Source organism: Triturus cristatus, chromosome 3_2 (genome assembly GCF_964204655.1).
Source record: "Triturus cristatus chromosome 3_2, aTriCri1.1, whole genome shotgun sequence".
Classification (NCBI taxonomy): domain Eukaryota; kingdom Metazoa; phylum Chordata; class Amphibia; order Caudata; family Salamandridae; genus Triturus; species Triturus cristatus.
Genome location: NC_140584.1, coordinates 507,830,080 through 507,974,258, shown reverse-complemented (window position 1 = coordinate 507,974,258; position 144,179 = coordinate 507,830,080).

The window sequence follows — 144,179 nt, the reverse complement described above, 5'->3', positions numbered from 1 at the left end:
AAGCCAGAAGGTTGATAAAGCAATAGTAAAAGTGTAGTTATGACATCAAAAAAGAGATTTCATATGATAATGAAGTAGGTAGCTGCTTATTCAGCATAACCACAGAACTTCATAGCAGACTTTGAGATAACAATGCTGAGTACCTCACAGATTTCTTTATTTATTGATATACCTTTACAAATGAAGGGTCTCATTTATAAGTGACGCATTGCTGCGTGAAAGCAGTGATGCGTCACTTCTCAGTGCGCCCTCCTTGCGACATGATGGATGCGTCATATTTACTGTATGACGCATCATGTCGCAAGGAGTTACAGATATGTCAGTATTTCTGAAGTATTCGTAGATTTCGCTGCGTCACTTCTACAAGGCTTACTGATGTGGGAACGCCCACCCGGCATACATTATACCTGACGCAGGTATAACGTAGCGCAGGGGTTTGCAAAGTGACGCATCTGCTTAGATGCGTCACTTTGTAAATAAGGTGCAACAGGAGGCATGTTTTACTCTGCCGATGCGTCACAAAAAGTGATGCAACAGAAGTGCAAAACTGTCACAAGGCCTCATAAATAAGGCCCATTATACCCGACTCGGGTAGAATGTAGCGCAGGGGTTTGCAAAGTGACGCATCTGCTTAGATGCGTCACTTTGTAAATAGGGCGCAACAGGAGGCATGTTTTATGCCGCCGATGCGTCACAAAAAGTGACGCAACGGAAGCGCAAAACTGTCGCAAGGCCTCATAAATAAGGCCCGAAATCTACTTAGGAAATACAAGTTGTGATTTGTCAGACTGAACACGAGAAGGCAAGGAATAAACTTCCTTGCTGTCTCATTGTGTCCAGTCCGACAAATCACAATAAAGGCGCATTGGCTGCCAGCTCAAGTATATTGAACTATACAGCTTATTTTTGCAGACTTGATATTACTTCTAGTCTTTATTTGGGCCTATTGCAGACACCTGTGTCTGCACTTAAGCAAGAAACAAGTTGGAGTTTTGAAAGTCTGCCAATTAGCCCTGCCAAAGGAGCACAAAGGCTAGAGACATGCAGCTCCTTTCGATTACAGGCACGTGACAATACCGAGTCAGCAATTAAATTACATTGCAACTTCAAACTCCCACAAACATACTGGCACTTTACAGAAAGACGGGACCTGGAGATGGCAGCCGCCATGCATGTTGCGTTCCATGTCATCAAGCAGCCTCTGTGTTGACATTAAACGGGACGTGCCTCAGTAATGAGCATTGAAATCGCCCTTTGCTCGTCACATTTATTTCACGGATGGTGGGAAACCATAGCGAAGAAGAGATTTCAAAGGCACACAGACTTTTCTTAATGCCAGGTTTCCCTCAACAGTTGCATGCGTAGTGTCTAGAACTTCAAATACGCGTTTAAAATATGGGGTCATAAAAAGGTAGAACAGGCAAACAGTCAGACAAAGCGGTGCATCGGTTTTGAAACGTGAAGCTGATCTAGTTTACTTTAACAGCATTTACTAAGTCACTTATAGATTATGCGTTAATAAGTTTAAAAACGGGTACAGGTGAGCGTTAACAATAAATTAATTATATCATACCAGGACTGGTACTGTTAAAGTATGCAAATACGGGAAGGTTCCAGGGGCACGACACAACTAGAGAGGTGCTGTTCTGAAAAGCAATAAAGGCAACTCATGAAGGTATGGGCAAAAGTAATTTAAACCTAAAGAAATTTAAAGCAAAAAGGATCTTTCATAACCTCTCAGAGGCGCAACTAGAGCCAAATTTCGGGGGGGGCTGAGCAAAAATTTCGGGGGGGGGGCTGAACTTTAAGCAATAGGCAGAGTGGAGCTGCAGGGGCTCTTAGAAGGGGTGAAACAACAGCAAGACCTCATTAACATGAAAATGGTCTTTTAAAGACCTGTGAAGTGCTCGGGTGCGGCTGCTTTTTTGCCCGGGAAGGTGTCTCATCCCGGGCTGCCACACACGACGGGGGGGGGGGGGGGGAGGGGGGCTGAAGCCCTTTGAGTCCAATGGGTGTTGCGCGCCTGACAGAAGTGCACCTGCAACGTACAGCTCCTTCTAAGCTGCAGCTGCCGTGGATGTCCCTGCTCTGGCTACTCTGTTCCTGCCGTGGCAGAGTTCAGACACTTTTCTGCCAGCTGACAGAGCATTGAGAAAGAACCCAGAGTAGTAAAAAATCCTCAGCTAATGGCATTCGAAAGTGGCCAAGGTCCAGAGAGACCCGAGGGGGAGGAGATCCGTCTGTGAATTACTATTCTAGAGGTGCTGTAGTGTGCCTATGCGCCTTATCATGTGGGGCATAACCGCCCTGCCCCCTGCTGTGTTCAGACATGTTGGTTTCCTCCTTGTTATGTGCATTGTGAGAATAACATGATGCCCTCGATCCTCGGGGTCCGTATGAATTACCTACCTACCCAATATCTGTCTCTGTACATAGTACTTATTTTACAACGAGGGAAAAACTCCTTGACTTGTCCCGAGTGAAAACATTCACTGGCTGGCCCATTTTAATCGCTCCACTAATCACAAGCACGGAAGGTGTACTTGCTTCCCGTGTTAATTATTCCGAACGGGGTTATTTGAAAAGGGAAACAGGGAAACAGAATAGGCCGGGGTGTCAGAGTTAAAACGGCCCGACTCTGTCAAAACACAGAAAACGATGTAAAAGTCGGCTTACAGGGAGATTAATTCAATGGCTGCATAACCTCGACATCCGTGGAGACTGGCGCCAACAATGCGTAAAGCGGAAGTAAACGTGCTGCATGAAGCGTAACCTACGTGATGGCCATAAACAACAGATATTACGGGCAGATATCTATCAGGTCAAAAAATGCTCCAAAGTGCGAACAGACTCGGACCCGTCTGTCTAATTAATGGTAATTCCGGGACAGCTGAACGAAGCCGGGACAGCAAATAAAATAAACTCTAGCGACTAAATCGAAATAATAAAATAGCAAAGAACCACTACCGCCAGCCGCTACCGCCCCTGAAATAGTGCCGCCTGGGGCGGGCCGCCCCCACCGCCCCCCCCTAGCTACGCCACTGACAACATACCCATTGTCTGATGATGTTGCTGTTGTTGTGAAGGGGTATGTGAGATTTGTGACAGCAGCCAGTTGGAGACTCAGTGGTGGCTGGCAATGTTTCTGGGACAGGTCATGTAGGAACATCTACAGGATGTGTATGATGACACTTGTTGCCCATTGTGATGTGTGCATGTTGGATTATCTTGATGGTAGGTGTTGTGTGATGTCTATAATGCCACACCCAATTTTCCTAGGTGCCTTCAACTTCTCCTTGCCTACATACTGTCCATACTCCTGGTACATTTTGATTATGTTGAAGACTGTACATCCTGGAATAAAGACGGAGCAGACACAACAACATGTGTGTAAGGATGTTTTATTTACAATGTTGACATATGAGGGGGGTGAACATTTATATTGAGGTGATTAGTGGAGCAGTGAGTTGACAGTAATGTTAAATGAGACAATCGAGTAGTCACCACATTGTAATGGTGACCCAGTCCAGCAGACAGAGGCCATTCACAAGGCAGTGTGGGGAAGGACAGTCCAAAAACTCAATGCAGTGGTGAAGAGGGTTGCCATCATGGCTGGCGCTGTGACTGGCATTTGGCAGGTGCTTTGCTTCCAGATACTCCCAGGGTTTTCTTAGGATGGCCCCTTCGTCGCTTGGCAGGGGGTGCCCCTGCTGCAGGGCCAGTGGGGTCTGAGGACTCACCCCTCTCTGTGGGCACAGGGGAGGATGCTGAACTGTCATCCTGCGGCTCACCAGAGGGAGGTGGAAGTGTTGGTTGTGGCGCAGGCCTGTCCCTCAGTACCACCACTTGCTGGCCCAAGAGGTCCACAATTCATCCCATGCGGGTGTCGATGGTCGTCATCAACAGGATGAGCTCACGGAATAGTTTGTCCAACCGGCCCATTCGTCCCTGGGCCCATTCATATTCTCCAAGGACTCTGGTGATGTGGTCCAGGGATTGGGTCCCAGCCTCTTGTAGTCTGTGGGTGACCCTGCCCCTCCTACCTTCCCTGCTGCCACGGACCTGTTGCCTCACCACTGTACGCACCCGCATCCTCTCCCTGCCCTCCTCAGTCAGTGTGGTGGGGTGGTCATCCTCTGGGACAGGGGGAGTGTTGTAGGCAGCACTTGTGATGGTGATGATGGTGGTGGTGGTGGTGATGGTGGAGGGCGCACAGGCAGTGACAGCAGGGGTCTGCAGAGACGTTTGTATTGCAGCAGATGTGGTGTGGGGATGATGGGGTCCTGGGACCTGTTGCGCCCTGGCACACCAGATAGGCCGGCTTCGAGCTCATCGTCCAGAGAATCCCAGGAGTCCACATCCGAGAGTCCATGTACCGGGTGGGGGGAGACTGGCTCTGTAGGCTACTGGTGTTGTCCTCTGCAGTCAGTTCTTGGTCACCTGTGGGTCAGATGGGAAATGGTCATTGTAGTGCACCCCGCAAGCTTTGTGTTAGCTGTGTGTCATTCACTGTTTGTACACTACACAGTGGACTGATCTTCACAATGTTTTCTATGTGCACTACTGTGCCTCCTGACATGATGCTGTGGTACATGCATTACTTGTCCATGGAGTGAGGTGTCAATACATACCATGCGCCACGTGCATAATTTGTGATTACAGGGACCTGTTGACATCTAGGGACTAGCACATATTATTTCATTGAGGACTATTCGTTGATTTGTCTGACCTGGCAGACATCACATCTGGCCATGGACTGGCCATTGTCATCTCCTGCATACCTTTGTCGAGTCATGTGCATATCTTGATTTGTACCACCAAACATGCTTTCTTATTTTTCGAATGGTCCTTGTTGCTCTGGCCCCATGGCACTGCACATGTCAATAGGTGCTGTGCATGATTGTGCACAGACTTTTTTCTACATGTGCATTGGTGTGTCACACTTTGGTTGCTGTGACAGTTTCCTTTGCTTACCTGTGTGCACACTGTGCGAGGCAATAGGGTCGGTGTGCATATTTGTGCAATGAGAGGGCTGGTGTTGTCATATGGCACCATTTATTTTGTGATGATTGGGTGGGTGCACGTACTGGCTACGTTCCTGTTATGTGCTCACATTTGGCTTTGTTATGTGACACATCTGTGTGTGCATGGTGGAGGCTTACATCCTGCTCAGTGGTATCACAAGACAGAATAATATGTCTACCTACCACATGCATCTGGGTGGCATGGAGAGCTCCATATTGCTGTACTGGGGGACAAGGGTGCATGGTGGGAGTAGTGGTACAGGCCTCCCAACCACAAACACCCTCCCAGGGAAGATGGCTACCTACCTGTCTACCTGTAAGTTTTTTTTAGGTGTACTGCAATGGCTGGCAACTGCTTCTGGGTGGGGGAGTGCTCTATCCTGCTCAGGTGTGGGACAGGGTGCATGGTGGGAGTAGTGGTACAGGCCTCCCACCTACAAACACCCTCCCAGGGAAGATGGCAACCTACCTGTAAGTTTGTTAGGTGTACTGCAATGGCTTCCAACTGCTTCTGGGTGGGGGAGTGCTCCATCCTGCTGAGGTGTGCAACAGGGGGTATGGTGGGAGTAGTGGTACAGGGCTCCAACCCACAAACACCCTCCCAGGGAAGATGGCTACCTACCTGTAAGTTTGATGTGGGTTATGTAATGGGTGACACATGCTTCTGAGTGGGGCGGAGGGCTCCATCTTGCTGATGCAGTGTGACAAGGGGGCCTGGTGGGAGTTGTAGTGCTGTCCGCCTGTACACATGCCCCCATGGTGATGTTGCTAGCTACGTTTGGGGTGTATGGAAGTGAGTGGATGTTGGATCTGTGAGACATGTTTTTGTGAGTGTGTGGTGCAGATGAATGGAATTTGTTCTAGGTGGTGTAGGTTTGTAGTTGTGCAAGACAGTACATAGCAGTGTGGTGGTAGTCATTTGCTTGTACTTACCAGCTTCCAGTCCCCCGGGTACTCCTGTGAGACTCTCCGGATGCAGTATGACAAGCACCTTCTCCTTCCATGGTGTGTATGGTTTTGGTGGAATGGGAGGGCCACCGCCAGTCCTCTGAGCCAGCTCACGGTTCTTACTCCTCCTCTATTTGACAACCCTCTTCAAGTCATGCCACCGCTGCATGATTTCCTTTTTTGATCAGGGGGTGGTCCCTACCGGCTTGACCTTCTGAAGCATCCTGAATAATAAACCAAGCACTCAGGAATGCTAATTTTAAGAAGTTTATTCCAAGAGAGATGATCCCATCCATCAGCAAACAGACAGTCCATTAACTGAACTCAATCAGAACCTTTTCATGCACAGCAATCCATGACATCAGTAAGATTCTATTTTAACATAGTATGAGGACTTACAAATATAAACATAACAATACCAATATAAGAGGAATACCACACATCTCCCTTCCTTCAAAGGGAAATTAATTATAAACACATGAAATAAAAATGATAACTTAAACAAAATCTGAAAGATAACTAGGTCTCTTTGTTAACCTGGGTCAAGAATGCATGTGATAGTAAGGTTATTCTAAGAATGGAAGAGGAAAAGACTAAACAAAGGAAAGCATATTTTGATGCTAAGAAAGTTGTAAAGAAAACTGAAGTGAAAGTAGGTGACTGGGTCATGATTAAGTATATCACTGCAGAGATGCCAAAACATTAGTAACATGCAAATATTCTTAAGTGGGCGTGTCACTGAGACACGCTTAAAATGCAGGGATAAGTGTGCGTGTCACTGCTAATATCCAAATATCAATGCCCAAATACCCTCAAGAAGAAGTGCTGACAGGGTTTCAGATTCAGCTTGAGTGTGCGCGTCACTGACGAGCTTTCAAGTTCACACAATCATTAAATTATCCATACGCAAACACATTGGAGTGAGAGCAATGGTGACGTGCCTCCGTATTTACATTACGGTGAGCGCGTCACTTGCGAGCTTTCGTGTTTACGTAAAGAACTTGTTGAATGCTGATTGTTGCTAGGCAACTGGACAAGATGGCCACCACACACGCATGAATCTGCGTGATGACGAGAGGCGCTGGGAATGAACGAAGATGTCAGATGGAGAAGAGCGCTGATTGCGATCAGATATTCCAGAATGATGAGAAGACTCCAACTCCAGGTAAGACAATGCCACACTTCAGCTCTTCAGAATCGTAGTGCTTACTTTTGAAACTTAGGACGCACAATGCCTCGAGCAATCAACGATGCTCTGTTTACTCTTGAAACTTACATCGCACAATGCCTCGAGTAACCAACGACATTGTGTACATCTCTTGAAAAGCAACAACCAAATGCTCCGTGACTCAAACGGACTTTGATACTTATAAACGTTCAAGAAATCAGTAATCTTCCGTAAAATTTCATGAAACGATCCAGTCACAATAATGTAATTTCGCTCTGTCTTTTACTCAACGCAATCTTCTTGGTTAAGCAAAAACGTCTTTCCGTTTTACCAAACACCCATGAACAGCAGACAAAAAGGTTCCCACAGTGCAGTTGAAGCGCTCCTATGCTCAGAAATTCTCAAGCTTCACTTTTCATCAAAATGGCTTGCCACATATTACGCTCCAAAGCTCTGTCCTTTGTAAAGGAAGTCTTTATACTTTAGGAGATATAGACTTATATTTTAATCTTTGTCTTCATTATAAACATAAGATTTCTCAACAGTCACCGCTTACCAAACAAGTGAGATGAAATCATCCAGGACTAAAATCAAGTAATGAAATGTAGAAAGTATGAATCTGACCAAGTCCTTATGTTGAGATCTTCTCTTGTCAGTTATCCTGCCGACTATGCCAGTGAAGCATCCTGAATAATAAATCTAGCACTCAGGAATGCTAATTTTAAGAAGTTTATTCCAAGAGAGATGATCTCATCCATCAGCAAACAGACAGTGCAGTAACTGAACTCAATCAGAACCTTTTCATGCACAGCACTCCATGACATCGGTAAGATTCTATTTTAACATAGTATGAGGACTTACAAATATAAACATAACAATAACAATATAAGAGGAATACCACACCTTCTCAACTATTCTTGCCCGCATTTGTGTTCTTGTGGCTAATGGTGTCTGTTGGACCAGGCTACCAAACAGTTGGGGTTCCACTCTGACTATTTCATCTACCATGACTGTCAACTCACTCTCTGTGAATTTGGGCATTTTATGTGTTGCCATGGTGTGTGGTGTGTAAAGTGGTTGTGGGTGCAGGAGTGTGAGTGGTGGGTGTGGATGTGATGTGTATGGTGTGTGATGCGCAAGGGGTTAGTAGTGCAGGTGTAAAAGTGGTGGTGGTGCTGTGTGTGGTGTGGCTAGTCACGTTGTGTTATTTGCCTCTCCTTTAAGCTGGGGTGTATGTCCCTTCACTCCTGGAGTATTGCAAAGGATTGTGGTCAGGGAAGGGGCTGGTTTTATACTCAGCTATGTGGGTGTGTCCAGGTGGGGTATTGCTGTCTGGTGTGTTGTGTGTGTTGTCCTGGGAATTGTATTTTTCTTTTTGCCATGTGGTTGTGTCATTGGGGTGTGTTTTGTGTTTTTGGGGGGCATGGCTAGTTTGCTGTGTGCACTTTTTGGCCTTATTTTTGTTTTTTTAATTTGTCCGCCATATTTTTCACGGATTGTTCGCAGCGGTGGCTATGCTGCAGGTCTTCTCCCGGCTCTCCCATTCATCCCCGTTTGCAACCGCGGCGGTCGGAAACAGCTGAACGTACCGCGGGACCATCGGGAATCTCCTAATTTCCTGTGCGGTGTCTCTGCTATACTTGCGGTGGGTTGGTGTTTTTCCACCGTGAATCCGACCGCCGTGGACGGATTTTGTCCATCTCCGCCCGCTATGGGCGGTTTTTCTTGGCCCGTTCCGCCGCGGTTGGTGATTTTTGGAGGTTGATCCTAATTTCACTGCCCGTTTTCCACGGTTCTGGCGGGCGGTTGTTTTCCGCTTCCATGGCGGTCGGAGTGGTTTTCTGATCGCAATCCTAATAGACCCCCTAGTTTTTGGTACATTTTGGCAAAGGAGTTTCTGCTATTGGCTACCAGTTTGCTGCCACTGGAGGAGGCATTCTAAGGGCTATATTTGTGTCAGTATTAATAGTTGGGTTTTGCTTACTCATCTTATTTGCTTTTTACAAAGGTAATAGATCTTATTTTATTAAGAGAAAAAGCACGTGTTAGAAATGGGATTTCTGGTCGGCTATGGCTTGCGCCGAAGCCAGGCAGAAACCACCTCTCCAGTCAGGGGAAGGGAATTACACCCTGAAGATAACCCCTGCTTACCTCCTTGGTAGCTTGGCACAAGCAGTCAGGCTTATCCCAGAGGCAATGTGTAAAGCGCAACACACTCGCACAGCAGCGACACACTAGGCACACCACAAGAGAAACTCCACACAAGGGTACATCACAAATAGCGTTTGTATTATTATAAACACATTAGAAAATAATCACGCACATACACTGTGCCCACTGGCACTAGGTAGTACTTTACAGGGGATTATATACATGACAGGGCCAATCGGACCACTGTCAGAACCAGTAAAAAGCATAAGTAGTACATATGAAACAACCAGCAACTACTGGTAAAATACTGTACTCAGCATTATCACATCAGGCATAAACACATCATGCATTACATTAGGCATAAACACATTATGCATCACCTGAGGCATACGTACCTTAGGCATCACATTAGCTTCCCAGTGCTCCCTAGGAACACTGTCCAGGTGCATACATCTAATTAGCCCCTTCTGGGCGTAAATATCCCTGTTTGCGGGCACAACATGCCACCATGTCCCCAAGAGCCCACTGGCCCTCACGAGGCCTCCCTGGATGCCGATGCAGCCCATCTACTGTGCACGTTGGGAAAGGGGCAGGGTGCAACTCACCCCAGTCTCCTAACAAAAAGAGTGCACCCACTTTGCAACTGCCTGCGCTCTAGCGGTGCAGCTGTGAAAAGCAGCACAGGCACCCACAGTGCCTTGAGAGCCCACTTCAACGGGGCTCTTCCGGTGCCACTCACGGCACTAACAATGCTCAAATCTCAGCCCCACTCACCGGGGCTGTCCTGGGCAGGATTCAGGCACCAACAGTGTGCCTCGGCAGGCGCCCGCTCACGGGGCCTCTTCTGACCTCGCTCGGTCTCCTCGTTGTGACCAGTGATCTGCAGAGACCCGCCTCTACCTCTACCAGGCAGGGGGAGGCAGGGAAGTGCAGAAAGGGAGCCCACGAGGCTCTGTCTCTCTTGCCGGTCACCCACAGACCCAGCAACACACAGAGCTCTCTCCGGCCACGGGAGCCCCGCCCACAAGCAGGCACAACTCTGCCTGACTTCCTCGTCGAGCTGCCTCTCAGTCAGCCGGCCCTCAACCAGGCAAAGTCTTCTGCGGCGTTCGGTCCCTGGCGAGCGGCCATGCTGTGCGCCTTCTCCACGGTCAAAGACTCCCAGGCATGTGACACCTCTCCTCTTGCGGTCGGGGTACCGCCCACAACCAGGCAATCTCTGCCTGACTTCCAGCTCGTGGCGAGAGCATCTCCCTCGAGGGCCTCTCCTCACGCCGGTTTTGCTTACGAGCGACCGCGCTGGCCTCACAAAGCCACCTTGGATCAGAAAACACCACACCCCTGAGGACCAGGGGCTTCCAGCCACCAAGTGAATTGGGAGTCTCACTCTTTGGACTCCAGCAAAGAGGTGTAGCGCTCACGGGGCGCTAAGTCCAGAGCCCCATAGGCAAAGCTGGGCAGAGGCAGGCCAGCTCACAGGGCCCTCCAGCAGAGGGGCAGTCCCTCGTGGCTGTTCCTCCTAGGGTGTACATATGTGGTGGTGAGATGCACACCTTTGTACTCTTATTTTATCAATCTTTTTTAACTCTGGTTATCTGCTTCAGACCTATTATGGCGTGCAATGCGAGATACGCGCTCCGTCCAATTGTGCTTGCAAGTTAGAAACAAATATACGGGGACCCAGTTAGATCCCTTTACACGCAGCACAGCCTTGCCCGTCGCTCCAATGAATCCAATAAATCAAGTTTGTCAATATATTTTCTTCAATTTATGTACTCTTTAATACTGTTCCTTTTCTTCTTTTTCCATTTTTTATCGATTTATTTTATCCATGCCCAGATTTGCTCCAAAAATAATTACAAACAGGAGGGGTTTCCACATGTCACGGCTTTATTTGCCAATGCACCCAATGCATTTCGGGAAAAAGGATTTCCCTTCGTCAGGGGTATCTATAACAAACCCTTAATCACAACACCATTAGTTTTTGAAAAATATGCCACTTTTCATCTATGCACAAACACAATACCTCTCATCATACTTCTCAATGACCTAATGAACTGTATTTATCTATCAATAGCGCTACATGCACATAAAAACTCGACTTAACTTGCATCATGGTTCACATATTAATAACAAACTGAAGCCTCGATTCGATTTCAACGGCTCTTTGAGAGAAAGATACAGCATGTCTCTTCACATTCTTAAATTCCTACCATTGTCCCCATTAACCCCATGTCAGTCCTAAAGCTTTAGTAACACAAGCTGATTGCGAGCGCGCTTACCGTGACAAGCATAACTTTAAAAACATCAGTCAGAGACCCGAGTTTACTTCATTTCTGAATTTCTTAATTGTTATGGTGAGTGCCTCTGCACGTCTTCATTCACTGTGGCTTTTTAAACAACTGCAATCTTCCGCCACCGTGTGTAGCTCCTACCCATGCCTTCAGGTTTGCTATCACTTAACTGACAGTTTAAACATCCGAATTTAGCGCTCTCCCTTCAATCAGAGATCAATTATAGAACTGCAATTCCCAGAATGCTGTATCCATGTTCTAACACGAGAACATTGTACTTTTACTCTCCCCACTTCGATACTATATAATTTACAATAATAATTGTTTAAAACATGTGAACTCACCCAAACGCTCCTTATCAGGGCAACCGGAATACAATCAAATAATGTGTTATATATCATTTCTCACGCTAAATCCAAACATCCTTCCTCCATCCTCCCTCCCTATGTAAAAACACAAAAAGTTTCTTGCATCTTGATGTTATTCCCATGTTTCTTGTCGCATCTGTCTGGAAACCAACCCTCCTGTATAGATGGAAAGTCTTGCTATGGTTGTTTTAACCATTTTCTGCTTTTACTGTTCATCAATATCTTCAACCGTGGGTGCAATCTCACCGTTTTGGACGGAAACATTCATACAATGTACATATGTGGTGGTGAGATGCACACCTTTGTACTCTTATTTTATCAATCTTTTTTAACTCTGTTTATCTGCTTCAGACCTATTATGGCGTGCAATGCGAGATACGCGCTCTGTCCAATTTGTTCCTCCTAGGGCCCAGCAGGCACAAGCAAGCACCCAAAACAGCACACTTTCAGGGGGTCACAGCCCAACATTTATACCAGGTTGGTCTTTGTTCTGCCCTGGCACAGGGCTTAGGGATTCAGTCCCAACTGGATCTGGGGGGTTTGGGAGCATGTTCTTTAAACTGCTCCCACCCTCCTTTGTCAGGTTGAGCTCTGTCCTCAGACACACCACAGGGGGGCAGAGCCAGCATTGAACCATTCGCGGTCAGGGGCTACTCCTCCCACTACTCTAAATGTAGATCCGCCTATCCAGCCAAGTGCTGACTCACCCTGTCCCTCTGGAGCCACACACCTCACCAGCCCCTGTCACTCCGGAGCCAGACATGCAATAAATATCAGGCAAGCAGACACATAGCACACAGAAATGCCAACTTCTAAAAGTGGCATTTCTAAAATAGTGTTCATAAATCCGCGCACACTATTACGCAGCATTTATTATCACTATTACAAACATACCCAACTTGACCACGCTGCTCCTCTCATGACAGGAATTACCACTGAAACACTTAGCTGGGAATACCCAATGCATTCCTATGAGAAGGCAGCCTCACAGCAGTGAGAAACCAAAAGGGCTGTTTGTCACTACCAGGACATGTCAACCTTTTTCCTACAATGCACCCTGCCCGTAGGGCTACCTAAGGCCTACCTTAGGGGTGACTGACATGCAGTAAAAGGGGGGGTCACAGACGTCGCAACCACTTTGCGTGCCACTCACAGGCCCTGCTATGGCAGAGGCGTGGGACAGGTTTGAAAGGCTACTTTGGTGGGTGGTGCAAGCAGCGCTGCAAGCCCACCAGCTGCATTTAATTTACTGGCACCTGGTGTATGAGATACCACTTTACTGGGGACTGATAGTTAATGTCCATACGCCAAACAGGTGTAGACCAATCTTACCATATTTACCACAGAGAGCACACACACTTTACACTGGACAGCAGTGCTAAAGTATCCGGAGTCTTAAAACCACCAACACCAGGTCAGAAAAAAGACTAGGAGGAAGGCAAAAAGTTCAGGGGTGACCCTGCAAAAAGGGCCAAGTCCAACAGCAGGGAAAGAAACTAACCTTGAAAAGAAAGAGGTCTAGCTCAACTGTGGATGAGAGTGACCTTTAAGGATTCATTTGCAAAAGAAAATGTGATGGTTAGATAACAATCAGAGGGGGGATTGGGGAAGCACTTAAAATTCATGAGAAATAATGTTAATTAATGTGCAAACTAATGAGACTTAAAATGCAAAATGTCATGCAAAATTGCACTAGGCAATTATACTTAAACGTGCTGGGCCATATTAAAGTTATATGAGTTAAGAAATTGTAGATTCGGCATTTATTATTGATCTTGACTTTTTTCACTGATTGTTTTCCAATGAATAGTTGCTGTGTGAAATGTTTTTGTTTATACAGATGTTTCAACTTCCATAAGGACCATTGTTATCAACTGAATTAACTTGTTATTTAGAAGGTTAGGAACAAAGTTTCACACGTGGGAATGTAAACTTGAATGGGGGAATGATTCTTGGGGAAACTTAGAAATGATAAAACTTAGTTGCAGTCTTTGAAATTGCTGTCTGAAGAATATTGTGTTTCTATGAGAAGACTGGGAGTGAGCCCGTTCCCCATGAGAGCAGCAGAAGCTGACTGGTCAACAGAAGAAAGAAGAAGCAAAATGATTTGAAACTATGTTTTGTATGTTTTTAATAATATGTGTTCCTAGAGTAGGGCTCCAGCATAAGCATGCATATGAACACCCTTCTGCATGAGACATCTCCATTTTGACTTGTTGGACTTGTTATAGCACACAACTAACTCCCAGAAGAGCAGCTCAGTGCTGGGCACAGCAGGTTGGCAAGAAGGATCACCAGAGAATTAGGGAGAAGCATTGAAAAGGCATGATTTTAATAGCTTTTTGGACTTAGCATGATCCTCACATAACCGAATGGACACGGGAGTTCATTCCAGAAAAGTGGTGCCAGCTAAGAAAAGGATCTACCGCCGAATCTGACCGTGCGAATGTGAGGAATTTTTAGAAAATTATTATTAGGTGATCTTAGGCCCTAAGATGATTGATAGAGGGAAAGCTTGGAATGCAGAGAAGTGGGTAAGGTTTTGATTAGGGCTTTCTGTGTGAAGCAACATATCTTAAAGAATATCAACTTTTTTATGGGCAGCCAATGCAGGTCCCTTAGAATAGGGGCCATGGAAGTACTGCGAGGCAAGTTGCAGATTAACCGGGAGACAGTATTCTGCACCACTTGGAGTTTTGATACTAAGGTATCATTGGCTGCTCCAAGAAGTGCAATACCATAGTCCAGGTGACTGGTGAAAAGAGCTTGGACTAACGACTTTCTATTCCTAAGGGGGAGCCATAAGAAAATCTTCCTTAAAAGCTGCACAGTGACATAACAGGTGCCACAGGTACAATCCACCTGGCCTTTCATCTATAAAGACTGATCGATTTTGACACCGAGATTTTTTATTACCTGCTTTGGGGCCAAGCTCAGAAGGCCACCAGTCAGCTGACCAGATTTCCAAGGTTTTGCCAAAAAGTAGAATCTCCATTTTTATTCTGCAACTTGCCTCGCAGTACTTCTATGGCCCCTATTCTAGAGTACCCGCATGGCTGACCGGAGGTGATTATATATTAATGTGAATAGTGGTGTTATATTTTGGATATAACTTAAGTTTTCTGAATTTAGGAATTTCCCTTTTGGGTAAACATTGTTCATCTAATCTATTGCTGCCTGTTTTAACACCGCAAGCACTCCTGCCTCATGTGTTACCGAAACGACTGGATGATGCTCACTCGGAAATGACGGGGCATATAGCGGAGCTTTATTAGCTCATGCACCTAGTACCTGCCATGTAGAGTTTGTGCAGTGTAAAGTGTTAATATCAGTGCATGGTATGCCTGCGTGCTTGTGTGTAGAATATATCGGTGCGGAGTGGAATACGCATCCCCCTCCTCTACCGCTAAATAAGGCACATACATGTGGAGGGATACCAGTAATGCACAAATTGTACCTGGGCGCAGAGATAGTATAAATACATATCTGGTGCACCAAAGCTAGTCATGACATCCCAGCGTCTATGAGGTTGTTTACTGCCCATGCCAACTTGATAAGGTGTGTGCGTATTGTACAGAAGAGGGTCTTTGATAGTGCTGTAGGTATATTGTTAAATAGGAAGAGAAAACACAGCAATATTATCATATTCATGTTGCCTGTCCTGTCAGCCATGGAAAGTGGCGTCCTGATCCACCTCAACACCAGGGGTGGGCAGAGTTTGTGGAGTTCCGCTACATGGAACTCTGCAAAGTGGTTAAAAAACTATGCGGAGTTTTGCAAGCAGGCAGAGTTGCTCGGCACTCCCGTTCGCATTATGTTTTTCATCAAACGTCACACAACATGCATTCATTGGAAATTGCACGAGAACGGCACCACTTGGTTCGCATGGGCTCGGCCATCTTGGTTTTTGCTCTGTTTATGGTGCTGGGTCTATTTTTCAATCTCCTCCTAATCTTCTTAACCCTAGTCTTCTAAAACCTATTTACCCCCAATTATATCCTACCCTGTGTCTTTGTGTTTTTGTATTTTACTTTTATTTCAATTTTTTGTGATTTTTGCTTGACTTTTTGTACTTTATTTTTCGCTTTTTTTCTTCTTTCCTTCTTTTACATTCTTCTACTTACTTCTCTTCCTCAGCCCCCACCCAGCACCAGGGCAGAGAAGGGGAGAGGCAGCGGCTGCACCCTCCGGGAGTAGAAGTAACACTGGGAGAGGGTGCGCCAGGCGGTTCGCTGCTCTTCGGGCATCAAGCACACCCAACAGCAGCTGATGCACCGGTGGATGGACATCTTGGACCGGGACCAGGACCCACTTGACCTTCTGGGGGTGGAGGTTGCGGGCCTGGGTGAGTAATAATTATTTATTTCTTGTATTCTATCTATGCTAATATTTTTTTCCCAATTAGCAAGCATGCTGCTCACAGTCAGGTAAGTTAAATTTATGTTGCAAATATTATATGATCAGATAATCTTAAAGAAGGCAGGTGCTTGGCGGCGCTACCTAATCCTACTCGCGTTGTTTTCGCTCGCTTGGACTGTTTATTTAAGTCATGCAGAGACTCCTCGGTCCTGTCACTGAGATAGTTGTATATTAGACAGGGAGCTAGCGCGTTCTTCTTTCACTTTTCTGTGGTTTATTTTTTGTAGCTGGTACAGTCCCCACTCCCAACCCCAAGTAATTTCCCAGTGATGTCAAGTAAGTATTAGAATTAGAAACTGGTGTGCATGCATCAACGTGCATGCAATAAAAAACAATGTACACTGAGGTGACCTGTCAAAGGTTGAGACTGAGATTCCGAATGAGATGAGAAGCAAAGATCAATCATTGCAATTTATTAGTACTTCCAATGTAGTTTAGGAAATTTGGAATATGATAGGTTTCCGAAATTATGAAAGAGGTGCACAATTGTATTAGGGGAGGAGATCTGATCTATAAATGTTAAATCAAATGTTACTGCGTTTGACTCTCCCAGTCCAAACGTTTTGGGGATAATAACTGTACCACTAATCTTTTATATTGTCATTTTGTTTCTTTCTTACATCAGCGTCTAGGGGCAGGAGGGATACAGCGGTGAGGACCACCACCATGGTGCAGATGGGTGAGAGGGATGGAGGTGCCTCCATAAACACAGATGGCTCTGCTGGGCCCAATAATTCCACCTGTTAATATTATTTATTTCCCTATCTTTTCTTGATCCTTCTTTTTACGCTCCACATTTAGAATATTTTTTTGTCCTTTTTACTGTGCCTGTCTTCTATCTTTTTCCAATTCCACTTTGCTATGTTTCCTAAATCCCTCTTATCTCTACATTATCCTATTTATTACTTACTTTACTTTCTCTATATTTCAAGTTTCTGTACTTAACTTGACTTCAAAAATATCTGTACTAGTCTGTAGCTTTTTTCTTCTCCTTTGTCAATAAGATTTTCCTTTCCCCTTATAGAATGGTGGTATTTTAAGTCAGGTACTGTACTTTGAGAATTGCATGCATTTAAGGTACTCTACGCATATTTGTTGAGAAGGCTTTCTTTAACTTGCTCATGTTCAAACTGTACTGTAAAATGAGAGATTTGCCATGGTCATGGTGGACCCCCCCAGGTTGTGCATGTTTGGTAATGGTATACCAGCAGGTAACCACAGTGCAGCATGGCTGGAACTTGGAAGTATGATGAGGAGGATGGCCCCATTGCATTTGCCAACTAAGACCATATGTCCTTCATTGACCAATTATTGAACAACTTCATTGCGCTTCAATAACTCAGATTCATAATAGCTCTGCCCCTCCATAATTGCAAAAAGTTTTTGTTTGGCTTGACTACCTGGCTTTTCAATGATTACCAACTAATAAAATGCCCAAAGTGAATAAACCCTAACCAAAACTGTAGTGATGTTTTGTTTTGTGGTTATATTTTGCTTTAAAGAAACAGGGGAGACGTATCTGGCATCTCAAATTATATATGTGTAGTGTTTTTTCTAGCCACACAGACCACAAGTGCCAGGGACAGTGGCGCCAGCTGTGGGGACGCGGCTGCAGCGGTCAGTGGGAGAGTGAACCAGCGGCAGCAGGGGCGGGAACTGGTAAATCACATTGCTTACTCATTGACAAATAATAATACACTCTCTGCAAGGGCTTTGACTGACTCGTGAACAACACCTCGCTTTAGCAGATGCAGTGGGAGTTGAGTAGGTATTATATCCTTTTCTATCTGCAACAAAGGTTCATAAATGCGGGGTTGATGGGAAAGGCAAACCAGGATGGAAGGCAAAAGTATGGGCGACATGACATACGTAATATCGGAGAGAAAGGATACATGTGTGAAAGGAATGATGCTATATTGGTGATGATGATTTGAATCAATCTGAATGGCTGGGTTAACGATGGTTGAAACTAAGGAATGCTTGGGTGGGTTAAGGCAAGCAAAGGCAAAGCAGGATGGGTGAATGGAATGGGTGAAAGCAAGGATGCATGACTGGGTTAATGGATGTTGGTGAAAGGTTTGTTCGAAGCTATGTTTGGATGGATATATTGATTGGAAAAAGATGACTATTTTTCTATGGCGAAAGAGTGGATGAGAGAATGTAAAGCTTAAATGGTGCATATCAAAGCCAAGGGTGAAGATTAAGATAAATAGAAGAACAAAGCAATGGTGAATGTAATTTGATTAACTTCTGTGGATAGGATAGTCTGTGACGAACTATATCCCAGTCCTTCATCCTTTCACTGACTGAGCTGCAGAACACCACTTTTCCCACTGTCTACTTCCTCAAAAGGATGTTGGTTATAGCTGAGGGAGTGAAAAGTTAAACTGGCCTGAGGAGATAATAAAATTAACATGCACATAGCAACACAAGGATTCTTGGCTGGCAATCCCTATGGACAGGTTGTTTGACCAGCTACTAAGACAAAATCTAAATGGCTTGACCCAAGATGCAACAGGATTTCCAAACCTTGCAGAGAGCAAGACAAAGGTCCAATCACTTTGGACAGTTTGCATTGAACTGATCTCATATGAAAAATATGCACATGGAAAAGATCAGACCAGAGATGTTAAAATAAAATTCAAGTTGTCTAATCAGATCAGAGTAATTTTTGTAACTAACTAGATCATTCATTGGTGAATGGGCCTAATTCTTGAAGCCCCACACCATCTAAGCACTTTACACGAAAATCCTTCAAAGAAAAAAATATCGCATTTTTATCAAACTGGTGTGTTGGTTTGTTTATTCTGCCTTAATTCATTACAAACAGTTAGAGCTTTTGACATTTGCCTTTAGTTTTATGAGAGTGGGTAATGGTGGCTGTTACTTTAATCACAACAAATCTAATGGCCCTTGGGGACCATTAATAAACTGCTACTGTGCCACCCACTACATAATTTTAAGTTAACTTTAGTTTTTGGCACAGAGTTACAGAGCATTGTTTAAAATGTGCCTTTTTTGTTTCGAGCTACTCCTGGTCAACATCGTCCATCTTGCCGGGATGTAGCAGATTGGCTGTGGCAGTAGAAGCTGGAGGTGATATGGGCCAAGTGCCAGCGGCTGGTGGCCCAGGATCAGAAGGAGGAGGAGGAGGAGGAGGCAGTGGCCAGGCCCCAGCAACTCCAGCTTCTCAATTCCAACAAAAACATCGGCACCACCGTCTGTAGGCAGCTGCCTGCCATCCAACCACCCACACTGCTGCCCCCCATGCAGTCTCAGACTGCACCCTATTGTGCTGGGTCCTGGCAAAACTGGTGCGCATGGAGGTCCGGCAGAGAAGAATGGACCGGCACCTAAAGGAGATCCTGCTTCGTGTTTAGTTCCCTTTGCCCCTTTTTACATTTTTATTTTGGTGGGTGGGACTTATTTGTTGTTTTGGATGGGGATGCAGGATCTTGATCAGGGTTTCTGGGCATTCTTTTTCATGGACAATGGTTAGGGATTGGGATATTTGATTTGTTTGGGGAGAGGGGTGGGCCAGTTGTTGTTGGGGGTGGGTGGAAGGGGTGTGATTTTTGTTTGTCTAGAAAAATAAATATTTAAATTTCTTTATTTATGCCACTAATGTCTAATCAAGGTTTTTGGGGGTGCTTTACTTGAAATCTTGCTTTTAGAGCAACATATTTTTTAAATATTCTGATACTGTGTAACAACAATTAGTTATTTGCTATGCCTATGTGGTAATTTTGGCCTACTACTCTCCTAATCTCTGCAGTCTGCAACTATATTGACCACTAAAGGGAGTTGCAGGTCTGCCAATGCGTTTCCTACAACAACTTAGTAAAACAACAAACTACAGTTCTCATGCAGAGTAGAAGAAGAAACAAGGGCTGATGGATTTCCCAAGGTGTCGTGGTGGTAGTAGTAGCAGGCTAGCGCACTAATAACAGTGCAATAATCAGACGTCAGGTTTCACTCCCAACTAGGGGAAATCCAACTGTAGGACTTCAATCAGAAGGATTATTCATCGCAGGCAACTATTTGGAAATTTTAAAAAACTGAGTTAGTGTGTTATGTATTATTAGCTTTACAAACATTTGAGACCGGACTAGCACACAACAAAGAATTCCTGATGCAGAATAATAACTACATTAGTCAGAGCAATGGTTGGTGAGCTAGTATTTTGAGGAAAGAAAACTGACTCTAGTTTGAATTGTGATTCATTAGGAGGAAGACTTAAAGTCTGGAGGACATGGTTATTTTTGGTAAAGCATTTAACACACCACACAATGCGTGAATGATGATTCTGATGAATAATGTTCTACTATTAGTAAAATATTAACCACTTTTATGCTTGGGTAAGTAACAGGGGCCAGTGTGGACTATTGTTTCAGTAATAGGAGTAAAACTGAAGACCTGCCCTGAGTTGGTGTCGCTTTAACCACATACGTCCCACCAAGTGTGTGATCCATTGAAGGTGTAAATCAAGCCACACCTCAATAAATCACACAGCCTGGGGGAAGAGGGTAAGGGCTTTTGATGAATGGAAGGGTCGGGGGAATTGGGGAAAGGTTTGACAAAGACAATAACTACACAAGGACAACATTAATCTGGGTAATGAGCAGCCAACCCTCATAGATATGTTTTGGGAGGAAAAGGAAACAAAGGAATGAGTACAGGAAACCTAAATGCAAACCAAACCAAATTGTCTGTCTGCCCTCCGAGAGACCCAAGTTACAAAACATTATACATCTAAATGTCCTGTGTTACCTAGCTTTGAAAGTTAGCAAATGTATTACAAATGATGTAGGAGTCAAGTGAACAACACACACATTTCTAATGATTATTACAAGAAAAAATGATACTGCATTGCCAAATTGGTAGTTGCATCTGCATTCCTCTTGGACTGTCATTCAATCTTGGGTGCCTGGCACGGATGCGGTCCGGTAAGGTAAGGGTGAGTGTTATGTTTCTTTTCCAGTTTGACACAGGGTAAGAGGGTCTGCGCATTGAAAAGCAAAAATGATATTGTAGAATCAAGGAAACAGAAAGAAGTTAAACTTTATAAGGAGGAGTGCACCAAGAAGACTCGGAGGCAGTGAAGGAGGAGAGAAGAATAGTCCTTTTTGCACTCATTCATTTTATGACTGCTGTGTGAACAATTAGGTGAGGGTAATTTTACAACAATCAAAAATCACACAAAATTGGCCATATATAACTATCGGTACGGGGTTGATCAAACTCACAATTGTCATGATCATCAATTCATCATCATAAATCATAACAATAATATGTAGCCTAATAGCACATGCATAATGTGATGATCATTCATGACTAAATGTCTGCCTCCAATTACCTGCAACAGCAGGCCCCCCATCCAATTACACTTAGCTTTAAATTTGAGCCAGACATCACTGAGCACACACACCCAGCAACATTGCATTTCAGAAATCAAGTAAAATCAACGCAACCCTGTCAGCACTAGCCACCACTCCACAGAGGTGGGTAGGCCACTTTAAGGTCATCACAAAATCGGTTGGTTTCAGTGGAGTTGAAAACTTTCTTCTTCTAGTGGCAGTTCTCGGAATAGTCACCCTCACACCCTGGGTCCTACCATCATCCCTGATCCCCCTGACTCTGAGTAAGGTGTCCAATCTGTATCGACTGTGTCCCAACTCAAATGCAATTGATCGACCTGTAGTACATGTTGTTGATGCACAACAAAAGAAAAATGTAGTTATTTTTTGTGTAGACTTTTTTTTGTGTTTGTATTATCTATTCTAAAGGGACGGGTCGGGTCTGACTCTTTGAGGAGTATAAACTAAAGCAGAAAACAAAGCAGTGTGGAGTGGACCCGGTGTCGGCAAACAAATCTCATTAACTCCCAAAGGGGAAGGAAAAAATCACCTTCAGGGAAATAATGATCAGTCGTTGGCAGGCCACCAACATTGTAAATATTCACAAACACAATTAAGGGTAATAGTTATAGCTAAACAAACACCCAGTGTCACTGCCTGCCACCACATGAATCATCTCAACACACTCACAAACAATCACTCAGCGTGCAATACATGCCATTTATTTACCTGTTCTGCTAATTCAGACGTGGTCACCGTGGTACATTGCCGATCCATTGTTCAAGAAACAGCCATTGGCTGGCCAGTCTAAAGAAAATAATGTGGGGGAGTCCAGCTCGGGGAATAATCAACTAGAAAAGGATAGATAGTCACAGCCCTGCTCAGCCTTTCACCCCCTTCACCAACAAAACGTTCTGTTTTTTTGCTGCTAAGGTGCCCCTCCCACTGGATCATGTGGTGCTTTCTCAAATGGGTTGTTTGGCCCCCAGTACCATAGTTTGTAGCAACCTTACCCTGACTAACACTTGCCCCACAAAAGAGCATATGGCAAAGTTCACCTCCTTCTGGCTAACCATGAAGAAGTCCCAAACTGTGGAGGTCAACTTTTTGACGCTGGTGCCACTTCCAATGTCAGATGAACTGGTAGTAGATGGGCGTTTTGACATTTGACACTCTGCAGTACCTACTTCTACTGAGGTGGGTGTGGATGTAGGTCACTGCCAGGACTTTGCAAATATGGTAGCTGGTGGTGGTGGTATCTGTGGTGCCACATCCCTCCCAGCAACGTCAGCCTCCATTGGGTTTGGATCAACATCCATGATGACTGGCTCATCATCATCCTTCTCCTCTACATCTGTCTCCATAACTCTAAGGCTGTCTGGAACCTTCCTTTTCCATAGCCTCGTCTCGTGGCATGTTTCACTTTCAGACTGAGGCAGGATCCAAGTGGTGTCTAGATCAAAAGAAGGGGGGTCTTGGAGAAGAAGATGATCCACTAACCCTCCTTTTTCTAGCTGGAGATCTGGAAGACAATAGATCTTCTGAAAGAGTGGCTTCCTTTACTTCCTCAGCATGAAGCTCAATATCCTGAACTTCTCCTACTTCAGAAATAATTACTATTGGTAGTTGTGGCTGTTGCTGTTGTTGTCCACTTCTCTGAGTTTCCTGCGACATTTGGGTACTACTTTGCAATAGAGATGTCAATTTCAACATCACTGCTTGTCAGTGTTGCAGTGATTAGATTGGCTGCCTTTGTGATAGACATGGGATTTTCCTTCAAAAAAGGTCTGGGTCTACAGACCAGTGGTGGTAATTAGGCCTGGGCTAAAATTTCGTTCCGGTCGCGGAAATTGCGATAATTTGACATTTTCGCGTTCCGCGGAAAGCACGAAAATGTCAAAATTTCTGCATTCCAAAGCTTAGCGATAATTTGTTTCATGCTCGCGCTGTAAAATAATACATTCTCGCGTGCGCGCGATCGCCTTAACTGAATCCCCGCGTTCGCTGACAAGTTTTCCCGATCCGGTCGCGTTCTCCATGAGATGTTGGATTGTTGGTAGCCTTTTGCGCTGTCTCGTGACAGTTCGCGCCCGCAGTGATGTCATTTGTCGCGCGATCACGTCTTTCTTCTCGCGATCATGCACCGTGAGACAACTGAAAACAAGATGGCCGTGCCCGCGAGCAACCACATGGGTAAGTTGGTGAGCCGCGACCATGCAGAAAATACCGCGAACGGGCGGGAAAAAAACTTCTGCATCTCCGCGATATTTCCGCGTGTTTGCGGAGATTTTTAACATTTTTGCGATAATTTGCGAAAGTGGATTTCGCAAATTCCGCCCACCCCTAATGGTAATAAGCTCCTTCTTCTCACTGGTCACTTTCTTGCTAGTACCCTTCTTTGGGGCCATCATGAAGTTGTCAGCAGTGACTCTTAGCTTCACACAAGTTGAAGAGATGTCTGTGTGATATACAGGTCACGTGCAACGTTGTGCACAGGCCCGCTGTCTGGCAGTATCGTGGGTGATGTATGTTGTCTCTTGTACACCTAAAAGAAAAGAGCAAACACAAGGAGATGATGGCCGGAGCGCTGAAGCTTGTCAGACACTCTCCCCCAGTCACAGATCTAGGTTGAATCCATCATCGTTCTTTAGCTCACTTTGCCACCACAGTTCAGACCCAGTTATATGCAAATCCGTCTTGACCCTGTTCCTTATGGGAGCAGTCCAGCCCGTCTTATCTGGACTTGAAACAAGCAAACTTTTCTGGGTTAACACCTCTCATCAGCCAGACTAGCTAGAATCCAGTGACAAAAGTGAGCAAGGGACCCACATCTGGACATACCCTTCCAACTTATTATTTTTTTTTTTAATCTGTTTTTATTAAACTTTTGCAGTTTGTCAAGCATGCATAGACTGTACATTTGTTTGAATTATTGCGTTACATAATTGCTACTTACAATTATATTAACATAACACATACTTTACATTGGTTCATCCACAGTTTTCCATTAAATTTGCAGTCTTAGTTTGCATCTCACAATGCTATCTACAATTGGCCAAACTGTGTCATAGATTATCAGTTAACGCAACCGTACTGTAGTTATTGAGGCTTATGTTATGTGTCTCTGCTTTGATTGCATATAGTTCAGTACATCTTTGAACTGTGGAGGCTGGTGATCTTGAAACAGGGACAAATTAACTCCTAATAGGGAACAACTCTGAACCGTGGAACTGGCTCTGGGGCACCCCGTTCGTAACTTTCTTGGAGTTGATGCAGCTGACTTGTGCTTTGGTAATGGTTGTTGGTCTGGCTTGGAGCATGCGTGTGAGTGTTTTTTTGTTCTCTAACTTCCTAGCGTTTCATTCCCTGTGCCACCCATCTTTTTTGTAGTGTATGTGTTTCATACCCTGCCAACTTATGGCTAACAAAGCAAACACAAGGAGATGATGGACGGAGTGCTGAAACTTTTTAGACACTCACCCCCAGTCACAGATCTGGGTTGAATCCATCATCGTTCTTTAGCTCACTTTGCCCTCTTAGTTCAGACCCAGCTATATGTAAATCAGTCTTGACCCTGTTCCTTGTGGGAACAGTCCAGCCCGAACTGCCAAGCCATGTCTTCCCTGGACCAGAAACAAGCATCCTGGGATCGGTTTCGGGGTAACACCCCTCATCAGCCAGGCTAGCTTGAATCCAGTGGCAAAATGAGCAAGAGACCCATTTCTGGGCATACCCTACCAACTTATGGTGAACAAAGCAAACACAAGGAGATGATGGACAGAGCACTGAAAAACAGTTGTTTTTCTTGCTCCCATAGCTAGCACTGGGCCTACTAGCTAGAAGGCCCATTCCATGTGCACACTAGGCCACATAGTGTATTAAAAGAATACAGCACATTTATTAAAAAACATGGAGAAAATGTACTAAACTGTACAACATTTATCCTTTATAAAAGAAGAAAATAAATCACATGCAAAAAACCCAACAACAAGCAAGAAGTAATGGCCACAAACACAGAACACATACAGGCCTATGGCTAAAGTACACTGACTGCCTATGCAAAATGGCCACTAGCCACATGGTCAGAAAAACAACCAGCAAGAAGGCATGGCCACAACAAAGAAGGCATGCAGCCCAATGCCAAAAGCACACTGGCTGGCTATACAAAATGGCCGCCAGCCACATGGTCACAAGCAACAACAAGCAAGAGGCCTGGAAAACAAAGAACACATGCAGGCCTTTGGTAAAAGCACACTGTCTGCCAACACAAAATGGCCACACACCACATGGTTAAACAGCAAGCAAGGAGACATGACTATAACAAAAACACATGGAGGCCTATAGCAAAAGCAGCACATTGGCTGCCTACACAAAATTACTGCTAGCCAAATGGTCACAACAAGCAGGAGACCTGGAAAATAAAGAACACATGTAGTCCTATGGACACTGACTATACAAAATGGCCCCTGGCCACATGGGAAACAAAACCAAATGGTGGCCTATGGCAAATACACATACACACCGGCCAGACAAAGGAGGCATTGGTAACACAGGTAACACAGCATTAATTCAGCAATGCCAAAAACGAAAATCAACAGGGCTAAAAATGTTCACAACCACAAATATCCTTCAAAGGCATTACCCCACCTAAACACTGTTTGCAGGAAGAAATAAAATGTGATGTAATACCAAAAAAACATTTTGTATTTTAATCCAAAGCCATCCATGGTCAAACAGATCGGATCCAGTGTATGCGGTTGAGCGGCGGTGTATGGATGATCATACCTTACACACGATCCTATACTCAGCGCCACTGCGGCGTTCCCTGCTGTCTGCCACAGAGCTTGTTTTTCAGATTTGGAGGAAGGAGTTACGGAGGATGGGCTGGTGGAACAGGCTGACTCAAGAGACCCTCTATGGCACAATGGACGCTAGCCACAGCTGGCGGCTCTGCCCGGCTTCTGTGACTGGGATGCGATCCGGATTTCTTCCTTGGGGGACGTTATGCGGGGACCCGTGTTGAAATCATTTCAAGACATGCAAAAAGATTTTCAAATGCCAAGTAGTCAATTCTTTAAATATTTGCAATTCCGGCATGCCATCTCTCCTAGCTTGGAGGGACTGGCGGTATTGGCTGAGTTCAGTCCGGTGGAAGCAAAAGTGTTCATGGGGGATCTGCAAGACCACAAGATCTCAAAAATGTACCAGTCCCTGGTCACGCATAGCTCCCCGTCCCTGCAGCTTCTCTGGGAGGCTTGGGAGGGAGATGTGGGCCCGATGGAGGAGGAAGATTGGACGTAGGCCCTGGCCTCCCCGCGCGGGGCGGCCATCGCAATGAGCCTTCGGCTCATCCAGTTTAAATACCTCCATAGGGTTTATTATACCAGGGTCAGGCTGTGGAAATGATGAATACATATACATAATATATTGATGGAACTGATGATTCAATGAACTTTTATGAATAAACTTTCCAACATCAGAAGGAATTTGGAGATTAATGGCCCGTGGATTGAATTATTCGGAATATATTTGAATAATTGATTCATGAAAATGATATATGACATATACGCTCCTTTTACTGTATTTATCTTTAATGTAGTGTGGTCTTATAGCGGTGGACCACTAAGAGTTGAGCATAGGGATTAGTTTGACAGGGTCAGAAATATTGAACTGGTGCACACAGAGCTTCAAAACCTTTACCACTGTGGGTAAATGATTAACTATATATTTTCAGTAGTAGCATCCATGTGGCGAATAAATGTATACTGGAACTCATAAGAGCTATTTGGCACAATGATAAATAGTATCCAGTGGCTAGACATTTTCATGACACACATTAACAAAATAGTGACCTGTTACAATTTTTTTTTATACCTGACAGTTCAAGTTTCAAGTTTTTATTCTAGTGTTTAGTCTTTTTAAAACCATTACACTAAAAAACATTCATAAAACCTTTTGAGCACTTATTTTACAAAATTTTTAGAAATAAGTATAAATATAAGAGAAAATTCATAATATCATCTCATTAAATATGTAATATACCTCACATATCTCTCATGCGACAGAACATTGGCAAGAGATGTTTCTTTACAGTCAGAATAAGATATAAAATGACTCCTGTTTTCTTTCAAAATTTGTGTATTAGATGGGATTAATTTTTCCCGTCAAGATCATTTGTGTTTGTATTGGGATTTGTAAAGCGCAGGAATCAACCCCGAAGGGGTATCTCCGCGCTGAGAAGCAGGTAAGTCAGGTAAACATGGGCAGACAGGTTTTTTTTTTTTTTTAAAAAAACCTTTATTACAATTTCGAAAAGATACAAGTATGGGCCTACAACCAACAGGCCGGCCGCTAAACGCAGTGTAAACATAGGCATGAGTTAACATGCACATCAATGAAGCAGCAAAAGAGTTACTTAAGTGCTAATCATCGCAGTCAGCCACAGCCGCAGTCCCTAAACAAACAGGGAAGGTTTCATATTTTTGAAAAACAGAAAACATCAAACTCACAAGGCAGAGGAGGTTAATGGCAGAAACATGTGCTCCTCGTATCGAGGGAGTAAACCAACCCGGGTAGACAGAGGGGGGGAGGGGGGCAAGGCAGAAGCGACAAAGTCGCATGTCGCAGGAGCATACAGGAATGCAGGGGCTAGGGAGACAGAGCGGCGTCCATCTCACGCGTCTGGGGCGGGGCGCAAATACCTCCACGATAGGAGTTCCAGGGACCCCACACCTTAATCCACTTCCCAGGCTTGCCTCTCGCCACATACACCATTTTCTCTCTAAACATACACCAGTCCATGTGTTCCTTCCACGCTGAGACCGACGGTGGCCTCTGGGAGCCCCACAGTTGTGCAATGTCACGCTTCGCTACCATATAGCCCAGAGTCACCCACTGCGTCTGCATCACATTGTAATCGGTCGGCTCCCAGACATTCAGCAAACATCTCCGTGCCTCCGGCAACAAGGCAACATGCGTGACTTCTTCTAACACCGCATGCACTCTACACCAAAACCGAGTCACCTCCGGACACTCCCACAGGATATGGAGGAAAGTCCCCAGTAGTCCACAGCCTCGCTTACACAGACCATCCACCGAATACCCCATACGCATCAAACCAGGCCCCGTGACGTACACTCTATGAAGTATCTTAAGCTGGACGAAACGCAAGCGGGCCGGGATAGCCACCTCTTTCGGGGAGGGCACCGCTGACACCCAATCCTCGTCGTCAAGTTCCAAACCGTCGGCAATCCATGTCTCCCGTAATGAGGTCAGCAAACCCATTCGATCATTGATAAGCTTCTTATAAATCAGCGAAATGGTGCTATCCGGCACATAGCCATCCAATACTCTTCCAACGGGGAATGCTCCGGAATAGCCGCCACGTCTGAAAAAACGGAACACAAGGCATGATGAACTTGAACATACCGATAGTATTCCCTATCATTCAACTGGTATTCCGTTTTCAGCATGTCGAACGTCTTAAATTTCCCTTTCGTCCAGAGATCCCCTACCGTGCTGATACCAATCGTATCCCACTTCTCGAAGCTTTTCGTAGTATACAGACAACCCAAACGCTGGGAGGCGTACAATGGCGTAGCCCGAGTCAAGCGATCCCTCCACCCCATCGCCGCATTTGCTGCATGCCACACCTGCACCGCGACCCGCGTCGGGCCCGTCAACCGCGCATCAAGGGACCCCGAGTATAGTGCTCGATTATAGTCTCCGCCTGGCAGTAGCAATTTGTCCATCTCAAAAGCCGGGTTCAAAGCAGGGCCATACATCCCGTGATTGACGGCAGCCAACTGGGAGGCCCAGTAATATCGCTTAATGTCAGGGAGGGCGACCCCCCCGTCATACCACGGTAGGGTCAGTTTAGCAAGAGCAATCCGCGGCCGCCCATCCCAAAACAATCGACGCTGGAGACACTCCACCTCCCGAAAATAACGGGCCGGCACTACGTCCATAGTATTCTGCAGGGCGTACAAAAAGCCTGGGAGCGACATCATTTTGAACAATGCTGCCCGGCCGAGCGGCGAGAGCGGCAGCCGCCGCCAACCCGCCACATCCGCCCTTAGGCGCTGAAGGGGGGGGGAGAAGATTCCGTTCATACCGGGCCACCGGATCCAGGGTTATAAAGATACCCAAATACGTGAACCCCGACTCCGCAATCTGGATAGGGCACCCCCGCGGAAGGGGGGGGCCTCCCCGGAGAGAACATATACACAAGACTTAGCCCAGTTAATTACCAATCCGGAGTTGCGACCAAAGGAGCTCAACACATCCACCAATACAATGAGCGATTTACGCGGAGATGCAAGATACAAGAGGATATCGTCCGCATATAGGGAAACACGATCCTCGTATTCCGGCGTCCATCTAAGGCCACGTATCGAGGGGTGCCACCGCAACCATTCTGCAAGGGGCTCCAAGCAAAGCGCAAAGAGAAGAGGCGACAGTGGACATCCCTGTCGGGTGCCCCTACCCAAAACAAAGGGAGCCGACACCCGTCCGTTGACCACTACCTGTGCCAGTGGGTTGTCATAAAGCAATTTCACCCAACCGATAAACCCCGGGCCAAACCCAAACTTCGCCAACGCCGCCCAGATGTATGGCCATTCCAAGGTGTCGAACGCCATGGTAGCGTCCAAGGACGCCAAGATGGCCGGCTCACGAATGAACGGGGCGCGAGCAAGGACGCCATGCAGTCGCCGCAGGTTCAAAGCGGTATTGCGATGGGGTATAAAACCGGATTGATCCTGATGAATCAGGTCGCCCACAACCCGGATCAGACGATTGGCCAGTACCTTGGCGAGGATTTTGGGCTCCGCGTTTAACAAAGAGATAGGCCTGTAAGAAGTACACCGATCCCGCGGCTTCCCTTCCTTATGGATAACAACAATAGTAGCAAGACGTTGGTCAGAAGGGAGGGAGCCCGCCGCCTGAGCCTCAAGGAACATGTCCCGGAGATGCGGGGCAATCGCATCTGGGCGCAGCTTATACAATTCGATGGGAAGTCCATTAGGACCCATGGCCTTACCCGAGGCAATGGAGCGAATGGCCAAAGCAATCTCATCTGGCGATAGGGCCGCATCCATCAATACTTTATCCTCATCAGATAGGGAAGGCAGAGTAATATCTCGAAGCAGCAGTCGAGAGTCTTCCTCCGATCGCTCTGAGACCGGAGAGTAGACCCCGTGAAAATACTCCGCAAAGCAATCAACAATGTCACCGGGGTCCGTCACTCGCACACCATCCACCCTCTCAATCTCCTGCACCACTCGACTCGCTCTCTCCTTCTTATCCAACCAGGCAATCAACTTCCCTGCCTTATCACCCATATCGTACAATCGCCCCTGTTGCTCCCTGCCCATACTCCTAGCAGATTCAGTAACCAGGGCCTTATAGTCGGCCTGCTTAAGCTCCAGCACATGCAATCTGTCATCCGTAACACCTTGCTCCAAATCACTCTCCAACTCGGTGATCTCATTTTCTAGCCGAACAACCTCCTGCGCCTCGCATTTTTTGGTGTGGGAAATGAGAGATAGGGCCTGGCCCCGGAGCACCGTCTTAAAGGCCTCCCAAAGGGAGACGGCGGAAGACACCGACCCCACGTTATCATTAAAATAGTGTTCCAAAGACTTAACCAGGTCTGCACGGATCGTGGGGTTTCGTAGGTACCAGGGGTTGATCGGCGCCACCCTCCCCTCCGCCCCCAAGGCGATATCTAGGTGTAGCAAAAGAGGGGAGTGATCAGATATACTGCGTGCCAAGTGTCGCACTTCCCCGATCATCCCAGCTTGGGCCGCAGGCACTAGCATATAGTCAAGCCTCGAAAGACTACCGTGGGCCCCAGAGTGGAAGGTATATTGCGCCTGTCCAGGGTGTTTCAACCGCCAGCAGTCTATCAGTCCCAGGGTATCCAGAAAGCCCCCCAGCCAGTTCTGGGCCCGAGGGAGGTCCCTAGGGGGGTGTCGATCTTCAACTCCGGAAACCACTGCGTTAAAATCCCCCCCCAAGACCAAAACCCCCCCCCCGGAAGCCCAAGTAGCAGGCGCCCCAAATCAGCAAAGGTGGCCGTCTGCAGGCCCGGCGGCACGTAGACCGCGACCAGCGAAATCAATCTACCCTCCCACCTCCCCACCAGCGCAGTGTAGCACCCTCTGTCGTCGTGGAGCACTTCATCCACCACCAGCGGGAGAGAGGTCCTGACTAAGATGCCCACTCCCCTCGAGCCAGAGGTGAAACCAGAATGGGCCAGGAGGCGATATCCTCGTCTGTTCATGGCATGAAAAGAGTTCCCTATGAGGTACGTTTCCTGCAAGAACACAATGTCAGGCGAAATACGTTTCAAGAACTGCAGGACTACCCCCCGCTTTATCCTGTCCCCCAGCCCATTCACATTCCAGGAAAGAAGTCTCAGTCCCCTACCCCCATCCCTCCCAGCACAAAATATCCCCCTCCCGGGGAGCACAATCATAATAGCACAGCCAAAAATATTACCCCACCTTGTGAAACAAACAAACAATCCCCAACCCCCCCCATCATCCCCAACAAAACTCCCCCCTCCCTGCACCCCTGCGTGAGCCCGAACAGCCCCCCCCAACATGCAGTGTGCCTGTCGCCCCAATATGAAGAAAGGACAAGAAAAAACCCCAGAAGGAGGAAAGGGCCCCAGCAAGCCCCCCGCAACCTCCAAATACCACGGGGCAAATCGTTACAAACTGGAGTCCAGTGCAGCCACAGGTGCCAAACGTTACCAATACAGTCCATCACCAGGATCACAGTTCCATTGCTACTCCGTCAAACCCTCTCCGCTCTCCGCATCCGACCCTCCCGATCCCGACTCTTGGGCAGGGCATCCAGCCACTCTCCCACCGCCTCCGGCCGGTCGAAGAAGTGGGAGCGACCATCCAACTCGACCCGCAGCCTAGCCGGGAACAGCATCGCATACTTGAACTCCATGTCTCTCAAGCGCCGTTTGATGGCCGAGAATCCCATCCGTTGCTTTTGAACCGCTTGTGTAAAGTCTGGGTAAAAGCTAACATTAGAGTTCTCAAATCGTATTGGCCCAGCCACCCTCGACGCCTGCAGGATAGCGTCTCTATCCCGAAAATTAAAAAGTCGGGCAATGATAGGCCGCGGGGGAGGCACCCACCTTGGGCGCACCCCCCGGGATCCTGTGGGCCCGTTCCACAGCGAAGAACTTGCTCAGCCCTTTGGGTGCTAGATGAGTCACCACTAGATCCTCCACAAAAAGATCCACAGCAGACTCCTCCGACCGTTCGGGCACGCCGATAATGCGGACGTTGTTCCGTCTGGCCCTGCCTTCGGAGTCCTCAAGGCGACGCTCGGTCAGGTCACTGGCGAGCTGCAACCTCCGCACCATCGTCTGCAAGGCGGCCACATCTACCGTTAGGCTCGACGCTGCTTGGGTCAATTAGTCGACCCGGTCATTGGTTTTCGACAGGTCCGCTCTGACCAAGGTGACATCAATCAGCACCGAGTCCAATTTGTTAGCCAGAGTATCCAATTGCTGGTTCACAGTCACCTTCATCTCCTCAATGGCCCCCATGACATCCAACAGGGTCAATTCGGATGATGCGCCCGAGGCCTCCTTGGGCGGCTCAGGCGATTTACGCGATCCACTAGGGGATCCCTTTGGCTGTGCATAGCGGTCCATATTGTTGGCCTGGGAATAAGCTCCCCTCCGGGTAGATTTGGGTTTCAGTTTGTCGCCGTCCACTCTCGTCGTCATCGTCAGCGATCAGCAAGGTCAGCACCCTCCAGCACCCGGAGGAAGGCCAGGAGATCCGGGCCGCCAACTGAAAGAGGCCTGTTTACAGTTCAAGACTAGGCCTTGCACTCCGTACTCCGCGCAGCTCTCCCAATGTCCCACGCATCAGTCTCGGTAGCTCAACTCGAAACCGAAAGTGAAAGCACGGGGTCCGGGGCAGGCCCAGCCTGGCATGCCGCTGTTGTTCAATTCGCAGCCGGGCACCTCACCAACCCGAGTTCGGCACCAAGGCCGGAGAAGGCCGCAAGCTTCAGATCGCCAAAAAACACGTTCCCGGAGTCCAATTTCGATTTGGAAAACGAGTGGCACCTTAGCGCAAGATCATAAACAAAAGCCCATCGAAAAAATCAGGATTATGACAGGATAGACGTGGGAGGTTGCGGAGGCCCCCGGGAGCCACAAGCCTACGCGGCCATCTTGGTTGCGCGCTAGGATCCTCCCCCGGGCAGACAGGTTTAAGCTCTAAACAATACTGTTTTCAGGAGTTTCCTGAAACAAAGTAAGTTGGAGCATTTGCGTAGTTCCTCGGGCAGGGTATTCCACATTTTAGAGGCTAGATGGACAACGGTTTTGCCTCCGGTTCTAAACTTCTTAAATCGGGGAACCACCAGCAACCCTTTACCTTCCGATCTAAGTTGACAATTCGGACAGTAGATTTTAAATTTATCTGACATGTAGTTGAGGCTTGCACCATATAAAGCTTTATGGGTGAGGCAACAAAGCTTAAAATTAATTCTCTTGTGGATGGGGAGCTAGTGAGATGTTGAAGCAATGGACCAGAAGAGGTGCTAGGTGTTTTTTTAGGGCCAGGCGAGGCAGCCCATTTTGTACAATCTGCAATCTGGTTAGTAGGGACTCATTTGCAGATGCCAGCAGTGCATTACAATAATCTAAGCGGCCAATGATCAAAGCCTGAATCAGGGTTCTTCATACAGAGAGAGGCAGCCATCGAAAAACTCAAAAGGCTTAGTGTATGGTAACAAGTCCCTGCTGTAGTCATCACTTGGTCCTTCATGGATAACAACACATCCAAGCATACTCCCAGGTTATTTGCCACCAATGTAGGAGTAGGAGCAGAACCCAAGGTTGCAGGCCACCACCCAGGGGACCAGAAATTCTGGGATTACCCAAACAACAACATTTCTGTATTGGATGCATTTAGTTGCAGAGAGTGGTTTGTCATCCACTCTGCAATAGCTGACATCCACTTAGTAAAACGCTGATCAACCAACTCAGAGTCCTTATCAAAAGACAGGAGCAATTGAGTATCATCAGCGTAAGAAAAAGGAGTGAAACCGTACTCCTTAATGACCTTGGCAAGTGGGGCCACATTGTTTGTGAGTAACTTCAGCATTGTCCTTGAATCCACAATTTCTTCTTAATAGGGTGCCACCATTTTCTCTTAGGGATTCTCTGGCCCCTCTAAAACCCAATTTCAATTCCTTCTTACTATAACATAAAACTTTCATATTCTGATCAAACTCCTTTACGGAGATTGTTGACATACGCCAGCCATGGAATTTTGTTTGCTGTTATCAAGACAATCAGCGATAATATCCTGAGTAAATATTGTTCCAATTTTACTCCAGATCCCCTGCCAGTCAATGAGTGGGGTGACACTTATATAGTTCTCAACATAAAGAACAGCTAACTCATTAGGTGCTATGCAAGAAGGGGTTGAATTTGGATATGCTAATAATCTCCTTAGGAAGATGTTCTCTTGGATCTGAAGTGAGACACAATTAGTCATTCCTCATAATGCAGCGCCATAGCTAATTAAGCACTTACTCTTATAAAGGTCAGGATCTCTCTGATTGGCTTGTTCACTATCTTAGCAGAGAATCTAAAAGTGGCCTTTATTGACAGTAAAACGTATAGTCTACATATTTCTATTTGCGGTCCACAATGACCTTTGGATGTAAAATGTATGCGCAAGTACTTAAAAGTGTGGATTTCAGTTACTGGTTCCTCCTTGAAATGGTGTGTTCTTGTTTTTGATTTCCCTTTCCCACATTAATGTTTTTTAACGATTTAACTTTAGGTCTTTTCCTTCCATGTACGGAGAAAAATGTTCAATTAGGCATTGGAGGCCATTTACGGTTCTGCACAGCCGGACCGCATCATCTGCTCACAATAATATAGTGGTTAAGGATTTGCCAACTTTAGGGGCATCTACATTCAAGTTTTGCAATGATTCTTCTACCCCGTTAACATAGAGGGAAAACAGCAGCGGGGCAAGGAAGCAGCCTAGTGTAATCACACGTCTGATGCTAAACCGTGGCGTACACTCGCCTCTTATCTCATAACGTACCCTGGCAGATAGATGTTTGTATATTTGTAATAAGTAAATAATGATCTCTCTAGGGGAGCCCATCTTTTCTAGTGTCTGCCTTAATTTTGCATGATTAACTAGGTCAAATGCACTTGTTAAATCGAAGAAACATAATGGAAGTGGTCACTCTTAGAGAGAGTGTATATACTAACAATGAGATGAAGGTTTATACACTGCTCTATAGCTGCTGGCTCTCTTCTAAACCCATATTGGGATTCTGTAAGCACCAAATTTATTGTTCACCAAATTTTCTAGACTTTCCAATGGGACTCTGCCCATCAGTTTGGAGGTTGAATCAAGAAGGGATATAGGGTTATAGCATCTTGCTTCCTCCCTGCCCCCTTTCTTGAAGATTGGAACATAACACTTTCTGTCCAGTCTGTGGGCAAGAATCCACCTGCTGATGCATTACACACTCTTAACAAGATTGGTGGCCAAAAGTGGATATCCGTTTTAAAAGTATCTTCCAATTCGCGCATTTCTCTAGTGCAACCGTTATCTCATCCAGGGTAAAGGGTATTGAATTTGGACAGCCTAGTGTTACACGTTTTTTATCGTGATCTAATAGACTATCATTTTTGGGGTTGAATATCTCACCAAAAAAACTCAACCAATCTGAGGGTTGTATTAACTCATCTTTGGGTTCACAAGAGCAAAGGAAGGAAAAACTGTGCAGAAATGGACCATCTCCAGATTAATTTTACTCTGTATTAAGATCTGCTATGCACTGGCCAAAACGCAACAGCTTGACGGCTTGCAGGCTCATTCAACCAGAGCCAAAGTTACCACCACTGAGTAAGCTCATAAAATCCCCCTCCTGGATATCTGTCACGATGAGAGGTGGACTTCTCTGCACATGTTTACCAAGCACTACTTCCTGGACAGTTAGGGTCGTCATGACAGCATTTTGTTTGTTCAGTCCTCCAGGACTTCTTGGTCTAAATTTGTTTGAAAATCTACTTCTGGAGAAGTATTACTTAGGTATCTATTCTGAGGAAAGGAATCCACAGCCAGAAGTCTCTATAAGATGAATGTGTTATTTACCTTCAGTAATGCCTGATCTGAGTCTCTATCTAGCCGCAGATTCATTACTAACCCCTATCCTCTCCCCTTCTGCGAACTGATTTTTCCAATGAGTATGGCCCCTGTAGGTCCTTAGTGACTGCACACTGGTCCATGAGCATTCTCTTGTGGCTCCGTGCTTCTGGCAAGATGATTTCACGAAAATAAATTTATGTCAGTGTCCTGGGGTGGCACTTGTATAGGTATTGGCCATGTCATGTCTGGCACGGACGATGCCAATGCAGAGCTGATCGATCTCACTTACCGGTGGGCAAAGGTACTGCTTGAAAATTTACATATCTAGTCTGACACTTGGTGGTACATTCTGAGGTAAGATAATCTGCAGCTTGATGGATATGACGTTACTGAAGGTAAGTAACTTGTTCATCAGGTGTATGTCAGTCTGAACAGGTTTGGAAGGGAGGACACAATCACTTTACCCCTAGTTAGCATTGGTAAAGGTCACAGAATGGTATGGCTAACAAATAAGAGTTTAGCAATAGAAGACAAAACTCTGTGTACATACCAAAAAATTATTGTCATTTCCAACAGTGACCATGAGCTAACAGAGTCAAAAGTAACCCTGAAGTATGAAAATTGATGCACTTTTTCTAATATGTTGCCTTTAATATTAAAGGTTTTTGCCCTTAAGGCCTTTGGTCCACAAGTCATGACTTGAGTTTTTGAGGAATTAGTCTCAAGGTTGAGGTCAGCTATAAATTTGATAATAGCGTAATTCACTTGTTTAAAGCCATTGGGGGTACAGGATATAAGACAAGCATTGTCAGTGTAGAGCAGTGTTGGGATTGGCTTGGAATTATTATGGGCGTTTCCTGTCCGTGCTTAATTAAACTAGAAATTAGATTATTATTGCAAAAAATGAACAAAACTGGGTCATGGACACAGCCCTGATGTATGCCTCATTTTAAGTTAAAGAAATTCATACATTCACCATTGTACCATATCTAACCCTGGCTAACAGGTTGAAATGCAATACAGATAAATAGTTAACAAGTGCGGTATCAGGACCTATCTGTTTTGGATGCCACCATAACTTGAACCTATTTAATCATTCAAATGCTAAACTGAGGTCTATAAATGCTAAACGTAATGGGCTCCCATTAGCTTGGGTATATTTACTGATGATTAAGTGAAGATTAAGACATTGTTCCATGGTACCAGAACTATCTTTGAAACAATAATGGACTGCAGACAGAATAGCATTATCTTTATCACCGTCTAGAATTCTGTTCAGCAGAATTTTGCCAACCACCTGTACTATAGAGTTGGCTTAAAACATTGGTCAACAGCAATGAGCATCTAATTGAATACCTTTTTCAAAACCGGGGGCGAAATAGAGGTGAACCAGGAACAAGGGAACTCTATTTTATAAATCGTATTTAGGGCATTAGTAAGCAATGAGGCCCAGAGATTACTATCAGATTTACAGAGATCCATGTGTTTTGGGACTACATAATTAACATTTCCAGCATAATCACAAGTACTGAAGCATGGCTAACCATTTATATCCAAAGGCCTCTATGATAGTGTTTGGCAGAATAAAAAATTAAACGGGGTACATATAAACATTTGGATATACCACATTATTTATGGCAAATTAAAGATGATAAAGATTAATATTAGCCTTTACTTCAATATGGAACAAATCCAATTTATCATCTATTAATGCAGCTGGAAATTATTTTGAAGAAAAACAATAAAACTGTTTTAAAATACATGTCCATATAATAATACAGAACTTTATCACTGTGGGTGTAGCTAACCAACAATTATGCCACTGTGTATTTCATATGCCATGCTCTGCAAATGATACAAAAGTGGATGTATTAAGAACATACTGTGGATTGTCATGCAGAGTTAATTATTAATTGTCTAACATTACAATATTTAATCATAGTTTAAAATATAAAGACAACCACAGATGACACAATATTAGAAAAATGGTTGTGTGAGTTTAAAGATGTGAATTGAACTATATAATTAAATCTTTGATTTTCAAGGAGATTTCATTACAGAATGATACAGAATAATAATGATATATGCATGAAATGTGAAGCTGGAATCGTTTAAACTTAAAAATAAGTGTGCAAAATGGAATATCTTCTCAGTCACACTAGGGTGTAAGTGAGGTCTCAGAAGCCATTTGCCGTCAAATGAGTAGTTGGTGACATGTTGACCAGTTCCCCACAGTCAATGCAAGACTTTCAGCAATGGGGAGCATGGTGAAGTGTCTACTAAAAGCCACCATTGTGTTTCCCTACTCAGAGCTAGAGCACCCTTCAGTAACCATGTGGAAACGGAATTCAGTTTAGTCCCCTCCAACTTGGGAAGGACATCAACTGCAGGGTCTCTGGTGCATGAGGCAAAATGTCACCTTGGATGTTATCTGGAAAATGTGCCCTTCTTTGTAAAGAATGTGTTTACTAACTCCACTGGATTCTGCAGGGAAAGTGTTTCACAGTGCCCTACTCTAGTTTAAAGGGACCAAGCACAATAAAACAGATGATTGCAGGGCCGGCTTTAGAGTTGGTGGCGCCTGGTGGAACAATCTTCTTTGGTGTCCCCCCAGTGAACTCCTTCTCCACTAACTCTCTCACTACCACATTCCAACAGTACCCCTCATTTTGCCATAGCCCCTCTGTCACATGCATTTCATTTGTTTTATAGAAATACTCATTTCAGCGTAGGGTGTCAGAGAACTTTACACCACACACACATCTTACAGAGACAATGAATCATACGTGTCTATAGGAAATGTTACATGACAAAATGAGGATTAAAAGTTGTAGGAATCACGTGTCATACATACTAATAGGCAATATATGTTAAAAGTGTTTGGTCTGGAGAAGCACAAACTCTGGATTTAAAACATACCACAGTGTTTGGATTGGCTTAACTAATAAGAATATTTTTCTACCCAAACAAAGCAAGTTTAACAACCTTAGGATAATAAAAGACGGGGATTTTAACTCTGAACTTCAAGTAACAAAAGTAATCCACTGAGCTATCCACATTAAATACAGTTCTGTGAACTGCATGGTACAGTTCTTTGCAGCAGGCATATTAACCCTCTGTGCTACTGTATGGTGAATCATAACTGCCACTAGACAAAACTCCCATCTCTCTGCAGCAGGTGCTTTGAAACCATAAGTAAATTCTAAATACAGTGCCCCACACCAAGTCCAGCACCAGGTGTGGCTGCACTGGTAGAACCGCCCTAACGCTGGCCTTGGCTGACTGAAAGATTCGATAAATTGGGGTCAAACGGGTAGCTTTGCAAATTAGTTAATCCACTTGTTTTACAGTCAACAATCGTTTCATGACAATGATCATTATTGGTTTGCTGTCTGGTGCTATTTTCAGTTGCAAATACTAACACGCTATTGTGAATGCGAAATAATTGTCAATTGTTATGATCAGTTTGGTGATCAATATAATTCAATAGGGTTTATAGCTAGAATTCCAGAATAAAGACTTTAGGAGCACATTAAAGTGTATGCTCGTTGATAACTGCAATGGTATTTTCAAGGTATTATGTTTTTATTTTGTTTGCACTGGGATCAAGGGCCATCAGAGCTAAGGGGCTTAGGGGCACAGTGTTGACGGTCTTCTGACCGCCCTATTAGGAATGCTATGAAAAGTGTGGCAGTGAGGAAACAGGGCCCCTTGGTGCCTCACCCCATGTGGATGCACACAGGGGGGCACAACAGAATAAGGCCCTAAGTGTGGACCGTGTCTGGATGTTTTCCCACTGCAATCTTCCCTGAGTTTTCTTGGAGTTTTGTTGAGGAATGTTCGTGCTCATCAAAGGAAATGTGGGAGATGTGTCCCTGTCAATGCTCTCCTGCCTCGCAATGTGCTCTATGCAAAACTATATGCATGTCCAGCTTTAATATTTTCATGGATACCCTGCCTTTCCAATGGTGCTTGGCAACTTGTACCATGTTTTTGATTCAGGGGCCACAGGGTTTAGGATTTCTGGAGGCCTCTGTAGTGAGCAAGTGGGGGCTTAAAGGGAGTATGCAGTGGTGAAATCAGGTGCTCTATCATGGTTGGGGCCCTTCCAGGTTAGGAACAGATTAGAACAAGCATTGGCACATCCAATAGGTCTCAACTTTGGGATCTTTTAAGTGTTAAGTCATGCAGCACATGCATACACAGGAAGAAGGACACTGAAAAAAACATGTAAATAGGCTAAAAAAGAAAAGAAAATACTTAGGGCCATATTATCAAGAATGATGATAACATTAGCACCGCTTTAGCGGCACAAAACTGCCGCTAAAGCGGCGATATGGCTCCTTATCGCTGCTTTAGCTGCAGTTTTCTGCCGCTAAAGCGGCGATAATGTTATCGCCATTTTTGATAATATGGCCCTTAGACATCTCTACTCACAAAGACAAACAGACCTGCAGCCATGAACACTAACTTACCCCCTAATATATAGGGTCTTTGCGCTTGTAGCTCACGCATGCTCAAAACTAACACCCAGCACTTCTTGTGTGCTCCAGAGACCTCAATTATAGCAGTGAGTCACACAGTTCTGGAGACTACAAACATGCTCCCGCTTCACCATAACCAGAGGGCTGGCGATTGTCCGTAAAGTAGCTTCGGACAGCAAAAACACATGTGCAGACGAATCTGAAGTACCTGCAGCAATGTGATGCTGAAGAGACAGCAGCCTGTCCTGCGGTGCAGCCCAAGAGCAAGCCATTGGCTGAGCCAAGCTGAGGGCTGTCCCGTGGGTGACTAGTGATAAAGGGTCACCTTAGAAGCCACAATCCCCAGCACTTTAACGAGTGGAGTCAGAGAGCTGGGGGCAGGCTAACCCATCCACATGAGGACTTGGGCTATCGCTGAAAGCAGATTTGAGTCCGGGTGAGGCTGTAGACGATGACAACCGGACTCTTTGACCCCCCCTCCCACGCTGCCTAGGCTCGACCTAAAAACAGATGCATCTTTCACCTGTCTCTGAGCATTGGAGGGTCTCTCTCAAGTAAAGCAAAATATATCATGAAAGTCAAAAAAGCCCAGGGTGAGTGTACAAAGGCAGTCCAGGTCTATACCATGCATGTTTCCCAGTGAAAATTAAACAAAACGTCCACAGCAAAAGTATGGATTAAAAAAGCAATTAAAAATGAGTTCCTATTATTAATGATAATTCTGTGCTTCCAAAATATACTTTGTTTGGCTTTTCTCTCTCTGGAGTGTCCAAAGCAAGCATATCTAAACAAGAATATAAGAGGCCCTTGTAACAAATCCCAACAAAGGATCGGACACCACCCCGTGAGCTCCATCTTGAGTATGATGCTGCTTTCGAGACTTTTTTGCCACATTGCCCCCACCCTCCGAAATTAGCACAATCACTTCTCTTCCCAAAAGAATACAACATTTTCACCACAGTGTCTTGGGGACTTATGAGAACTCTAGTTATCATAAAGGTATGGAACCGAGTGTTGCTTCTGTACCAGTAAGGCGCCTCAGTGGTTAAATCTCTTTCTGGAGAGATCTGGGATCAAACTAGAAGACGCAATTCCCATGCCAGTGATTCTGCGCATAAATCCGATAAACCCACAACTGAACTGGGAAACAGCAAAAACTTGGAAAGCAGATGTACTTTTAGGTAAAAGACATTGAGCATGCAGAGGTTTTAGTTGTAATAACAACTGGAGACGGTTAATAGGAAGAACAAAGTACCTGTCATCTGAAATCCATCATATGCGTTCACCATAACACAGATGTAAAACAGTTTTCTCTCTTTTGAAAACAACGTTGTCTGACAGTCACAACTGACCACTCTCTTGTCTGTCTTCTATCGCCCGGGCCATAGAAAAAAGAGACTACAAAAAAGAATCCAAAACTTATCAGAGTCTCTTCACCTTCCATGTCACATGACCAGGCCCGGTCTCAGCCTTGGTACATTCATTGTATCTATTTTCGGGCAAGTTCGCCACCATTCGGCAACAAAAGAATAGCGGATCTTTATGCAAAACGTTTACATTTTAACCTTTAAGAAAACTCTGATTTACCAAAAGTTCTATCTTTATGTCTGCATTATAGGAATACAAATACTCCATTCACCCACCTATCTTCCTGTCGTTTTTCATGTCGTCCAGAAGCACCGTGAAAAATGAAACAGTTTTTGTTAGTTTCTAACATAATACAGTGAGGGCACGTTTGTTTAATTATGGCAAGGCTCTCTGCTTTGCAGCTCCCCCACATATATGAAGATTTGATGTGCTGAGGTGGGGAGATTAGCAGAGAGTGCACCAGCGAGCATACCCGGGCCCCCACCACTAGCACGGTGATACCTGAGTGGCATGTGGGGGTAGTCACAGGGGGTGTTTTCCTGACAACCAAGCTCTGACTAGGCTCCACAAGAGTAGTCAGGCGATCTGCGTGTGAGGAGGAGGGAGTGGAACCCGCCGGCTTCACTTTGATGTGCTGTCTCTGACTTCCGCCCTTAATTGGCCCGTATATGACGTGTAAAGACGTTGTATGGGGATGCGTTCTGGTCAGGATAGGACAGGTCAGGCAAAATATAGTGCGAACTCACGCAGCCAATCCCAGCAGAAAACAAGCATTTAAAAATGCAATAGGACTCGTATTTGCGGGAGCCCTATTGCATTGTAAAAAAAAATGCTGACGTTCAAGAAGGCATGAACGGGAGTGGTTGGGTGTGGTGGTGAGCAGAGAACCTACGGACTGTGGGAGGGAATGGGGGAAGCAGGGGTACAAAAGACTTTTAAAAGTAAAGGGGCCGATAGCCATGGAAGGAGAAAAATGACAACATTACCGTCAGGAGGCGGGATTAGGTTGCAGAAAACCAATCATATTGCAGCATTTAGGAATTCAGCGAATCAAGAAGATAGGCGGAAAGTGGGCAGAGCTTCCCCTGCTATACTGTATACAGCATCTCTCGAGGAGAGCCGAGACCTAAAAATGGAAGAACTGCCATATGTAAATATTGAGTACAGACTACACCATGTTTTTTAAGAAGGGGATAAAGATCACTTATTAGAGGAATTTAGTAGACAGAGTAGTGTATAAAATAATAAAGATAGAAGAATAATGCTGTGGAAATTGCTACTCTGCAGAAAAAATTAGATCAACAAATGTTTGTAAAAACGTGTTAATTTAGTACAAATAGCGGTTAATCCCTCTGTTGACTGACCTTGTTAACGATATACAAGATTAGCAAAACGAATATAAAGCAATGTGTGTAAAGGAAGAAAGGACGTCCTCTGCTTGGCTGACTTTAATATTTATCATGCACATCAGGCACGCAATGCCCATTGGGCTGAAAGGGCTTCAGCCCCCCTCCCCCGTCATGTGGATCAGCCCCGGCGCCCCCCCCCCCGTCGTGTGGATCAGCCCGGGCTGATACAGCTTCTTGGGCACACACACTCAGCCGCACCTGAGTACTTCACAGGTCTTTAAAAGACAATTTACTCGCTAACAAGGCTTTATTGTTTTTTCACCTCTTTTTAGAGCCCCTGCATCTCCACTATGACTATCATTGGAAGAAATGTTTAGTAGCCCACCCCCTCCCCCCGAAATGTGGCTCTAGTTGCGCCTCTGGTGCACACCAATTAGTATATGGAAACTTCTTTCAAAATGTTGCTTTTTTCAAGTTTATAATCGATCCTTTGTTTTTGTCCTGTTACCCTAACTTTGTTTTTAAAAGAAATATCGTAGCCCTTTCCCTTTAAGTAGGTATTATACCTGTCTCAAAGCTGGCACTTTATTTGCGCTGGGAAGGTGTGTGTCTGTCTGCACCAAATAAAAGACAAGACAATAAATCCGTCAACTCGCCTGGTTGGAGTTAGATAACAGAAAGCAATATTGTGGAGCATAAATATTTGCCTCCTTTGGTTTGGAACAGATTTAAAAAATCTGGACTGGAAGGTGGTAATTCGACCATCAAGAAACTGCAGACCATAGTTTAGAAATTTATGTATTGTGGTAAATATTTCGTTACCGGTACTATTTTTTATGCGGTAAAGTCTTAGTGAGAATAACTCAGTAAAAATAAGAGGCAGAATCCGTGGTATTAGAGGTTTTAAAAGGCTTTATTCCTATACAAAGGAATACAATTCGAATTGTGGGCCTTCTATTCCATCACCACGAAAGTTCAGGAAGGAAGGGGCATACATTATTGATAGATAAGTAGTTTTATAGAAAATACATTACAGTGAAACAGATGCAAGAGGCGTGACAGCTGATAATTCAGATAAACTGTACATACGTAACTAATAGAGGCGTAAACATGGGTGTAACTAAAATACGTCATTAAACATGATGTCACAAGTGGGTGGATCCATAAAAGAATCCTGCAATGTCAGCAGAAATATTTGGCAGAGATGCGCGCGCAGCCGCATGACGTGTGATTGACGTGCAACTAGATGGTGAAGGGGACTTGACATTTAGCTCTACATGTGGAGACAGAAGTCTGGGGTTATGTCAACCTAATCCCAAATCATATCTAATATCCTATGTTTAAAGAACTGTGTTATCCAAAAGGAAAGGTCTCTAGGATAGAATCTATTCTATACTGACTGTTAGTACGTGTACAAGCGTCTAAGTGTCTACACTAGATGCGAGGGGGTAGGAATATTCCATGGTAACGGGGCTATGAATTACTTGCATGAGGACAGCGAGGCCTGGCCCTTTGCACGGTAGCTGGAGGAATGTTTACCTAAACTACTAGACAGGAATGCATCGGATGAGGAGGGAGGAGATAATCTTGAAGGTGAAATACAGTTTTTGGCAGGCGATAGGCTGGATCAGGCACCGTTAGCCGCGCAGGGGGTAGGACAAAGTTCATGGACACAGATGCAGGCTCAGACTGGAGCTTTCAGAGGCAGAAGGCAGGAAAAGGCTTGATGACAGAATTCGGGCCTACTCGCCTGAATCTGTAAAATGTGGAAAGTGAACCATATAAAGTCGGTGGCCTTTCATACTTAGGAATGGAATAGCTGACCCATTCATGGCGGGTCTGAAAGAGGACATGTTGACGGTGGACGCACATATATTTGCGTCTTCAAAATTGAAGCAGGAGGGAACATACATGTACTTATAGCATGTACATGGAGCCGTTGGGGTCTACGATAGGGGACATAACTGATCACAAAATTCATATTTCCTCATTCCCTCCTTGTCCCCTACGGACCCTCAGGAGATATCGATCTTCATCAATCCATCGATCTGTTCATATAGCATCATTTGTTCTTCTTTCTTCTTCCGGGATCTTGAACGAAAACTTGGATGTGGGATACACGATGTGGCACACAGACCACAAATCGCTGGCCCACATTGTAGACATAAGCAGCAACTGAATAGTATGAGAAAGCCAATACCTAGGAAGGATAGGATTCTCCATCCCCAGGCTGACAACACGCCCCAGAACCAACCGGACCAAGTCCAGGTGCCTGGACTCTGGTGTATCTGGCTTACAATCTTATGAAGGCGAGTTATGGCTTTATATACTGACGGCGAATTTTCTGGTATGAAAATGCAGCAACTTGATCCGATGACCCTACAAGCTCCGCCCCTATCGGCCAGGATGACGTCAAGGACAAGACGATTTTGAAGCACAACAATCCGCATAGCAGACTGCTCTTCTGTTAAATTGCCTAAGGCGGAAATAGTTTCGTTCACTACTGCTTCAAGGGTTCTGGTTAATCTACGTATCAGCTTACTATTAGTGACTGTACCTATATAGGGAAAGAATCCTTTATTGAAATCTGTGTATTTTTCCCATGCTGTTTCAGTGTAATCGACAATTGGGAGATCTCTCTGTTGTCTATTGTGTACTAAATGGGTATTTTTATGATAATCAGGAGGAGCTAGGAAAACAGGTGGCAGAAGGAATGCTATGTAACAAGTACCATCCCAATCTAGAGGTAGACATATATATGCGGTCTGGCCACATATGAAGTAGGAATGATGGGAAGCTCTAAATGTAGACTTGCCTTGATCACTGAATTTTATTACAGTGGTGCATTTACTATGGCCCATGTGTATGGAACCATTCTTTCTTATACATAATTCCCCTTTTACTGGGAATACTGACATGGCGGGCAAGATTGGTGTAGCTTCAGATTCAACGTTCAGGATCATGAGGTTAAGTGTAAAATTACCTAATCCATATACTTCATTTTCTAGATCAGTTCCTGTTCTTTTGGGAAGTCCCTCCTTGTTAGGGTAGCAGGCTTTAAGCAAAACTAGGTTCAGGTTTCCCCATACCCAGTTGTCTTGATAAACTGCGGAATTTGAATCTACGGAATTAATCAAACTAAACCATGCTCCACAGGAGCCATTGTGTGTGAACGGATATGGAAAGAGGGGCAAAACTCCCTTATAGTTCTGATAGGGAGGGAGTCGGCCACATATCCAACAATTCGTGGCATTGCTGGTTTGATGGGAATGATGTAACATACTAATGAATGTGTTGTTGCGCAGCGCAAATCTATAGGACAACTCATGCGGAGGTAATTCGCTAAAAGAATGTTCTGCAGTTATATTGTAAGCATGTTTAAGAATAGGGTAATGCATATGCAATAGTATGCTAAAAATAATGATCAGAAGACTTAGAAAAAACAAAATTAATAATGTTACTGTACAGTGACTACGAAGTGATTTACAATACGCATGCTTTTTGAGCTGCATCTGATGATTTCTTTCTCTATTCCGGTCTAGAGGATACATGTCAGAGACAAATTCAACCGATTCACCTTGGAGAGGACTTAAACAATCAAATTGTCTGACTTACTAGACCTCAATTTTAGTTTATATAGTTCGGGTTTTGTTAATTCAGCCAAGGGGAGCTTTGAGTCTGTCTGTGGGGGAATACAGGGTTGAGTATTCACACTGGAAGGTAGTCCATAAAATTTCTTGATATGACTCGAGTGCAACCACCCTTTCCGTCCTTCGATCTTCACGGCTGTCCTTGTAGTCAGTAGAACTAACTTAGGCGACTTCCACCTAGGATCCAGTTGGGTCTTCCGGTCGAAATTCCTGACCAAAACCAGGTCACCAGGAACCACGTCATGGGGCTTCACCTCAGTATTATCGGGAAAAGCTGCGGTTACCTGTGAACGACAAGATTGTAGTGCAGACATCAAGGAAGCCAGGTAATCTGTCAGCATATTACAGTCAACATCAGTGATTTTGCGCGGTATAGGCGTCCCCCACATATTTGGTGGTCTACCGAAGATCACCTCGTACGGGGATAGCCCAGTTCGAGAATGTGCTACCATTCTCATGTAAAAGAGCGCAACTGGTAAGGCTACTATCCAGTCGACACCTTTTTCCCTACATATTTTGGACAATCTAATTTTCAGAGTTTGATTATGACGTTCCACGAGACCTGCTGCCTCAGGATGTCGGACACAGTGGAATTTCCATTGGTAGCCTAGCAAAAGGGAAACGTGTTTCATTAGTTCGGATGAGAACGGCTGGCCGTTATCTGAGTAGACAACACGTGGTAAACCGTACCGTGGGAAGAATTCTCGAACTAACTGTTTGGCAGTAGTCGGAGCAGTGTAATCTGAAACCGGGTATGCTTCTGTCCAACGGGAAAGAGCACAGACAACTACGAGAACATATTTGAATCCTCGACATCGTTCCATCTGGATATAATCCATCTGGAGGACTTCAAAAGCATGATCGGGAGTTTGAAATCCACCCTGTTCTACGGGGATGCTTTTACCTGGATTAAACTGACAACATATCATACAGGTACGAACTTTTTGTTTAGCTGCTACTCGCAAGTGCTTGTTGAACCAAATGTGTTGAATGCTGTCTAGCATAGCTTTTTCTCCTAGGTGCGCTGGACTATGTATTGTGTTAATGATGACTTGAACCATAGAGTCGGGAAGAAACCATATAGATTTTTCCTTCGTCATCCATCCCTGATCTGTTTGGATCCCTCCTAATTCAGTCCATTTCTTTATTTCTTCTGGTGTAGCATGTGTCTGTATGTCAATTACATCAAGGGCGGGATCCTTAACTGTCATGCAATGCGTTGGCGTCGGAACTATTGTCTTTGTCATGTCAGTTGTGTGAGTCTGATTCTGAGCAGTCTGTTTAGCTGTTCTGTCAGCTAGGTCATTACCCTGAGAAATGATATCGGTAACTTTTGTATGGGCTTTGCATTTCATAATCGATATTGCAGTGGGTAGATGAATCGCGTCTAATAGGGCTTGAATGAGGGGTCCGTGTTGGATGTGGGCACCGTGAGAAGTTAAATAACCTCTCTCTCGCCACAGTACGCCGAAGTCATGGACGACTCCGAATGCATAACGTGAATCTGTGTATATATTGACTTTCTTATTTGTGGCTTGAATACAGGCTTGTGTCAGAGCGATGAGCTCTGCTGCTTGAGCTGACAAAGTGTTAATACGATTTGTTTCAATGACTTCAGTGTCTGTTGTGACTGCGTAAGCGGCCACTAACTCTCCTGTACTTGTTCTCATACATGACCCATCTACATACAATGTCAAGTCTGGATCTGACAAAGGAATATCTGTCAAGTCTTGTCTGGGTTTCGTCGTGATAGTAATGACTTCGACACAATCATGTGCCAATGGATCTGTTCCGCCCACTGGTAACAGTGTGGCAGGATTTAACGTATTGCAACGTCTGATTTCTATGTGTGGCTGAAACAATGTCAGTTCGTAACCGGTGAGTCTCGCTATAGTCAAGTGTTGTGTCTGTGTGCGGTTCAAAAGAACCTCTACTGCGTGTGGTACTTGTACTGTCAGTTGGTGTCCTAACACTATGGCATCGCTTTGTCTGATTGCTAAAGCTGTTGCTGCCACCGATTTCAGGCACGCAGGAAGAGCCTGAGCTACTGGATCTAATGTACTAGAGAAATAAGCACATGGTTTGTGTGATCCTGCTTGTTCCTGAGTGAGTACTGACAAGGCAGTACCTTCGCGTTCTGTAACAAAGAGTGTAAACTGTTTACTGTAACATGGTGTTGCTAAAACAGGTGCTTGGCATAAAGCTTTCTTTAAACTTTCAAAGGCGTGTGTATGTTCTTGAGTCCAAGGGAGGACAGTCAATGTGGCTGCCTCCTGTGTTGTCAACTGGATGAGTGGTTTTGCTAGAAATGCATATTGAGGGATCCACTGCCTACAGTATGAAGTGAGGCCTATAAAAGCCCGCACCTCCTTTTGTGTCTTGGGTGGTGGCATGTTAGCGATTAACTGGATGCGGTCGGGTGTAAGCTGTCTTCCCTCCTTGGACAGCGAGTGCCCAAGGTAAACAACTCGCTGGACACAGAATTGCAGCTTAGAAGGGGACACCTTGTGCCCCTTGTCGGCCAGAAATTTCAGAACCGTCAGTGACGCTGTTTCACATTCAGGTTCGCTTCGAGCGGTGATCAGCAGATCATCGACATATTGAAGCAAGGCAGTGTTAACTGGCATGTGGATACTGTCAAGTTCTCGTTTCAGTGCTTGGCTATAGATGCTGGGGCTTTCTGTAAATCCTTGAGGTGCGCGTGTGAATTTAAAACTTCGTCCATTTAAACTGAATCCGAACAAGTATTGACTTTCCGGATCTATTGGGACGCTAAAAAAAGCATTCTTGAGATCAATTACAGTGAAGAACGTTGCTTCTGAGTCAATAGCTGTTAGTAATGAAGAGATATCTGGGACCACAGGGTATTGTGGTACAATACATTTATTTAATTCGCGCAGATCAATAACTAATCGATATACTGGTGGTGCTTTTGGATCCGTTCTTTTAAGAATCGGAATTATCGGGGAATTACATACATTGGAGTCGGTTTCGACAACCACTCCTTGTGCAATGAGCTCGTCAATGATTTGCAGCAAAGCCATAACAGCATCGGGTGGTAACTTGTATTGTCGTATTCGTGGTAGTATTACTCCTGTTTTTAGTGTGACACGATATGGTGTAATATTCATGCAACCAACATCAGTGGGGCCTTGTGCCCATAAATGTGTAGGTAACTTCTGCAGTCGGTGATCCATGTCTCTGGACACGTAGTGACCTTTAAAATCACGTAGAAATAGTCGTACTCCTTCCGGAGAACAACATATTATAGCTCCTAGAGCTTTCAATGTTTTTATGCCTAACAAGTTTTCTGGACATGATTTAGTAAGCAATAAATCGGTAGTACATGTCAATGGACCGACCGTAAGTGGAAGAGGTTGTGTTACATCATTAATTATAGGTTTTCCTGAGAATCCAAGGGAAATATTCTGTGAGCCTGAGAGGGGTGCCCCTGGAACTTCACTGCGTCTTATAGTTGTTCTGCTTGCCCCTGTATCAAGTAAAAACTTTCTGTCTTCCCCTAATAGTTCACTATGTACATAAGGTCCCTCTTGGTCTACAGGAACCTCAATAAGGGGTAAGCCAACTTCCCTCTCTAGGCTATCTCATGAGTATCGCTGATAATCGGGATAATCTGCTTGTGCATACTGATACATCTGTTGTGTTGTTGCTTGTGTTGCAGCAATAGGCTGCGCTTGTGGTGGTGCTACAATCTGTTGTGGAGCTGCCTGTTGCGGAGTTAGTTGTGGCGGAGCTAATCTAGGTTGTGCATGCTGAGGGATTTGTTGTTGATTCTGATCCTGTCTAGGTGGACGTGGTCTCTCCTGGGTTCTACCTGTAGCAATATTATGTTTCAGGACTGGACAATCGTGTATATAATGACCTGGTTGTTTACAATAGTTGCATGTCCCTTTCGTAGGACCTGCGGAATCACCCTTATGATGACCATCGACTGGAACTGACTGCGCAACAAGCATTTTCATTTTTGTATCTTTCATACGTCTTTGTTCGTGTTCTTGTTCTTCTCTAATTCTATTGTGATGATATTGTAACATCTGTAACATCTGTGATGGGGTATTACCTTGCCAGGTACTTTCGAATTTCAATACTCTATTCTTGACTTGTAGCAGAGAATTTTCAACTAATTTTGTCACGAACAGATGTGGATATGACTCACTACTGGCTTTTATACCACTATTTATACCAAAACATTTTTCAAATCGGGAATAGAAATCACTAGTGTCTTCATCTGGTTTTTGTTTACAGGCTGATATTGCACCCCAGTCTTCCTTTTTCGTAGTTAATAAACGTGGCAGTACCTGTACTAGTAGCCCTGCTAGTGCTGTAGTCTTTTCCCCAAGCCCTGATCCTGCAGCTCGGGCCTTCTCTTCGTTTTCTAATGCTGTCCAATCTATCTTTTGGTCTCCCACCTCCCATTCCTTTTCTTTGAGTTTCTCATAAACACCGGCGGGTAATAGGACTTTTAATATTTTCATAATGTCGGGGTAGGTATACTCTCCCATGAGTAACATGTCCTTTATCTCACGGTGGAAACCTGCTGGGTCCTTGTCATGGCTGGGTACTACTTTCTTCATTTCTAATAATTCTAATTTAGTTATAGGCGTGTACACAAACACACGTGTAAAATTATCACCGGCACCTCTGATTGGGTGTACTTCGCGTAACGGGTTCTGTCTATCTATGTGGTACATTTTTCTTCCCATGATGGGAACTGGAACGTGTTCTGGGCATACGAAATTTAAATATTGGTTTCGGAATTCTAGAATTTCCTTGATCAAATCAGTACTTGACCCTCTCCATGTGTTCGTTAGTAGTTCTGTCAATATGTCAGGTAAGGGTCCTGGATCGGAGTGTTGGCTTTTATATAATATAAGGAGGTGTTGAATCATGTATATACTAGCTAAACGCTGTTCATATGGGTCTAGATTCAGAAATGTGTGGGCAAGTACATCATCATTGTATTCGCTGGGACTGTCAGCCCATTGTACTGCTGACCTAGCTAATTCTTGTTCGTCCATGGAATCGAGCATATGGTACCCTCTTCGATCTCGAAGTAATTTATCAACGGCTTGGAATAGGTGTTCGGGGGATTTTGTATTTAACATAGGGTTTGGAAAATGTCTATTATATTCTGGACGTATTGGACGTATCGGGTCGTTAAAATCTCTAGTATTATTATGGGGTCTTCCTCTACCTACATAAGCTATCGTTTCTACTTGCTCTGATTCTTGCTCCTCCTCCTCTTCTGATTCTACTCTGTCTGTTTCTCGTCTTTCTTTATGTATTCGTTCTACTTCCTTGCGGATCTTTCGACTCATGGCGATTATACACGCCTGTCTATCGTGTTTCTCTTCTGATATGTTCTGACCCCATTTGACAAGTCTTTGCATGGTATCGTGATCTGCCCCGGGCCTGTCTTGATTCCTAATTACACAATTTATGAAAAAACGTAGTAGTTGTCTTTGGACATCCACTTTCTGGTATTCCATAGCTTCGTTAATACTTTCTGGACCTTGCCCTGTTTGGACAAAGCGATATATTTCGTCTAGATGTTCACCCATTCCTGGGATCGTCATTAAATATAATGTAGCTCGTCTTATACGTAGTGATGATATGAGCAATTTATCCTGTCTACCTGGTACTGGGTCGTATCTACAATCCACAAGCTGTTCTTTAAACATGTCGGATGTCGCTAGTTGGGGTGTACGTTGGAGTGCTAAATCTCTAAGAGTCTGTTTATTTCGCGGCGGGGTGGCAAACATGTCTGTCGTGCCTCCTGTAGCACCATCTGAGGTGCTAGGCACGAAAGGATTCGTTGGACGTAGGATAGAGATTGTAGATGCAGGAAAAACTGTAGAAACGGACGGACCTGTGGGAACTTGTGTAGGAGTTTGTAGTTGCGGAGGTACAGACGGATGCTCTTGGTGTTGAACACCATCGGCAAGCGGTATGTGCGGTATGGCATTAGCATACTCGGGAGCTACGTCATCTAAATAGGAAGAAAGGAAAACGTCCTTTGCTGTTTTGGGATGTGTTTTGGGATGTGCTTTTATCGGGAGTAATGGAGGAGTTAAATCTTTTGGTATTTCCGGGGTAGCCTTAGGTAACCCTTCGGCCAGAAGAGGATACATACCATTCATAAGAGTGTTTCTTTGTCTATCTACTTGTTCTGAGTTTACTCGGGTACCTTCCTCAAGTAATAGATTTTCTCGGGTTTTATTTGAATTCTCTCTACCTTTCTCTTCCTGTCTGTGTGCTTTTTCTGTACGTCTGTATGATTCTTTACGCCATAATTCAATGGCATCTTTCTGTGACTGTCTGGCTTTCTTTTTCCATAATTCTTCTTCTACTCTCATGATGCAATCTGCATCCCAGGTCCCTGCTGCGGGCCATCTCTGACTCTCTGGTAATTCTTTGGTGTAGTCCACCCATAAATCAAGAAATAATACGGCATCTAGACCATGCTTATGATACATAAAGTATCCTGGAGTGTCCCTAGGTGGAATGGGAACAGCTTCTTCGAGTACACCTTTTCTAGTTTTGATCTGTCTTAGTTTCGAAAAGAGCGGCATTTTTAGATCTTGTTTCTAGAACACACTTTATACGATGAACACAATAATGAACAGTCATTCACACCACAATATATAGAACGTATTAAAACATTTTAACATTTAACAGTTTTAACGAACAATGATAACTAATAGAAAACTAGTTACTGACATAATACTGACACTAGATAATACTTATTTATATGCAAGACATACTATATATACTGCTAAACAGTACAGATACACTGCTGAAACAGTGCAGACCGGATTTGTGTACCCAAACCCGTCTTGACCGGCACAGACTATGTGCACGTAAAATGCCTCCCCGGTAATGGTACTCACCGGGTAGCTCGGAACGGAAGGCCTCGGAACGGAACTGAAACTGGACTGGACTGGACTCGACTCGACTGGACTCGGAACTTCGGAACCTGGTGGGCCTCTGTATACCTCGGATCTTGCTCTCTCAGCTAGGCTCTGGTCGGGATACTTCGCACTTCTCACCGCCTCGTCTGGGTGTTGGTCGCAGCCTCAGTCGCTCCCGCTTGGCCGGAGGGAGATACAGGAAATCCTGCAGGTACGCGTTTTTGTCCGTTCAGCTGTGGCAGGAGACCGGGCCTGCAACGCACCGCCGGCGCGTGAGATGAGAAAGTGTCCCTGTTCGGGCGCCAATTTATGTGGTAAATATTTCGTTACCGGTACTATTTTTTATGCGGTAAAGTCTTAGTGAGAATAACTCAGTAAAAATAAGAGGCAGAATCCGTGGTATTAGAGGTTTTAAAAGGCTTTATTCCTATACAAAGGAATACAATTCGAATTGTGGGCCTTCTATTCCATCACCACGAAAGTTCAGGAAGGAAGGGGCATACATTATTGATAGATAAGTAGTTTTATAGAAAATACATTACAGTGAAACAGATGCAAGAGGCGTGACAGCTGATAATTCAGATAAACTGTACATACGTAACTAATAGAGGCGTAAACATGGGTGTAGCTAAAATACGTCATTAAACATGATGTCACAAGTGGGTGGATCCATAAAAGAATCCTGCAATGTCAGCAGAAATATTTGGCAGAGATGCGCGCGCAGCCGCATGACGTGTGATTGACGTGCAACTAGATGGTGAAGGGGACTTGACATTTAGCTCTACATGTGGAGACAGAAGTCTGGGGTTATGTCAACCTAATCCCAAATCATATCTAATATCCTATGTTTAAAGAACTGTGTTATCCAAAAGGAAAGGTCTCTAGGATAGAATCTATTCTATACTGACTGTTAGTACGTGTACAAGCGTCTAAGTGTCTACACTAGATGCGAGGGGGTAGGAATATTCCATGGTAACGGGGCTATGAATTACTTGCATGAGGACAGCGAGGCCTGGCCCTTTGCACGGTAGCTGGAGGAATGTTTACCTAAACTACTAGACAGGAATGCATCGGATGAGGAGGGAGGAGATAATCTTGAAGGTGAAATACAGTTTTTGGCAGGCGATAGGCTGGATCAGGCACCGTTAGCCGCGCAGGGGGTAGGACAAAGTTCATGGACACAGATGCAGGCTCAGACTGGAGCTTTCAGAGGCAGAAGGCAGGAAAAGGCTTGATGACAGAATTCGGGCCTACTCGCCTGAATCTGTAAAATGTGGAAAGTGAACCATATAAAGTCGGTGGCCTTTCATACTTAGGAATGGAATAGCTGACCCATTCATGGCGGGTCTGAAAGAGGACATGTTGACGGTGGACGCACATATATTTGCGTCTTCAAAATTGGAGCAGGAGGGAACATACATGTACTTATAGCATGTACATGGAGCCGTTGGGGTCTACGATAGGGGACATAACTGATCACAAAATTCATATTTCCTCAGTATGAAGGGGTATTTTGTCAAATACTTGTTTTTTCTTTATATAAATTATTTCTCAGAATCTGGCTTTTCAACTTTTTGATATCAGAGGTATAAGAGTCTGAGTATGTGACATAATGTAATAAAGGATGTAAAACTCCCTCTCATCCGGCACAAAGCTGCATCTGGAATCCATGGTAGCCCTGGATTTGCAGCATTTCGAGGACCCTCTTCAACAGTGTGCAGTCCCCCATACACGCTGGTGCAGGTAAAAATATGAAGACGAAATGAAACCCCTCAATCTGTTAACATTCTAGTGTGACACATGTTTTTTCAGAATGAAAGAAAGAATTAGTCAAATTTAAATTTCACTACATGCTGCTAGTTGTTCAGGGTGATGCTTCTGCAATCTGTCCTGATTTACATGCATCACCAGTGCAGTTACACATTTCAACCAATTTTCACCACTCTTCCAAAGTACAACAATCATAAATAATCAAAGAAGAATTAAGTCGGTAATTTTATGCACTGGGGGAAGCAGGTGAAATCAGCTCAATTCCCAAGCACCGCAACAATTGTGTGAAGATTAATAAAGTTAACTTTGTAAAACTAAGTATATACACTAAATACAAGTGCATTGATTGATGCCTAAAAGTGTTTTACTACTCAGCCAGAAGTATTTTCTCCTTTTAAAGGATTGTGTTAACTTTTAAAGTGAAGAACCTATTGTTACCTCTTCTACTGCACTGTTAGAGATAGTCTTTCAAGACAAGCATTTATATCTCTATATGAAGACTCGCATTTGAAGCGATAAAGAACTGAAAATGTTGCTGATATTTGGAAAATAGGTCACTGATGAAAATAAACTTGAAAGCATGGATGGAGATCTTTGCCTAAATGTACTTTTATGTTTTTGTTGGTGCAGGTTTCCATGCAACTACTGACAAGGTCATGTGACATCTCACACTTGCTCATATTCCCCTGTGCAGAAATCTACATAGCAAACATGTAAGGGAATGAAGACCACAGTACAGATACACAATTTTTTTTCTCGTCAATTGGAACACATTTTGGTCCATGTAGAAAACCCTTCTCCTACATTCCCACCAACTCTCTGAGTGATGAGTTCTCATCCTGGAAGGAGAGTTACACTAGCTGCAGTAAATTGTCAACCATTTCCAGGATCAAAACAGAATACCATGTCTTGAAAGGCCCACTTCCCACCCTTTGAGAGGGATTACTAAAGTGGATTTCTCAGCACAGGTGGCAACGAAATCCACTTATGGCCACCGGGAATCCCTTTCTGAATTCCTGGTGGACATAAAAGGGATTTTGAGCTGTAGACATAAGTGTACTGCTAAAAATACCTTTTTGAATAGACCGACGGAGAGATAACAAGCTATGCTGAAGGAAAGTTCATGAAATAGCGCAGTGCTTCAGGTCTGCCATACAACTCAGAACAATTATTCAGCTGCCACATTAAATCTTGCATGTGCATATCAGAACACCGGGCTCCTGATAAAACACATGCATGCATGTGCCTTACTGGAAACAATTGCCATAAAAATCTTACCACATGAGAAACAACACTTGTTTTATACTGTGGAAGGTAATATAATGGCTATGTTTGCTCATGCCCCAGTTAATATGCCATCAAAACGGTTCTGTCAGAAAATGCAGCTTTTATGTATAGGTAGCTAGAGGAGATTTTAAGGTGATGTGAAAACAAATGAGGACTAGAATTAAGTGAGTTGTGGCGTTCTGTTGACTTTGCAGGTTGGCTAAACATTAAGCTGGAAGACCCACAAGTGTATTGTAGTAGCCTTCAGGGGATTGTTTGCTGGTGATGTTCAGGAAGAAGGAGCAGCATCTTCCTGTTGGTCTTGCAGGTCTAAAAGCAGGTAGAGGTTTTCAGTATGAGGTGAAAAGGAAAGATGAGTGTTGCAATTTACGCCAAAATTGCAGGATGGGTATGAGGGCAGGGGCAAGGTCTATGGGTCACCAAGCATGGAACCAGGCAGAACTCTTGCTACAGATAAGGACTTTGGTCCTTTCTGTGTTCAGATGCACAGTATTGTGGTTCAACTAGTGGGCAACCATTCACATGCATTTTTGACCTGTGGTTGAAGAAGAGAATGAGAACTATTCAGACACAAAATCTGTAGTGGATTATTTTCATGTGCATACAAGCACATCTGAAAGGAATGAATGAGAATAGACATAGAACGCCATAAATTTCAAGGAGGAACCCTGATAGACCCAACACATTAGCTTCGAATGAGATTGAAAAAGGAGGCAAAATTACTGTGCCCTGCTAGAAAAGAGAAAAGTCACTGAAGCACATGATAATTGATGACAATGAGGGCAAGGCACCATGTTGAAAGCTTTTCACAAGTATAAGCGCAGCTTCCTCCCACCAGCATCAAGAAGTTTGCGGTTGTCATTAGTGGCTGAGATAAGGGCGATGTCAGTGCAACAGTGGGGATGAAACACAGACTGTTGAGGAGAGAATATGTTATTAGACTATACATATGTGGAGAATTGCTGATTTATCATATATTCAATTATTTTGAAAGCAAATGGAAGCAAAGAAAAGTGTTGATAGTTTGGTCATGCAGGAGTTTTTTTCATCAGAGGGATGACTAAAGGAATTTTATGGTGAAAAGGCACTTGTCCTGAGCCTAGGCAACCACTGGAGACAGAGGACAAGGCATAAATAATAGAATGACCTAGGAATTTGATGATGTGCACAGGGTAACGGTCTAGATGGAACACTGAGGCGATAAGACTGATCTTTATGAAATCGTGGAAGTAACTATCCTGGTAAAACTAATAAGACAAGAAGACATGGAAGAAGAGGGATGCTGAGGGTCAGAGACTGGGTCAGTGTAAAAGGGACTAGGGAATAATTGGAGAATTCGAAACAAATGTACTTGTGTACGGAAGTAAATGGGATAGCAGGAGTGGTGACTCACAAACCTTGAAACAAACATAATCCAATCACTCCTTATGATACCTTACACCTGGTGCTTAATTTGTAAAAGTGTTGGGGCCCAATGTTCCACCGCACGCCTCTTTAATCCACTACCTCCCTCTTTATCTCACTCTTAAAATGTCCCTCTTTCTTCTTTTGATCCAGTTTTTCTGTCTTTCTCTTCCTCCTTCTTCTCCCCTTGTGTGTTTTTCCCTCTTTTGCTCTGAATCAATGCCTAATGAGGAAAAATAAGCACCAGTCCCAAATATGAGTGCCAGTGAGCCCCACCTGCACCCACAATCTCAACTTAAGCACTGCTTCAACCTATCTGTCTCAGATCTCAGGCCCGACCGGCCAGGCCCCATGCAGGTGGATTAACAAGGTAGTGAACCAACATTAATTATGCACAATCCAGGATCCCTTTAAAGGTGCTGATGGCAAACAATGCAATGCACACATACATTGGAGAAGAATGGTCATTGACAAGGAAAAACAAATATTTTAGCATGGATTAACCATTTAAATTGCATGATTTGCGTAATGAGTGCAGGAAAACCAAGCCACTCATTGACCTGATTTGATACCATTGTGTCTCATACCAGTCTATGAAAGGTGAAATGTATAATAAAGCATGAATCATTGTGGCAGTTTAGCAATAATGTTAGGACAAGGCTATATTGCTATGAATGCTGATATGGTTCAGGAGAAGAGAGAAGGTAGTCACAATTTTCAGTATGGCAAAAAAGTGGAAGCTAAGGTTATGCTTTCTATGATATGATCCTAGACATGTCCAAGGACTGGGAGGATAAGCTCAGATTAACAATTGGTTACTCCCACGCCATTCAAATCTGCGTTAAAGCACTTGCTACACTTTATTTCTTGGCCACTTGCTCCTTTCACAGGAACAATCACATCACTTTCAACATCTTACAGACATGCCAATGTTGGTGTCCATGCAGGTGCTTCACTGTCTCAACTGTTTCACAGAGCAGTGTGTCACAATGCCACAATATGTAAAGAGGCACTGCAGCTCTATGCTGTGGATCTTTTCTCACATATCCTATAGCACTGGACTGTGCACATTTGTTCTGCAATCACCACCTCCAACACTCAATCACAGTCAAATATTGATAGGGACGTGGCCTGACGCCTGAGCAAGATGGCGGCATTTGAGTGACTATGATCGGAAAGGCACGAAGGACATGTGGTACGGCTGTGATTCCATTCTATAACATCTCTCAACTTTACAGTGTATTGCTCTAATAACTGTCAGGCATCTTTTCAAACTTTCAAACAATAAATAGTTGAGAGGCTCACATGTTAGCGTGATAGCGCATCTTCTCACATCAAAGCACCTGCTATTTTAGGATGACAGAGTGGTGGGGGAAACATTGCGTTGCTTCTACAGTGATTATTCACAGGTTTGAAATGGTTTTCATAACTCTTTTTCAATTACCTGGACCAGTGAACCCATTGAAATTCTTTCCTTACCATAGCTTTGTTTGAGGAGAGTCAAGCAATATGTTTTCACGTTAGAACATTTTATCTCCTCATAATTGCCCACCATTTATGACAATTAAGTAGTATGAAGGCAGAATGCTACTCTCAGAAATTACTATTTCATAATTTTCTACCCATGTTATTTATGAGTAGTCTTAAAAAACAAATCTCCACTGAAGTGCCCCTAGACTCAGTTTATTAAGAACTCCTCCTTTTTCTTTTAACTCTCGAAGATGGAAGATACACTCACTCCTATACATAGAGGAAATAATTCTACCTCCAGTGCTGCTAATGCTTCTTCATCACTTTTTGTAGGGAAGGCATCTAGCAACTGCCTAAAAAAAGAACCACCATCCCCCACTAAATCTCTTCCAAATGTTTTAAAGGACATTTTGTTGGGGGAGATCTGGGCTCCCTGCCCTCATGGAGGAGACAAATGGCAAACTGCAATCACTTAGTAACAGAGGGGCTCAGGTGGAAGAGAGATTTTCCAATGCTTAATGATGCATTACCTCCTTCACTGATATGACCATCAAAGTAACCACCCTTCAGACACAAAATACTACTTTACAGAGTCAGGTCGAAGACCTTGAGAACAGAAACAGGAGGAATAATTTACATTTATGGTTTGCCAGAAGGTATTGAAGGTTCTGATCCTAATATTTTCTTTAAATCCTTCCTTGCTAAATTATTAAACGTATCCGATGAGACTTCGCTCAATATTCAATATGCATATAGATTCGATAATCAACCTACTGTTGCTGCCACTTCTCAAAAACTGAGAGGAGTTATTCTTTACTGCCGTAATATACAGATGTACTAAACGCCCTTTCTGCAGCTACAATGATGAAACGTATTTCCTGATCAGGAAATGCTTTATACTTCTCACAAGACTATACCATAGCTCCTGCAGATAGACGCAAAGACTTTCTTAATATGAGACTGGCGCTTTGCCCTGTGGGTGCTCATTTTGTATTATTTCATCTTTGCTCATTCGAAGTCACCTATAACAATAAAAAAAACATATGACGACCGTGCACGATCAAAGATCTTGCTTAAGACTTGCTGAGTAGTGAATATGAGACTTTGAGATCCTTTAATACTTGACTTGTTCATGCTATAGTTTTTGTTCATTTGTTCGATAGTTCTAGTTAACTGAATTTCAATTGATTTTTTAAACATAATATAATAAGAAGGATTTTTCTACACCAACATTGTTAAGCCCTTTTAATGACATATATTTTTCTCTCACAGGTAGTGTCTTCGTGTTTCTACATGTGCTGTTCTATCTTCTGCAACCCTCCTGGCATCCTCCCCCATGGAGTTTTGAATGTGTCATCTTTTCCATATGGTTCCCACCTCCCCAACGTTTTTGAAACCTTAGGTATGCTTTTTTCTCCCCTTACCTTCTCCATGTTATCTTTTCTTCTATACGAAAATAAATTTCCTCCTTTTTCTTTCCTCTCCCTCCCCCTTTATCCCTCCCCCTGTATCCCTCTCCTTTTCAATACCTCACTTCTTCATTTCACATTTATCTCTCTCATTTCTTCCTCTCATACTGTCACTTCCACTGGTTGTTACATGCTTCTTGTTTAATCTCTTCTTCACTGGGTCTGATCTATCTTTTTATTTTGTTTCTTCCTTGTGTCTTTGACAATTGTTTTGTGGAATGTCAAAGATCTAAATTCTTCAATTAAATGACAAGTTTTGACCCACAGTGCACACATTGCGCTCATTCAAGAATCTCTTGAAAAAAGATGGTTTGGTGAGATCTTCTTTTCCCCGGGAAATGGCAAAAAATTGAGTAATAATCTAATGTCATAAATTACTTCATGTTTATATAATATCCCAAGAATTTGATGTTACTCACCAAGCTATTAATTGGTTAAGTTCCAATATCTATCTTTAATATTTATGGTCCCACTGCCAACAACTGTAAATTTTGTTCTAATGTTACTCACACACCTATGCAACGTCCAATTGATAATTTTGCCTTTGCTGCTGATTGTAATCAGAATGTTGATCTGTTTATTGATCAGAATTCCACATTTCCTTATACTCTAAACAAGTGGCACACATTATTTATTCAGACTCTCAAAATGGAACCTAGTTGATTGACAGAGGTTATGCAGTCCCACATTGAGAGAATTTACATATTTTTCTCCAGTCCATCACACTCAATCAAGAATTTAATAATTTAGCTCAACACTTACATATAAGTATAGGCTCTATCTTAATGTCTGGCAATGCCCCTGCCTCTTCCTAAATCTAACCTGCCAAAAGATGGAGATTTAACAACTCTATTAGATACATCCTTCACATCCTTTTTCATGATTATTTCCATTTTAATCAAACAGGGATGCTTTCAAAGCCTCAGCTCAAGACTTTATAATTATGTATCTGCAAAGAGAAAACTCTTAAATAATCTAAAGAAGTTTTAGCAACTATTTAAAAACTAGAACATACCTATTATACCACAAAGTCAAAAAACTGTTTACAAGAACTTATTGATGCCAAGCTTAAATTAAATAAATTATCCATAGAAATGCTTCAACATATGTGCTTAAATCCAATGCAAAATGTTATGGAGGCCACAATAAATCTGGAAACTTGCTAGTAAATTATATAAAAATGTTTAATAAATTGTACAATTGAATTGATTATAGATACTTATGAGACACCAAGATGTAAAGACATAGACATTTTAAATGAATTTGAACATTTTTATAAGCTATTACATACACCAGAAGATTCTTCTTCTAACACAGACATTCTGCTCTACGTTTCTAATATCCACAAATCTTTTGATACTTAACTCGATTCTACATCTTTATAATCAGATATTACAAAAGCAGAACTTCATGCTACATTAAAAACCCTCAAGAAAGATAAAGCTCCAGGTCCTCGTGGATTTGCAGTTGAATTCTTCACATACTTTTCTAATTTACTCCTTCCTAAATTATACACTCTTATTAATTTGTCTTTGGAACCTTTCCTATCTAAAATACACTAGTAAACAGATTAAACTAGTGGCATATGCTGATAATGTTTTGCTATTTATTTCACAACCGCAATCCTCAATTCAATTTTATAGAATGAAGTTTCTTTATATGCTTGTGTATCTTTAACCCCTTCGCTGCTAGGCCTTTTTCCCCCCTGTTCTAAGCCTTTTTTGGACTATTTGGGGTAGTGCGCGCTTAGGCCCCTGTAACTTTTTGACCACATAAGTTATCCACGAAAATTTGCGTCCTTTTCTTCCAACATCATGGGGATTCTAAAGGTATCCAGGGTTTGTGGATTCCCCTGGAAGGGTCCCAGAAATTAGCCAAAATACAGCACAATTTTGCTTTTCTTGTGAAAAATGGGAAAAACGGGCTGCAAATGAAAGCGTCTGGGTTTTTCTCTGCAAATGCTATCAGAAAAGGGTTTGTGGGGCTGAAATCACAATTTTCCCAGCTTTTAGGGAATGACAGACTTTCGTCAGAAAACCAACATTTTTTACACAGTTTTGGCATTTTTCTGGGACATAGCCTATTTTTGCTATTTTTTGTGCTTTCAACCTCCTTCCAGTTAATGGTAGGAATGGGTGTGAAAGCTATACATTTTAGAAAAGTAGACATCCATGCAAGCCATACCTCCCTGGAAGCCCCCGGGTGTCTAGTTTTCAGAAATGTGTGGGTTTGGTAGGTTTCCCTTGATGGCCGCCGAGCACCGGGCCAAAAACCCAGGGTACCCCCTTTGCAAAACCAGGTGGTTTTGTGATAGGCAATTTTGATGTTGCCTCACTACATTTTGTGACCTTACCTGTCGCGGGTACTTGGGCCTCCCACACGAGTGAGGCACCGTTCTTATCGGGAGACCTGGGGAAATGCTGGGTGGGAGGAAATTTGTGTCAGCCCGATGATGCCACAACTTTCCCACACAAAAATGTGTGAAAAAAAGTGATTTTTTCAGCTAAAATTGAAGTTTGCAGGGGATTCTGGGTAAGGAAACTTTGGGGGATCCACGCAAGCCATACCTCCCTTGAATCCCCTGGGTGTCTAGTTTTCAGAAATGTGTGGGTTTGGTAGGTTTCCCTAGGTGGCCGCCGAGCACCGAGCCAAAAACCCAGGGTACCCCCTTTGCTAAACCAGGTCATTTTGTGATAGGCAATTTTCATGTCGCCTCACTATGTTTTGGGCCCTTGTCTGTCTCGGGTACTTGTGCCTCCCATACGTGTGAGGCACCGTATTTATTAGGAGACCCGGGGGAACGCTGGGTGGTAGGAAATTTGTGTCAGCCCGGTGATGCCACAACTTTCCCACACAAAAATGTGTGAAAATAGTTATTTTTTCAGCTAAAATTGAGGTTTGCAGGGGATTCTGGGTAAGAAAACGTTGGGGGATCCAAGCAAGCCACACCTCCCTGGAATCCCCCGGGTGTCTAGTTTTCATAAATGTGTGAGTTTGGTATGTTTCCCAAGCTGGCCGCAGAGCACGGGCCAAACCCAGGTGATCCCCCTTGTAAAACCAGGTTGTTTTGTGATAGGCAATTTTGATGTCGCCTCACTATGTTTTGGGCCCTTGCCTGTCGCGGGTACTTGGGCCTCCCACACGAGTGAGGCACCATTTTTATCGGGAGACCGGGGGAATGCCACAACTTGTGTCAGCCCGGTGATGCCACAACTTTCCCACACAAAAATGTGTGAGGAAAGGTATTTTTTCAGCTAACTTTGAGGTTTGCATGGGATTCTGGGTAAGGAAACGTTGGGGGATACATGCAAGCCATACCTCCCTGGACTCCCCCGGGTGTCTAGTTTTCAAAAATGTATGGGTTTGGTAGGCTTTCCAAGATGGCCCCAAGGCCGGGGCCAAAAAGTCATGCAAAACCAGGTTGTTTTGTGCTAGGTAATTTTGATGTCTCCTTAATAGGTTTTGGGCCTTGCCTGTCATGGGCACTAGGCCTACCCATGCAAGTGAGGTAAAATTTTCTCAGAAGACTTTGGGGAACGCGGGGTGGGTGGAATTTTGTGGACCCACGCAGATTCCAGAACTTTCCACCATAGAAATGTGAGGAAAATGTGTTTTTCTTGACCAATTTTTAGGTTTGCAAGGGATTCTGGGTAACAGAACCTGGTGAGAGCCAGTCAAGTCACCCTATCCTGGATTCCCCTGGGTGTCTAGTTTTCAAAAATGTATAGGTTTGCTAGGTTTCCCTAGGTGCCGGCAGAGCTAGGGTTCAAAATCTACAGGTAGGCACATTGCTAAAAAAAGTCGGAGCCAAGCGGGCTTTCTGCTTCCCTGGGGGGGAATCGTGGGGGGTGGGGGGGGAGGTTCATCCCAATATGCCCACACTGGGGGGCAGAAAGACTGTGGCTATTTTTTGTGGGGGTGGGGCATTGGAATGACCATTTTGATCAGCCCCCAGCCCCACGCATAAAAAAAGCCTGCATACTCGCTGGTGCCTAGTGGGCTTTCTGCCTCCCCAGGGGGCAGATCAGGGACCACTCCCACCATCTGCCCTCCCGGAGGGCAGAAAGACTGGAATTTCTCTGGGGGTGGGGTGGGGGTATTGTGATGCCCATTTTGGGCAGCCCCTTCCCCATCACGAATAAAACAAAAAAATCCAAGGTTTCTCTTGGGCTTTCTGCGCCTCCCGAGGGGGCCAGATTGGGGGCTACAGCTCCCATCTGCCTCCTGGGGGGCAGAAAGGCTGTAATGGTGGTGGGGGGGTGGGGGCATTGGGGTGCCCATTTTGGGCAGCCCCCACCCTAAAAAAAATTGTGCAAAATAAAATCCCTGGCATTTAGTGGGTTTTCTGCCCGCCCCAGGGGGGGGGGGGCATTGGCGTGCCCGTTTCGGGCAGCCCACACCCTAAATAAAATTGTGTGAAAAAAATCCCTGGCGTCAAGTGGGCTTTCTGCCCCCCGAAGAGGCAGATTAGGGGCCAATGCCCCATCTGCCCCCCAGGGGGGGCAGAAAGACTGTAATAATTGCGGGGGTGGGGCATGGGCATGTCTGTTTTGGGCAGCCCCACCCTTATTTTTACTTTCTAAAAAAATCTCTGGTGTCTAGTGGGCTTTTTGCCCCCCAGGGGGGAAGAAAGGCTGTAATGGTGGGAGGTGGGTGGGGGCATTGGCGTGCCTGTTTCGGGCAGCCCCCACCCTAAAAAAAACTTCAAAAACAAATCCCTGGTGTTTAGTGGGCTTTCTTCCCCCTCGAAGGGGCAGATTAGGGGCCAATGCCCCATCTGCCCCCCGGGGGGGCAGAAAGACTGTAGTGATTGCGGGAGGGGGTGGAGGCATGGACATGCCCATTTTGGGCAGCCCCCACCCTTATTTTTATTTCTAAAAATTTCCCTGGTGTCTAGTGGGCTTTTTGCCCCCCCCCGGGTGCAGATTGGGGGCTACTGCCCCCATCTGCCCCCCAGGGGTAGCACAAAGACTAAATTATGCCAAAATGAATTGGGGGGAGCAAAGGCCTTTGCCCAAGGGGCTGCTTCCCCCTCCCTGGTGTCTAGTGGGTGGATCCCTGCTTGGGAATCGCCCTCCTGTGTCGATCCCCAAGCAGAGATTCTCCCCTTTCCAATGATACCTCTCCCGTCTTTCTACATGCTCAGGGGGCTGAGATAGCCCCCTGAGCACGTAGAAAGGGAAACTGAAATGAGCCTCTTAGCTCATTTCAGTTTCGGTTTCACTGAAATGACGTCAGCGCGATGTGCGCGCCGATCGTCATTTCAGGGAAATTGGGGGGGGGGGGGGGGGGCTTGGGAGCTGCGTAAGCTCTTCACCAGCACCCGATGCTCTTTTGGCAAAAAGGCAATCCCTCTGGTGTTCCATTGCAATGTTTCATGATGAGCTGGACTCGTCATGAGCACACAAGCACTGTGTGCCATGACGAGTCCAGCTCGTCATGAGCATGCAAGGGGTTAACACAGAATCAGGCTGCACCTCCTGAGTTTAATTCATGCTCAGGCTATGCTAATGTAGTTAGGTGAAGGGAGGAGAGGGAAGATGTGAAGAACTACTTGGTTGCATTATTTTTCACTTAAATCAAATCAAATCAAAATAAGCTTTATTCGGAAAGTTAATTTCAATCCATAAAAGCATATACATTATAGCATAATATACTAAATACATAAAACACAAAGAAGATTTTAAAAAACTTATATGTACACGATATAATTCGAAGAGATTGACAGTACAAGATTATGAAAAGCGATGACAACATTACAGCTCAGAAATATGCAGGTCATTATTTCAAATTTATCTACCCGATTATTAAATTGTTAAAATTAGGTGGAACTGAGGATCAAGTACGATATAATATACGCCCCCTACTGAGTTATTAAGATGCGATTGGGGGATAAGTCCAAAACAACGTATGGAGCTATGTCTTTATGTCAATAGTACTATTTGTCCCTCTGTTCACCTGGAGCCTAACTAGGAACTATTACTTTGTATGATCAAGTGCGTGCAAAAACGTTGTGCGTATGTGCTTTGTAAAAGGAACATTTCATTTTCACTAAAAAAAAAAAAAACATTTAAGTGTAATGTGTAGGCGATAGAGGTAATCCTCCCAACAGATATACAAAACAGTGTTAACAAGTTTAAAAATCCATATATAAAGAGATGCTAAAATAAGTTAACAGCTTTTGGAGCAAAAAAGAAGAAACATATGCCCCCTACTGCATTATTAGGATGCGTTGGGGGATAAATCCAAAACAACGTTTGGTGACAGATATCTACCGTTCTTCTAAAGTTTACTCTGTTCACGATGAATCTAGAACAATACTATTTCTGTATTTAATCAGATTTTTTAAGAAGGCGATAACATTATAATTTATACTGTTGTTATCGAGACATTGAAGAGCCAAGAATGCTGGTCGACATTGACGAATTCCCCATAGTTTAAAAATTGGTTTCAACCATTTCCTTCTTAGTTCTTCATAAAATTTACAGAATAAAATGACATGAATTGTTGATTGCTCAGAAACGGAATCACATGGGCAGTGTAATAATTCGTTTGACCAATTGTTGACAGTTGGAAAGGTCACCAGCCTATGGAAAACGTTCAGACGGAAGCGAGTGAGCACAAATCTATCGTAACTTTTGTCTGTTTTTTGAAGATACAGTTGCATGCCTAGTGAAGTGGATATCATTAGGTTATGGCTCACTGATAATTTTGTGGCTTCACTAGTTAGTCTCAGACTCTCCATGTGATTCATACAGCGTTTCTTAAAATCTTTCCTTGCAATTGCTGACATGGAAAAAGGATTGTTAAAATATTCAGGATTACCAATGTCTGTCATAAAATCCTTCACATACTTAATCCATTTTATTTCGAGGCAGTGGTCCAGTTTAAGAACATCTTGAAGCACTAACTGGTTAAAGTGGTTTATTTCTGACTTCCAAATACGGTGCCATAACGTTATGGGTTGAATTTTTATGATGTCCGTAATGTAAGGGACTCCCAGCTCTGCGTGGCAGACGAAAGTGGATGTTGAAGCCGGAACCGCTAATAAATGTCTTAAAAATGCGTTTTCCACTTTCTGCAGTTCAAAGACATTCCGATGTCCCCAGATCCCTGCCCCGTATGTTGCTACGCTTATACATTTTGCATTATATATTTTGATCAATTCCGATGGTGGTCTTTTTCCTAATTTTTGGGAGAAATTGACAAGGGCAGTGGTGGCTCTCGTAAAAAGGAGTTTTCTTAGTGTAATTGCTTGATTCCATGTGCCCTTATCATCTACAAGTATTCCCAAGTATGAGTAAGTAGATGTACTAGCCAATTTGTTCCCATTTAGGTAGATATCTTTGCTCTTTTTACTACCTTTGCCACAGTTCATCACAAAAGTTTTTGAAATATTAATATTTAAATCGATGCCTTGCATATATTTGTTGTACAATTCTAGAGCCTTCTGGAGAGCTATGGGCGTCCTAGCTAGGATCACAGCATCATTCGCATACAATAATGCTGGTATGCGTCTAGGGGTCGGAATTTGTTGTACCTGGGGAACGTCCTGGGTTCCATCCAATAGGGCCTTCTCAAGGCCATTTGTGTATAAAGTAAAGAGGAATGGAGCCAGGACGCACCCCTGTCTTACCCCTCTAAGTACTTTAAATGATGAAGTACATTCTCCCGCTCTTCCAAATCGAACTCTCGCTGAGGCATTGCTGTAAAGGGCTTTCAAAAAATCTATTAAGGGTTCCTCTACTTTCATTTCTTTTAGAATATGCCACAATTTACCATGAGCAACGCAATCGAAGGCCGAAGAGAGGTCAACAAACGCGAGGTAAAGTTTTCCTCTCTTCACCCTCGTGTATTTGCCCAGCAGAATGGCAAGGTTAAGTCCCTGGTCTATTGTCCCCAAGCCTTCTCTAAAACCAAACTGTAAATCAGACAGTATGTTCTTGTCTGTGGCCCAAGTTTGCAGCCTCGTGAGAAGGATCCTTCCTGCTACTTTTCCTAGCGAATCCAGGAGTGAGATTGGTCTGTAGCAGGAAGGATCCTGTCTGTTACCCTTTTTGTAAATAGGGACCATGATGGATTCCGTCCAACTATTAATGAGGCCCTGCGAGGAAGTTGCATTGAGAACGCGGGTTAATATTGGGGCCCAGAGATCTGTGTTATGTTTATAGATGTCTACCGGGACCCCATCAGGACCAGGGGCCTTAGAGCCTTTGCTTTCATTTAGTGCAACCAGGACTTCCTCAAGTGAAAAGGATATCTCAATGGTATGAGGAATAGAAAGTTCATGTTGAGGTGGCGAATTTGCGGCAATGCTATTTATCGACTCTGAATAGCCAAAGATTCTTGTGAAATGATTCACCCATTGGGCCTCGTCTATCGCTATCTCTATTGAAGGATGATTATCCGTTGAAAGAAACGGGGACCTAATTACTTTCCAAAATGTTTTAACATCATTCTGGCTGCTTGCCCTGTGTAGATCTTCCCACAGTGATTTTTTTATTGCCTTTTTCCTGGTCGCGATAGCCTGATTATATGTTTTCCTTGCTTGCTGGACTGCTAATCCGTCTTTGTCCCTATTATGGATCGCTTTTTTTAGGGCGCGGTAAGCATTTGTGCAGTTTTTGTCGAACCATTTTTTTTCTTAGGGTCACTCTTTTTCCTATTTACAGACAGTGTGTTTTTTATAATGGCTGTAATGGAGATAAAACTGTCTAAGATAGTCGGTGGAGAAGAATTCTCTTCCAGACAAGATAGGATATGGGGTAGGGCCTTAGCCACGACTGAAGATGTAATGGTTTCTGGATCTACTAGTTCCCATTTTAAAGAGAAACCATTCATGCTATCAATAGCAAGGTTAGGGCAAATGTGGCAGAATTTATTCGTTTTGCGTTTATTGTGGGAGTTGGAACTTTTCCTCATGATAACTACAGTCTGTGGGAAATGATCGCTAATAGCGATCTTGTGGGTAGTAAATTGCTTTACCCTGTTTCCAAGATTATTTGATGTCAGAATATAAACTATTACAGAGCCTGTTCCTCTCCCGTTATAAGTAGGTGAGAATGCGATTGGAGGGATCACTAATTCGTTTGCAAAACTCAAATTCAACATAAATAAGGTTTCATTCAAAGCACCCCCCAGAATATTGTGGGGAAAGTGAGTAAGGTTATGATTATCCTCATCAATCATACCACAAATCCTGTTATTACTATTGGGGCACAAATTAACGTTAAAATCCCCTCCCCAGATGATTTGGGCGTTTCCTGAGCTGACCATCTGAATGTTTTGTACAACTTGTCTGAGTTGATCAATAACTTTAAGTTCATTCTCTTTTGGGATGTTGTTATAGAAATTGACAAGTATTAAGACGTCATTCCTATCCATTGTGAGAGTAAGAATTTGATAGTAGGGGTTCGAATACTCTAAAGGCAATCCCTCTGGTGTTCCATTGCAATGTTTCATGATGAGCTGGACTCGTCATGAGCACACAATCACTGTGTGCCATGACGAGTCCAGCTCGTCATGAGCATGCAAGGGGTTAACACAGAATCAGGCTGCACCTCCTGAGTTTAATTCATGCTCAGGCTATGCTAATGTAGTTAGGTGAAGGGAGGAGAGGGAAGATGTGAAGAACTACTTGGTTGCATTATTTTTCACTCAAGTTCCTTGAGGTAAGGTTTGGTAATGGCGTTTGACAATTGTGTGTCAGCTGTAAAAAATACATTTCAAACCAGTGCTTCCTGGATGAGGCTTCACAGAGATCAGTCACACTCTTTAATCCATGTATATATATTTATATATATCCACTGTAGAGTTAGGTAGGCACACTCTCAGGATACAGCAAAAAGTAGTCAAAATGTTGCAGGAATCTGTTTAATCACACAACACGTTTCGGCTGCCCAGCAGCCTTGGTCACATGTGAATACATCACCACAAAGGTGCCCTTTAAAATCCATGGCAGAAACAAAGAAAGGACACAGAAGAATCTAATGTGTCAGCCATTATGAAAGATTGTTATTGTAGGTCAGTCAGAGTAATACATGCCATGTCAGATGCAAACCATAAATGTGTTTGAGAAAATAATAACAAAAGGACATTCCGTCCGGTCAGTCAGGAAGTCACAGGGATTGTTAAATGCATGTGAAAACCCAAATGGTAAGGACTAACCATCACGGGCAAAGTGCCCTATAAAATTAAATGGCTGATGCAAACCTTGACCAGAGAACAGAATTCACTGCGGGCCAGGAGGCGTGGAGGCATAGTGCCAAAATATGCACCCTGTTCGTAAATTCTCATCTAAAATTAGTTGGTCTAATTTAGAAAGTGAATCCGAATTTCTAAACTAAATATACAAAGGGAGTGCATCTTTGGTACTGGACAGGTGTCCTGACTCAAATGGAATGTGTCTGCATAATTCAAAATGTTCCATTAAATTTGAAAATAAAAACAATCATGCATAAATCTTATCTGTGATGGAATCCCAGAAGTGAAGACGAAGAACAGGGTAAAGAAGCCCGTGCTCATGGGTAATCTATTGATGGGTCCTTTCCTTTTTTCCTGAAAAGGAGAGGATAAAGACAAAAAAAAAAAATTAACATCAAGGTGCAAGGTGCATACACACTGTACAAATCTCATTCTCGTTGCAGAAGAAGGAAGAGTAAGAATGGAGGTAAGATGATCATTTCTCTTTGAGGTGTACAGCAAGTTCCTAATCCTGTTAAGCCTTCATCTGGAAGTCAACTATATATTTAGACTCCCTTTGACTAAGCCTTAAGACCCTGTCCCTGCCCCTGTGATCATTAGTTATCTGCTCAATGGCACAGTATGTCAGCTGGGATGAGTCTGAAAAATGTTTTTACCTAGAAGTGCCGGGATACAGGATACATTGGATCCCTGTTGTTGATTGCCCTCATGTGTTCTAATATCCTCTTTTTGGCCATCAGCGTGGTACCATAATTTACAAGGGCACTCAATAATGTAGATGACAAAGTTGGTACTGCATGTGAGGAATTGTGAGATAACCTTCCTGGTAGGGCCACTTCTCATTTATTTGTGCATCAGGCTATTCTTGCATGCCACAGGGAAAGAAACCCTAGAGGTTATGTATGTTACCACCACTGATTGTTGTAATGTCGCTATGGACTAGAATATCCCTACGGCTGTGTCCTTTCCTATAGGTGATGCGTGGTCTGTCCTCTATGCTATTGCCTTTAGTGGTGTCACTCTCGAGAAAGTCCCAGTTCTTCAGTAGGATTCGCTTGACATTGTCGACATCACCATGATATGTCAGGATGATCCTTGTTCCGTCCTCTATGTGTTCAGTCTCAGTATTGTTCTTGTCAGCAAGCGTCTCCTGCCTGGTAATGCCGTCAGCTCTATCACTGGCCCCAGTTCGGGTAACCCCTTTCCCTGAATCTTTTCAACATGATTTCTTGCTCATGTTGGTAAGCTGTCTCAGTGTTGCAATTCTGTTTGACTTTTAATAACTCCCCATAAGGGATGCTCCACTTAAGTGTTTCTGGATGTCTGCTGAGTGCATACAGTAAGCTATTACCCACTGTGCTTTTGCGAAAAAGCTCAGTATGTATGGTGTTCTGTCTGATTTCAATCTAATGTCCAGGTACTCTACTGTTGTGCTGCTGATCTTGCCTGTGAGTTGTATGTTGCGATTGTTTTCATTCAATTTCTTAATTAAATCAAAGGCCAGATTTTCCATACCTTACCAGATGATAAAGAGATCATCTATGTATCTGAGCCATACCACAACATGTCCAAAGTCCTGTGCAAGCTCTGGGCTCCGGTGCAGTTCCCTTCGCCCACAGGCCCATGAACAGATTAGCAAAAATAGGGGTGAAGAATGAGCCCATGACAGGCCCTGTGTTCTGTCTGTAGATAGCACCATTGAATAGGAAGATGTTATTCCTAAGACAATGTGCTATCATCTCCAAAATCATGAGGGTATGTTCCCTATACCTGATTTGTCACCTGAGTGAAGAGTAGCGACATGCTTCGAGTCCTTGTTCATGGTCTATGATGGTGTATAGTGGGTTGACATCAAGGGTGATTAGCAGGTAATTATCCTCCCATTCGATGTTCTGTAATTTACTGAAAAAGTCCTGATATAGGAGTCAGGTTTGAATACATGTTCCCTCAGAAAATGTTCAACGTATTTGGACACATGTTTCAATGCGCTACCCCTGGATGATACAATGGGACGTCCTGGTGGAACAAGAGGGTCCTTGTGTATCTATCTTCGGAAGAAGATACAATACTGGGAGCTTGGGGTGGTCTTTTTTGAGAAAACAGTATTCCTCCCACTCAAGGATTCCCTTGTCCCTCCATTCGATCAACTTGTCCCATATAGCGGTGATACTTCTGGTGTAATCCTCTCTAGTAATGGGAATGTAAAATCTAGTGTCACTAAGTTGTCTCATGGCCTCAGTGATGTACATGTCTCGGTCAAGTAAAACTACATTACCCCACTTGTCTGCTGGACAGACTACGATCTCACTGTCATCAGCTACGGAGATGAGTGCCTGTCTTTGCGTAAAGGTGAGGTTATTGGGTACCCTTTTTTCTATAACCAGATTTGTAACGCAGCTCCATGAGTGACCTAGTGACTACCTCATGAAAGGTCTCAATGCTATCATGTGGAAGTGTAGGATAGAAAGTGGAACATGGCTTAAAACTGGTGCTGGATGCTGCATCGTGTGTTATGCCCAGTTCATCTAGTACAGAGGTTTCAGTGATCTCTAGTCCTACGTGCTCAGGCTCCTGCTGTAGTTGCAATGACGTTACCAGGGTGTCCATATCTCTGATGTCAAGAGCTCTCTCATTGCCCTGGACATGTGAAGAATTGCCATTGCCAGGTGTGGTAAGCATCAATTTGTGCCATTTCTTAAATTTTTTGTTTTCAAATGCATTTAAACAGATCAATCCTAGTGTTGGTGTAGTTGAAAGATGAATAGGGTGGGAAAGAAAGCCCTAGGCAAAGGGTACGTTTTTCAATGTCATTGAGAGGTCTTTTAGAGAGATTAATAATATTTCTATTAACCATCCATTACAGTGTCTTCTTGGAGCTTGCTTTGTTATCTCCCATGTGACCCCGTCCTCTGCCCCTTCCTCCATCTTTGTTGGATACATAATCTTCTTTGGTGGCTCATCCTCGGCATTTTCCTCTGCCCCGTTCCCTATATTCTCTTGGTTTTGGTTTCGGGGAGTCTTGTTTCGTCTGCCTCCCCCGTCGCAGCAGAAGATAGTCACTGGTCTTGGGACTCTTTTGTTTCGAGATGTACTGCTGCCTGATGTTTCGGATACGAGATCACTGGCAGTTGATTGCTCTGACAGTGAGCTCTCTGCAGCAGCCTGCTGCGTGTCATGGGTGGGAGGTTTATCAGTGTATAGGTGATCATACTCCCTACTGAATGTAAGGATCCTTCCACTCTCGTAGTCGCAGTAGTCCCTGTGTAGCTTCCGCTGTTTATGGACTGTGATATCATCCTGTTGATTTTTTACGCGGTCTTTCATGCTTTCCATGAGTCTCTTTAAGTTGTTTTGTTCCATGTTGGTCTCCAGATCTTCCTGTATCAATTTGATCTCAGCTATCAGTGCCTCACGGCCAATCCACACATATTTCCTGGCCCACAGTGAATTCTGCTCTCTGGTCAAGGTTTGCATCAGCCATTTAATTTTATGGGGCACTTTGCCCATGATGGTTAGTCTTTACCACATGGGTTTTCACTTGCATTTAACAATCCCTGTGACTTCCTGACTGACCGGCCGGAATGTCGTTTTGATATTACTTTCTCCAAAATATTTATGGTTTGCAGCTGACATGTCATGTATTACTGTGAGTGACCTAGAATAACAATGTGCCCTTTCTTTGTTTCTACCATGCATTTTTAAGGACACCTTAGTGGTGATGTATTCACATGTGACCAAGGCTGCTGGGCAGCCAAAACGTGTTGTGTGATTAAACAGATTCCTGCAACACTGTGACTACTTTTTGCTGTATCCTGAGAATGCGCCTACCTAACTCTACAGTAGAGTTCTAGCCAGTATGCTCTGCTGGCATGCGTACCACCTCCCATGGGTCCACCAGTTTCAGAAGGGGCAAATGAAGGACTATTTACATATATATATATATATATATATATATATATATATATATATATATATATATATATATATATATATATATATCTAAACAATTCCCTTGCAGGCATAGAGTGATGCATAAATTATGCAAAAAAGAAGGAGAGAACTCTGGGTTGTTCCCAAGTTTAGGTGGACGGCAGCTCATGTACAGAGCACCCTCAACACCAGCGAAACTCTAAATTTGCTCACCTCAAATGTCTGCTTTTCTATCAAAGTTTTTAAGCATAGGATTAGCACAATGCTATCCACGCCGAGATAGAAATGGACAAAGTCTTTTGCCATTTGTACAGCAAATTCTTTAAGCATAGGATTAGCACAGTGCTATCCACGCCGAGCTGTAAAATGACAAAAGCCATTTATCACTCCAGGCACAGTATTATAGCTTTGGATTGGTGAAATACCATCCAAGCCAACCTGAAATGAATAAAAGCAACCCCTGACACGTGTTTCGCTGTCATTACAACTCTTCAGAGAGGTTTAGCTTTGTCCAGACACAAGAGAGCACCCAGTATAAGACAAAACAATTCCTTTGCAGGCATAGAGTGACGCATAAATTATGCAAAAAAGAAGGAGAGAACTCTGGGTAGTTCCCAAGTTTAGGTGGACAGCAGCTCATGTACAGAGCACCCTCAACACCAGCGAAACTCTAAATTTGCTCACCTCAAATGTCTGCTTTTCTATCAAAGTTTTTAAGCATAGGATTAGCACAATGCTATCCACGCCGAGATAGAAATGGACAAAGACTTTTGCCATTTGTACAGCAAAGTCTTTAAGCATAGGATTAGCACAGTGCTATCCACGCCGAGCTGTAAAATGATAAAAGCCATTTATCACTCCCGGCACAATATTATAGCTTTGGATTGGTGAAGTACCATCCAAGGCAACCTGAAATTAATAAAAGCAAACCCTGACACGTGTTTCGCTGTCATTACAGCTCTTCAGAGAGGTTTAGCTTTGTCCAGACACAAGGGAGCACCCAGTATAAGTCAAAACAATTCCCTTGCAGGCATAGAGTGACGCATAAATTATGCAAAAAAGAAGGAGAGAACTCTGGGTAGTTCCCAAGTTTAGGTGGACGGCAGCTCATGTACAGAGCACCCTCAACACCAGCGACTGTTACAGGTGCATTGTCCCATGCACGTCTCCTTCCCTGTCCACCTTGATTTAAACACATATCAGCAGAAACAGAGTAAATGGTAATATAACACTGGTATCTTGTAGAAGGCATCCTGTTAATGTATGGATTTCTTCCATTTCAAATCATGGAATACCATCCTGTTCATATATGTGTTTACTGTAAATTATGTTCATGTATTATGTCATTTTCTTAAACTGTGGCTCTATCATGCCATAAGTAATAGAATAATGTGTAGTTATTCTGTGAAAACCCTGGGCATGAAAGACAGTTGGGCCACACCCAGGAATACACCCAGTAATCCCTGGGCCTGAAAGACAGTTGGAAGCCACACCCAGTTTGCCACAAACCCTGGGCCTGAAAGACAGTTGGGCCACACCCAGGACCACACCCAGCACCTGCTTAGGAGCCTATTTAAACCACTCCTCTTCACTATTCAATGCTTGGCCTCGTTGCTTCAACACACTTACCTGGCTCCAGCTTTTCCGATCGGCATCTCCTGCTTGACAGCCTTGCATGAGCAATTTCCTGGCTTCCTGGTTCCGGGCTGAGTCTCCGGTCCAACGTCTTCTTCCGTGTCGTGTTCCCTGAAAAGAAGCGCAGAGAGAAAACATGCTTTAAGGTATTTTTTGGAAGACAACTATCCCACGGTGAGTGTGCTTACATTAGAACTTGGATCATTGTTTTTAGAACTTAGAACATTGCTCTTTGAACTGCGCAAATTATCAGAACTATATTTCTTGGACAGAAGGAAAACACTTCATCTCGAGTGTTACGGCGAGTTTTCCAGTAGTACCCAGAAACTATTGATATTTATAAAACAAAGAAGATTGTGCCTTTTTAAAAGTGTGAAAATAGTTATCGCAAGCAAAGTTAGCCTCAAGAATCACAGCAGCACAGATGTGGTTTTGACTACTATTATTTTGTATGCAGTATTTTGTTCCTTTATGGCAGAAGGTTGTTTTGGCAGCGTTTGAACTTCTGTGCACTCAAGGCATCTGATCCTAAACTGGGCATATAAGGATTAAGGTACCTATGCTGATGAACATAACTAAATGCTATCATGATTGTTAAACTTATTTGACAGTATGTTAATAATTGTATTGTTTATTGCAGATTGCATAAATCGACAAGTAGATTGTTAGATCAACCCAAAATTCTGTTGAAACCTACGTAGTCTGTAGGTAAGAATTATTGGAGACTTTTGGTTACAAGTTTATGATAACTGTAAGAAGATACTGCCTCACAGATATACACATTGTTTATCTTCTGTGTGTTGTACTTAGGAGTCTAGTAGAAAACTCAAGCCACTATCCAGTTACATTCCTGTTTATTGTATCCTGTGAATACTCAAGCCCCCTGAAGCCCTGGTCCCCCTAAAAGAAGACCACTGGAATCTTCCTGTTTCTCTTCTCTTGTCATCCCAACCCCTTTTCCCCCCTGAGACTACCGGACTGATCCTAAGTTATATCTTGGTATCACACTGCTAGTTTCTAGAGGGATTGGGGACCTGTCCTCACATCGTCATCAAGGTGAAACAATCTGGAGCACAGGTGAGTGCCTCGTGACAGAAGGCCAAGCCTACCAATTGTTTCATCTTGATAACGATTCAGTATGGAAGTCCCAGATCAAACAGCACAGTTAGCAGACATCATTAGAAAATTACAAGACGAAATGCAGCAAATAAAACAGGAAAATCATACACTGAGAGAAGAATTATTAAAGAGTAGAGCAAGCTTCACACAATGGAGAGAACCCAAAGAGACCGACCCTCGCCCATTCATAGCGCCAACTAGATTTGGTCAAATTCCTGTAGCAGCAACAGGTTTTAGTCCTCAACGTCCTGATCAAAATATCCAGGTAGCAGTAGTTACACCAAGTTCCGTTCCCCTGGCTAACCCTGAGTGTTTTTTAGGTGATACTTCCCAGTTTGCTTCATTCATGAGTCAGTGTCAGTTGCATTTCTTATGTAAGCCGCAGGTTTTCCCGTCTGATACTGAGAAAATAGCATTCATTATTTCTTACCTAGGTGGTGTAGCCGCAAATCGGACAATATCCTTAATAGAAAATGATGATCCCCTTTTACACAACTACACTCGGTTTAAAGATGCCATGTCCCGCCTCTTTGCACGTCATACGTTCATTCAAGCTAGTGACAACGAACTTTTAAATCTGAGACAGGGTTCTAAGGACCTCATTACTTACATGACCACCTTTAATCGCCTCTTATCTGAAACTCATTGGCCTGAAGAGAAATGTATTTCTCTTTTTTATAGAGGTTTAAGAGACGATCTAAAAGACTCTTTAGCCAATATTGTAAACTTACCTGATGATTACTCTGAATTCTTGGATTTGGTGGTAAAGCTAGATCACAGACTTGGAGAAAGAAAACACGACAAACCCCGATTTGACTCAAGACTCATTTCAATCAAGCCTGAGAAAAAAGATGTTGACGACAAATCAGAACCCATGCAAATAGGAGGTCTTAAAGGCCCATTGACTGCAGAAGAGAAAGATAGACAAAGAAAAGGAAATCTTCATCTTGCAAAGCAGGGCACTTTGCTCTAGAGTGCCTAATAAAACCCCAAAAGAAAAAAGCTATAGCTAGTTCACTTCCAAATTCCATTGAGTCGGAAAACTAAATGTCTCAAAGGATGTAGAGATCGCTTCTTTGGGAAGTGATGACATCAAGATCTCTCAATATGCTACAAACACCATTAATCGTGTCCCTCGCCATACGACTATACGACTTACTGTTATTATTTCTGACCCACAAAGGTATAGTTTGTCTGTTTTAATTGATTCTGGTGCTACAGGGAACTTTTTTGACATAGCCCTGGCCAAAAAATTTGGCATCCAATCCATTCCAAAAGCAGAACCAGAGCCTGTAAGGGCAGTTGATGGCTCTGCCTTGTCCTCTGGTTTGATTCGTTTCCATACCCCGCCTTTGATACTTGTTGGAGAAAATGGTCATACTGAGCAAACCACGTTTGACCTTATTGACACCCCTACATTTGGAGTCATTCTAGGAATTCCTTGGTTAGAATTGCACAATCCAAAGATTGATTGGGTCCAAAGGACTGTAACTTTGGATTCTGCTTTCTGTAGAACACATTGTTATAAAGAGACACAAGACCCCATCCATCCATTATATTGTGCTTCCACGCAGGAACAAATTACTACTCTACCAGAACAGTATAGAGACTTCTCTGCAGTATTCGACCCAGTTCAGTCCACGCAATTGCCACCCCACAGGGTGTATGATTGCAGAATAGATCTAATGCCAGGGGCAGTTTTGCCATGTAGTCGGATATACGCCCTAACTGACCCTGAGACGCAATATCTTAAAAAATATTTAGACAAATTGTTGCAACTAGGTTTTATTAGACACTCCACATCACCTGTCTCATCACCACTCTTTTTCGTGGCAAAAAAATCTGGAGATCTCCGCGTATGTATTGATTACCGCGCAGTAAATAAGGCTACGATAAAAAATTGCTATCCTTTGCCCCTGATCTCTGTATTGTTAAACCAAGTCAAGTGGTCCACCATTTATACTAAATTGGACTTGCGGGGGGCCTATCACCTCATCCGCGTCAAACAAGGCGACGAGTGGAAAACCGCCTTCTGCACAAAATTTGGACTTTTCGCGTACACTGTAATGCCCTTCGGATTGTGTAATGCTCCGGCGACATTCCAATATTTTATTAACGAAGTGCTACATGATTTTCTGGATGTCTGCGCCATCGTCTATATAGATGATATTTTAATTTACTCTAAGAATGAAGAAGAACACATCCAACATGTGCGCGCCATCCTACAAAGACTGCATGAACATTCTCTATATGCTAAATTAGAAAAATTCATATTTCACACCAACACAGTAGAATTTTTGGGTTATTTCTTGTTCCCTGAAGGGATCACTATGGATCCAAAAAAGGTAGACGCAATTCTTAATTGGCCATCCCCTAAATCAATAAAAGATATTCAACGAGAGTTGGGTTTCGCAAACTTTTACAGACGGTTTATTGCCCAATTTTCTGAAATTGTCCTCACCTATAACCCAGTTATTGAAAAAAGGAAAAACGTTTTGATGGACTGACAATGCTGAAACTGCTTTAAAAAAATTAAAACAAGCATTCACCTCAGCCCCTATTCTGTGTCATCCAGATCCTGATCATCCATTCTTTGTGGAAGCGGATGCTTCCCAGACTGCTTTGGGAGGAGTTCTGTTACAAAAGAATCCTAACACAGGACACCTACATCCAATAGCATACTACTCCAGAAAATTATTACAGGCAGAACAAAACTATACAATAGCAGAGCGCAAACTGTTAGCTATTAAGGCTGTTTTCACTGAATGGAGACATCATCTTCTAGGGGCCAAACATACAATAACCATCTTTACAGATCATAAGAATCTCCAATTTTTTACGTCTGTTAAGGCCCTAACTCCCAGACAGATGCGATGGTTACTATTCTTTAGTGAGTTTGATTTTATTATGACCTATCGTCCTGGTAAACAACAATTGCTATCTGACATGCTGTCCAGAATTAGTGAAAAAGAAAATAAAGGAAATTCCACCACGGCACCTAGCATCATACCCAAAAACAAGATAGTTGCCCTGACTCAGGTTGATTCGTTCTTTCAAGACATTAGGACAGCATCTCAAACAATTGAAGCACAAAAATGGTTACAAAACACCAGGAATTCCAAAACAAATGGCTATCTATTTCATAATAATAAGTTGTTTATTCCATTAAAAGAATTGAGACAACAAATCATGGCCTGGCACCATGATTCAGGTTTAGCAGGACATCCAGGTTCACACAAGACGTTGGAGTTATGCACAAGAAACTTTTGGTGGGAAAACATTCAAGATGATGTCCGCGAATTTGTCAAATCATGTCCAACCTGTACACGAAATAAAACCCAACATATTGCACCTGCGGGTTTGCTACACCCCTTACCCATTCCACCGGTACCCTGGCACACTATTAGCGTGGATTTTGTCACTGACCTACCCAAAGTAAATAAATGCACAACCATCCTGGTAATTGTAGACTTACTATCCAAAATGAGTCATTTTGTTCCACTCGCTAAATTACCCACAGCTGTGGAATTTAGTACTATTTTCCTAAATCACGTGGTAAGGTTGCATGGTCTGCCCAGTAAAATTATATCCGATCGAGGCCCCCAGTTTAACTCCAAATTCTGGAAAACCCTGTGTACTCAATTAGGAATTGATGTGGCATTAAGTTCCGCTTTCCATCCACAAACCGATGAACAGACTGAAAAAGTTAATCAGTACTTGGAGCAAAGTTTACGTTGTTTAACATCTACTCGGACGTCAAGTTGGGAAGAAGCCCTCCCATTAGCAGAGTTTGCATACAATAATAGTATTCATTCTGCACTAGGGTGTTCACCATTTTATTTTTTAACTGGTCAGCATCCACGGTCCCTTCCTACCTTATCTTTGCCATCCGCGATAACTCTACCATCACTCTCCGAGCATCTCGCTCAACTACATACCATGCAGGAGAAAGCTAAATTATGTCTTGCTAAGCATAAAATACAGTCCAAAGTCCAAGCAGATAAACATAGGTCACCCGAGCCTGTGTACAAAGTAGGAGACCTAGTTTGGTTGTCCACGCGAAATATACAGTTAGAAGGTCCTAGAAAATTACAGCCCAGATTTATTGGACCATTCCCAGTGAAGCAGGTTATAAACCCAGTCACCATACAATTACAGTTACTAAATGATCTCACAATTCATCCCATTTTTCATGTGTCCCCAGTGAAACAACACCATCCCTTAACAAGGAAAGATACCCCTCCAATTATCATAAATAATCATCCAGAATTTGAGATTCGGTGTATCCTTGATTCAAAAAGAATGCAGGGAAAGTTACATTATCTTATTGATTGGAAGGGTTATGATGCCTCTGAACGATCATGGGAACCCGCTTCTCATGTAGATGCTGAGAGATTAATCAGACAGTTTCTTGCCCTCCATCCTGATAAACCACGTCCAGTTAGGCGGCCTTTGCGGGGGGGAACTTTTACAGGTGCATTGTCCCATGCACTTCTCCTTCCCTGTCCACCTTGATTTGAACACATATCAGCAGAAACAGAGTACATGGTAATATAACACTGGTATCTTGTAGAAGGCATCCTGTTAATGTATGGATTTCTTCCATTTCAAATCATGGAATACCATCCTGTTCATATATGTGTTTACTGTAAATTATGTTCATGTATTATGTCATGTTCTTAAACTGTGGCTCTATCATGCCATAAGTAATAGAATAATGTGTAGTTATTCTGTGCAAACCCTGGGCATCAAAGACAGTTGGGCCACACCCAGGACTACACCCAGTAATTCCTGGGCCTGAAAGACAGTTGGAAGCCACACCCAGTTTGCCACAAACCCTGGGCCTGAAAGACAGTTGGGCCACACCCAGGACCACACCCAGCACCTGCTTAGGAGCCTATTTAAACCACTCCTCTTCACTATTCAGTGCTTGGCCTCGTTGCTTCAACACACTTACCTGGCTCCAGTTTTTCCGATCGGCATCTCCTGCTTGACAGCCGTGCATCAGCAATTTCCTGGCTTCCTGGTTCCGGGCTGAGTCTCCGGTCCGACGTCTTCTTCCGTGTCGTGTTCCCTGAAAAGAAGCGCACAGAGAAAACATGCTTTAAGGTATTTTTTGGAAGACAACTATCCCACGGTGAGTCTGCTTACATTAGAACTTGGAACATTGTTTTTAGAACTTGGAATATTGCTCTTTGAACTGCGCAAACTATCAGAACTATATTTCTTGGACAGAAGGAAAACACTTCATCTCGAGTGTTACGGCGAGTTTTCCCGTAGTACCCAGAAACTATTGATATTTATAAAACAAAGAAGATTGTGCCTTTTTAAAAGTGTAAAAATAATTATCACAAGCAAAGTTAGCCTTACAGCACAGATGTGGTTTTGACTACTATTATTTTGTATGCAGTATTTTGTTCCTTTATGGCAGAAGGTTGTTTTGGCAGCATTTGAACTTCTGTGCACTCAAGGCATCTGATCCTAAGCTGGACATATAAGGATTCAGGTACCTATGCTGATGAACATAACTAAATGCTATCATGATTGTTAAACTTATTTGACAGTATGTTAATAATTGTATTGTTTATTGCAGATTGCATAAATCGACAAGTAGATTGTTAGATCAACCCAAAATTCTGTTGAAAACCTACGTAGTCTGTAGGTAAGAATTATTGGAGACTTTTGGTTACAAGTTTATGATAACTGTAAGAAGATACTGCCTCACAGATTTACACATTGTTTATCTTCTGTGTTTTGTACTTAGGAGTCTAGTAGAAAACTCAAGCTACTATCCAGTTACATTCCTGTTTTTTGTATCCAGTGAATACTCAAGCCCCCTGAAGCCCTGGTCCCCCTAAAAGAAGACCGCTGGAATCTTCTTGTTTCTCTTCTCTTGTCATCCCAACCCCTTTTCCCCCCTGAGACTACCAGACTGATCCTAAGTTATATCTTGGTATCACGCTGCTAGTTTCTAGAGGGATTGGGGACCTGTCCTCACATTGTCATCAAGGTGAAACAATCTGGAGCACAGGTGAGTGCCTCGTAACAGCGACACTCTAAATTTGCTCACCTCAAATGTCTGATTTTCTATCAAAGTTTTTAAGCATAGGATTAGCACAATGCTATCCACGCCGAGATAGAAATGGACAAAGTATTTTGCCATTTGTACAGCAAAGTCTTTAAGCATAGGATTAGCACAGTGCTATCCACGCGGAGCTGTAAAATGACAAAAGCCATTTATCACTCCAGGTACAGTATTATAGCTTTGGATTGGTGAAATACCATCCAAGCCAACCTGAAATGAATAAAAGCAACCCCTGACACATGTTTCGCTGTCATTACAGCTCTTCAGAGAGGTTTAGCTTTGTCCAGACACAAGGGAGCACCCAGTATCAGTCAAAACAATTCCCTTACAGGCATAGAGTGACGCATAAATTATGTAAAAAAGGAGAGAACTCTGGGTAGTTCCCAAGTTTAGGTGGACGGCAGCTCATGTACAGAGCACCCTCAACACCAGCGACACTCTAAATTTGCTCACCTCAAATGTCTCCTTTTCTATCAAAGTTTTCAAGCATAGGATTAGCACAATGCTATCCACGCAGAGATAGAAATGGACAAAGTCTTTTTCCATTTGTACAGCAAATTCTTTAAGCATAGGATTAGCACAGTGCTATCCACGCCGAGCTGTAAAATGACAAAAGCCATTTATCACTCCAGGCACAGTATTATAGCTTTGGATTGGTGAAATACCATCCAAGCCAACCTGAAATGAATAAAAGCAACCCCTGACACGTGTTTCGCTGTCATTACAACTCTTCAGAGAGGTTTAGCTTTGTCCAGACACAAGAGAGCACCCAGTATAAGACAAAAGAATTCCTTTGCAGGCATAGAGTGACGCATAAATTATGCAAAAAAGAGGGAGAGAACTCTGGGTAGTTCCCAAGTTTAGGTGGACAGCAGCTCATGTACAGAGCACCCTCAACACCAGCGAAACTCTAAATTTGCTCACCTCAAATGTCTGCTTTTCTATCAAAGTTTTTAAGCATAGGATTAGCACAATGCTATCCACGCCGAGATAGAAATGGACAAAGTCTTTTGCCATTTGTGCAGCAAAGTCTTTAAGCATAGGATTAGCACAGTGCTATCCATGCCGAGCTGTAAAATGACAAAAGCCATTTATCACTCCAGGCAAAGTATTATAGCTTTGGATTGGTGAAATACCATCCAAGCCAACCTGAAATGAATAAAAGCAACCCCTGACACATGTTTCGCTGTCATTGCAGCTCTTCAGAGAGGTTTAGCTTTGTCCAGACACAAGGGAGCACCCAGTATAAGTCAAAACAATTCCCGTGCAGCCATAGAGTGACGCCTATATTATGCAAAAAAGAAGGAGAGAACTCTGGGCAGTTCCCAAGTTTAGGTGGACGGCAGCTCATGTACAGAGCACCCTCAACACCAGCAACACTCTAAATTTGCTCACCTCAAATGTCTGCTTTTCTATCAAAGTTTTCAAGCATAGGATTAGCACAATGCTATCCACGCAGAGATAGAAATGGACAAAGTCTTTTTCTATTTGTACAGCAAATTCTTTAAGCATAGGATTAGCACAGTGCTATCCACGCCGAGCTGTAAAATGACAAAAGCCATTTATCACTCCAGGCACAGTATTATAGCTTTGGATTGGTGAAATACCATCCAAGCCAACCTGAAATGAATAAAAGCAACCCCTGACACGTGTTTCGCTGTCATTACAACTCTTCAGAGAGGTTTAGCTTTGTCCAGACACAAGGGAGCACCCAGTATAAGTCAAAACAATTCCCTTGCAGGCATAGTGTGACGCATAAATTATGCAAAAAAGAAGGAGAGAACTCTGGGTAGTTCCCACGTTTAGGTGGAAGGCAGCTCATGTACAGAGCACCCTCAACACCAGCGACACTCTAAATTTGCTCACCTCAAATGTCTGCTTTTCTATCAAAGTTTTTAAGCATAGGATTAGCACAATGCTATCCACGCCGAGATAGAAATGGACAAAGTCTTTTGCCATTTGTACAGCAAAGTCTTTAAGCATAGGATTAGCACAGTGCTATCCACGCCGAGCTGTAAAATGACAAAAGCCATTTATCACTCCATGAAAGACCCCTAAGGTCCCAAAAAAAAAAAAAAAATTTTTATAAATATTGCTTGGTGCGTGAACGGTGCGCGCACGGCGGCAAAAAATTCATTAAAAAAAATAGAATCAAAAATCAAGTTTATGTGTGTAGATGTTGGTTGGCTCTAAAAAGATCCGTTGTGTTCATTGAGTGTTTTTTTGTACCTACAAGTACGTACCGATGCAGAGTCTAAAGTTCAAGAGGAAGACTATGTTCCCTTCATCTGTGAAATGAACACCGTCTCCTCTATAAATGCCTTGCATGTTGTAACGCAAGTTGTTGTGGTATATAGAACCCATACCATAGTCTCTGAGGAAAGCAGAAACAGACTTATTGACGTGCTTTTTTGCTTTCTCAAACTGTGGACAATATTGGTTGGACCAGTTCCACTTTTCCCTTTGGCATATATTAGAATATACAAAGGTAGTTTGTGGAAAAAGTGACATCAATTGCACAAAGGTGTCCGTAACAAGCATTTCCAGACCTACCCCAGTTAAAGTGCCTAGGTCATTTCCACCACAGTGCACAATTATAAGGTCAAGCTGTGGGAGATGTAGAAAGGATTTCACCAAAGTCATTAATTGGTGCCACTTTAACCCTCTCTGATCAATCCATTTAATGTCTACATTTGGCAAAGCAAGGTCTTTCACAAAACCTCTTTTTTCTGCATACTTTTCACTCCAGTAGACATAGCTATGACCTACAATCCACACTGTGAACATCTTTCAAGGAGATCTGGATGCACTCAGAAGGTGTCTTTCAGTAGAATGGCAATATGAAAAGAAAGATAGTTGTAAAATGGAGGCTTACATACTTTTTTTTTAAATAAAAACAGCTAATTGGCTGTTTCAGACCATTCAACACTAAAAAACTAGGCTGTATGTTTAAATTTTTAAAAGCATGTTTTGTATTGGTTCAGAAAAATGTGTTCCCACAGAAGATTACTTTGGATATGCTGTTAGGTTTGAAAGTCAAGCACTCTTGCTCTTTGGATTAGAAACATTGTGTGCTGAACTTCTGACCTCTCTGCTCACACCAGTTTTCCATGATCTGTTGCTATGGTAGCAGGCAGAAGTCATGTTGGGGGTAGGAATCATTTGGAAAGGGTTGAAATTTGCAACCAATAGAAATGTGTGTTTCCATTTAAAAAAATGTGGGAAGCAATGTGATTTGAAGTTAACATGTATATGTGTGAAAAAAGAGAGGGGAATTTTGCCATTTAGTGGTTTTGGTGAGAGGAGTACAGCTCAGAGATTCTGGCTCTGATAATCTGCTGTGTGAGTGGCACATTTCTTTCTCAACTTACTACTTTTAAAGGTGAGTTATGAATTTGAGAGGGGATGTATGTGGTGTATTTTGATATAAATAATAGAAATGTGTTTCTTCTTTTAAAGTTGTGTTTTACATTTTATGTTTTGGAAGATATTTATCTGCCTTGAACTTGTAAGGAAAGGGGCAGCTTGTTTTCTTGAACTGTGATGGTTAGCATTCAGCAGAAATTACTATCTCACAGATGCGAGGCAAATGCTAACACATTTGAAAACAACAGGGTAGATTTTCCTTCCACTCCTGCAATGGGTGAGGTAGTTCCTACATGTTCAAAACTCCAATTAACCCTTACCACAGGTGATCTTACATAAATCTCTGCAGTCTTCATGTAGTTGTGCAAGCGTCCATGCACCTGACAATACACAGTCTCCAGAAGCACACTCTTAGCACACAGGCAGCTGCTTCTCCTGCACTCCCATGCTTACTATTCAGAACTGTGTGGTATTTCAGATAGCAGTGTGTAACGCTAACACATTCAACATCACCAAGGCTCATTTCCTTTGCTCTAGTCTAATCACTCACCCAGGTTCCACATGCTCATGGTCTCATGTAGCTGTTAGGACATGTGCTCTTTTCTGCCTCTCTAAACTATAAGGAAAATGTGTCAGGCTGTTACAGTAATTATCACTTGCTCTACCACAGTAGTAAATGTGCTTTGAAAATGCCAATCAAATATCGTTTTCTGCCTAGAATCACACCATGAGTCTGTGTGCACACAGGAATTGTTGTCAGAGATTTAATTTGTGTTGCTTTTGTTCTGTAAGACTTGCACTCGTAGGAAAGGGGCAGCTTGTTTTCTTGAACTGTTATGGTTAGCATTCAGCACAAATCACTATCTCACAGATGATAGACAAATGCTAACACATTTGAAAACAACAGGGTAGATTTTCCTTCCACTCCTGCAATGGGTGAGGTAGTTCCTACATGTTCAAAACTCCAATTAACCCTTACCACAGGTGATCTTACATACATCTCTGCAGTCTTCATGCAGTTGTGCAAGCGTCCATGCAGATCTCTCTTGCACCTGACAATACACAGTCTCCAGAAACACACTCTTAGCACACAGGCAGCTGCTTCTCCTGCACTCCCATGCTTACTATTCAGCACTGTGTGGTATTTCAGATAGCAGTGTGTACGCTAACACATTCAACATCACCAAGGCTCATTTCCTTTGCTCTAGTCTAATCACTCACCTAGGTTCCACATGCTCATGGTCTCAAGTAGCTGTTAGGACATGTGCTCTTTTCCGCCTCTCTAAACTATAAGGAAAATGTGTCAGGCTGTTACAGTAATTATCACTTGCTCTACCACAGTAGTAAATGTGCTTTGAAATGTCCAATCAAATATCGTTTTCTGCCTAGAATCACACCATGAGTCTGTGTGCACACAGGAATTGTTGTCAGAGATTTAATTCGTGTTGCTCTTGTTCTGTAAGACTTGCACTCGTAGGAAAGGGGCAGCTTGTTTTCTTGAACTGTGATGGTTAGCATTCAGCAGAAATCACTATCTCACAGATGTGAGGCAAATGCTAACACATTTGAAAACAACAGGGTAGATTTTCCTTCCACTCCTGCAATGGGTGAGGTAGTTCCTACATGTTCAAAACTCCAATTAACCCTTAGCACAGGTGATCTTACATACATCTATGCAGTCTTCATGCAGTTGTGCAAACGTCCATGCAGATCTCTCTTGCACCTCCAGAAACACACTCTTAGCACATAGCCAGCTGCTTCTCCTGCAGTCCCATGCTTACTATTCAGCACTGTGTGGTATTTCAGATAGCAGAGTGTATCGCTAACACATTCAACATCACCAAGGCTCATTTCCTTTGCTCTAGTCTAATCACTCACCCAGGTTCCACATGCTCATGGTCTCAAGTAGCTGTTTGGACATGTGCTCTTTTCTGCCTCTCTAAACTATTAGGAAAATGTGTCAGGCTGTTACAGTAATTATCACTTGCTCTACCACAGTAGTAAATGTGCTTTGAAATGTCCAATCAAATATCGTTTTCTGCCTAGAATCACACCATGAGTCTGTGTGCACACAGGAATTGTTGTCAGAGATTTAATTCGTGTTGCTCTTGTTCTGTAAGACTTGCACTCGTAGGAAAGGGGCAGCTTGTTTTCTTGAACTGTGATGGTTTGCATTCAGCAGAAATCACTATCTCACAGATGCGAGGCAAATGCTAACACATTTGAAAACAACAGGGTAGATTTTCCTTCCACTCCTGCAATGGGTGAGGTAGTTCCTACATGTTCAAAACTCCAATTAACCCTTAGCACAGGTGATCTTACATACATCTATGGAGTCTTCATGCAGTTGTGCAAGCGTCCATGCAGATCTCTCTTGCACCTGACAATACACAGTCTCCAGAAACACACCCTTAGCACACAGCCAGCTGCTTCTCCTGCACTCCCATGCTTACTATTCAGCACTGTGTGGTATTTCAGATAGCAGTGTGTAACGCTAACACGTTCAACATCACCAAGGCTCATTTCCTTTGCTCTAGTCTAATCACTCACCCAGGTTCCACATGCTCATGGTCTCATGTAGCTGTTAGGACATGTGCTCTTTTCTGCCTCTCTAAACTATAAGGAAAATGTGTCAGGCTGTTACAGTAATTATCACTTGCTCTACCACAGTAGTAAATGTGCTTTGAAATTGCCAATCAAATACCGTTTTCTGCTTAGAATCACACCATGAGTCTGTGTGCACACAGGAATTGTTGTCAGAGATTTAATTTGTGTTGCTCTGGTTCTGTAAGACTTGCAGTCGTAGGAAAGGGGCAGCTCATATGATAGGATTTGAAAAGCTCAAAAAAAATATAGTAATATATTTAAATTACATAAAGGTATTTTTTTTTGTTTTCTTTAGTTATTGCTGAACAACACTGAAATAAATTAAACATGCCTATAAAATCAAGAAAGAGAAAAGAACAGCAAAAACATCTATATTTGAAGACAACTGGACAACAAAAATTAGTTGAAGATCAAATGACAACATTTACTATCATCTCTAATAAAAGACCAAATATTACTTGAATTTGTTGCCGGAGAAGCCATTATAAAAATCAAACAAGGAATGTTGATCTCTATAAAAAAAAGTGAAAAAGAAAATAATTAAGAGTGGAAGGATTTTGCTACATATTTGTTTCTGGAAAATTGTTTTGATTTGGGTGAAGATCAGCGTATTTGTAAATACTGTTATAACAAGTTAGAAGAAAATAAAATGCCAGCTAGAGCTGTACATAATAATTTAGAATTGGTTGATATTCCTGCAGAACTTAGTGATTTAAATACGTATGAGTCTATACTCATTCAATGTGTCCATCTGTTTCAGACTATAGTTCGTATGGAGCCCAAAACAGGTAAATTACCTCCTTCAGATTTACCAAGAGGTTTAAAAGGAAGAGTTGTCTATTTGCCATTAGATTTGAAAAAAAAATATTGAAACAATTGATGCAGATAGTTTGGAAACTGAACCATTAGTTATTCTGGTTAATGGTGTACCTACAAAGAATAAGAAAATTTGGCAGGAGCTAGTAGATGTACGAAAAGTACAAAGAGCTAATTTTTATTTGAAAAGAAATAATAAGTACTATGAATCAATTTATATGGATGAAGATGAAGAAGTTTTACTAGCAGACACAGGAATACCAACTGGGCAAATTGAAAAAGTAGATAAGTCAAAAGAAGAAGAAATTTATGAACATTTCAGCATACATCCTCTTCATTCTAAAGAAGTTATGGGAAACACTATTGATCTGTTTCAGATGAAAAAAGCTAAAGGAACTCCCGTGAGTGTATGGGAGGAGAGCTTGAAAGCTCGTTGTTTTCCCCAGCTGTTTCCTACAGGAAAAGGTGGACGATATGATGAACGTCCAGTACAGATTCCTGCTTCTGAGTATCGGACTACAAGATTATATGCAGAAGATCCAAGATTTCGTCAAAGTATTCCTTATTTGTTCCATCTTTTATTTGAAAGTGACTTGTCTACACTATCTTATGCAGTAAATCACATTTTAAAAACTGGAGTACATCTACATAATGTGTCTGCAAAGGATTTTATGAACAAAGTGCAACAGCGAGATGATCATTTGGAATCTCAATTGATTAATCTGATGGCTTGTCAGCGTGGAACGAATGAATATTGGTACCGACGCCATGGAGAATTGAAATGTATGTTACGGAATTTAGGAACTCCTACATGGTTCCTTACCCTAAGCTGTGCTGAGTACGCTTGGGATGATTTACTGGATTTTCTTCGAGAGGCAAATTCAAATATTGAAAACATCCAATACAAGACAGCAGGAGAATTGTGCTCATTGGATCCGGTTAATGTTTGCAGATATTTCAATCATAGATTTGAGGCTATGATGTCCTTCATCTGCAATAAAAAAAATCCACCTCTTGGAGAAGTTGTGGATTTCTTTTGGAGAAAAGAGTACCAAGCAAGAGGTGCTCCTCATATTCATATGCTGTTGTGGATCAAGGATGCCCCAAAATTTGGAACAGATTCTGATGATGCAGTTTTATCTTTCATTGAAGAATATGCAACATGTGCTATACCTAAAAGCACAGAAGAAAGAAACTTAAAAGAGCAAGTTTTACGTTTCCAAAGTCATCGGTGTGGAAAATACTGTCGACGAAAGTACAAGAGTAAAGATAAATTCTACACAAAATGTCGATTTGGATTTCCACGACCTGTTCTTTCAAAAGGAAGAGTAAACAGTTTTATGTCAGCTGTGCGACATACCATTACAAGAAAATCTCTGAAAAATACCTATAACCTAAGAAGAAAAGAAGAGTCAAAATATATAAATGACTACAACCCAGTCATTTTATCCATGTGGAATGCTAACATGGATATTCAGTATGTAGCTGACAATTCTATTGCTGTTGCTCGGTATGTCACATCTTACATCACTAAATCTGAGAAAACGGAATTGAAAGAAATGTGGGAAGAGATTTCTCACGAGAAGACTGTCAGTAAAAAGCTATACAGTTTCAGTTTAAAGATGTTATCGCATCGAGAAATTGGGTCATACGAATGCTCAGATAGGTTATCATCTGCAAGTCTGTACTCCAAATACAGAAGAATAATTTGGGTAAGTTTAGGCCTTGCAGGAATGAGAACTCGGGTACTGAAATCTATTCGAGAAATTGAACATTTAGCAGAGAACGAACCAGAAAGTACGGACATTTTGAAAACAAATATGTTGGACACATATTACCCAAACAGAAGTCATCATCTTGAGAACATGTGTCTCTATGAAGTGCTGCAGAACTACATTTTTACACGGAATGCCACAGAAGACATCAACAATGGAAAATATAAAGTCATTGGTGAGGAAGGATGTTTGATGAAACAAACAAAAGAAAGTTTGATTAATCACAGGAAGCTGAGTTGCGACACTACTGACAAAAAGGAATTTTACTACTTAGCACTTTTACAGCTGTTTAAACGATGGCGTTCAGAGGATGAATTACTTGGAGATTTTCAGAGCTATGAAGATTCCTTTAATGCATGTAAAGATAGCATATAATGCAGTACTTTCACAAATTATGTACAAATGGTAAATGAAGAAATTGAACAAGAAGCTACAATTGCAGCTGAAGTAGCTAGAGACAGTTCTCAAGACAGTCAAAGTTCTGGTACGCTCAGTTAAGATCCCCTAGGACAACCAATCGTAGAAAATGAAGCTGCAATAGCCATGACTGAAGTGGAAACAGCTATGAATCAAGCTCAGGAAGATTTAATAGACTTACCAAATTTGGAACAACAACTGAATGATGAACAACAACAAATTTATGAAGAAGTCACAAAACAAATTGATCATGGATTACTACATGAAAATAAAGAGTGCTCGTGCACATCATTTGAACCAATCAGAATGTATGTGAGTTGACAAGCTGGAACTGGAAAAAGTTTCTTAATTAAAGTAATTAGAAGCTACCTACAGAAAAAAACTGATTCAACTTTGTATTGTGTTGTTACTGCTCCAACTGGGTTAGCAGCATATAACATAAAAGGAATTACCTTACATCGTTTGCTAATGTTACCAGTAGAGCATGAGAACAAAATAGAATACCACAAGCTAACAGGAGAAGCATGTTTTGAAGTTTCAAGAGTGTTGAAGAAAATGAAAGTTCTCATTATTGATGAGGTAAGCATGGTATCAAACTTAATGCTTGCCTTTGTGCATTTAAGAATGCAGCAAATTCTAAAGACAGACTATGACGTGTTATTTGGAGGAAAACATGTTATAGTTTTTGGGGATCTACTGCAGCTCACTCCAGCTAAAGAACAACCAGTATTTAATACTCTTGCACATGAAGACACGAAAAAATCATTAGGAAGTATAGGTAATGTGAATATTTGGTCATACTTTGAGTACAAAGAACTCATTACCAATATGCGGCAAGCAAATGATGATGATTATGCAAGTATTCTCAAAGATATCAGAATTGGACTACTCACAGAAAATGGCAGAAAAGCTTTACAGAGTCGGTTGCTATGTAATTTGTTTCCAACAGAACAAATAGTTCCAGAGAAAATATACAAGAAAATTGCAGAAAAAAATACTGTAATCTGCTTAATGCCAACACTACATGAATGCTCTATATTCAATGAAGAACTTTTGAAATTGGAAAATGAAGAGATTATGAAAATGGAAGCCGTGGATAAAATACAGCATGAAGGAATAACTATTACAATGACAGGCAAATTGAAAACTATATTGGATTCTCTAGAGAAAAACATATTGAAAACAGCGGGTTTAGAAAAGAATCTTTATGTATGTATGAACTGTCGAGTAATTTTAAGACGTAATTTGAATGTAGAAAAAGGTTTCGTGAATGGAGTTATGGGTAAAGTTGTGGGTTTTGTTAACTACCAGAAAAAAGATGGAATTTAATTTTTAAAAATAAAATTTGATCAGATTGAAGAGGTTAAAGACATTAGTCGTTGTTCAGTTTGTTTTTTGCTTGTGAAAGACTTATATGTACGTAGGAAGCAGTTTCCGTTTTCTCTAGCATATGCTATAACTATTCACAAATCTCAAGTATTAACTGTAGATAGTGCTTGTGTAAACATTGGATCTAGTGTGTTTAAAGAAGGTATGGCATATGTTGCTTTGTCACGAGTGAAAAGATTATCTGGTTTATTCATGATAGACTTTGATGACTCAAAAGTTAGTGCTGATGCAAATTGTGTAAAGGAGTGTAATAGATTAAGAAGAAGCTATGCTCCTCATTTAGGTCAGTATCCTGTGTTTGAAAAACGTGTTGTTTGTCGGAAAAGGAGAATTGAGAATATCTGTAATGAGGATGTACAGAAGAGAAAACAAAAGGAGAGTGAAGTGATTGCAAGCAAAAAGAAAAAGGACAATGTTGAAGAGGTTGTTGGTTGTCATTTTGAAAATAGCTCTGGTGTCAACTGCTACGCTATTGTAGTGCTGAATGTTGTATTTTATCTTGAAAGTTTGCAAGAGCAGATAATACTAAATCATGAAAAAAGATTTTGTTCTCTGCTGAGTTTCCTTTATGAGAAGTTGAGTAATGATAAAACTAAAATAGAAAGTGCTTCTGATGTTAGAAATCTTTTAGATGTATGTTCTGGATGTACACAGTTTACTGAAAATGTCCAGCAAGATGCACAGGAATTCTTAATGTATATGCTTATGGTACTGGAAGATGAAGGGGTAAAAATAGAAAATATGTTTGGTCTCGCTTATAAATGGGAACATTGTTGTGAAAACTGTATGAACACATGCAGCACTAATGTTGATTCTGAAAGGTTCATACATTTAACATCACCAGAGAGTAAATCAGTGACTTTTAGTAAATTAGTTAAAGATGCAAATCACAACATGGAATGTTCTCAATGTAAATCAGAAATGTTATCAACGTTATTTTTAAAGAAATATGGACAGTATACAATTTTAATGATGCAACGTTGTAGAGCTGATGGAACAAAATTGGACACTTTTATAAAGAAGTTTGTAGGAAATCAATTATCAATATCAGGAAAGACTTTTGTTGCAGTTGCAATAATTTTCCATGATGGACCTTCTATAACTTCTGGTCATTACACAGTTTATCTAAAATGTGAAAAAGGCTGGGCACTGTGTAATGATTCTCAATTGATTTTCAAGCAATGTTTGCCTGCAGAATTACCAAATTCCTACTTAATTTTTCTAAAACCAAAATTTTAGATACAAATTGCAGCATCTGAAGAAATCATTATTTCGATTTTATAGGATTATCATTGGATATTTCACCAAAAAAGGGTTTAAAAATTACCATTTGGCCTCATGGAAAGGTAAATGTTTCTATTGTGGACTTCTTTGACAGATATTATTTTGGTGTATGTGCTTAAGCAACAAGATTTACAGACGTTATTTATTGCAAATAGTTATTGTTCTTAGAAGATATTTTTAATATATATGATACATTTCTATCAAGGTATGTTTTACTGAGGATAGATTCAGGGCTTTTTTAAACAATCTTTCAGATTGTTTATTTTTTTGCCCGCTGTTAAGTGATGAATGCAATTGATATCACTATTTTCAGTGAAATTCAATATATTCTGAAAACAGCAAAAAAGGGTAAAAAATTACTTTGTTAAATATGAAAATATGTGTACTGTATTCTAAAATGTATTGTTAAATATTACTACTTTTTTTCAGATCGAGAAAGAATATTTAGGAAATTGAATCCATTTTTCTTGTAATTAAAAAAAAACATTTATTTCTAATTAAGTTATTTTGTTGGTCAGGTAAGTTTAAAATATCTGTATTTCTCACCCCTTCACTTTCATGCTCCCTTTTCTTCACTTCTCCTCACTCTGCTTTTCTCATTCCCCTTCCCTCTCTCTTCTTCCTTTACTGTTCTTTCGTAACTCCCTCACTCCTTCTCTACTACTCCCCTAGGTTTACTGCCTCCATCACTATTTTTTCAACCATGTTTCTCTCCCTGTCTCCATATGTCTCAGTCATTCAAACTGCCTTACTCCTTCTCAGTTCCTTGCGCTCTGTCTCTGTTTCTGTCTCTCTCCCTTTGTCTGTCTTACCCTTAATTTCCTTAACATCTCTGGGGCAGATTTATGTTTCCTGGCGCATCCCTGAAAATCAGCAGGGATGCGCCAGGAAAGATGCGTCACGCAAGTTTACCCTTGCGCCACCACAGATGGGCCGCATTTACAATGCAGCGCATCGTGGCGCAAGGATAAACAGATGCGTGACGCATCTGATGGCGTAAGGGCGGCGCATTGGTGGAGTCGTATCGCAAGCACGACGCAACTCCAGCAATGTTTAGGGGCTGCCCATACCTAACATGCTGCGTCATGCCTTATGCCTGCTTCAAGCAGGCGCAAGGTTTTGACGCAGCAGCGTCGGAAAAGTGACTGAGTGAAATCTTGTAGATTTCACTACGTCACTTTTCTGAGGCTTTTTCCGCTGGAACACTCACCCTGCATACATTAAACCTGACGCAGGTTTAATGTGGCGCAGGGCTTTACACCGTGACGCATCTCCATAGATGCGTCACAATGTAAATAGGGCGCAACGTGGCACAGGGTTTACGCCGCCGCTGCGTCACAAAAGTGACGCAACGGCCGTGTAAAAGTGGCGCAAGTCTAACATAAATCTGCCCCTTTGTTTCTACCACTCCTCCTCTCTCCATCACTCATTTTCTATCTATGTTAATTTTTTAACCTTCTCCGTCATTCTCCTTCCCTCACCTTCCCTAACTGTCACTATCCTTTACTCATAGTCACTCCTATTCTCCTACTTCACTTCCTCCTGTCTGTATCTCACACCCCTTCATCTTTTTGCATTCTTTCCTTCACTCTCCCTCACTCTCCTTTGCTCATTGAAATCCTGACTCCCTTTCTCTCACTCCAGTTTCCTAAATCCCTCCATCCCCTCCATCCCCTCACTCCCCATCTCTCACTTTCGCTTACCCCCTTTTCTAATCCTCATACCCCTTATCTCACCATCACTCCACTTCTCTTACTTTCAATCCCTTTACCCTGCTGTACTTCATCCGCTTCATCTGTTACTCCCTTTTCCTATCTCCGTCCCTTACTCCCCTTTTCTCACTTCCCCTCCTTCACTCTCCATTACTCACTGCCATTCCCTTACTCATTCACTCTTCTTACCTGTATCCTCTACCCTTAGTCCTTTTGTTGCAGTCAGTCTTTCACTTCCCTTTCATGACTGATCATACTTTCCTTTTCTCACTCATTCTGTCTGTCCTTTCCTCCTCTTCACTCAGTCATTTCAATCATTTCAATCATTCATGTATACACTACACATTCATTCAATAAAATTACAACACAGTATATTAGGAATATAGCTCTTCTTGGAGAAGTGAAGTGAGTTCTGAAAATAACTGTTTTTTTTGTCTTTTTTGTTTTGTATTTTTTTTTTTGTACCAATTTTGTATTTTAAAAAAATTTTTTTAGAGCACCCAAAAGAAATGGTGATGAAAAACTGTTCAACAGCAAAAAAAAAAAAATAATAATAATTATGGCCTGGAGCATGTGTGCTGCTGTATTCTGTTTTCAATCAAGTTTATGCTGCTCTCACCATAGCAAATAACAGCATTGCACACATTGCAATGTATGTGCACCTTCTTGAAAAGGGGGCGGATGTCCAGTTGCCTGGTGCACCGTGAATCTGCGGCCGCAGATGATGTGCTCGGCTGAGCAGGTGGAGGGTTGTCCCTTAGGTCTCTAGTTCTTTCTCGAGCATAGCGGATAGGATGCACTGTTCTGAAGTGCCTCAGCATGGAATAAATACTAAAGGAGTATTTTTTGCTCGGATCTCCTCTAGATAGGACACTTCCGCAAATAGTGCATGTCACCTTCGGCGCATTCACCTTCTTCTGGCCCTCTGGAAATGTGAAATAATTCCAGATGAAAGAGTGTTTTTGTTTGCTCTTCCTTGGTGGTTTCACAAAGGTCTCCTCCTCACTCCCTGACGTTGACTGCTGTTCTGCCATTTTCAAGTAAGATTTCACTCGAGTAGCTGTTCAGCAAACTTCTCCCAGGAAATAAGAAGAAATAGTGAGGGGAGTGGGTGTGGTGTTTGAAGATTCTGGAACAGAAGCTACTATGAACCAATGAAAAGTGTTGTTTCGTAATCACATGACTTGCCGTGCGCGCACCGTGCGCGCACGGTGCACGCACGGATCGGAAATGAATTACTTTTAACCCGACTTCTAAAACATGAAAAGGAGGCAGGGAAGACACTCCCTGATCCCCTAGACCTTCTCAGGGGGTGCCGAAAGGACCTCGTAAATAATAAAAAAACATTTCCTTTAATAATAAAAATTGCCGGTGCGCGCACGGGGCGCACACGGTGCGCGCACGGTGCACGCACGGTGCGCGCACCGTGAAAAACCCTTAAAAAATAAAACATTTTAAACTGTTTATAAGTTTATAGAAGATATTAACTATGCTGTTCAACTTTATCCAAATAAAAAAAAAAGAGCTGAGCCATTTCATATTACAGGATACAGTCAATCTATAACTATATACATAGGTAGTTTATTGTAAAATAAATAGATAAAAAATATAATAATACATAGATAAATTAGCATTTAAAAAACCTTACAAATTCACTAAAAAAACATAGGTTTCACACACGTTATAGTTAGAAATTAGCATTTAAAAAACCTTGCAAATTCACTTAAAAAACCATAGGTTTCACACACGTTATAGTTAGGAATTAGCATTTAAAAAACCTTGCAAATTCACTGAAAAAACCATAGGTTTCACACACGTTATAGTTAGGAATTAGCATTTAAAAAACCTTGCAAATTCACTGAAAAAACCATAGGTTTCACACACGTTATAGTTAGGAATTAGCATTTAAAAAACCTTGCAAATTCACTGAAAAAACCATAGGTTTCACACATGTTATAGTTAGCTGGACATTTCACTCGTACAAAACCATTGAAATTCCCCCGTTCTAGTTAGTTCAGCTAACTATAACTCGCGCGGCCGCAATCCACTGCTGATGACGTCACATATTACATCACTCATGACATGGTCAGTGACATTACTCATGACATCACTGATGACATCTCAAACGACATCACTGATGACATCACTGATGACATCCCGTGAATATGTGTCTTTCTGAAAAATAAATATTTTTTTATATATGTATATCTAAAGGTTAATGGAAGAATAAATGGGTAAATAAGTGTCTAAATGGATGTTTTTTTTGTAAAATTAATTGTATTACTGACTTATTAACAGTATCTTAGTGAATACAAGTATTAGTGAGTAATCATTAAATATCTAAATATCTGTATCAGTGTCTCACTTTGTGTATAAGTGGCTGCATGGGTTGGTGAGTAGCTACATGAGTGTGTATATGGGTTATTAGTTCATTTTTAGAGTATCAGTATGAGTGTCTGTATGGTTCAGTGGGGGATGTTACTTAGCGTATGGATGCATGAATGAGTGACTCACTGTTTGTATGTATTTTGAAGACAGTATGTGAGCAGGACAGTATGGGTGGATGAGTGTGTGTATGGGTGAGTAAGAGAGTGAATGACTGTCTCAATAGTGTCTTTATGAGTAAGTCCATATGTTTTGAACTAGTATATGTGAGTATTGATGTATATAAGTGAGGATATATGAGAGTGAGAGATTGGAAGAGTTCCTGTATAAATAAGTATGTGTTTCTATAAGTGATTGTTTAAGAGAGTAAGTATGTGTACGTTTCTGTAGAAGTAAGTGTACTGGTGTGTGTATAGCTGTATATGCAAGTAAATGGATGTTTATTTGCATGTGTGAGTATGTGTGTGAGTAACTCTATGTATGAGTGTAGGTGTGTAACAGGATGTATAGGTGTATGAGTACATATGATGACTGAGTACATGTATGAGTGACTATATAGAAGTGTTGATGAATGAGTGGATGCGTATGTAGATTTTGGAATTACTGAATAGGTTGTTCTAACTGGTATTAGTATCTCTATAGTTTTCAAAACTTTAGTTTGTATTTTTCAATGTGTGTATCAAAGTTTATATTCGGATAAGAGGAGGTCTGCCACTCTTACACAAGGATGATGTCATCAGTGATGTCATCAGTGATGTCATTTGAGATGTCATCAGTGATGTCATCAGTGATGTCACTGACCATGTCATGAGTGATGTAATATGTTATGTCATCAGCAGTGGATTGCGGTCGCGCGAGTTATAGTTAGCTGAACTAACTATAACGGGGGAATTTCAATGGTTTTGTACGAGTGAAATGTCCAGCTAACTATAACATGTGTGAAACCTATGGTTTTTTCAGTGAATATATATATATATATATATATATATATATATATATATATATATTGTGAAGCAAATGTCAGGTATGTGCCCTGTTAATATGACTGTAAATTAGGCCTCTTCTTCGCATTCAACGGCTTTAATGCATGGGGTGCTAACAGAGTTGTCAGACGCCTTTGCGAGGTCTGGGGAAAAAACTTAGGGGCATATCAAAACGAGGCAATAGAAATTTATCGCCGCTTTTGCGGCCGTTTTCAGCCGAAAAGCGGCGATAATTTTATCGCCTAATTAGCAAGGTCACGCTAACGCGTGAAACCTTGCTTTAGAGTTCGTAATCTTAACGCCCAGCTTTGCATCTCTAATGAGATGCAAAGTGGGCGTTCCTGACCTGACATGATAGGAGAAATGTCGCTAAGCGACATTTCTCCTATCATTAAGCCCCACGCTATAAAGCATAGCGGCAGGAAAAGTAGCGATAACCCCTGTTATCGCTACTTTCCTTACGCCTGCTTCAGGACTGACTTAGCCATGATATCCTATGGAAGGTGGATATCATGGCTAAGTTTGTGAGGCCCTATCAACAAGCTAACGCCACATTTCGTGAGATTATCGCTGGGTTTTTCCAGCGATAATCTCACGTTAGGCAGTTAGCGTGAGGATTTTTATCGCTTTTGAGATAAGCGTTGCTAATAGCACGCTATCTCAGCGATAAAAATCCACGCTAGCCGGCGATAATTATGATAGCGCCAAGTGCGCTTAGCGATAATTATCGCCGGTTGTTGTTGATATGCCCCTTAATGTGGTACCTCTGGATTGAGACAGAAGGCTTGCTTTCAATAGAAACAAATCCATAAATGCATTTTGCTAAATGAATGTGGGACCTTGGATAGAGTGGGGCCTGCTGCATAATGCACCCCTACCATCCCCTTGTGATGGCCCTGTTTGGTGGGACTCGTCGAACATTGATGTATCAGGTCTAAGGTCATTACAGATTTATTGGATAGCTACTGAACAATCATATTCATGGTATGCACATTTATTTCTTGTGAATAATCCAATAATATGATATAAAAGCCGCCTCCATGGCCCAACGTTGGACTCCCGCACCATAAAACAAAACACATGGTTTTACAAGAAATAAAAATGTGGTACAATGGAGATAGGTAAAAAGAGAAAAAAGTAATTTTCTGAACAATTATTTTCAGAATGTTATTTTGCATGTAGTGGATTGTTTGTATTTCAAGTGAGTTGGTATAAATGTAAAATGCAAATTGTTTTTCACATGCAGCAACATACATTAAGAGAAAAAGAATAATTCTAAACGCATTTTTCCATTTTCATCTTCTTTATCTGGAGAAGAAGTTGGCGCTGTCGAAATGGTTATACTTGAAAGATATGTTCCAGGAACAGAACAATCCTGCATTTCCAGACCAGTTCATCTTTTGACAGATGTAAATTATTCTAAAATATGTACTGAATTGCATTACTTTATGGTCATGCGAGGTCAGAGATAAGGTTAATGAAAATGTCTTTCGGAGACTGAGTCTAGCTGAAAGATTCTGGGAGTTTTCTTCAATATAGGTTTTTACAAGTAAAACGGAATACATTCAATAAATTCTACTTAATGTTTCAGGCCATGTCTGAATGCAGAGGTTCTATTTAATGAAAGAAGTCAAGCCACAGAAAGACAAACAGAAAAGTGACGCAATATGTGAATGCCTTCTCAAGGATACAGAAACAGGAGAGTGCATACTAATACATCATAACGTCAAAGTTATTCAAAGGCGTTGAAAGGCCCATTGCAAAAATCTATTAACTGTCTCATGCCCAAGTTTGTATTCAATTTCTTGCATTGTAATGAGCTTGTCAGGACTGAATCTGAGCAGCAGTAATGCCAGCCTCAAAGCTTAATAGTGATAAATTAAAATATTTCATGCTGTGCAAAATGTTTCTGGTTTCATGGAGCTGAATAACTTTGTGCACTTAGGTAGAAATATCATAATGTACAAAGTACAACTTTGCAGCCAGTTCTGCATTAATTGGTTGACTTACAAAGATCCAGCATCAAAATTTACTCCAAGATGGCTCCTGCATCAAACTTTCAACCTGACCTCTGTATAACAATTGTGGTTTTGAGTATAGAAAGTTATTACATTGCTCCTTTACCAGGAGTATTTCCATCTGTTTCTTGTTTTGTTTTCATCTCAGTTAGAAACAGTGCATGGTTATAAACTACAAGATACGAATGTTTTGGAGCAGTACTGGTCCTAACTCACTGCGCTGGTCTAATTCACTACAACATTTTGATATATGATGCTTGACTTTCTGAGGTGGGGCGTGGCCAGCTGGCCATTATGGCGGACGAGTTTTAGTGAGGCTCTGCCCGTGATACTCTGATCCGTCATTTCTTCGGCGTGCAGTAGCGCCATCGAGCCGGCAGCAGCACCCCTCTGGTGCAGTGGTGTTGTTTGTGGACTGTGTGGCGAGTTTGGAGACCCCGGCTGTAGTGGACGCAACGCAATGACCGCCTAAGCTGGAGCGGCGCCAATGCCTCGCGCCGTGAGCTGAGTGGCAGCAGAGAGAGTGGCGTCGAGGTGACCGATCCATTGGTCCGCGTCGGTGACCCAGCGGCGAGGCGACCCCCCAGACATACGCTGAGCTGTGGGGTCAGGACGTGCCCTCTGAGAAGATCAGCACTGAGGTGCGGCCCTGCTGACTGGTGGCGGCTTTCGGAGGTGTGGTGATCCCCCCACCAGACACGGGTCGTGGTGTGTGAGCCGGTCGTTTCCTCTGGGGGAACTGGTGACTGTTGGGCTCGGCTGGGAACCGCCGCGAGGCCCTAGGGCATGGAACGAGGCCCTTGGTGAACTCTCCTGAGCCCAGCTGGGGCCCGGCATTGAAGCGAGGAGCCAAGACAGATTACTGCCCAGGGCAGCGGGCTGGGAACATGTGAAGTGCCAACCAATGGATACCGGGTGAGGGCCACCCCAGGAGCTACATTGCTGGAGCACTCGGGGTGGTGGCTTGGTGTGGGGCTCTGTAGCAACACAGGCGGTGGGCTGGACTGGGCCCTGCCTTCCTCCTGGGAGCAGCAGTGCAGAGGGAGCACCGGCGCATTGGGTACTGGACAACACTGCGCACTGCACGCTGGTCAAGGCTGGTGAAGGATTAAACTGTGAGTGCCTGGTCAGAGGGGCAGATGACTGCCGTGGGACTGCCATCTGTCGAGGCACACTAGGCGTCCCCCTGCTACTCGGGGCGCTGGTGGAGTGTGAAGCAGGGTAGCGGCACAGCGGAGTGGCAGCAGGCCGCCTGAAAAATTACTGCAAGTGGTGCAAACGGCTCATTCTCCCGGGAGTGCGCTGAATCACAAACTGAGGCACAGTCTGGAGGCTTGGCGGAGTGGGTGTGTGGGACTGGCTGCATAGACGAGTGGGTCACTGTCTCCTATGCGCCTACCCATCAGATCATGCTGACGTACTCCTTTTGCCCCACAGCCGAGTGCAAGGGGCCACAGGGAAATTGGCTCGCTCCCCGTGCAAGGGGCACTGCATTCTCCGTGTGATGGGTAGGCAGCATGCCGGAACAGGCACAGTGCCCGCGTGCTCGGCACCGGGACCGCTGCAGTCGGATCAGGAATCCAAACCGTCAGGGCGCCTCCGGAGCTACCAGTCTGGAATCAAAGATAGACCCTGTCCTACACGTGGTGACGCAGATTGGAGAAGCGCTGACACAGACCCGTACATTCATTGAGGGCTGCATTGACAAAGTGATGTCGCACTTCACGCTCCTGCATGCGGACCACAGGAAGCTGACTGGAAAGGTTCACGACTTGGAGAAAGGGGTGAGGGAGGTGGCCCCAGCGGTTACAGCAGCGTCCAAGGGAGTTCGCACCCTCACGACCCGACTCCATTCATTGGAAAGCAGACTGGATGATGTGGAATGCCGATCGCGGCGGAATAAAGTGTGTGTGGTGGGCCTGCCGGAGGGCACAGAAGGAGGAGATGCAGTGGTGCATTCTGAGGTCTGGCTGAGGTCCCTGATACCTGAGGGAATGCTCTCTACTTTCTTTGTGGTGGAAAGGGCGCATAGGGTGCCGTCAGTCCGCCCTCGACCAGGCGCTGTGCCACGATCTTTCCTGATCCACCTCATGAACTTCAAAGACAGGGACACCATGCTTCGGAAAGCAAGGAAAAAGGACACTATCAAAGTAGGCAACTCGCAGGTCTTCTTTTTCCCAGACTATGCCCTCGGTGTGCAATGGTAGTGAAGTACATTTCTAACTGTCAAGAGACGGATGCACGATCTACATTTGCAATACTCCTTCCTGTTCCCAGCTCGGCTGCGAGTGGTTGCGGATGGATCCACACACTTCTTTAATAAGGCTGAGGACGCATGGGACTGGCTGGAATCTCAAGGGCACCACACTTTGCCAGGCCAAAGACAAGGCAACGCAAACACGTGGATGGAAACTCGGAGAGGCCGTCGAGCTGGACGTAGGTAATGTGCGGCGAAATCCCTGGTGCAGTCGGTGGCTACTCCGGATCGCGAACAGGTCCTTAAGGAGAGGAGAAACTCACTGCAGGCGGTGGTGAACTTGAGAGATCGACGAAGCAGTGGGGATGCTGCTGCCTCTTCCGAAAAGTGGCAGAGTGAGGACAGCACACAGGCTATAAGGCCAACACCCGAGGACTCGCAGACAATTCCGGATGTAATGCCCCAGACTGCTGATGATATAATGTAGCGGCGTAACACAATTCATAGACATGCAAGTATTGTATTGCATTGCAAGGTGACATGCCTATAGGCCACTTGCATTTCGTTCGTGGCTCGTGCCTGGGTTGCCTTACCGAAATACACAGAATGACACGGTGGGATGGCTCTCACTGACAGGGGAAGCGCACCGGTCTGCTGACCACACATGCACGCTATGCAATGCTACGAAGCGCACGCACATGCACGTATAAGAAGGACCCAATACCACACACTCCATCCCTTGCCAGATTAGCCCACCCCTCCTCCTAATAGAATTTTAGTGGCGCTTGTTGCCTTGTTTTGCCTTAGGGCATTTTTGTCAGTTTGGGCAGACACATGTTGTTTCTCTGCCCTATCCCAGTTGACCCGATTAAGGGTTCCACCCGCATTCCCTGTTCAAGTTACCACACCCCTACTCGCCTGGACACTGCAGCTATTCTTTGTGCCCACTAACGATACCATGCGCCGGTCTGCTGACCACCGATGCACGCTATGCAATGCTTTGCAGCGCACGCACATGCATGTATAAGAAGGATCCAATAACACACACTCCATCCCTTGCCAGATTAGCCCACCCCTCCTTCTAGGATTGTAGTGGCGCTTGTTGCCTTGTTTTGCCTTAGGGCATTTTTGTCAGTTTGGGCGGACACATGTTGCTTCTCTGCCCTACCCCAGTTGACCAGATTAAGGGTTCCCCCCACATTCCCTGTTCAAGTTACCACACCCCTACCCGCCTGGACACTGCAGATATTCTTTGTGCCCACTAACGATACCACGTGCCACAGCTCTGTCCTTGGCACTGGCGGCAGCCTGCGGCACGCACTATTTACTCGACATGTCCCAAGCCTCTCACAAACGTAATCACCTGGAATGTCAGGGGGCTCCACACGCCAGCCCGCCGATATGGAACATACGCGTATCTTAAGTGGCATTCTGCTCATGTGGCGCTCCTGCAAGAAACGCACATCTCCCAACCAGAAGCCAGTAGATTGCAACAGAGGTGGAGGGGTCAAGTATTCGCCACAGGTTACTCAGCTTACTCCAGAGGAGCTCTGATTTGGGTGAGGCCTGGTACCCAGTTTGCATCAGAGGAGGTCGTTATAATACCCTGCAGTAGATATGTACTGGCCAGAGGCAGTCTAAATAGGATACATTTGGTGTTGGGGTCTGTATACGCTCCGAACACGGATCAGGGGGCTTTTTGGCAAACATTGACGGATCTCCTCGCCCGCTGGTGTCACATTCCCTGGTTACTGGGCGGAGACTTTAATACGGTCTTAGACACAACACTAGACAGGCCATTCCCGCCATTGCCGCAGACGGTCGCGTCAACCAAAGCTAGGAATCTAGGGGAGTGGCTACGCAGGTGGGATCTATTAGACGTATGGAGAGCTATCCACCCGAGGGTGTGGAGGTATTCGCACTACTCACACCCACACAGACTGCATGTACGCATAGATCGTTTTGTTGCAAGTGCCTCATTGCTGGCGAGATGTCTCACTGCGGATTACTATGGCAAAACACATTCTGACCATAGCCCCCATGCGATGACACTGGGAGGGGAGGATGGTGGACCATGGAGGCTCCAGCCTCTGGCGCTTGAGGACCCACCGCTTAGAGCAGCGGTACATGAAGCGATAGACGCATACTATGACCACAATACGGGGTCAGTCACGGATGAAGGCATGGGGCTGAGCTGGAGCATTAGGAAGCAGCTGGATGGAAAGGTGAAGCGAATTGAGGACTCATTGACTCAACTTGAGGCTGACTTTGCGCGTGGTGTTGATACACAGCTTTACATCGATGTAAAGAGGGCTCAACATGCTGAGGTGATGGAACGTCTACGTTGTTTGAATTACGTGTCACACACTGCACGTGCCCATGCAGTGGCTGATAAAGCGGGCAGACTATTAGCGCATATGATCTGGCAGGAGCATGCGCAGTTGCCTAGATTACGGCTGCACTCAGCAACGGGAGCACTACTCACCACACAGCGCGAAATACATGGTGAGTTCACTGCTCATTACACCAGGGTGTATCAAACAGTGAGTTGCGCGACGCTAGCGGACATCGAAACGTTTCTTGCCCCTTTGCCTCTGCGTCAGGTCATAGCAGATCAAAAAGGAGAACTGAACGAACCGCTCACACTGCTGAAGGTTCACAGTGCTAACAGCTCCCTGACTACAGGCAAAGCGCCGGGCCCGAATGGATACCCGGCGGAGTACTATAAGACCTACCAGCAGCTCCTGGCGCTGTGCCTCCTCGCAGTCTATACCAATGCACAGGAGGTGGGCGTGCTCCCGGGCATGCTTCGTGAGTCCCTGCTGGTGTCCTTGCCCAAACTGCACAGGGATGCGGATCTGATTGGGTCTTACCGCCCATTGGCGTTACTTAACACTTACTATAAACTGTTGGCCAAAATACTAGCGAACAGGTTGGCCCCTTTGGTACCACAGCTGGTCCACGCGGACCAAAATGGCTTTGTGCCCGCACGCAGCACATCGTTAAACGTGCGGCGCTTCTTCTGGGTGGAGACATACGCTGGGGATAATTGGGCGCGTGCCGGGTTGCCTCGTGCTGGTCTTAGATAAGGCGTTTGATACCTTAGAGTGGGAGTTCCTGTTTGCTGCTCTGCACCGGTATGGACTGGGGGAGGACTTTCTGAGCCTCATTAAATTACTTTACATGCAGCCCATGGCCAGGGTAAAGACAGGCCCCTACATATCAGCGCAGTTCCCCATAGAGCACGGTAAAAGACAGGGCTGTCAACTCTCCCCGCTGTTATTTGCGCTCGCTGAGGCGCTCCGTACCACACAAGACAACTGGGGAATCCCATTGGGAGACGGCATGCATGCAGTCTCCCTAAATGCGGAAGACCTATTAATCTACCTCAGGGACGTGATGCACCCGTGTAGAGCAATCAAAGCCACTCTTCTTGGATTCGCCTCGGTGTCGGGGTTAAAAGCGAATTGGGATAAGTCGTGTCTGTATCCATTTGTAGGGTCAACTCCTAACCCCTACCTAGTCATCAATGGCAGGGCAGTGCACTGGCAGACACAGTCATTCTGGCATTTGGGGATCCTCATTTACAGAGACCCACGGGACCTCCCAGAGGGAAATTTAATTTGCGCTTTCACACATGGAGCAATATTACCTAGCTGCCCAGCTTCAGTGGGTGGCGTGCTGGCTTAACATGCACCACCTTGAGGGCACAGCGGGACAGATGCCCGGGTTCACCCACCCCCAAATCATCTCATTGTTTCATCCGGGTCGAACTAGAGGGGTGCCTACGCAGCTACTGTTCAAGGTGGCATATCATTGTTACCGGCGTAGCCTGCGCATCACGCGCCATGTAGTGCACTATGCACCATCACTCCCTAAATTAGGTACGCCCAGGATGCTACGGGCTGTAATGAGTGCGGAGCTGATGCATTGGGAGGAGGCTGGTATACAAACATTAGGGAATTTGTATACTGACGGTCAGTTCCTCCCTTTCCCAGATCTGGCTGAGAGCTTGGACTTACCGCAGGGTCAGTTTCTGTTGCATGCCACAGTGACACATGTGCTTAGCCTGCTGTGGTGTGACGTGACACAGGAACATCTCACCGACCTAAGTATTCAGTACCTGCATGAGCTGGGCACCGGCCGCCACTTGACGAAGTGGTTTACAGAGTCCCTTAGACTCCACACGGCACCGCGCCTGCTGTCCCTTTGAGCCCACTGGGATGCAGACCTGGGGCGGCCCGTCACAGAAAGGGAGTGGGGAAGAATACTCGAGAGTCCCATGCAAATCCCCCGTAATGTCAGATTTCGCCTTATTCAATATTACATTGTCCATAGAGCCTACCTGACGCCGGACCGTATAAATAGGTATTTTGGTCAAGCTGATACTGCGTGTGCAAGATGTGGGGAAACGGATGCGGCTTTGCTGCACATGCTTTGGTCATGCTCTGCTGTTTTAGTGTCTTGGGATACCGTCACCAGCTGTCTGGTTCATAGATTTGGGCCTCATAGTTGCCAAACACCTGCTCACGCGTTGTTGGAAATCTCCTGTCCCGCCAGTGGCGGTAGCTTGGTATCACTCCTTGCTCTGTTGGGCGCTAGCGTATAGTGTAGCGCTTCGTCGTGAAGATGCCACAGGGTTGGGCAAACAGTCAATAGCAGAGGCATGGGATGCAATATTGAATGACTTCCGCGCGAACTGGCGTGAGCATTTGGAGACGCAGGTGGATGAGCCAGCGGCGGACACCGTCTGAGTAGTAGCTAGTAACATCTAACACGCAGGTAGGCAGGTGATGTGCAGCTGCTTTATTCTGAGAGTGACTGCACATGAATGTCTGTCATGCGGTTTTCCTGCAACCCCCCTCCCAGCCCCCCTTTTATTTCCCCCTCCCTCCTCACTAACAATCTGCTTGCTCTCCTTACATGGATCTATATCCAGCCCCCGAGCATCCGCACACCCCATCTGAGTGATGGTCATTACATACTGGATGGTACAGGACGCTAGGATATACGTTACGAATAGTAGTCATAGTTGGGTGGGCTGCTCTGACGTAAATGATGATATAGGAAATGAGGTGGCGCATGGCTTTGCTGTACATGTTCCGGGTGGTGGGGTACATTGTTTAGAGTTATATATATGTTTTTATTTAATGCTCATGGTTTAACTCTGTATGCAACGACAGCATGACATGGAATCGCAACTAGTGCCTGTAAAAACTGATGATGCTGGAAATAAGGAATGCCACAAAAGTATATATTGTTTACGGAACACTTTAATTTGTATGGTGACATCATTAAGTATAACTGTACTTTATACAAGGATTATAGCAACTATAATAAAAACAAAGTTAAACAAAAAAAATGATGCTTGACTCTCTGAGGTTCCACTGCTAGATAACTCCTATTAACACAAAAGTGCACAAAATATACAACATAGAGACAGGCACTCTTGGAAGAATAAATTCAAATTCAGTTTTAGCTGTCCATGGTGTGTGAAGAAACCTTCACACTTTTCTTCCATCCATCCAGAAGAATCAAGTCACAATTTCTTGCATGCATTGTCAGCTGGGCTGACTCAATCTTGGTGAGAAAGTTTTTTAAAGGAAACAGACAAATGACAGAATAAAATGTGACATTCCTTACAAGAAATTGTGATTTGATTCTTCTGGATGGACGGAAGAAGAATGTGATGGTTTCGTCAAACATCATGGCCAGTTGAACTTGAACTTGAATTTACTCTTCTAAGAGTGCTTTCTTCTATGTTGCATATTTTGTAATAAACTACTTAGTGCTGGGCATTTTGTGTCACCCTATACTAAAGTCCAGTCAGGTTTTCTCAATGTTCAACATGTATGCAAATAATTTCCATTTAGGAAGACCCTTCCCTTAATTGCCCAGTCTCCACCTATACATCACAGTAGACATCTTTTCTCCTACCCATAGGAACAGATATTAAATTATCTTTTGCTTTAGTTTTCTTCAACAAGTTGCCCAAAATTCTACAGATGCTCATCCCAGAATCCCATGGCTTTCTAAGTTCCAATAAAGGTGATGTTAATTACAGACCTAGAAGCATAGAATGGTCACTTATCCTATTCCATTCTGTTAAAACCGAAATAGATTTGCTTTGTAATAAAAAGAACATGATCAATGTACTGCTGCTAAACGGTTGCATATCTTTTTTACACCTACTATTTTCCTTGGTATAGTCTCTGGTTTCCTTTGAGGAGCATTGATTGCTCTAAGGACTGTAAAGTTGCCATCAAAATATAGGGTATCAAAATGTGGACTAAATATCTTCTAAAAAATATTTTGTTCTAGGTATCCTTTACAGAAATATTGCCCTTATGGAGTTAATCATGAAACATCTAGACCCAGTGGCACAATGTTTTCCTAAATGATCTATACGGATACAATATTTATGTCATACAATATTTTTGTTAACAATATTCTGACACACAACACTACAGCACCTTCCTCCATCATTGGTTAGACCTAAACATGTTTAAATATATTCAGGCTCCCTTGAGCCGGTGGAGTCGACGGACTCATGGTTACGCACCTGCGCGCTAAGAGAGGTACTAGACCTGATTATGTTTTTAGCAGCTTACACAGCAACCCCACTCTCATTTTCCTACTCCCTGCTGACGAGAGGCAACTACCTCGAAACACGTGTCCAGGGATGGCACACGCCACGCATACTTGCACGCACTCTTGAGCATAGGTGTATCCGCCGACGCTGACCTTCAGGGACCATTTTCATTGGGGGAACACGACTGGTAGGTGTAGCAGTGTGCGACCAATCTGATGTAACTTTATATTCAGGCTCCCTTGAGCCGGTGGAGTCGACGGACTCATGGTTACGCACCTGCGCGCTAAGAGAGGTACTAGACCTGATTATGTTTTTAGCAGCTTACACAGCAACCCCACTCTCATTTTCCTACTCCCTGCTGACGAGAGGCAACTACCTCGAAACACGTGTCCAGGGATGGCACACGCCACGCATACTTGCACGCACTCTTGAGCATAGGTGTATCCGCCGACGCTGACCTTCAGGGACCATTTTCATTGGGGGAACACGACTGGTAGGTGTAGCAGTGTGCGACCAATCTGATGTAACTTTATATTCAGGCTCCCTTGAGCCGGTGGAGTCGACGGACTCATGGTTACGCACCTGCGCGCTAAGAGAGGTACTAGACCTGATTATGTTTTTAGCAGCTTACACAGCAACCCCACTCTCATTTTCCTACTCCCTGCTGACGAGAGGCAACTACCTCGAAACACGTGTCCAGGGATGGCACACGCCACGCATACTTGCACGCACTCTTGAGCATAGGTGTATCCGCCGACGCTGACCTTCAGGGACCATTTTCATTGGGGGAACACGACTGGTAGGTGTAGCAGTGTGCGACCAATCTGATGTAACTTTATATTCAGGCTCCCTTGAGCCGGTGGAGTCGACGGACTCATGGTTACGCACCTGCGCGCTAAGAGAGGTACTAGACCTGATTATGTTTTTAGCAGCTTACACAGCAACCCCACTCTCATTTTCCTACTCCCTGCTGACGAGAGGCAACTACCTCGAAACACGTGTCCAGGGATGGCACACGCCACGCATACTTGCACGCACTCTTGAGCATAGGTGTATCCGCCGACGCTGACCTTCAGGGACCATTTTCATTGGGGGAACACGACTGGTAGGTGTAGCAGTGTGCGACCAATCTGATGTAACTTTATATTCAGGCTCCCTTGAGCCGGTGGAGTCGACGGACTCATGGTTACGCACCTGCGCGCTAAGAGAGGTACTAGACCTGATTATGTTTTTAGCAGCTTACACAGCAACCCCACTCTCATTTTCCTACTCCCTGCTGACGAGAGGCAACTACCTCGAAACACGTGTCCAGGGATGGCACACGCCACGCATACTTGCACGCACTCTTGAGCATAGGTGTATCCGCCGACGCTGACCTTCAGGGACCATTTTCATTGGGGGAACACGACTGGTAGGTGTAGCAGTGTGCGACCAATCTGATGTAACTTTATATTCAGGCTCCCTTGAGCCGGTGGAGTCGACGGACTCATGGTTACGCACCTGCGCGCTAAGAGAGGTACTAGACCTGATTATGTTTTTAGCAGCTTACACAGCAACCCCACTCTCATTTTCCTACTCCCTGCTGACGAGAGGCAACTACCTCGAAACACGTGTCCAGGGATGGCACACGCCACGCATACTTGCACGCACTCTTGAGCATAGGTGTATCCGCCGACGCTGACCTTCAGGGACCATTTTCATTGGGGGAACACGACTGGTAGGTGTAGCAGTGTGCGACCAATCTGATGTAACTTTATATTCAGGCTCCCTTGAGCCGGTGGAGTCGACGGACTCATGGTTACGCACCTGCGCGCTAAGAGAGGTACTAGACCTGATTATGTTTTTAGCAGCTTACACAGCAACCCCACTCTCATTTTCCTACTCCCTGCTGACGAGAGGCAACTACCTCGAAACACGTGTCCAGGGATGGCACACGCCACGCATACTTGCACGCACTCTTGAGCATAGGTGTATCCGCCGACGCTGACCTTCAGGGACCATTTTCATTGGGGGAACACGACTGGTAGGTGTAGCAGTGTGCGACCAATCTGATGTAACTTTATATTCAGGCTCCCTTGAGCCGGTGGAGTCGACGGACTCATGGTTACGCACCTGCGCGCTAAGAGAGGTACTAGACCTGATTATGTTTTTAGCAGCTTACACAGCAACCCCACTCTCATTTTCCTACTCCCTGCTGACGAGAGGCAACTACCTCGAAACACGTGTCCAGGGATGGCACACGCCACGCATACTTGCACGCACTCTTGAGCATAGGTGTATCCGCCGACGCTGACCTTCAGGGACCATTTTCATTGGGGGAACACGACTGGTAGGTGTAGTAGTGTGCGACCAATCTGATGTTTAAATATAATGTGAGAGTCACAAGCTTGGTCAAACTGCTGAGTAACGTTCCCTCTCTAATCTCTTGTCACGTCACTGAGGATGCGTTTAACTGTTTCTAGACAATAATGTATTGACACTTGCACATGCAGACAACTCACAGAGATAATTCTTGTTATTTTTCAAAGTGCTCCAGTACCGTACAAAAGCATAAATGTTCATGTTGAAGCTTAGTGGGAAAATTACACCCTCACAAATTAAACAACCCTATCAACTACCTCCTGATGTAACAATCATGTAAATGTTCAGAAAGAAGCACTTACTTTAGAAAATATAGATGTTGTCATAGGTCACTTGAAGTGAATCTTTGAGGGGTCTCTTCCCTTACCCAGGTATTCAAACAATTAAATCTCCCAGATGATCTACAAACTTGCTAAACTAATTTTAGCCATATTATTTCTACTAAACAAGATATTAAAAAACGCTTCTCCTGTGGCACTTAAGGAATATCTTTACTTCTCCATGTATTAACTACAAAACTAAAATATTTGCAGTTTGATTTTTTCCTACCTTCACAGAATTCCCCCATGTAGCTTTCTTTGCTACCACTACTTTATTGAGCCCCTTCTTTTGACATGGTTTCAAACTTTGGTAGCAATTGTTATTCAGGTTATTAATGGAGTAAGTACCTGACACAGATAAAACACATAGATCCTTAACCATGCTTCTGATTTTTTAACTTGTATTCTTTCACTGCACTGCTGATGTCCAGGGACTACTTTTCTATTATGATTAAGCCTACTCAAGCTTTATGTTTAATTAATTAACTTTATTTTTATGTTAGTAAGGGCCCAGCAGCTGTGTAGCTGCTCAGTTTCAGTTCCCCACTCCCCACACTGTCATCTTTTACCTGTCTCTTGAATTTTTCATTCCTTGCTTCCTGTTATTGTCATTATTGGTGTGGGTTACAGCAGCTGCACATTGCTCCAGGCCACTGGTTGGTGGGCCTCAGCTCACAGTGCAGTTATATTCCTGCTTTTTCTTTCTATTGTCTTTTGCTGCTTGCTTCCTCCTGTTGCTTGGCAGCATGCACATGCTTTTAGTTTGTTATTTAACATTCTGAGATGGTCATCACCATCTTTAAATAGTGAATTGAGAATAAACAAAAAAATGGAAAATTCCCAATATGGCTGCTTAATATGCCTGTGCACTGAAAACTCCCATTTTGGATTTAAGAGTCAGATGTACGGGAGGAGCCTAGCGCGCAACCAAGATGGCCGCATAGGTGCGAGGCTCCCGAGGACCTCCGCAACCTCCTATATTTATCCTGTATTCATCCTGCCTCGGTTGAGGGGACTGTGTTGGTGAGCCTGAGCTGAGGTGGTACCCGTTTCCCGTTCTCAAATCGGACCTCGGGTGCCGGAGTGAGCACCGATTGAAGTTTGCGGCCTTCTCCTCGCCGGACCCCGGATTTGCGCTGGGGGGTGACCTGGTGGCAAAGTGAACAACAACGGCGGGCTGGGCCTGGCGAGTCGCGTACCCCGCACTTTCGCTTTCACTTTCGCACCCCCTCGCCTTCTCTGCGAGTGAGATCGCGGAGCTCTTTGTGTTGGTGTGGCCTCGCTGGGGGACCCTGCCTGCTTGCCGGCTGTGACCCACCCCGCCGATCTGGGGTGGCCCCCCCCGGAGCTCGTGGCCCCGATTGCCTGCCCTTTACGGCGTCGCTGGTGCGAGTGTGAGACCTGTGGTGATGGCCACGAAACAAGATGGAGATCGGTCAAAGACCAAGTCGACCCGGCGTGGCGCCGTACATCAGGCCAACATCATGGACCGCTATACCCTCCAGAAGGGATCTCCCGGCGGACCACACAAGTCCTCTGAGGGCCCTTCTGATGCCCCGGACTTGCCCACGGATCTGACTCTGCAAGACGTCATGGGCGCCATTGCCGAGATGAAGGCCTCGGTGGGCCAGCGGTTTGACACCCTGGCACATAAGATCGATGCGGTCCTCGTGGATGTTGGCCTGGTGAGGGCTGATCTCTCCAAGACCAACGACCGGGTTGATTCTTTGGCCCAAACCGCATCGGGCCTCACGACTGAGGTGGCGGCCCTACAAACGGAGGTGCGCCGACTTCGTCAGGCGAGTGCACTTATGGATCGGCGCCTTGAGGATTCTGAGAGTCGGGCCCGGAGGAACAACATCCGCATCATCGGGGTACCCGAGGGACGGGAGGAAGCGGTGGCGGATCTATTTGTGGAAGACCTGATCGCTACCCATCTCCAGCCTCGGGGACTGAGTACATTTTTTGCCGTGAAGAGGGCCCACAGAGTTCCCGGGGGAAGGCCGAAGGTCGGAGCCCCTCCGCGACCTCTCATTGCCCGGATTTTTAACTTTCGGGACAGGGACGCGATCCTGCAAGCCTCCAGACTGCAAGGGCCGATTAAGCTGGAAAATATGGAGGTGAACTTTTACCCTGATTTTACCCGAGTGGTCCAAAAGCAGAGACTGAGCTTCCTGGGCGTCAAGCGCCGACTTCGGGACATGAACCTAAAATATGCCATGCTCTTCCCGGCCAAGCTGCGAGTGGAGGTGGATGGTCGCACGCACTTTTTTGATCGTCCTGAAGCGGCCGGGGACTGGTTGGACACTCTGTCTGGGGATCGTGACTGAGATGGCGGGGGGGGGGCGGCGGGAGGAGACGGCCCACTGGATCGGGACTGAGGGGTTGATATTGGTCCTCACTCTGGACGACTATGATGCCACTTTCGACCAAGCTTCTGTCTTTGTTCTTTCCTCTCCCATGGAGGTTGTGTGGGGTCTGGAAGGGGTTCTCTTTCCTCCTCTAGGGGGTCTAGCTAGTTTCATTATATAGGGGCGACAGGCACACTGCAAGTTGGGGGGGCTGTCCGGGCTCATGCAGGGGTGCAGGGAGGGGGGAGTTTTGTTGGGGCGGGTGGGTTGCCGTGGGGTGTTATTCGTTTACACCACAAGGCAAATGTATCATTGTGTTATCTCTAAAGTGCTGTCTGGGGGACGAGTGATGGCTTCTGTTTATGATGGGGGGTAGGGGACTGAGTTTGTTGTCCTGGAATGTTAATGGACTGGGGGACAGGATAAAACGTGGTGTGGTCCTGCAGTTCTTGAAACGAATTTCGCCCGATATAGTTTTTCTGCAGGAGACACACCTCATTGGCAACTCCCTTCGTGCTATGAATCGCCGGGGCTACCGCCTTGTGGCCCATTCGGGCTTCTCGTCTGGTTCAAGGGGTGTGGGCATTATGGTTAAGAACTCGCTCCCGTTGGAGATTGATGAGGTGCTCCATGACGACAGGGGACGTTACACGGTTTTGGTGGGCAGAATGGAGGGCAGAGTGGTCGTTTTTATGTCAGTATATGTCCCGCTGGGGCTGCAGACGACCACCTTTGCGGACCTGGGGCGCCTCCTCCTTGGCCTTCCGGAGGGGATTCTAGTGGTGGGGGGGGATTTTAATGCTGTGGTTTCCGGAACTGTGGATCGTCACCCCCCTAGGGATCTCCCCCGGGCCCAGGCGTGGTTGCCTGGCCTCTTGGATACCTTGGGGCTGGTGGATTGTTGGCGTTTGAAACACCCCACGCAGCTACAGTACACCTTCCATTCCGGGGCTCATGGTAGTCTCTCACGGCTAGATTATGTCCTGGTTCCGGCGGCTCATGTGGGGAGGGTGGGGGAGGTGAGCCATTTGGCATGGGGTATCTCGGACCACTCCCCGCTCTTGTTGCGCTCTGATATTCTTCAGAGGGGAGAGGGTAGGGTGGTCCCGATTAATCCCTGGTACCTGCGTGACCCCACCATTCGTGCGGAGCTGGTTAAATCCCTTAAGCGCTACTTTGACGAGAATGTGGGGTCTGTGTCATCGGCGGTCTCACTGTGGGAGGCGTTCAAGACGGTACTCCGGGGAGAGGCCCTATCCCTTATTTCCCACTCCCGGAGGCGCGAGCAGGAGGAGGTGACCCGTGTTGAAGCCGAGATAACCGAGTTGGAGGGTGATCTAGAATGTGGGGTGACGGATGATAAATTACACGTTCTCCGACTCAAGCAAGCGGCCTATAAGGCCCTCGTCACGGAGGCGGCCAGGGGCCTCAGTAGAGAGCAACAGGGGAGACTGTATGATGTGGGTGATAAGGCTGGTAAATTGATTGCGTGGTTGGACAAAAAGGAGAGAGCGAGTCGAGTTGTCCCTTTGATTGAGAAACAGAATGGTGTGTGTGTCACTGAACCGGAAGAAATTGTTTCCTGCTTTGCAGACTATTTCCGTGGGGTGTATTCCCCGGTGTCCTCCCGCTCTGAAGAGGATTCCCATGCCCTGCTCAGAGATATCGCGCTGCCTTCCCTTTCGGAAGAGGACAGAGTGTCGTTGGACACCGCTCCAACTTCTGAAGAAATTGCCCTCGCCATACGCTCGGTCGCTTCCGGCAAGGCCATGGGTCCTAATGGTCTTCCCATCGAGTTGTATAAACTGCGACCGGATACGCTGGCACCACATCTCCGTGCTATGTTCCTTGCGGCCCACTCAACGGGTTCCCTCCCGCTAGACCAGCGTCTGGCTACAATTGTGGTTATCCACAAGGAGGGGAGGCCGCGGGACCGACTCACATCCTATCGGCCCATTTCGCTATTGAATGCGGAGCCCAAAATTCTTGCCAAAGTGTTGGCCAATCGGCTGGTCGGCGTAGTGGGTGACTTGATTCACCAGGATCAGTCCGGCTTCATCCCCCATCGCAACACAGTGCTTAACCTGCGGCGTTTGCATGGGGTGCTCGCACGTGTCCCATTCATACGGGAGCCGGCCATCTTGGTGTCCTTGGACGCCACTATGGCGTTTGACACACTTGAATGGCCATATATTTGGGCGACGCTCGCGAAATTTGGGTTTGGCCCAGGATTTATCAGTTGGGTTAAATTGTTGTACTCTGGCCCGCTGGCACAGGTGGTCGTGAACGGTAGAGTGTCGGCTCCGTTCGAGCTGGGCAGAGGCACGCGGCAGGGCTGCCCGTTATCGCCGCTACTTTTCGCGCTCGCCTTGGAGCCCCTGGCGGAGTGGCTGCGGTGGCATCCTTCTATCCGTGGTCTCCGCTGGACCCCCGAGTATGAGGACCGCGTATCCCTATACGCCGATGACATTCTCCTGTACCTGGCTTCCCCACGTAAATCACTGATAGTACTGGTTGATGTACTGCATTCATTTGGCCATAACTCCGGCCTAGTCATCAACTGGGCTAAATCGTGCGTGTATGTTCTCTCCGGGGAGGCTCCTATCCTTCCGCGGGGCTGTCCTATCCAGATCGCCCCGTGGGGATTTAGGTACCTGGGTGTCTTCATTACCCTGGACGCGGAGGCCCGATATAGTCAGAACTTGCTTCCCCCCCTCCAGCGCCTGAAGGAGGATGTCGCGCGTTGGAGGCGCTTGCCGCTCTCGCCGCTCGGCCGGGCGGCATTGTTTAAGATGATGTCGCTGCCGCGTTTTCTGTACGCTTTGCAGAACACAATGGACGTCGTCCCGGCGCGCTACTTCCGCGAAGTGGAGAGTTTGCAACGCCGCCTGTTCTGGGAAGGGAGACCGCGTATCGCCCTGGCGAAGCTGACGCTCCCGTGGTATGACGGGGGGATTGCCCTCCCGGATATCAAACGGTATTATTGGGCCTCCCAGCTGGCTGCGATTAATCACGGCCTGTACGGGCCCGCTCTCAACCCGGCCTTTGAAATGGATAAGATGTTACTGCCGGGTGGTGATTATAACCGAGCGCTTGACGCACGCCTGACGGGCCCCACGCGTGTCATGGTACGAGTGTGGCACGCGGCTAATGTAGCAATGGGGTGGAAAGATCGACCCGGGCCTCGCCACTATACGCATCTGAGCAGTTGGGCACCCTGTGGACCTCGAAGGGCTTCGAGAAGTGGGACATGATAGGCATCAGCAGGGTGGGGGATCTCTGGACTAGGGGGGGATTCAAAACGTTCGAGATGCTGCAGACGGAATTCCAGTTGCAGGACAGGGAGTACTTTCGGTATATGCAGATCCGTCATGCGCTATGCTCCGTCTTCCCGGACGTTGCCTCCATCCCGGAGTATTCCCCTCTGGAGGACAGAGTGCTAGATGGACATGTACCGGAAAGCACGATTTCACTAATCTACAAAAAACTTATCAATGACCGCGCGGGATTGCTAACTAGCCTTTGTGAGGCATGGGTTGCCGATGGATTGGAGCTGGACGACGAGGACTGGGTCTCTGCGGTGGCCTCCCCGAAAGAGGTGGCCATACCGGCCCGCCTTCACTTCGTCCAGCTCAAGATACTCCATAGGGTCTACGTCACGGTGCCAAGGCTATTGCGTATGGGCTATGCTGTGGACGGGCTGTGTAAGCGTGGGTGTGGTTCTTTGGGGACCTTTCTTCATATTTTGTGGGAATGCCCGGAGGTGGAGCGATTCTGGCGTGGTGTGCATGAGGTCCTGCGGGTGGTTACGCGTGTGTCGCTGCTGCCTGAAGCGAGGAGATGCCTTCTGAATGTGTGGGAACCAACCGACTACTCGGCGCCACAGACGTGGTGGGTGACTCTGGGATATATGGTGGCCAAACGCGACATTTCCCAACTGTGGGGTTCCCAGAGGTCGCCGACTGTCTCGGCCTGGAAGGACAACATGGACTGGTGCATGTTTCGGGAAAAGGTGGTGTATGTTGCGAGAGGTAAGCCTGGGACATGGGTGAAAGTATGGGGCCCCTGGAACGCCTACCGCGGGGGAATCTGTGCCCCGCCGTTATTGCCCGATCCGTCTCCGGCCCCGTCCCCTTAGCCGGTTTACCGCCCCGGTACCGGGCACTGAGTCCACCTAGTCCCTGTCCTGACCTTTTCCCCCCCTTGATACTCCTATGGATTGGTAGGGTCCCCCTTCTAGGGGAGCACATGCTGCTGTTTCCGATTGTGGGTTGCCTTGTGGATTTGTTTCCTGTTGTTATTTATATCAAAAAGAAACCGTTATGTGGGGTCCGGATGGTGTGGCTACCAACGCTGCTAACTCCTGTGCATTTCCCTTTGCCGCAGCATGCGCGCTATTGTTTGTATCATATGCTCCTTTTGTTTGCTAGCGGCCGGCCTGAAGGTTGTAGGCCCATCTTTGTATATTTTTTGAATTTTGTAATAAACGGTTTCAAAAAAAAAAAAAAAAAAGAGTCAGATGTACTAAAAGCTGGTAGCAAATTAAAATTTGCAACCAGCATTTTTGTGATTAGCATTCAAATTTGCGAATCGACCTATATATTAGTAGGTTGGGTCGTAAATTACCGATTCATAGCTGGTGGCAATTCGACCTGCCTCATAAATAGTAATGAGGGAGGTTGCACTTGGTGATCCACTATGAATTGCAGTCATCACAGGAATGGTGGCCTGCTGGGGTCAGCACACCACAATGTCTGTGATTGCTTTTTAATGAACGATATTTTTTTTTAAATACCACTCATTTGCCTTAAAGGAAATGGCGCAGCGTTTAAAATGGAACGTTTTTTTCAAGTTTAAAAAAAAAAAGAAATCTCAGTGGTCCCGTCGACTTCTGCCTCCTGCCTCCTCTTAAACAAACTTTTTTTTTTTTTTAAATCACAAATGGGAAGTGGTTCCAAGGGGAACCCTTCCAATTTGTGAATGGATTACTACTACATGTTTGTAGCCAGTAAAGTATTAATATTTTCCGACTGGAATTCGGTCGCATATTATTAATACATACCATTCCGATTTGTTATTTGGAAGGAACACCTGAAACATTCAAACCCAAGCTGTGATTTGGCAATGTGTTCATGGACTTTTGTAGGTAGTGAGGGGTCACAGCTGTGACCTCTAGCTTGATCTCTGTTACTCCTGACACTTCCTTTGTGACCCCTGGCCTCAGAGGGGGCCAAACCTTGGCCTCCTCTGAGGCCAGGGGTCACAAAGGAAGTGCCAGGAGTAACAGGAAGCAAGTTAAAGGTCACAGCTGCGACCCCTGACTACCTCCAAATGATGTCCATGAATGTGTTGGTGGTAACAATTTCCGTGATACAAAAAGATAATATTCACAATCTGATAAAAAGGTAGAAATGTGCATAAACGTTGTTGTATATCACCCTATCAACGGAGTGAAAAGGATTGCCTTATTTGAGGCAACCTCCTTACCCTCTGGTAAGGAATTCCCCAAGTTGAAAAACCCTCCTAGTTCCTCATGCTGTTTCAGATTTGCCCATTGTGTCTTGTAGTTTTGCTGTGCATGTATCCTAGCGCGAACATGCAGCATTTTAAATACTTAATAATGCAATATTTCCCATGAAGCTGTCAAAAAGGTCTGCGATCTTTGTTCTCTTCTTTGTACTGAGAAATGCATTGTTGAAATACAGCCTTAAAATCATGCTGTTGCATAATTGCTTTTTTGCCTTTCAGTCCTTTTTCTCACATCTGCACAGTTTCCACGTCGATTTATGTGTTAGTCATCAAGGGAGGTGGCTCACAAATATATTGTGCTACTGAAAGCCTAATCTTTATTATTTAACCTTTCATAAAGCTGACATGTCATGCATCACAGTGGGATTTCTAATTGTCATGCACCCTCTTAATCAGATAGCAACTCAATACTGCACTTGTGACCCTGCTGCTGCTGTTGCTTATTCGTACAAGTAGTGTATGAGTGAGCTATGAATAATTTATGTATGGTGTCTGGAGGACGACCTCTGTACAGGCCTAGCCATAGGACACCCTGCACCATTCTCTCATTCAATCCAGTAGCAAAACCCTTTCAAGTAGAAGAGAAGCCTATGAGAGGAAAAAAGTCTGCAGGAAAGTTACCCTGCGGTCCTTTCATAAAGGGATGCAAAGATGACAGTCTGGGTGAAAATATCAAACTGCTATGGAAGTGAGGGTACCCTGGGCTAGCCGAACAATAACCACAGTGGGCGGTACTCCTGGTGAAAAGTGCATTTTATTTTTACATAATCAGCAAACCGACAGCACTGCATTTTTCCAGGATGACTCCTTTAAAAGGCTACCTTACCTTATTAGTTGGTATCTTGCAAGCTCGCATAGATCTCAGCCCCCAGGCGATTGCAGTAAATATGAAACAGATACTTTCCTTTCAAAGGCTGCAGCAGTGAATTTGCATATTTAGCATCCGTGAAGGAAAATTCGAATCCGTCTAAGACAGTGGAAACATGCTTATTTCTGTGTTGTTTTAAGGTGGCATTCTGAAGGAAACTCACACTTTGGGCACAGTTAGGAACGACAGGGACAAGAGGACATGGGGTAAGGTGAGCTCCATTTTTGTGTTTCAAATGTCTCTGAATGTTTGGCAATTGCTGATTATCCCCAGTGCCTAATTTGTACCGGTGTGAGGGTACTCATGTTTGGGACCGGCACTTATTTTCCTGCATCGGACAATACCAGAGAGGGAAAACACACAGGGACATATTTACAAGCCCCTATTGCCACGGGAATGTCACTTTTAGCGATGTTCCTGTGGCAATAGGGGATTCGCCTTATTTACAAGGCGGCGTTAAACCACCTAACATGGCAGGGCAACGGGTGAGCGACCACTGAGCCTTGCCCAGGCCTGGTCACCCCCACGCTCCTCCTGCTACCTGTTCCTGATTGCTGATTGCTCCGCTGCAGGCGACCCAGCCGCCGCTGAGCTGCCCGCCCACCCGCACTCGACTTTCCCGCCGCTGCCTCCCTGCGGCCCCGCCCCCCGCCAGCCGATTGGTGCCCCCGCTCCCGCCACCCAGCGGACCCTCCCTCCCGGCTCCCTTCTTAAGGGGACTTCTGCCTTCTATTCGAGAGCGACCACTGAGCCTTGCCCAGGCCTGGTTGCCCCCACGCTCCTCCTGCTACCTGTTCCTGATTGCTGATTGCTCCACTGCAGGCGACCCAGCCGTCGCTGAGCCACCCGAGCACTCGACTTTCCCGCCGCTGCCTCCCTGCGGCCCCGCCCCCGCCAGCCGATTGGTGCCCCCGCTCCCGCCACCCAGCGGACCCTCCCTCCCGGCTCCCTTCTTAAGGGGACTTCTGCCTTCTATTCGAGAGCGACCACTGAGCCTTGCCCAGGCCTGGTCGCCCCCACGCTCCTCCTGCTACCTGTTCCTGATTGCTGATTGCTCCGCTGCAGGCGACCCAGCCGCCGCTGAGCCGCCCGCCTGCACTCGACTTTCCCGCCGCTGCCTCCCTGTGGCCCCGCCCCCCACCAGCCGATTGGTGCCCCCGCTCCCGCCACCCAGCGGACCCTCCCTCCCGGCTCCCTTCTTATGATGCCCCCACACATGCACAGCGTTCACGCGCAGCGGGCGCGCCGTTGGTGCGCCGAAGGCGCGCCAAAGGCAAGCCCGTCTGCGCCCGTCCGCGCCTGGACCGCGCCCAGCGCCAGACCCCCTGGCCCCCACAGATGTCAGCCCACCCGCCGGACTTACGACGCCGCCACCCTCAACACACTCAACACCGGCCGAATCCCCGGATGTTACCGAGCCACCCCACGTCGCACCCACGGACCCTTCTGCTGCCAATCCTGCAAGTTCTCCTGCATCCAGACCTGCACCGCACCCGCCAAGCCGAGCACCAGCAGCAACCACCTGAAGTGCATCCTGCTCAACGCCCGCTCCGTCCACAGACACGCCGTTGAACTCTGGAACCTGCTCGACACCACATCTCCAGACGTCGCCTTCCTCACGGAAACATGGATGAACGCCTCCTCAGCGCCCGACATCGCCATCGCCATCGCCATCCCGGACGACGGATACAAGATCACCCGGAGGGACCGCGCCAACCAGACAGGAGGAGGCATTGCCATCGTCCACAAGAACACCATCCGCATCACGACCAACTCCGACGACACCCTCACAACCGCCGAACATCTCCACTTCCAGATACACACTGACCCCAAAACCACACTCAGAGGCACCCTCATCTACAGACCCCAAGGACCCCTCACACAATTCAGCGAAGACATCGCAGACTTCATCAGCCCGCACGCCCTCTCCTCCGCTGACTACATCCTCCTAGGGGGCCCAAACTTCCACCTGGAGAACAACAAGGACAGCAACACCACCATCCTGCTGGACAACCTCGCCAACCTCGGACTCAAGCAACTGGTGAACACCCCCACCCACCGCGCCGGACACACGCTTGACCCCGTCTTCTCTTCCAGCAAAGTCATCTCCTTCAGTCACTCCACCGGACACCACTGGACAGACCACAGCTGCGTCCACTTCAGCTTCAAAAGGACCACAACCCACCACCACCCGCAACAGGCTCCCCCGCAGGAGCTGGAACAAGATCACCACCAACCACCAACCAGCTCACCACATCCCTGAACCTGATTCCTCCCGCCAGCACAACGGACCCCAACCAGGCAGCCAACAACCTCACACAGTGGATCACCAACTGCGCTGACGACCTCGCACCCCTGAAAAACCCCCCCAGCAGACCCGGCAGCAAGAAGGCTTCCTGGTTCAACGACGATCTCCTGAACTCCAAGAAGAACTGCCGCACCCTCGAGAAAGCCTGGCGCAAAGACCCGACTACAGATAACATGACCGCCCTCAAGCACGCCACCCGCAAACACCACCAGCTGATCCACGCCACCAAGAAGACAGCATTCAAGGAACGACTAGACAACAACGCGCACAACAGCAAAGAACTCTTCAACATAGTCAAAGAGCTCTCGAACCCCAACGCCGGATCCAAAGACATCACCCCCTCGCAAGAACTCTGCGACTCACCCCGATCAGCACCGAAGACACCATCCACACGATGAACACCATCCACTCCGGATCAACAACCGACCGATGCCCCCACCACATCTTCAACAAGGTCGCCTCCGCCATCGCACCCCAACTCCGAGACGTCATCAACTGCTCCTTCAACACCGCCACCTTCCCGGAGAGATGGAAGCATGCCGAACTCAGCGCCCTCTTGAAGAAACCATCAGCTGACCCCACCGACCTCAAGAACTACCGCCCCATCTCGCTCCTCCCGTTTCCTGCCAAAGTCATCGAGAAGACCGTCAACCGACAGCTTGCCGCCTTCCTCGAGGCGAACGGATCCCTCGACCCCTCGCAGTCCGGCTTCCGAGCCAACCACAGCACCGAGACCGCCCTCATCGCAGCCACTGACGACATCCGAGCCCTGCTCGACAACGGGGAAACAGCTGCCCTCATCCTCCTGGATCTCTCCGCAGCGTTCAACACTGTCTGCCACCGCACACTAGTTCAACGCCTCAGCAACATCGGAATCCGAGAGAAGGCTCTGGAGTGGATCATCTCGTTCCTCGCCGGAAGAACCCAGAGAGTCCGCCTCCCCCGTTCAGATCCGAGGCCACCGAAGTCATCAGCGGCGTACCACAAGGATCATCACTCAGCCCCACCCTCTTCAACATCTACATGAGCCCCCTCGCGACCATCGCACGCCAACACAACCTCAACATCATCTCCTACGCCGACGACACTCAGCTGATCCTCTCCCTAACCAACGACCCAGCCACCACCAGAACCAACCTACACGATGGGTTGAAAGAAGTAGCCGAGTGGATGAGGACCAGCCGCCTGAAGCTCAACTCAGACAAGACGGAAGTCCTCATCCTGGGACCATCTTCCTCGGCCTGGGACGACTCCTGGTGGCCCCCTGCCCTGGGCAGCGCTCCCAAACCTACGGACCACGCACGCAACCTGGGCTTCATCCTGGTCTCCTCCCTCTCGATGACCAGACAAGTAAACGCCGTTTCGTCCTCGTGCTTCAACATCCTGCGCATGCTCCGGAAGATCTTCCGATGGATCGCCACCGAAACCAGGAAGACGGTCACACAGGCACTCGTCACCAGTCGACTGGACTACGGAAACACCCTCTACACCGGAACCACAGCCAAACTTCAGAAGAAACTCCAACGCATCCAGAACGCCTCCGCACGACTCATCCTGGACATCCCCCGCCACAACCACATCTCCGGGCACCTGAGAGACCTGCACTGGCTCCCCATCAACAAGAGAATCAAGTTCCGTCTCCTCACCCACGCACACAAGGCCCTCCACGACCTGGGACCCAGGTACCTCAACAACCGCCTGACCTTCTACACTCCCACCCGCCAGCTTCATTCGACCAACCACGCCTTCGCCGCCGTGCCACGCATCCGAAGAGCCACCATGGGAGGAAGATCCTTCTCCTACCTGGCAGCCAAGATTTGGAACTCCCTCCCCATCCACCTCCGTCAGACCCAAGAACACCTCTCCTTCAGGAAGCAACTCAAGACCTGGCTGTTCAAGCAGTAGCAGACCCCACTCCCCCCAGCGCCTTGAGACCCTCCGGGTGAGTAGCGCGCTATACAAATTTTTTGATTGATTGATTGAGTGATACTGTGGGTGTTCTGCCTCAACACCCTTGATTTTGACGCTGCCCTCTATTTATAAGGTGGCGTAAATAGGAGGCCGCACCCAAATTAAGATCAGGGAAGACCTAGTCGTAACATGGCAAAATGAGGAGAAATGTTATACTTCTCCTTGTTTTGCTGTTTATATGTGTGCTGCATTGTGCAGCACGTATAGAAACAGCAAATTGCCATGAATGATTATTTATGTGCAGGAAGGCGTCCCTTCCTGCACATACACAATCCTTCCCTCAACACCGTGCTAGTATTCAGTGTGCAACATTTAATTGCAATGGCTGTGGTCTTCTGAGCAGAGCTTCAACACTGACACTTACTCTTTTGAAAGCATTGCTTACAGGCTCCATGTTCCCGGCTAAGGCTGAATCTAGTCAAGCGTCATTCTGAAATGTCTTTGGGGCTTATTGGGATGCCTTACACATTACAACATCATCTTCTATCTTCCTGATTCCTGTTTTTATATTTGAGGAGGCCTCGTCTCATTGACAGACAGTTTTCATAGATTTTTTTCTTTAACCATCCTACCAGTAGTTCCCAACAGGGGTGTGCTACCCATAAGCACAACTGTGTTTTTTGTCTGCCTGGCAGATTCCTTATTATTATTATTTGTTTTTCATTTCTGGGACTCTGTACAGAGAAGTAGGGTCTAATTCAGGTTTTACCCACTGAAAGTGTATTATTGATTCCTCCACATTAACCCCATTTTTTTGTTATGGCAGATTCCTTATGGCCTACCACATGAGAGCGCTGTTTAGTTGCATTTGAGGGACCGTCACAAAATGGTTCCTTCTTTCTCTTGGCAGCCTTTCGGTGATAGCCGATTGGAGGGCAAAAGTCAACAGCACCCCTGTGAGCCCACCCAAGGTACCTTGCTAGTCTTGTGGTTAGGGGTGTAATATTCTTGTTTGTGTTCCACATCCTGAGTGCTGGCCCCCGTGCCTTCTTCACAGGGCCGGACTGGGAACTGAAACCGACCCTGGCAAACTGCTCGGCCGCACCCCCCTGGGTTGAGGGGGGCAGCCGAGCAGCTTGCGAGGGCCAGTTTTGGACGATTTTGTTGCAGGGGGCCGATATTACCGACCCCCGGTAACAAAAACAGCCCCCACCCTGGCGGCCCACCGAGGAAATGCCCGGTGCCCGCAATGGCCAGTCCAGCCCTGCTTCTTCTCACAGGTGGAATAAAAAGCACAATATAGCTGCATGACTTCACACCCTCCCCAGTGTCTGTACATGGCGGTTATAATGGACTGAGGCAGTTTTGCTTTGTAGGACATGCTGTAAATGGTGTTCAGCCTCCTTTTTGAGCTCATCACCACAAGGAAGTCGGTGAATAGACTATGAGAGATGTAGATAGCCTCTCCTGGTGGCTGGCCTTTTCATTAGAAGCTTCTTTAGAGCTTGTTTCCATGATAGTGGATTTCTTGGTATTTCCTTGTCTCTGAGAAATTATAACTGTGATTAGGAATGTGAAATGCTGTGGGAAATAAGTGTCTGAAGCGTCTTCTGAAGAGGAGTTCCATCCTGGTGTCACTTCGGGAACTTCTGGGCTGTCAGCAGCTCACATTGCTGCGTTGATGGCACAGATGTCTAATTTATTGGCCAAATGGAGGGCTGGCAGACAGTACTTGTTAGTGTGTACTGTCTCTTCTGCATCATCATGGATGTCCTTAGAGTTTGAGGAGTACTTGGATTCTTCAATGTTGCCTTCTAGAGGTCGAGTGGTGGAAAAGAAGTAATTTTATTTTTTCCCAATTTATTGTGGGGTTTCCTGGTGATCCTCTGCATATTCCTTGTACCGGTTCTACTTTGTTTTCCCAGTTTCGCTGTTCTGCTTATGGGTCCTTACCCATGGCGAGAAATACTATTTTCTAGGAATGGAAAGAGGTAAAAAAGACCACCACTCCTTGATTATTAGATAGAATTAAGAAAACATAACTCTGTACTTGTGTCCGTATACTACTGCTTCCCTGCATATGTATATCACAAAATGCATGGCATATTATATAACTGAGTTTGAATGTTCTTTCTGTATTCATCTGAAGTGTTCATTAGCCTTAACTTGCAAACTCAGTTTCATGATTCTCTTCGGCCCAGAGTTCAATTTATTTGAGGTAATAAATTGGTACATTTTCTACATACCATAATAAAGTATAATCCTTGATTCCAATGATCAAGGCTTTTTCAGAAAAAGTAGTGACTTCAGCAGTATGTTTATGTACTGGTATTTTTGTCTCAATGACTGCACACATTCTCTCTGTGAGAAGATACTGCCTCCGGCTCATTGTACAGTTTTGTAGAAGTAGCAGTTTCTATCATGTGTTAATGTTTCATTGACATTTATTGTGAGAAAAATGTGTATTAGGAACCCTCCAAAATTGCATACATTTTAGAATTAAATGCTCCAATTGGCTGTCTGAGAGAATGCTCTGGTCGGTTGAAATGACAATTGTCACTTGTTAGTTTGCTATACTGCTTACTATTTTTGCATTAAACGTATATCAGGCATTTATACCTCCTGACATGTTGTGTTTTATTTTAACGGAATGTATCCAGTGGATACATTTTACACAGGTTGCACTGGTAGATCTGATACTTCTCATTGTGGCTGAATGCTTCACTGCAGTCATTAAAAATGTGGATGGTTTTTTTTGTGTGCCAGAGTCGAGGGAGGTCATGGTGCAAACAATTAATGAGGGTTCTCTTTTAGACAGTCCTTTGGGTGGAGGACTATCTCCTGCCCCTGAGGGCAGTTTACATCAGGGGTGTAGGTAACTTTAGAGTGGACTCATTGAGTGGAGCATTCCCCTAGTAACAGGATATTGTTGGTCTCAAAAAGTGCTGTAGGAGGTGTCCAACTGTTTCAGCACTCCTGTGGTGGACTTATTTGCAGACAAAGACACTGCCTTGCTTCCAATGTTCTGCTGAAGATGCCTATCAGAAGGGGCTTAGGGCATGGATCCTTGGCTAGAAGGCCTTCTGGTTGACGTTCCCTCATTTGCAGTCCTTCTGAAATACTTGCCTTGTTTTTCAGGGTTTGTCAGTGGATGATACTGTTAGTTTCTGAAATCTTGGTTCGAAGTTCTCCACCGTATATATTCTATGCTGGAGTGGATCCTTTCTTAGTCCTGTCCCCTCTCAAGTCTCCTTTTCTTTCATTATTGGCTCTTCATGTGATACACCTATCAGTGTGATGGTTGAATGCCTTGAGATGGAAAGGTTAGGGCTTCCAGTACAAGCTTCCAGGCATCCATTAACTTGAAAAGCTCACACTTATCATCATTAGGTGTCCTTTTGGAAATTAAGATCTGAGAAAGGGGTTGTTCCTTGGGAATGTGACCCAATTGTGGTGTTGCAGTTTTTGTAGGATGACTTTCCCTGGGATTGATCTCCTGTCACCCCGAAGATTCAGTGGGCTTCCTTCAGAGAACTTCCTGTTGTATTTTGCTCGGCTCATCCACAGAGGAGCTCCTCCTCAGGACCTGCTGTTAATTCTAGTTATTCCACATGGGGCTCATTTTGATCTTTACATTATGTACCTTAAAATGTCTTTCCTTGTATTTATCACTTTTACTAGGAGACTTAAGGAGTTAGATTCTCTGGTTTACCAAGCTCTATACCTACATCTTTTTCTAGACTTAATAGTTGACCAGATGGGGCTTCGCTTTTACCTAGAGTTGATTCTAGATTTGATAAAGTCAAGGGTAGTGCTCCTAATGTTTCTCCTGATCCTGTGCTGGCTGAGGAGGTAGCTTCAAATTCACTAGATATGTGTAGGTCTGTCTCTATCTATCTATACTTCCTTGTGCCACAGCAACGATATTTTTGAATTTCTAGTTGCTTGTTAAAATTGACCTTGGCACTAGGGTTTTCTCTGTTGCTTCAAGGATTGAGATGTATTAATTAAAGTACACTATAGTGTTGCATTCTGCTTTGGTCATATTGTTTATTTTGTTAAGTGGTGTGATTCCATGCCAGCTGGCTCTACTTGGGTATGTCCTCGAATGTAATTACGAAGATGAGGAAGCAAGATGATGAGGTAATGTTTACATTACTTACCAATAACTTACCAATAATCCCATTACTCTGATTCTTCCTTTCTTGTCCCTGGCCTAAGCCCCTCTATCCCTTCCTGTTGGAAAAGTAGCTCCGACTTGAGGCTGGTTAATAGTACTCAGTAGGGAATATGGAGGGTGTATCTTTTCTTGGGGTCTAATGGTAGAGGGGAAAAAGGAAAAAAATACAAAACCTATCTGTGAGGCCTGGGATCACCGGTAACTTATCTGGACTGTTAGACTTGGCTTTTTCAGCTGGTTTACCCCCAGACCTTTTGCTTTCTGGCCTCCTGTTTTTGACTGCGTTTTTGTTGGTTTTAGGAATCTGGTCACTTTACCACATTACCTTCCGCCTCCTCACCCACGCACACAAAGCCCTACACGACCAAGGCCCGAGCTACCTCAACAGCCGAGTCAACTTCCACGCTCCCAAACGCCACCTCCGTTCAGCCAACCACGCCCTCGCCGCCGTCCCCCGCATCCGAAGAGCGACTACAGGAGGAAGGTCCTTCTCCTACCTGGCCGCCAAGACCTGGAACTCCCTCCCTACCGACCTGCGCCTGACCCAAGACCACCTCTCCTTCAGGAAGAAGCTGAAGACCTGGCTGTTCGAGCAGTAGCGGCACCCCCCCCTCCCCACCCCCCCAGCGCCTTGAGACGGGTATGTAGCGCGCTTTACAAGTGTCACTGATTGATTGATTGATTGACTACTAATCAGTACTAAAGTGCATATGCTCTCCATGTAAATTGTGTTTATGGATTGGTGTTTCCATTATTGGCTTATTTGATTTACTACTAAGTCCCTAGTACCGTGCACAGGTGTGTCAGGGCCTGTAAATCAAAGGCTACTAGTGGGCCTGTAGCACTTGTTGTGCCACCCACAGAAGTAGCCATGCAAGTGTATATCAGACCTGCCACTACAGTATCTAAGCACAGTTTGTGACTGCCATGTCGACCTGGCAAGTGCACAAACTTTCCAGGCCCCTAACCTTCTCTTTTCTTACATGTAAGGCACCCCTCAGGTAGGTCTAGGGTACCCATATGGGCAGGGTACAATGTATGTGAAAGGTAGGACATGTACTGGTGTGTGTGTGACATGTCCTGATAGTGAAATACAGTGTAAATTGTTTTTCACTATTGAAAGGCTATCTGTCCCATAGGATAGAATAGGAGATACTTTGTAACATCTTACAAGTATAACTTTCCATTGGTACAAGATGGGGGAATGAAGTTTAGTGTGCCTGAACTCAGAATTTAATAATACATCTTTTAGTGAACATAGTTTTTAAATTGTGTGTTTGAAAATGCCACTTTTAGAAAGTAGACATTTTCATGCTTAACCATTTGGTGTGTCTCTGCTGGGTTGTGGCTTGACTGTCTGGCTTTGGAGTGACAGGGGCTGGTAATGAGCATTCATTTCATTGCAGACAGCCACTGTGGGGCTGAGGTATGTCCTGCCTCCCCTGAATGTGCCAGGGCTGGGTTCAATAGACTTGGGCTGCATTTAGAGTAGTGGGAGGAGATTTCCTTGCACCTGAGTAGGCCTGGTCTGCTTTACACAATGCTGTTTCCACCTCCTTCTAGGAAGCTGGACCAGAGAGGACAGAACTGGTTTGGGCTAAGCACAAAGACTCTCTGCCACAGGAGAACAAAGGGAAATGTGGTATAAATATTGGGGTCCAGACCCTAGATCTTTAGAACTCTTTTGAACTCAGATTACTGCCAAGAAAAAGAGCTGGAGAAGCTGTGAGGAGGAACTACCACTTTGCTGTTTGATTTGCTGTGTTGGTCGGCAGTGGCTGCTTCTGTCCTGGGTGGAGAAAGGACTGGGTTGAACTTTTTGCAACTTCTTTGTTTGAGTTTCTCCAAGGGCTTGAGGTAGAGATTGCCCCTGTTCAATAAGTCTCAGTAACAACAAAGACTTTAAGTTCATCTGCTACCAGCAGTGGGAACTGTGTGTTTTGTGTGGCAACCGAAGAAAAAGCAACCCGACGCGGTCACTGATGCTGGCTCCGTGTACTGAAGGCACTACATCGGGCACCCTGGTCTCTCCGCCACTGCGCTCAATGCTGCCATCGAGCCACTGTTGGCACTGTGACCTGTGGGCATCACACTTCACAAAGCCTCATGCCGCTGCCCTGGTCTTCCTGACGCCACTGCTCCACGCTGACATCAATGCTGTTGCTTGCACCGTGGTTCGAGGGCACCGCTCGTAAGTTACCTGACACACTGCCCTCCGCCCGCACTGCAGCCTTTGCCCACTGACGCCGGTGCCATCAACTCCAGTTCGTCAACTGCAATGAGCACCGTATCACTTTGCACCTCAACCCCGGTCTCAGTGCTGCTGCGGGACGACCGTCACTGAGCCACTGCCTGCACCGTGACCTGGGGGCACCGCACGCCACACCACTGCACTTGACCCTGCAGCCTCGGCGGCTGCCAATGCTAGCGCTCTTGACTTCAACCGTGGGGAGTTCGATCTGCAACGAGTGTGACTTCAAGGGCCCGTCGACTCCTGCATCGACCTCTTGAACCGTTGCCTGCCGACGCCAGCTCTTCCTAGCTCAACGAGAGGTCACCGACACCCTGTATTCTAAAAGGTACTGTTTTGCGGGTCTCTCCAATATCGTAACTGGCTCGCGACATGGCGATCAGCCAGAACTGTTTGGATTTGTTGTTCACAACACCGTGATAGCCCCGGGCGAAGCTATCGACTTCAAGAAACTATATTTCAAGTCTATTTTTGCTTATTGATATTTCTGGTAACTATATCATGAAATTGTATCATTTTTGCCCTGTTTTGAACAGATAAAATATTGGATATTGTTACTAAAACTGGTGTGGTGTCCTTTTGTAGTGTTTTCACTATTTTATGTTGGTTATGTGCAAATGCTTTAAACACTGCCTCTGAGCTGAGCCTGACTCCTCATGCCAAGCTACCAAGCGGGTGGGCAAGGGTTATTTCAGTAGTGTATCCCCTTATCCTGTCTAGGGACAAGGGTCCCTACTTGGACAGGGTAACAACAACCTGCCAACTAGAGACCCCCATTTCTAACATGGATATTCTAATATTCTTGTATTTTCTTGGGGTAGGTTCAGTGTTATTGATATACATACAGACTGAAGCAAGAAATCTCACAGAGGATGACAACTGATCATTGCTGTTGTTTATTAATTTAATAGCGCAGTCTTTACAATTAAAATCCAGTCATAGGGACAGTGTGGACCTTACAATATGAGATGGCACAGTTGTCAAAGATAGGGGAAGAGGTGATACAACAAAACAGATGAAAACCAAATAGTTATCAGAAAGTTAGTACAATGTTACTCAGCATTCAATAGGTTGTTTGCGAAAACCATATTGTAATTGCAATTCCTGGGTGGCAGAGTGAGATTTAAATCTCAGAATAATTCAAGACATGAGTGCCATCACTATGAAATGTTAAGTGATATGAACATACTTGTGAATGAGCTCTGAAATGAGGTACAGCAGAGTCTTCATTTAAAAAATGAAATAATATGCTTGAAGAGATTGACAAGTGGGATTCTACAGGAACGTTCGAGTACCACTGGTCTACGTTATTTCATTTAGCCAATTGAAATCTCTCAAAAACATGGAAGTTGCAGCCCATATAGTCACAGTAATGTGGTGTAGAAAGAGCACCCCTGGCGTAAAAGCCAAATGTTACATGTATACGCCACACACATGTATAACTTTAATAGTATGGATTCAGGAATACCATTTCTGACCTAATTGGCCTGCATCCATGTAATGCAATAATGATAGATGAGAAAAAGCCTACTTTTGGCATTAGGGAATGCCCCCAAGTAGTGTCTTAGACCTCTGTAGGCCTGGTAGAATGTATGCTACATATTGGGATTGCCGTGTGCCTGCAGTGATCGGTAAAATGCTACTACACTGCATGGGCTGTGGTAGGTTTTCCAGGTGAATATTAGTCCACATTTTCATAAAATGGCTTAGGAAACAGATAGGGAAGTTATTTACACCATATTGCAAACATTAAGAATTTAATTCAATGGCAAACGTAGATTATACATTACAAAAACGTTTTTTTCTCACTGAAAGACTGTCTCTCCCCTCTCCAGCAGCAGACATTAACTCTTTGATAGGATGTGAAAGCCCTCTCTGTCAGAGGACTGCGGACTTGGTCTGCCATTTGTCTTCTGGCATGGAGAAAGGGAAGATTTAATTACAGGTCACTAACCTTGGTGTTCTTGGAATGTGGGGCGAGGCAGTGGACAGGACCTGTAGTCTGTATTACAAAGAACAGATTGGGACCCTGGTAGTTGGCATCTTGATGGCAAATAGAGATGTGGTCCGCAGAAGGCCTTTAATGCTAGCCTCGTCACAGATAAACTGTCATAATTTAGGAAAGGACATGGAGAGTTTCCTCATTTTATTAGGACAGCCCACGAGTTCCACACCCTACCACCGGGATTTTGCTGTCTTGAGAGGCAACCAAGCAAGGGGTTCTGGATTAGCTGGGAACAGTTCAGGCTGATTAATTTTGCTGTCAGTAACCTGGTGCACTATAGATTGTCTGAAGGATTGGGAGCGTAAGGAGTGACCAGGAAAAAGATCTTCAGGATCCAATACAATTGGAGCTTTGAAAACATTTTGAACACACGAGGGCCATTACAAGATGCTTAAGTTACCCCAAAGAAGTGCAGGATGTCTCCCTACATGTGCTGCAAGAAGAAAAGGCGTATTGGGATCTCGCAGTAAAGGCTTGCCACAGGTAATTGAGCTAGCCCAATATGTTTTTCAAACTCAACCTGCTCAGAGGTCTAGGTGCCAATGTTAGAGATTTTAGTGGGAACCCACACAGTATGTATCCAATTTTGTGGATGAGCATCTTGCTTTGCTTTGCGGGACCATCGGGCTAACATAAAAATCATCTAGTCAGAAAGTAAATCTGTGAACTGTAGATGAACTCACTCAACCGTGTCCTTCCTGCACCCCAACGCATTCGACCTAAAAAATGGCTCAAATGATCCTGTCACGCTTTCCCACTGACTACCATTGATACATTTTTATTTCTTGGCGCTTTTCTACTTTTAGTTACAAAACATATTTATGGGTTCCTTAATCTTATTTTGGTCATATTTTTTCACACTGAAATAGTTTTTTATCTATTAAGTCACTCGTGGCCTGATGTACTAAAATTCCAAATAGGAAATTGTAAATTACGAGTTTTAAAGATCTGCAATTTCTTATTTTGAATGTCCTAAAATGTTTTCAGTAGAAGTTGTTAAAATATGCCCACTGATACCTATCGAATGCATTTGCATTTTGCGAATGAACCTATGGATCAATAGGTTGCTTCACAAAATACGAATTGTAGTGGGTCAAAATCCGACCTCCATAATAAATATGAATAAAGCTGGTTAGAAATTGCGACCCATTATCACCAGCATCGTGGCCTGCTGGGGTCAGGAGACCACAATGTCTGCAATTACTTTTAAATAGAGCAATTATTTTTTTTTAACACAGTGAGCTTTCCTAAAAGGAAAACAGGATTAAAAAAAAATGAAAACTTTTACAACCATTTTTAGGAGCAGGCAGTGGGTTCCATGGACCAGGGCCTGCTTCATTAAATGTTTTTGTTCACATTCACAAATAGGAAGGAGTCCATAGAGGACCCCTTCCTGTTTGCGAATGGTTACCACCTCCTATGACTTGGTGACAAAATATGAATGATTAGCTACCGGATGTCGGTCACAAAACATTAATATATAACTCAAGGCATCAGCTATTGGAAAGAACACCCTTTATACGCCCCTACCAAATACGGATTTCGCATTTAGTTGCAAGCCCAAATTGTGAATTGATGAGGAGTTACGATATCGCAATTTGGGTTTTATACATTTAAAAATTGTATTTTGCAGTTGCAAAGGCTCCAATTTGACCTTTGAGACCATACAATTGCTCTGCACATCAGGCCTTCGATTTCTGTTTATTGGGAATTTTCCCCCAGCTAATCATCCAAGATCTTAAATATTGGTATGCTTCTTCTTTACAGTGCAGAAAATGATAGTCACTAAAAGTTTTCTTTCTTTAAGTATGTAGATTTTTTGTTCAAATATCTTTATTGCTTATTTAAAAGAGAAATACATTAGTAATACAATAGCAATACAACAGATCAGAATCAAATATATAGAATCAAAGAATTTTAAAGATTTCAGAACAAGAATTAATGAACCGGGATACAAAGAATTGTAAACTTAACATTATTAAAAAAGGTGAGTAAAAAAATATATGACACGTAGTATATGTTATAAAATTCATCAAATGATAATATAAATCCCAGACATATGAAACAGGCAAAGCAGCTACATATATCATGACAAAAGATATATACCAGTTGTATTGCTTGACAGATAAGATCGATCAGCAAAGGGAAACGATTTGTAGTATATAGAGGAGACTGAGCTATTGCATCAACATTTTGCACAAACCAGTGCATATGTTATAAAATATTTCCCTTTGTCCCTTAAAAATACATTATATGTAGGAACACGCTGTGCTTTCTCTCAGGGCTTGATCTTGGATACCAACAGGAAGACTGGTAGAGTTTTTAAATATGATATTAAGGAAATATAGTGATTTTCGAACGCCAGTCTAATTACGTCACAGAAAAAGCGTCTCTCCAATACCCACAAGGCCAGTGGATAAATGCAGCATACCACATTCACCCATGGTGCGGGTAAACATGAATATACAGGTGCTACCTTACTATTTATGGAAATTACAACAGGTACCTGCACCTGTTTAGTTTCGATGTATTTTGGTTTATCTAAAGCTTTGAGATTAATTATCCAAATCCTCACATCTGGTTAGAGGAATAGGTTTGTGGAAGAATGACAACAAAATCTATAGCTTGCTCCAAGTAACGAAAAGGAAATTGAATAATCTTTGATTGACTATGCTGATACATTTTAAGCAATTAGAACTGAACAATGATCCTTTACTCAGAAAACCCCACAGGCAGTAAGAAACTTAAAATAACTGGAATTTTATATAAGTAGGTAACGTTTAAGGGCCTGAATGTATCTTCATCAAAAAATTATATTTAGCACAAAGTGAAGGGGCAGGGCAAGTCCAGGGAGGGAACTTTTATTTCACAAACTCCAAAAGATATCCAGTGTTGTTTTACAACTGGACAGTATTGTGGCACTTGTTGGAGAAGCCACAACTCCATGGCTCACAAAACATACAGTCGTGTGTAAGGAAAGCAGTTTAAAAGGCAATTCTAATATGTTAATTTTATATGACAAATAACTGTCAAATTGATTGGTGCAGTGCCTTGTTGGGGATTTTCGGGGTACAAAGGCAAAAGAGCTCTTCAGAACAGGAAATATGCAAGTATTCTTCTGTAGACTGTACTTATTAATACCAGCAACACAAATATTGTGACATCCTAGTATTGACACTACAACAGTGTAGACCAAAATATCGAAAAGATATTGAACCTATTAAAAATGGCAAAATATTGAAAATCAGAATATTTTTTGTAAATATATCGAAAAACTGGCAATATTGAGAATCACACTTTTAATACAATAAACAAATACAAGCCACTTAGCAACCAATAAGTAACGAAAAAAATCAAATACACCAATCACAACAATTTAAATCTAAAACAATCAACCAAATCTCACAAACAATTCACAATCCACCATTACAGAAGGAAACTTTTTGACTATCCTTGTGCCTGCACCCTAATGAGAAGAAGGAAACCAGACACTCTGCCTAAGCTTTTACAGACCATTACAAAAAAGTAAATAACTAACAGATATACCCCTAATTACCTAACTCCCACCTCTCTTAATCTAATATTAACAAATTAACAAAAAAGTTAATTTATGTATCTCTGTTCTTTTGCTAACACCACAGGCCTGCCACTATGGCAATGACAATGAAAAAGAAAAGGCAAACCACAGAAGAAAAGATGAAAAATAAAGCAACCAACCTGATAAAAGAATACTGCTTCCACATGCAAGTATTAAACAAATTCAAAAAGCTGTACCTTAACTATTTAAATATTAAAGGCCTTATTATGATTTTGGTGTTCCTCCTGTGGAACACCACGCCAGCAGGAGGACTGCCAAAGCCATACCCACACCGTCCGCTGCATTATGAATGAATTCCTTGGCATGTGGCCGGGCAGTGCTAAGGTGGTGTCACGGCAGTGCCTGTCTAAAGGCCCATAGGTGAACCTCAGACAGGCACCGCTGAGACACCGCTGCAGTATGTTCCTGCATGGAGCGGCTTGCACCAATCAGGAACTGGGCTGCTGAAAATCTACAGGTGCACCCCCCCTGCCTGCACCCTCCAGAGGCACAAGGGGTCTCTGTTAGCATCCAGCTTTTCCATGGCAGCACAGCCAGCGTATTACTCAGCCAGACCACTGTGCCACCGCTGCTGGATCCAGGATCCTCAGCTTTGGCAGCGGTTCAGTGGCAGTCCAATAGCCAAACTCAGAACACAGTAGGTGGACTGCCAGTCTTGTGGTTTGTGGACTGCCACTTCAGGACCGCCAAATTCATAATCAGCCCCTTAGTAGAACACAGCAAACACTACAGATTATATTGTTTAATCTCACACTGAGTACAACAAGTCCAAAGAAGCAACAGACACTCTTTCCCAAACAGGAAAACACCCACCTAATATACCTAGGCACCACCTACATCAAAGACAATGACAGCAGTGAGCATAGCCACTGAAAATGCAAAAAATACTACTCAAATGGTTGCTATAGGAGGGCGATCATTGTAAATAATGAAGTAGAAAGCATCACTGAGCATAATCATCCACCAAGTATGGCAGGAATAAAGGTCAGAAATATGCTTCAAGACCTCAAGGACACTTCCACAAGCTCTAGTCCTCCATGTAGAACAATGCTAAATGAGTATAGACACAGAATCCAGAACCACTGCTACCAACTGTGCCTGATTTTTAAAAAAACATATCCGGAAAGAGACTTTATGAACTGTCAGCCTTAGGGTGGGCTTCCCCCAAACCTTTTGCCTTACTCCTTCATATCTTTCTGATCATGTTTTTGTTGGGCTTAAGCCTCTGAGCACTTTACACTGCTAACCAGTTCTAAAGTGTTTCTGTTTTCTTTTCTAAACATGGCAGAATTGGCTTGCACCTATTTGGCATATTTAAATTTCTTATACGTACCTAGTATAGAGGCAATACATGTTCCAAGGGCTTGTAAATAAAATGCTACTAGTGGGCCTGCAGCACTTATTGTACTGCCCACTTAAGTAGCCCTTTAAGCATGCTTCGGGCCTGCCACTGCAGCCTGTGAGTGTAGTTTTAATCTGCAATTTTGACCTGGCAAAATAAAGTTTTTTCCTAGGCTCGTACATTCCGTTTGAATACATATTAGTAACCACTAGGGTAGGCACCTACAGGGCAGGGTGTAATGTATTTAAAAAGAATGAAATGTAATTTTAAGTTTTACATGTCTTGGTAGTGAAAAACTCTAAAATTAGTTTTTCACTACTGCAGGTCGGCTTCTCCCATGGGATAACATTGGAGACTGTAATTTCCTAATGGGGACAGGTAAGCAGTTCATGTGTGGTGTCTTTGGAATTGTAATGAAAAATCCTCCTTTATGGTGTAGTCGGATTTTTGGTTACAACTGAAAAAAAATGCCACTTTTAGAAAGCTGCCCTTTTACTTCCTTAGCCATTTAGTGCCTGCATGTTCTCTCAGAATCACATGCCTGGGTGAAGTTGGCAATTGGTCTTTGTGTATTCTAACTAGACAACCACACACAATAGAGCGCTTAGATGTACCTGGATGGGTCATCACAGCCAGGATGGGAGGGTGGAGGCAGGCACAGCCCCACTTACACTGAAGTAGGTTATGTCCTGCCTTCACACAAATTACTAAATACCCCCTGTAGTTAGTCTGGAGCCAGGGCAGGGGAAACAGGAAACCTGAGAACTTCAAAGTGAATCCTCTAAAGGTTTCTCCCATCTCAAAAAAGGCACCAGGTATAAATATTAAACACCAACTCTTCAGTACATTCCTGGACTTGTGGAAAATACAAAAGACTGCTGTGCTGCTTTGTTACCAGAAGGACTGACATTCAGCTGCCCTGCCAGCGTGCTGCTCTGCTGCCTGCTGCCCTGCTTACTTAGAAGGAAGAATGGACCTGCACTCTTCATCCGAGGCGGAAGTGAGTACAAGGGTGAGCCAGCTGACCTCCTGTTCTAAGCTACAGTGGCTTGTTTCACCTAATTCTTTTAAATTGTATAACTCCGGTTCTGCTGAATGGGTTTTTGTTATTTTGGTGTCAAATTATTTATTAAATCTTACCTTATTTATCACGTTAGTATGACAATTTTCTTCTGTTGTTTTTTTACTGTATTACTGGTTAAAGTGCTGTGTGATTACTTTACACATTGGCTCTAAGTTGACTACTCTGTGATAAGCCATCAGAGGGTTGAGAGTAATTTGGCCTTTGCTTGTGACTTCATTATCACAAGGATTGTGGTTGCACAACCCGACTCAACCCCTAAAACCTCTGCAAAGATGGAAATCCCTAACAACCTACTACTTACCAACACAAAGAAGAAATTCAAACTATATAACAATCAAAATAATGGCAAACAAATGTTAATGTTTGCTACCGAAAACAATCTACAAACATTAACTCAGTGCCCCATAAGGTTCACAGATGGCATCTTTAACTCACGCCCTCCACCTTTCTGCTAATTATATACTATCAATGAACATTTGCAGGACCATAATACCCCATTGTTATTTTCTTTACTACCAAATAAACAATCAAACACCTATGCACCCATTCAAATAATCATAGATTTTGAGCTTGCTATGATACACACAATATCCACAGTTTATCCAAATACATAAATACAAAGGGGCTTTTTCCATTATACAGCGCCATACGGCACCACCTAACAAAATCCACCTCAAGCACATTCCAATTACAAAGAAAAAAATATAAACTATTTGCACTAGCTGTGTGCCACCCAAAGACATAGCAAACACAAAAGAAGTAGGTAGCCGATAGTTAATGTAACAGCAGTGAAAAAAGCGGTTCGTACTGGAGATCCAGAAATAGTGCGTTATGTAGAATTATGAAGGAGGTCTAGAAGGCCCTCCTTAATGGAAGAGAATGTCTCACACACAATATTGTGTCATGCTTCATCATAGACATCCTGTCCCCACCCTGGTAAGATAGTGCTACCAGTCGGACTCAACCTCCGTGAAGACTTCTGGCGTTAAGGGGGACGTTCTTGCATAAATCTTACAGGATAAAGCGGGATCCAGTTTAATTAAAAGCGCCTTCAGGTTCCTTAGTTATCACCTTTAATAGTGAGGACCTGAGGTACGTTAAAAACAAAGGCAGTTGATGGACCCTACAGAGAATGATGTCTCTGCTCCGTCTCTCAAAAGGCCAACATGTTTCTTCCCATGCAAAGAGCCACTGAGGTATGGGGCATTCGTGAAGGCTATCAGATCCCTAAAACAAACATAAAAGTAGTATCCCCTACGTCCTACACTACTAGTGAAAGGGGATACAACTAAGGTGTGCCCAAGTGAGTCCTACCTGAGACAATTTATTTTACGGAGTTTTATATACCGCGAACTTGACCCGAAGGTATCGGGTATCAGAGCGCTTTACATAGCACCTGTTGTGTATTATATGAGGACACATTCATTTTTGTTGGGCATGGAGAGATTAAGTGATTTGCCCAGAATCACAAGAAGTTTA